Source organism: Ahaetulla prasina, chromosome 4 (genome assembly GCF_028640845.1).
Source record: "Ahaetulla prasina isolate Xishuangbanna chromosome 4, ASM2864084v1, whole genome shotgun sequence".
NCBI classification, from domain to species: domain Eukaryota; kingdom Metazoa; phylum Chordata; class Lepidosauria; order Squamata; family Colubridae; genus Ahaetulla; species Ahaetulla prasina.
Window position 1 is genome coordinate 23,040,863 of NC_080542.1, and position 144,179 is coordinate 23,185,041.

The 144,179-nt window shown below is 41.9% G+C and overlaps 5 protein-coding genes across 16 annotated transcripts; 3 read left to right on the plus strand and 2 right to left on the minus strand.

The window, feature by feature from the left end:
- The first annotated feature begins 502 nt into the window (after window positions 1-502).
- IL11 (interleukin 11) lies at window positions 503-23,797 on the plus strand. Of its 2 annotated transcripts, XM_058179496.1 has the most exons (5): window positions 503-1,368; window positions 17,290-17,453; window positions 19,496-19,582; window positions 20,623-20,781; window positions 21,032-23,797. In XM_058179496.1, the coding sequence occupies exons 1-5, from the start codon at window positions 1,362-1,364 to the stop codon at window positions 21,194-21,196; spliced, it is 582 nt and encodes a 193-aa protein (XP_058035479.1). In that variant the 5' UTR covers window positions 503-1,361; the 3' UTR covers window positions 21,197-23,797. The 2 variants fall into 2 exon arrangements, with proteins under 2 accessions (XP_058035479.1, XP_058035478.1); XM_058179495.1 differs by lacking the exon at window positions 503-1,368 and having other exon boundaries at window positions 17,173-17,453.
- A 4,982-nt stretch (window positions 23,798-28,779) lies between these two features.
- Window positions 28,780-60,892, minus strand: LOC131197606 (germ cell-specific gene 1-like protein). 10 transcript variants are annotated; one of them, XM_058181872.1, is made up of 9 exons: window positions 60,505-60,892; window positions 50,091-50,314; window positions 44,520-44,660; window positions 43,700-44,409; window positions 41,770-42,297; window positions 37,297-37,344; window positions 36,773-36,925; window positions 35,927-36,038; window positions 28,780-35,094 (listed from the first exon to the last, which is right to left on the minus strand). In XM_058181872.1, exons 5-9 carry the CDS (start codon window positions 42,077-42,079, stop codon window positions 34,746-34,748), a joined length of 972 nt encoding a protein of 323 aa, XP_058037855.1. In that variant the 5' UTR covers window positions 42,080-42,297; window positions 43,700-44,409; window positions 44,520-44,660; window positions 50,091-50,314; window positions 60,505-60,892; the 3' UTR covers window positions 28,780-34,745. The 10 variants fall into 10 exon arrangements, with proteins under 10 accessions (XP_058037855.1, XP_058037849.1, XP_058037854.1 ...); XM_058181866.1 differs by having other exon boundaries at window positions 42,429-44,409; XM_058181871.1 differs by lacking the exon at window positions 50,091-50,314 and having other exon boundaries at window positions 42,429-44,409; window positions 44,520-44,697; window positions 60,661-60,892.
- Window positions 60,893-60,963: 71 nt separating this feature from the next.
- RPL28 (ribosomal protein L28) lies at window positions 60,964-66,544 on the plus strand. The gene is made up of 5 exons (XM_058181876.1): window positions 60,964-61,023; window positions 61,988-62,080; window positions 62,281-62,404; window positions 65,441-65,559; window positions 66,414-66,544. Exons 2-5 carry the CDS (start codon window positions 62,000-62,002, stop codon window positions 66,501-66,503), a joined length of 414 nt encoding a protein of 137 aa, XP_058037859.1. The 5' UTR covers window positions 60,964-61,023; window positions 61,988-61,999; the 3' UTR covers window positions 66,504-66,544.
- A 17,497-nt stretch (window positions 66,545-84,041) lies between these two features.
- On the minus strand, window positions 84,042-142,414 carry UBE2S (ubiquitin conjugating enzyme E2 S). 2 transcript variants are annotated; one of them, XM_058182803.1, is made up of 4 exons: window positions 141,984-142,414; window positions 128,878-129,025; window positions 128,082-128,272; window positions 84,042-85,262 (listed from the first exon to the last, which is right to left on the minus strand). In XM_058182803.1, the coding sequence occupies exons 1-4, from the start codon at window positions 141,984-141,986 to the stop codon at window positions 85,089-85,091; spliced, it is 516 nt and encodes a 171-aa protein (XP_058038786.1). In that variant the 5' UTR covers window positions 141,987-142,414; the 3' UTR covers window positions 84,042-85,088. The 2 variants fall into 2 exon arrangements, with proteins under 2 accessions (XP_058038786.1, XP_058038785.1); XM_058182802.1 differs by lacking the exon at window positions 84,042-85,262 and adding an exon at window positions 113,293-115,656 and having other exon boundaries at window positions 141,984-142,407.
- Window positions 95,049-108,130, plus strand: RCVRN (recoverin). Its single transcript, XM_058182804.1, has 3 exons — window positions 95,049-95,539; window positions 104,514-104,625; window positions 106,669-108,130. Exons 1-3 carry the CDS (start codon window positions 95,159-95,161, stop codon window positions 106,758-106,760), a joined length of 585 nt encoding a protein of 194 aa, XP_058038787.1. The 5' UTR covers window positions 95,049-95,158; the 3' UTR covers window positions 106,761-108,130.
- Window positions 142,415-144,179: the final 1,765 nt, after the last annotated feature.

Here is a 144,179-nt window from a genome sequence, read left to right on the forward strand (position 1 = left end):
TTCTTCTTCTTCTTCTTCTTCTTCTTCTTCTTCTTCTTCTTCTTCTTCTTCTTCTTCTTCTTCTTCTTCTTCTTCTTCTTCTTCTTCTTCTTCTTCTTCTTCTTCTTCTTCTTCTTCTTCTTCTTCTTTTGCCTAAGTCAAGATGTCTCTGTAAAACTCGGATTTAGAAACAATGCACTCTATTAAATTTTGGAAGTATGGCAATTGCAACATGACATATTTCCTTCCTTCCTTCCTTCCTTCCTTCCTTCCTTCCTTCCTTCCTTCCTTCCTTCCTTCTTTACTTCCTCCCTCTTTTTCTTCCTTCCTTCCTTCCTTTCTTTCTTTCTTCCTTCCTTCCTCCCTCCCTCCCTCCCTCCCTCTTTTTCTTTCTTCCTTCCTTCCTTCCTTCCTTTCTTCCTTCTCTTTCTTCCTCCCCCTCCCTCTCTCTCTCTCTCTTACACGCGCATACACACACACACCCAGAGATACACCACACACACACACAGATACATACACCTTAGAACTTCATCTTAAAAGGACAGTACCACATTACAAAGCATATGTGTCATCCAGGGGCATGAGGAGCAGCATTTGCTTATGACCTATCCTTTCTTTTTTTCTTTCTTTTTTTTTTTTTGAATGGAAAAGTGTATGAGTCAAGATGTGTCACCGTTTGAAAAAAAAAATAAAAAACACTCGCCTAGACAAGACCTGTGTATATATAAAGACCAATTTGTAAGTGATGTAAAACACACACTTGCACATATACAAATCTGAACAGTTCAAGACTGCTCTGAAGTTAATTCTTTTTTTTAAAAAAAATTAATTTTGGGTTCTTCCATTACTTTTTTTTTAAAGAGAGGGAGAAAAAGAAAATTTTGAACTGAGCAAAAGCAAAGCTGAGAGATTGCAGATTTTTTTTTAAAAAGCAACAAACAACAAGAACAAAAGAAAATTGGCTGCGCCTGGTGCTTTTTAAAAATTATTTATTTATTTATTTGGCTATTTATTTATTTATCAATTGGAGAATATTGTCACTTTCTTGGGGTGGGGTGGCTGTCTGAGGAATTTTTTTTTCCTGAGAGTGTGTATGTACAAGTTCATCTACCTCAAATACCAAGCCTCCTAAGAAACCAAGGACAGGTGTGGTTTGGAAGAAGTTTACAACCCAAAGAAAACTTTTTAAGGAAAAAAAATCAACCCCCTTCCCCAACCAAACCAATTTTATACTAAGTTCCCATACCCCTCACCCCCCCTCCGAAAAAAAATACTCCACAAACAATATAAGCAAAGAAGACATTTTTGTTTGCTTGCTTTTTGTTTTCAAGAAGAGGGAATTTTAACTCAGGGAAAAGTAACCCTCAAATCTTCTGCAAAACATGAAAAGTAAGTTTTACTCTCTCTCTTTTTTAAAAAAAAAACTTTCGGTATGATAGATATTGCTTAATTTGACATGTTGAAAGTTCCTTTCTTGGCAGCACTGCTCTATCTCGAAATGTACATATTGACAGATAATAGCTGTATCTCATTCCCTTTGCATGAATTACGATGTCGTAAATCCAGGTTTATTGCCTTTGGTGGGGTGCTTGATTTTTGTTTTAGATAGGCAGATGTTTTCGTTATCCTTTGCTTATAGAAAGGACTGAATCTTTATTACTTAGGATGAGAAGAGATCTGTCTTTGGAACTTAAGTGGAGGATTGGATGGGGAGCAAGGAATGTGATTGCGAGCAGAGACGAGGCTGGCTTTGCTTATGAATTCACCTATATTTTGCAGAACTAAATACTTGCATATCTTAAGCTGCCTGGGTGGGCAGGCAGGAAGAAAACATAAAGTCTTCTGCTTTGGCTCAGGGATTCTGTTCTGATTAAATGTGTGACTTCTTAAACATCCTGAACTTTGTGTGATCAAAAGGACATTCTTATAATTGCATTTGTATGAGTGTGACAGTGGGACTATGGGCAGAGATGGGATTTAAATCTCTTATTGCTAAAGATTAAGCCACCTTAATTTTGATTGCGTTTGTACTAATTTTTTTCATGTCTAGATTCTATCCACTACCCTAGCCTGCTCCAATTTGAAATCTTCCAAATAGGTAGGAACAGAGTTCCCATCATCCTCAACTAGTATTTAGGGATGGCAGGAGCTCGGTCCCACACATCTGGGGGATACCAGCTTGGGTTAGATTGTGCTACTGTAAGCTGTTTGTTTTCTTTGGAGTAGTTCTATTGGACGGAAAGGAAAGACGAGACAATTGGAATCTCTTCATTCCTCTCTCTGCTTCACTCAGAGATATACTCTTATGGTTGAGCAAGCGGGGTTGCCTCGAGTCTTCCTTGAGGACTCGAGATTGCATATCATAATGCTTTTTCCATAAGTGAAATGCATAAGTGCATAGGGGCCGGAATAGCTCAGGCTGTTAGAGCCTGTTATTAGAACACAGTAGCCTGCAATTACTGCAGGTTCAAGCCCGGCCCAAGGTTGACTCAGCCTTCCATCCTTTATAAGGTAGGTAAAATGAGGACCCAGATTGTTGGGGGGTGGGCAATAAGTTGACTTTGTAAAAATATACAAATAGAATGAGATTACTGCCTTATACACTGTAAGCCGCCCTGAGTCTTCGGAGAAGGGCGGGATATAAATGTAAACAAAAAAATAAAAAATAAAAAAATAAGTGAAACCAAGGTCTGTGGGTACATTGCAGTGCAACATTGACCAAGCATTTTACTTGGAAATGGCTCACTGTTTTTAGACAGTAATGTCTAAAACAGTCACACTTGAGGTGATGACCAATCAAACTGCTAGGGGAAAGCTTATATTTTAATATGCACCTGGAGAAAAGAACTGCAAAAGGTTAAACTCTATTGCACACTAGTCTTAATGCTGCTGCTACAATTTCTGTATGAAGTGAGCAAGGACACAAAATCTTCAATGTTGCCCTGTGATTGATTGATTGATTGATTCCTTCCTCCCTCCCTCCCTTCCTTCCTTCCTTCCTCCCTCCCTCCCTTCTCATACACAGAAAGGAGGAAAATGGATTTCCGTAGACTTTCTTTAAGTGCATGGTTCTATTTATTTTAGATTTTGCTAATTTCAGACTAAGTTCTATTATCTGGCTAAGCAAGAATACAGTCCAATTCCTAACTTTTAGGTTTAAAGTTTGGGTTATTGTCTCAGCTTCATGTAATCTTGCTGACTGTAAGACTAAATAGGCAGATCTTATTTCCTATAGAGAGAATGTAAAGATAATTCTGCACTATTGATAACCCTGTTTTGTCAACCCATCACCTCTTAACAATACATTTCCACCTCTGCTCAAGAGCCAATTTGCTCACATCTGCCTTCTGGCTGAGTCACACAACAACATGCTTAACTCCTCAACCCAGCACCTGTCAGCATTGGGAAATGAACCTGGTGCCCATAACATCCTCCCTCACCAAAAGTGGGTATTGTAGTCCAACACGACTGGAGAACATGTGACTCAAGAAAAGTGCTTTACAGATTAGGAATGTAAAAGTTTAAAAAGGGGGACTAAGAGAATTTTAGAAACATGGTTATTCCTTATACCATTGCTTTCCTGTTGAAGGAGCTACCCTCTGAGCTTATACCAAATGTTTAAACCTTATTTTGGAATATTTCCACTATGCTTTGATCGATGCATATCTGCTCTCCAATAGAAGAGAACATGTTCAGGATTGAACTGTGGTCTTTGGTGCTCTGAGGTTGGTTCTTTGCTCATAGATGTTTCATTACCCAATTAGATAACATCATCAGTAGTAGTGAATGTGAGGTTTGGTCTCTGTTTATATACAGTAACTTGCCCTGTTTTGGTGGACTTGTGGTTTTCTCTTTGATAGTTCCTTCATTACGGTATTGTTTTCTGCTTGATTATTTGTCTGGTATTAATCCTTGCTGCTGGAGAGACAATAAAATAAAGCTAAGAAGGGAATGAAAAGACCAGAACACAACCTCTCTTGTAGAAAACGCCCAGATAAGCATGTACTGACACCAGATGAACAATAAGCTAGAAAAACAATACCCTAATCAAGGAACTCCCTTCGTATATACCAGGAGCAAAGCCCACACTCACTCACACTGATGTTATCTAGTGAGGTAATGAAACGTCTACAAGTAAACATCCAAACTCAGAGAACACAAGGACTCCATAGTCAGCTACTCTAAATTTCTTAAACTTATTAGATTAATTCAAATATGCATACTTATCATACTTTGCTACTTTAATGTCTGAACCAGCTCCATCAAAAACGCTCTATCAAGGAGATGAAAATGTTGTCTCCAAATAAACAGACACTTTGCTAAAAGGATGGAAAGGAGCCTATCAAAACATAAGCCTTTTCACCTCCATCAATGTTGGTGGGTCAGATTTACAAAAGCACCCTGACCAACTAAGTTTATTTGAAGAAAATATTTGAAATGGCAAAAAATGTAGGATACCTTTTTCCAACCTTGTACTCCCGTATGGCCTGGATTTCTGAAGGCTGAATACAACACCAAGTTGGGGGAAGACGGGTTCAATGAAAAAGTGTAGATACTTTTTTCACCCTGCCAAAAATATTTGGGTTAAATCTCCCAAATTATTTTAACTGCTGAAGGGCAGAATGGGGGGAACTTCAAAAACCTTTTCTTCTGAGGATAAAATGGGGAACAGCAGCTGAAATTCCTCTCAGCAGAAAAAAAAAGGACAGTAGTTTACTTCTGTTAACAAGGGAGAAAATTTGCTGAGGTTTCAGAAAATACATGCAAATAAAACTTTGACTTTCTTCCAGGATTTTTCTGGTCTTCCCCTGTTTCCTTTTTAGGTTTGTGGGAGAGGTACATCCTAACCTCTTTGATTCAAGGTGCTGTTAACATTAGAAAAATGTGTATTAATGATATGTCAGAGAGCCAATTTGATGTAGTGGTTAAGGCACCAGACTGGAAATCAGGAGACCCTGAGTTCTAATTTCACCTTTCACACAAAGCCAGCTGAGTAACCATGGGCCAGACACTTTTTCTCAGCCTTAGGAAGAAGGCAAAGGCAAACTACTTCTGAAAAACCTGGCCAAGAAAACTGCAGGGACTCATCCGGACAGTTGCCAAAAGTCAACACTGCCTTGAAGGTACACACCTGCCCCAATGACATTTCTAACATCTTAGGTTCTTAAACCCACTGAAAGCTAGAGCTTCTTGCTGTTTTCTCAGCAAACAGACAAAAAGAATCCCCCCCCTTCCTCCTTCTTGTCCCCTTTGCCATTGTTGGTCATCTGTATATCTCTACTGAGAGAAGGAGAAACTTTATATGGATCGACCCAACAATTCCAAACATGCTTATTTGTTCTTTTTCAGCAATAGAAACTAGGCCTTATTGTCAGAAAGGAGTACCTGAGACTGCACCCTTACAACATGTTGACTAGGTTCAGGGAGGTAAACCTTGCTTTCCTTAACCGGGGTTTGTAGAAGGAACCATAATTGGATGGTTCAATACAAAGGCTAACCCCATAACCATCACTAAGCAGCTTTCCTCAACAATGTCAAGAAAGTCATAAACATAAATTACAATGGGGCTATGCATGACATCTAAAGATAGCTATTCTCATTTTCCTTAGGTTTTTTTTTCTCTGTAGCTTTTTCTCAAAAAAACCTGTGTGAGTTTTCAGAATACAGGTAGTCCTCGATTTATGATCACAATGAAGTCCAAAATTTCTGCTGCTAAATGAGATCACTGTTAAGTGAGTTTTGCCCCATTTTATGACTTTTCTTGCCAGTTGTTAAGTGAACCATTGCACTGGGGATGTTGCAACGGTTCTTTGTGTGAAAATGATCGTAAGTCACTTTTTTCAGTGCCGATATAACTTCAAACATTCACTAATGAATGGTTGTAAGTAAAGAACTACCTGTATGTGGAAGTTTGATTGAACAATAATATGCTATCAAGTCAGTAATGACACCTTGTGAGCACAGTATAGATTTTTTCCAGGGGGATCTATCCTAACATGGATTTTTAGATCTTCCAACAATGCACCCATCATTTATTTAACTGAGACCATCCACCTTGCAGCTGATCATCATTTTCTTATCCTCTCTTTCTACCTTTCCCAGCATCAGATTTTCTCCAGAGAATTAGGTTTTCATATAAGGTCCCCAAAATAAGATAATTTGAGAATGGTCATTTCAATCAGAATAGAGCTGGAAGTCCAACCCTCTGCTCAAGGTGATGAAGCACCCACAATTTCTGAAGGCAAGCCATACCATCGATCGATTGTCCTAACTGTTAGGAAGTTTCTCCTTAATTCCAGATTGCTTCTTTCCTTGCTTAGTTTCCATTCATTGTTTCTTGTGATGCACTCTGGTGTTTTGGAAAATAAGTTAACTCCCTCTTACTAAGGATTTATAAAAGTGGTACTAATATTTCATGTGATTTTGATTCTATGCCTCTGTTTATACAACCAAAGTTTGTATTAGCTTTTTTGGCTGCTGCCACACACTGCTGGCTCATATTTAAGTGATTGTTCACTAAGACTCCAAGGTCCCTCTCACAGTTACTGTTTTTGAGCCAGGTCTTGCCTAATCTGTACTTGTACCTTTGGGTTTTTCTGTCTAAGTGTAAAACCTTGCTTTTCTCCACACTAAGTTTCATTCTGTCGGATAGGACAAACTTGTGCAAGTTTGTCAAGATCTTTTTGGATCCTGAGCTTGGCCATAATTTGTGCCTAAAGTGAGAACTCTGGATGGATTTGTTGATTTGTTCTGTAATCTCTTTGTTTTCTTGGTTGTTCACACTATTCTCAGGAGTTTTTTTTCCAACACCAAAGTTCATAAAGCATCACTGCTCGATACTTCTTCTATTCTTTTTCTTTAGAGTCCACTAAATCCACTAAATTATAGAATGCTATGTAGGGAAAAGCTTATAAGCTTGTAAGCTTTGACAACCAAACTATACCCTACCACCTTCTCCCCCACACATGAAAGAAAACAAAATCCCATCCTGACAAAAAATGTGATAAAACCTACTTAATCTATTTTTCTCTATCTTTTTTTCTGCTGGCACCAGCTGTCTGAATCCAGCCATGTTTATTGAGTATTTATGGACATTTTAAATGGCTTGGCATTTTTACAATCCTTATCTCATTTATTAGCTCACAACAACCCTGGGAGGTAGGTAGACTGATGATTTCCTAGCAGACAATTGGGTTTAAATGAATGAGTTAAGGATCATTAAGCAGTTTGGGAATTAAAAGTGCCAGGTCAACATTAAGTAATATCCTGAGAGGAAAGTAGCCTCGATTAGAAGGTGCAGCCTCTGTTTTATATAGGCAAAGCAAGAATTAAGCTACAGCAGAAAGTAACAAATACTTTTTAAAAGGTAGCCAACAGGAAATTTAAAGATTTATTTATTATTTTATTTAACGTATGGCACATCGTAGTACATGGACTAACAATACAAATTAGCGTTTCAACTAGATTAGCAGAATCCAATAAAATATAAATGTCAAAAAGATCAGTGTTGAAATATCAATGTCTAGGCCATCTACCCATTGAAACTCAGGATCATTTATATTTAAAAAATCAGATACTGGATTGGTATATGCCCTCCGTTTGCAGCCTGTCATGAGCCTGAACCCATAGTTGCACTGAGGGGAGGATACAATGCCCCATTTATATAGGGGGTGGATTCGCCATGTGAGGTGAATCCTGTTTAGGATTGTCCATTGCTGTCATGGTATTTCAAAGCCTGGCACCTTTTTTTTATGGGGTTATTTATAGGTCTTCCTATAACTGGGCATTACAGGCAATTTAAAGGTTACAATGCTCCTTTAGCCTTTTAAGATACTAGTAAGTACTTAGATGGGGACTAGCAGAAATTCCAGGGCTGTTGAGACTTAAATCAAACAACAAACAAAAACCATATCTGAACAAAACTATGGGAAATTATTGTCACCCCCTCCCCACTCCAAAAAATCAATAAGGATTCAAGGGAATATTTACTTCCTTTTATGAATGGAATGAAATAACAGTTTCAGTCAATTGGGTGAGAATACAAAACTGCCTTTGGGTATGTGAAGGCACCAGACAGGGACCTCAAGATAACAAGCTGAATTAAGAGTGTGCATTGTCATTTGTGTGCACCTTCAGTTTTAGTGTTGTTTGCTGGTAGATCAATAATGTCTTGGATGGTGAGTACAGATAGTCCTTGATTTACGGCCACAATTAAGCCCAACATTTCTGTTGCAAAGCGAGAAAGTTGTTAAGTGAGTTTTGCCCCATTCTTGGCACCACCATTCAAAGGGCATCATGCAGGACTCTATCAAGCTGTGGGCCATTTTGCAATTAGAAACCCAGGTAAGAACTTTGAGATACTTTCAGAGAAGAATATTATCTGGCCCCTTGTAAACATCTGAGTCTAGCAAGTGCCTAATAAAAACTGCACCAACTCATTCTTCCCCTTTCACACACCCACACAGCCACAGGGGCATGTTGCCGAGTTTTCCAGAAGAAGAGAGCACAAAGTTTGCATGCTGCAGTTAGAGCCTGATTTCCATTAATTCAGTCCCTGAAATTTGTCTAACTTATTTTAATAGTAGATAGTGACTTCTCCGCTTCTGAAACATGGAATTGTATTATAACTTCTCTTGATGATTGTTTGCAGCATTCTCACAGTAACATGATTATAATTCAGGCATTTGGCAACCGGCACATAATTACAATAGTTGTGGTGTGCCAGGGTCATATGATCACCATTTGTGACCTTCCCAGCCAGCTTCAAACAAGCAAAGTCAATGGAGGAAGCTGGATTTGCTTAACAACCATGTGATTCACTTAACACTTGAAGTGATTTGCTTAACAAGTGTGGGGAAAAAAGTCATAAAATTAGGCACAACTCACTTAACAATTGCCTTGCTTAGCAATTTGTCCCAGTTGCAGTCGTAAATCAAGGACTACCTGTAATTGGGAAAAACTCAATAGGTGGACGAAAATGCCAAATCCAGTCTAAGCATCTGGCTGACTGTATGACTAACAATATAATAATAATAGTAATCCCTTATTTCTACTGAACCAGTAGAAAAGATCAAGTTGGAGTTGGTCTCCTTGATATTTCTGAGATCTGATTCTTAGAATATGGACTAGATTTACACAGCACACAAATTCTCAGACAATTCACCCTCATTTTAGCCTAGCCTGTGCAAACACAGTAATCAAAAACGAACTAGGTTAGGAAACTATCAAAAGTCTGAGATAGTAAAAGATACCATTCTTATGTGCACTTTCTTATAAAGCTAAACTTCAGAATGAAATATTTCTGTCTGCATTTTAGTATCCAAGTACGATAGAAAAGTGGAATTCCCTATGTGCAACCCATTCGATCATCTCTTCAATCTTCATTCAGCTGGTGCCTTTTAGATGAATTGGATTCCCACAATCCCTCTGCTAGTTTTTGCAAAATTGGTTCTCATTTATTTCTCTGATAAGTATTTACAGGCAAAGAGGTTGCTGGGCAGGGAGAGGATGTCCATGGTTTACCTGGAGGCCTAAGGGCCCTAAATTGTAACTTCACACCATGACTAAGGTTTCTGTAGTGCCCTTCCCCCCCCCCCAGGATGACCTTATCTGTCCAAGATAGAGCTGCCATCAGAATTTTTATTAGTTCAAAACCTGTAGAGCCTGAACTTACTCTTCATCCGGTCCTTGGTTTTCCCCATCACCCTCAATCAGGAAATTAGAAGCGATAGATAACATCTTCTATTCTCCTTTCTAAAAAAAATCAGTAGGAAAAAACCCTTGAATTTCACTTGCCTCTCAAACCGTTTTCTGTTTGCATTTCTGGTGCATAGTTGCATAAAGAAATGCAAAAATTGCCAGCAACTTGAAGAGGCCTAACTGTGTTTTTTTTTCTAGCTGCCTGTTACCATAGCCTCTGGAAACAGATTTTAAAAATATCATCCCTTTCACTGGCTCCCCTCTTTCTCCCTGGTTGCCGTCCCAATCGACTAATAGCTTTAGGATCTGTCCTTTCCCTCTGATGGTTGGCAACTGCTACAGTCTTTAAACCATGTTGACTTGACCTAAATTGTGTTGCCCACTGCTTCTGTGTAATGAGGAGCTCAGTTCTCAATCAACGTGCTTGATGGGTATATTGGAGTTTTAAAAAATTGTGTTTTGCAGGGTATGCAGGGTCAAAAAAGTAGGAAAAAACCCCACAAACCTCAAGGTGGCAGCTGTGACATTGCAATTATCGCTCAGCCACACACATGACAAACAGATGAAGCTTCAGTGGCAACATCAGAGTCGCTGTCTTCGTTCTTTCTCTTTTTTAAACCCTCCCTGCAGACATTCACATAGTCCAAGTACATTTAAATAGCCCTACCATTGTTGCAAAAAAATAATAATCCAAACCCAACAACCCTATGGTAAGGGGCTATGGGTGGGTGTGCTAGGTGTGTGCACACCTAGCAATAGCAATAGCACTTGGACTTTTATCCGCTTCACAGTGCTTTTACAACCCTCTCTAAGCGGTTTATAGAGTCAGCCTATTGCCCCCAACAATCTGGGTCCTCATTTTACCCACCTCGGAAGGGTGGAAGGCTGAGTCATGTTAGATTTTTAAAAATAAAGATGGTTCCTTTCACCCAGAGCAAAAAAGGTTGTAAAGTCAGGCACAATTGGCTAAATCGACTTTGCTTAGCAATGGAAATTCTGGTTCCAATTGTGGTCATAAGTTGAGGACCACCTGTGTTGAGGGGAGGGGGAAACAGTTTAAATGTTGGCCCTATAATCATTGCCCAATCCACCCTGTTTTATGTGCATTGGCACATGTCGAAGAAGGGCAAGGTTATGATGTAAATCTTGATATTTTTTTTATTCCCCTCTGCATCTCATCCATAGGTAGCAAAAGGTGCTAATTGTGCAATGACAGTGTATGTGAGGTAGTGTGCCTCCTGCAAGGAAAGATGCCAGGTCAGCTATACAGGTAGTCCTTGACTTATGACCACAACTGAAACCAGAATTTCTGTTAGTAAGTAAGGCAGTTGTTCAATGAGTCAGGTCCAATTTTACGATCTTTTTGCCTTGGTTGTTAAGGAAATCACTGCAATTAAGTGTATCATGCAGTCGTTTAGCAAATCTGACTTCCCCACCGACTTTGCTTGTCAGAAGCTGGCTGCGGAAGATCACAGATGAGAATCACGTGGCCCTGGGACATTGCAACCCCCTTAATATATGCCAGATGCCAAGTATCTGAAGTTTGAACACATGACCATGGGAACCCTGCGTGGAGTGCAAGTGTGAGGACAAGCTGTAAATCACTTTTTTTAGTGCCATTGTAATTTTAAATGGTGACTAAATGAGTGGTTTTAGGACCACCTGTAATTTGCATGTATAGCTTAGGAGCTGGTTCAGGGTATATGTGCTTTCCTATGTGGCTGTGTGCTTTTCTCTGTGGCTCCTTCTGTGCATGTCTGTCTGTCTCCATTAAAAAAAAAGGAAAGTATCCAGAAATACATGCACATTTGAGACTTGCACACATGGCTGTTGCGGGGAGGGGTTGTGCCCACCCAGCTGGAATTGCTCGTGCAGCCATCTGCTGCATCAGCTCAGGGCCTCTGACGCCTTCCCTCACTCCTTCAATCCTCTTTACGAGACTTCATCCAGCTAAGCCAGGCCTATAAATCCCAATGCTGGGAAAATCACCCTCCCTTCCTTCCTTGAGGTCTCAGAGCTGCGCCACATGATGCCAGCTTCTTCTGTCCCATGCTGCTAGGCCTTTGTCTCTTGGCTTGGGGAGAATGGAAAACAAATTCTTGGGTTTATCTTGGCATGGTATAACCCTAACCCTAACCTTCTTTGTCCATGTCTTCTGAAGGAGAGCAATCAGGGGCTTCAAGCTGTACTTCAGCCAAAACCTAGTTCTTAACGATTGACCAACTCTGGGTAGACTTGAGGTCCAGAACATCTGTACAGCCACCTACTGTCCAGGCCCAGTCTGCTCATTTACTGATCTCTCGTAACAGCCACAAAATGTGTTAATCCATTAGTGCCAGCAACTCTTTGTTATGTTTCCAACCTTACGTTGCTTAGAGAGCCACCCAAATTTAAAGAGTTTTAAGGTGAACACCTACAGAGTTTCACATGCCCATGTTGCACCAAACAGGAATATCTTAGCAACTGCATTTCTACATGTTTTGCTCCAGGGAGTTGCAATTGGCTGTCTCTGTAAATAAGATCAGGTGAAAAAACTACATTTGCCATCCTGTCAGATATAATCTATTCTACCTGAGATTAATCTGGCCTCAATACTTAACAGAATATCAGAGTTGGAAGGGATGTTGGTGGTCTTCTACTCCAACTCCCTGCTCAGGCAGGAAGCCTATTGAGACAAATGGCTGTCCAATCTCTTCTTTAAAACTTCAACTATTGGAACACCCACAATTTCTGAAGGCAAGTTATTCCATTGATTAATTGTTGTAAAGATTAGGAAATGTCTCCTTAGTTCTAGGCTGCTCCTCTGCTTGATTAGTATCCATCCATTGCTTCTTGTCCTGCCTTCAGGTGCTTTGGAGAATAGGTTGATCTCTTCTTTGGGGTAATTCCTTAGGGATATTGGAATACTCCTATCATGTCACTCCTAATCCTTCTTTTCATTAAACTAGACATACTCAATACAGTACTTCTTAACCCTTCTTTCAACTGCTTCTTTTGCCATAGCTACCCAGGCTATTTTATTTCTCTCAATCCAAACACCCTTCTTCCTGGATGTCTGATCTTATGCATCCTACCTATTAATTTCTAAAAGCAAACACAACACAAATGCAAAATTATGCCCCTTTGCTCATCATGGAGACCCACACATAAATAGTGTGGGTCTCCATGTTGAGCAAAGGGGCATAATGCAATCTTTTAGTACCCATTAACGTTTTGACTCAAGAGAAGCAGCAATTGTTTGGGAGTCAGTGGCTTTAATGGTGCTCAAGAAAGCCATTTAGCTGAGTCCTGCAGCCAGCAGCAGGAACGAGGCCTGCTCATTCCTAAGTCTACAGGGTAAACACAAACCGGCCAAGTCCTTGGGTGAATTTACTCTGTTACCCTCAAGTATCTATTTGTTTTGAAGCGTCTTCGCCTTGCCTTTCTTAGCTATTCTATCCAAGCAGATTACAATTAAGCTCACAAATTTGGTCTCCTTCCAATCCAATGGCCAGCAAAACTGTAAAACAGGGACCAAAAGCCTTCACTTGGACATAGTGTAAAGACAATGACGTCAGAAGCCATGATGCCGTAAGAAGAACTGCTTTTCTGGGATTAGCCCAAGGCCCGCTGTTACCCTAGAATGGTAGGTGGGAGGGAGAGGAGATATTGAGAAGATCAACATGGCATGTGTGGAAAAAGCCAAATTTCTCTAGGATCAAAGGAGTTGAAAAACTTCAGAAGGACTGAGGCCATCGTGTTTTTTTTCCACCTGCTGAGGATCCCACTTTAATTAGCACTGCTGGCTGAGAGGGCAACCTGGGTAAGATGTTGTCTGAAGCCCTTCCAACCTGTGGCAACACTCATCCCTTCTCCATGCTTTTCCCCCTGGAATGTCTACTTCACCCAGTGCTTTGCACCTGGTTTCTTTTATTAATCGGAAGGCTGAAAGTGCTACTCATATCTACCTAAATGTATTATGAAAGGGAGGCTGATTCTCCTGTTGCATAATAGGAGGCGGAACAAAGAGGAAAAGATTTTTGAGGCATAAGAAATTTCCTCCTGCATTCAAGTGCACAGATAGTCCATGACTATCAATAATTTGTTTAACAACCATTCAGAGTTGGAAGGAAAAAAAAAGTCAGTCCTTTCTCTTACGGCCGTCACAGCATTTCTACAGTCACGTGATCAGTATTCGGGCACTTGGCAACCACTTGGCTTGCATTGGTTAATCTGCCTGGCCCAGTTGCCATGAAGTATGCTTTTTAAAGCGTTTCAGCTCCAGGGGCGGGCGGAGAAAAAGGCACGAAAAAACCCCAACCACCTTTGAAATCCAGGCCGATGCCTTCGCTCCTGGCAAGGGGAAAAATATGCAGTTTGCTCTCTAACACAACACCGGATAGCTTTTCCATGAAAACACCTTGACTCACCCCTCCTTCACCCTCCCTCCTGACCCAGCATCACTGTTTCCAAAGAGACCTCTTTTTTCCTTACCTCATGGCGAAGGCGCCGGGATGACTCTCTTGCAGGAAAGGAATTCCCTAACCCAACAATCTTTCTCTCTCTGCCCTGCCTGTCCAGCAGACATATGTTCAGAAGCGCTGCCAGATGTTTTTGAGGGGCACCTCTGGGCCATTCCAGAGTTCCCTCCAGATCCCAGGCCGGCTGTTTTCACACCTAGCTAGCCTAACCCTCAGAAAGTCCCCTGAAGGCCCCCAACCTCCATAAACTGAACAAGGACACCCTTAGTCTTAAAATGCTGGCTCTCTTTTGTCTTGGCAGATGCTCTTCCAGTGAAATGCACCCCAGAGAGAAGCAGGATTTGGGGTGAGGATGGGATGGGGTGGGGGTGTTTCTTGCTTAAGTAAAGCAAGGTTTAGAAAACTTATGAAAGGTCATCAAATGCTTCAGTTTCACATTACTGCAGTACAGGTAGTCATCGACTTACAACTATTTGTTTAGTGACCGTTTGAAATGACAATGGCACTGAAAAAAGTAATGTAAGGCTCACACTTACGGCCATCATAACCTCTCCACAATCACATGAATCAAAATTTGGGTACTTGGCAACGGGCCTGTATTTGTGACAATTGCAGCATTCCAGGGCCATATTTGAGGCCTTCCCAGCTAGCTTCTGACAAGCAAAGTCAGTAGGAGAAGCTAGATTTGCTTAACGGCCGCATGATTCATTTAACAACTGCAGTGACTCGCTTATCAACCATGGCAAAAAAATTAATAATTATAAAATCATGTGTGACTCAGTTAACAACCTTGCTTAGCAATAGGAATTCTGGACCCGAGTGTGGTGGTAAATCAAGGCCTCCCTGTATGGCGTTACCTTTTGAGTTTGTTCTTCCATTTTCTGGTCTTTTGACATTTCTTTACCACATTTGCTACCAACTAACCTCAGTGTGACTGTGACCTATCTGTAAAATGGCATTAATAGTCAGCATTAACTTAGCTATTGTATTAAACCACAGTCTAGGTTTCCACCGTAAACTCATCAAAATGATCTGGGTTCACTCAGACGGCCAAGCGACACGCAACCACATAGTCAAGGCTAACTCATAGGGTGTTGTGTGAATGGACTTGCTAAGACTGATTTGATTTGGTGAAGGGTGTTGGGTGAACATAGCCATAGAATACAGGAGTATCACAGGATTTATTTTGAGTAGACTTAATTAGGAGCTTAAAGAATTTTGAACCAGGAACCGGCTGCAAGGATTAGATCACCTCAAGGCCCCAGACAAATACACACACATGTACACAAATATTTTAAAATATTCCTTGACACTTCTCTCTCACCAAGTGGAAGAAAGAGGTCTTTTGAAGAAGGAATGTCGGTGCAGGGGTGGGGGTTAGATTCCAGGAGAAAAAATGTGTATAAACTAACATCAAATTCTGCAGGCACTATGTTAATCCATCAAAGTGTCAGAGAAAAGGACATGACTAGAAAACAGTTTCATTTGACAAAAGCATACGGAGATGGGCCTTGATCCTTTAGCTTCAGAGGATGAAAGGAGCCTTAGATGAATGGAGAACTACACATACAGGTCAATGCATTAAACCTACTTTGCAGATCCATTTTTAAGCCAAGGGTATCATTTGGATAACATGGTGGGATTCAGCCAGTTCGCAGCACTTCAGGAGAACCGGTTATTAACTTTCTGAGCAGTTTGGTGAACTGGTTGTTGGAAGAAATCATCAGGGCAGAGAACTAGTTGTTAAATTATTTGAATCCCACCACTGGGTGTCATTCGGATAACATACTAACTAACCTTAGTTCATTATTTGTGGTTTACAAATAGTCCTCCACTTACGACCATAATTAAGACCGGAAAATTCAATGTTAAGCAATGCTAGCGTTAAGTGAGACATCACATGACTGCAACCTTTTTTGACATGGCCTTCTGCTGGTTTCCATGTTGCATGTTGGAAGCCAGTTGAGAAAGTTGCAATCATGTGACCCTGGGACTTTGCAACTATCATAAATATCTGCCGATTGCAAAGCACCCGAACCTCAATAAAGTGACCACAGGGTGCCATGATGGTCATAAGTGCAAGAACTGGTTGTAAGTCACTTTTTCAATGCCATTGTAACTTTAAGTGGTCGCTAAAGGAATGGTTGTAAGTTGAGAATTATCTGTATTCTGTTTTGCAAACTCACCACTCAATGTAGCATGTAAAATCAGAGCGGATTCAATCATGTTCATTTAGAATAAGCGTCTGGAGCAAACACAGCCAGCAAACCCAGGGCTGCAGAAGTAGGGGCATTGAAAATGAATGTCAACAGTCTTATGTCTAGGGAGATTCTAAGTCATCCAGGTCATGGTTGCTTTTTCAAAAGGAAACTGGACTTTCTCCTTTTTTGCTTGAAGACCTTTCGCTTCTCATCCAAGGAGCTTCTTCAGAACGGAGGAAGTTTCTTGGATGAGAAGCAAAATGTCTTCAAGCAAAAACAAAATTGTAAAAGCAACTTTGGGTCAAGCTTAGAAATCTGCCCCAGCCCAAGATCTCTCCCCAAGCTTCTGAATAACTCCTTATTTGTGAACTCTCTGACTTTAAGGGTTCATGTTAAGCCATGAGAACCAGTCAAAAGCGAGTTAGTAGAGTCCAGAATAGTAAAATAAATAAATGAATGAAATCTCTTCAAGGTGCTAATCAGGATAGAGTTTTAAAATGTTTTCCAACTTTTAAAAGGAAGGGATACCCTTCGCAGAGGTATAGCCATTCCTTCGTTCTCTTTCTCACACACTTCAAAGTTTAACTCTCAGGGAAAGAGGAGGCTGCTGTCCTTGTTCCTCGCTGAATCATAAAAACAGATTTCCCTATAAAAGAAATGAGCAAGAATTTACAAGTAAACTTCACACTCTCAAGAATTCAGAAATGGAAGTTTCCCATCACTCTACAAATGTTAATCAGCTCACCAATACAAGAAAGTTTGTGTCACACCCAACAATAGTTTCATGAATAGTCCCAATTTATGAGTCATTACCACCACTGTCTCTCCTGTGGTTTATTCAGAGATGGTAGTCCCATATATACAGGTGATGTTTTGGAAAAGTTGGTTTTCAGCCACTGGCTTTCTAACAGCCATCCTTGGTCTCTCCCTCTCTCTCTTTTCCTTTGCAGACGGTGTGTGTCAGATTGTAGTGATGCTACTGAGTCTGTATGAAGGACTCTGGGCTGCACCTAACCCCAGACTAAAGCCCACAGACCCCCGGATGGAGTTTGATTCCATCATTGCCTTGACCAGAAACCTGCTAACTGATACCAAGACCCTCTCCAACCACTTTGTAAGTCCAGAAGCCTTCCCTTTTAGAGTCCATTGGATATGATGGTGATGGTGATGGTGATGGTGATGATGCAAAGAAGCAGAAAAAAAAACAGTAAATCTTGTACTCAAGCCATGAAAGATTCCATACATTGATTATAAGCCAACACAGTAGCCAAAACAATTCACTGGAACATCTCTAAAAATTATCATGTGCCAATTATGAAAAATTGATGAGAACATACTCTTGAAAAAAATAGTTTAAAAATGAACAGGTTAAAATATTTTGGGATTTCCTACTATAGACTGATAATCTTGGGTCATAACCTACCAGATTAAATATAACTGGTTGAGAAGAAGAAAGCATGGATAATTGATGTGGCAATACCAGGGAATAGTAGAATAGAAGACAGAGAAAAGTGGAAAGTATCAAGATCTGAAAATCAAAACTGAAAGACCATGGTGTAAACTGGCTGTGATGATCCCAGTGGTTATCAGCACACTGGATGCCATACCAAAAACATCTTGGATGGCACTTAGACAATATGCAGGTTGGCAAAATGTCCATCTGACAATTGCAAAAGGTCACACAGCTTGGATCTGCACATATACTATGCTGATACATTATGACATCCTAAATTCTGGGGAAGAATTCTACAGAACCATTTTTACAGAATAACAGAGTTAGAAGGGACCTGCTTGGAGGTCCACATTTAATGCGTATGAAGGCCAACACCAATAAAGAAGTGGCAGTTGTGACTTCACGTTGTTATGAAGAGATAACAATAATAATAACAAAGGAATAATAATAATAATGGAAGCAGCCTTTATAAATATATAAAAATCTGGATAGTGGGCATTGCCATATCTGGAGACAGCAGAAGAGAAGAGAAAGAACTTGAGAAATACAAAATACAAATCCTGAAAATGGAAGCACAGTAGAACAACTATGACAAAAGAAAGCAAAAGTAGTACCAATAGTGATAGGCACCTTGGGTGCAATCCCAAAACATCTGGCGCACCACTTGAACACCATCGGCATTGACAAACTCACCATCAGCCAACTGCAAAAGGCAGCTTTGCTTGGAACAGCTTCCATCCTGCGACGATTCTTCAAACACCATCAAACAACATCTGCCTATCCCAGCTCTTTGGGAAGGTCTCAATAGGTAGATGAAAATGCCAAATTCAGTGTAAACATCTGGCTGATTGTGCAACCAAACATAAGAAAGAATGTTGCCTTCTATAAAGACAGGAAATTGTTCACAGAGCAGTAGAAAGGTAGACAGAGTTTGTTAAGACAGGGTAGTTTTTCCTCAACTGTAGCAACTTGAAGGTAGGGTTAGGGTTGAGAAATACTGAGATACACAAAAGACTGCAGAGAGTGTGTCTGGATTTTTTTCAATATTTGCTTCTGTGCAACAAACACCCTGTGCCTATGTGTGCTTGTGCATGCACACAACGAAACCCAGAGCAGGCTGCCTATACTCTTGGGTCACATGACCAGGGAGTGGGTGGACTTAGAATGGAGCAGTTGGCAGCATTCTGAGCCACTGCCCAGCTGCCTTTCCTATAGAGATGCATTAGAGAAATATTTTCTGCATTGTTTTTCTCCACTGCCTGCAGCCATATTCAGCCCATTTTTGACCTCAATCTTTCCTTTGCTGGTTTTTCCCACCATACCAAATTTGGTGCCATTCTCTTCATTTTCCAGAGACTTGTTCCAATGACAGGCAGATGTTTTAGGAAGAATAAGGAAAAAACACCTCTTAGCCTCTAATATAAATCAGTTATCTTAGATTTGGGGGATGTTTGGGTTATTGTTTAGATCAGGAGTCTCCAACCTTGGCAATTTTAAGCCTGGTGGACTTCAACTCTCAGAATTCCCCAGACAGCTTTGCTGGTTGGAGGATTCTGGGAGTTGAAGTCCACCAGGCTTAAAGTTGCCAAGGTTGGAGACCCCTGGTTTAGATTATGCTAAATTAGTCCTCCTTTTAAAAGTAGGGTCTGCTCTTCTTGCCTTCATTGACTTCATAGTTCTCTCTCTTTGCGTTCTCTATACAGAAGAAACACTTCCCAGCAGATGGTGAACACAAGCTTGAAACGCTGCCAGTTTTATCCATGAATGCTGTAGAACTTGCCAACATTCAGGTAAAAACAGCTTCCATTATTTTTTCCTGGTGCCCCTTTAAGATTCTTCATGGCATAATAGCTTGTTTCCAGAAGCCGGTCTTTCCCAGTTTGATGCACTCCGAGCATTCTGGATGGAGTAATGTAGTCCAAAATATCTAGAGTTTGGAAAAGGTTCGTCTTCTGCCTGATTGGAATATAAAGATTTCAGAATACTGATTTTCTCACCACGGTCCCTCCAAATATGTTGAATAATGGTTCTGGTTATGTTTCAAGTTCTCTGGAAAGCACTTGTAGGAAGTCCAGTTGGTGGTGATTTCAGATGCTTCACAGCAGCCTTCCCTAACTAGACCAGGGGTGTCAAACTCAAGGCCTGGGGGACAGATGTAGTCTGTGGGATGCTTTGATCTGGCCTGCGGGGCTGCCCTGGAAATAGGAAGGACTGGCCCATGATGCCTCTGCCAGTGAAAATGGAGCTCCGTGTGCGGCCCTCCCGAGCTCCATTTTCGTTGGTAGATGATTGCAGGAGGCCGTCGTGGCCAAAAACGGAGCTCATGCGGTCCCCATGCGGTACTCCTGAGCTCCATTTTCACTGGCAGAAGATTGTAGGAGGCCAATCGCAGCCCAAAAAGAAGCTTGGGAGCCCATTTTTGCTGGCTCTGGCCACAGACACCCCTGACACAAGTGATGTTGAGCTGCCCACGCCCACCCTGGCCACACCTACCCAAGGTCAAATACAATCCTAATGCGGCCCTCAATGAAATCGAGTTTGACACCCCTGAACTAGACACTGTTCAGTTATATGTTCCTCAACAGCATAGCTATTGCTGAGAATTTGAGGAGTTGAACCAGGCTGGGAAAGGTTGCTTCATCATCATTCTTTTAGTACTTTTCTTTTCCCTTTGGTGACTTTTCCTTGGAGAACTTTCCCATTTTTTTTGGAGATTCAAATCAAACCAGTTGCTGTCCATGTCCCTAACATCTCAGTTTCTCCATTGTGAGGCAAGAATGGGGCAGCAATATCATTCTCCTTCATAATTTCTGCTTTTCTCTTCCACCAGGTTTCTGCAGGTCTAGTCCGGTTTGCCTCCGATTTTCAAAGCTACCAGCGGCATTTTGAGTGGCTGAAGAAGGCAGCGACATGGCTGCGGCCCATGGAACACGATATTGGCACAGTGCACACTCGGCTTGAACGCCTCCTTAGAAGACTGGAACATCTGGTAAGGTTGGAATGAGTATGCTCAGAACAATAATATCTGCGTTGCAAACTGTGAGGCAGCCACCAAGTGGCAGCAAAGTATTCTGATTTTTCTGTGTCATTTTGCTGCCATCTGGTGGTTTCCTGAGTCTTTGCATGCCAGATATGCTAGCTCTAAATTAGCTGTATGATCATTGAGGACAGTTGTCTAAATTGAGTTCACTATTCTTCCTGTGGACAATTCGTCTCACACTTGTTGTTTTCCTCTCCAGATGACGAAGCTCAATATCACACGACCCAATGACGCTTTTCCAACCCTCCCGACCCATGGGACCCACTGGTCTGTTGTCCAGGCTGGACATGCCATTGTCCACTCATTTCATCTTTATTTAGACTGGGCAGCTCGAGTGCTGGTCTTGATCCGAAACAAGTTGTGAAAAACCAAGAAACAAAACTGTCCAGGATGTTTTGGAGATGTTCTTCATAGACCAGGAACTCTTAGCTGCATATCCCCTATGGAGGACGGCTCAAAGAAGGAAGGAAAAGCGATGAGACTACATTCCTCTTTTAACAGGTGCAGTAGAGTAGGAAGAGAGAAGATTTGCCTACCCACTCATAACTTTTCCACATTTGTGGGGATGTTGTGGAAGAAGAGACAGCTTTTTTGATTCCCTCAGAATGATCATCTTATCTTCCCCCTGCAGGCTTGGAAAAATAATTGGGGAAAGCATGCTACCCCTCCTTTCAAGGAAATTTTTAACCTTCCTGCTCTCCATTGATAGAATATAACTCATTCGGACATGTGCATTGAACTGCGTCAACTAGAGGGGAACCCATCTTGGAGGATATTTACGAATCCTTTCAGCGTTATCCATAATAGCGATGGAATCCCTGTTTCAGATACAACTTTGGGGCCATTATTAATCTTGCCTGCAGGAAACAATCTATGTTGCCCTCCCAGTTTATGCTGGGGAGAGTGGTGTGAGGAGGAGCCGTATGTCTAGGCTGATATGTACTCTAGTGCCCTTCTGATGTGCAGATACATGTTGGCTGGGATTTGTGGAAGTTCTAATCTTAACATAAGCAGAGGGCATGAGGTTAGGGGTAGTTTTTCCATGGAAAGTCACTGCTATTCTGCTAATTGAGAACAGCAATAGAAATAGCACTTAGATTTATATACCGCTTCATAGTGCTTTACAGAGTTCTCCAACCTTTCCGGCGGGCTGAGTGGTGGCAGAGGGGATGGTTCCAAGTGAACTATCAGCAAGCGCATGCATGCAGCTGCATTTGGGCACGCCCCCTCACCGCTTGTGCAAATGAAGCATGCACGCACACGTTTACCTGCTGCTTGCTCAAGTGGGGACGTGTTTGTCCGCCGCTTCCACGGCCCAGTTCCATACAGCTCACAGCCCAGTAATACGTGATGGCCAGGGGATTGGGGACCTCTGCTCTAAGCGGTTCACAGAGTCAGCGTATTGCCCCCAACAGGCTCCTCATTTTACCAACCTTGGAAGGGTGGAAGTCTTTGAGCCAGTCAGGATCGAACTTCTGACAGTGGGTAGAATCAGCCTGCAATATTGCATTCTAACCCCTGCACCATCAGGGCTCCTCCATAAGAACCTGCAAAAAAGGCATACTGGATACCTCAAAAGAGATTCTGGAGCATAAAGGGAGGAAAGGCATATACTGCAGTGGGGAAGAACACCCTTTTTGGAGAGGCTGGACCTTCTCAACCTGTCATCCTCATTTCAGTAATAGATCCCCTACTGATTTCTCTGTATCCATTACAGAATATCCAATGCAGGTCAAAACCTGTAGCCATAATCAACAGAGAATTAATATCTTCACCCTGTTGTTAGTTAGCATTTTGATCCTATTAACCTTAAAAGAATACTCCTCACACAAAATTAATAGAGCAGCTGCAAGGTTGTTGGCAAGATATTTTTTTGAGAGGGGAGGACTAATTTACAAATATAAATCTATTAAGGAAAAGCACAAGATGGAGAGGCATTACTCTGTTTCTCTCAAACATGCATTTACCAAAAGAAAAAAAAAATCCTTTAGAAAAGCAACTATACCGTTACTCATATGCACATTTATGGAGATTCAATTAACTGGTCAAGCAATTAAAGTTGAAAGAGTTCAACACATCAGGAAAAAAAAAACTTTTTTTAGGCATTTGGGTCACTTTTCTCCTAATGAGATATTTGCTTAGAAGTATATAAAATTCAGTCTCAGAGTTTTCTCTTTTCGTTCTAAAAATACTCTCTACACATAAATATGCAGTTCTTCTTTTGTTACTTCAAAGGAATTTACCTGAGAATGAGGAAAGTGAAGTTGAGGTTATAGGAAATTATGTTCCAGTTTCCAAATAAAAACCTTGATAAATAAGAGAATTCCTGCTTTCCTTTAGCAGCAGCACACCCTGCTGGTGAATTGTGTTTCTGTTAGGCTAGTCATCATCGGAAAGTTAACTGGGCAGTCAGTGTAAGAAAGACCAAATAAGATTGCTTCAAATTTAGAAGAATTTTAAAAATTGCAATAACATCCCACACTACACAGTTGAATTAAAACAGGATCATGCAACACAGAAATAAGAAAAGAAGTCTAATCCTTCCTTTCAGAATAATAATATTTTTTTAAATAGGGTTTTCTTGTTTAATATTCTTTAATGCAAGAATAGGCACCTATGGCCTCCAAATATTGCTGGATTCCAACTCCCATCATTCCCCTGGGCAGTATGGCCACTGATCGGGGATAGTAGTAGTTGTTCTCCATCAACATTTGGCTCCCTATTACTGTATGAAATTGATATTAACCCTTCTCTTTTTCCAATAACCCTATACTTCATAATCCCTAATATTTATAAAGCCGTTAGAATTCATTCTTGTAAGTTATTATTTTTATTTATCTGTTCCCAGTCTGGGTCATTTTATTAATTATTGTTTTTGTCATTGTGGTTATTATTGTATTAATATTATTAATAATGTTATTTTATTTTGAGTATTTTCCAAGTATTTATTGACCTGCCTCTCTCTTTTTCCCTCCAAATTTTCCTTTTTGTAATAAAAAAAGATTTTTTTTCAAACGATGGGGAAAATTACATTTGAAATAAAACTTCACAAAGGTCTAAATGAATGAGTCTTGTCTTTACTGTATGTGGAAAGAGAGAGTATGGTTCAGTTATTAGAAATGTAATTGATTCATTTAAAATAATGGATGTGCAGGCAGCCATTGACTTCAATCAGTGACTCTTACAATGGTACTGAAAAAAGTTACCTATGACCGTTTTTCATACTTACACCCATTGCAGCATTCCAACGGTGACATGATCAAAATTCAGACGCTTGACAACTGACTCATATTTATGACGGTTGCTGTATCCCGGGGTCATGTGATCTCCTTTTGCAACCCTCTGGCAAGCAAATCCAATGGGGAGGTCAGATTCACCTAGCCACCGTGATATTAACTTAACAACTGCAGTGATTCACTTAACAACAGTCTTAGCAACATAAATTTTGGGCTCAATTTGTGATCGTAAGTTGAGCCTCCTTGCAGCCAATGGATAGAATAACTGCAAATTCATGACCCCTCTTGGTCATTGTGTTGTCTTACAAGGTATCTGGGTCACTTCCAATGCTTACTGTTCTGACCTAGGCTTCCCAAGAGCGTGAAGCAGACTTCTTGTCCTAACAAAAACCCCTTTTTATTAAGTTACTGTGAATTCTTCTCATTCACATCCAGCAAAATCTTTCAAGGGAGAATTTACAGTCACAGACCTTATCTGGCTTGGAGAGCTGCCAGGCCGATATCTTCAAAACTTGGCAAGAAGTCTCTGAGAGTTATGAATCAATTAAGCAAATTGTCTCCTGCAAACTCCACTCCTCTTTTGTTCCTCTTTATTTCCTATGGGAGGGGCCATTCACCGTCCATCTGTGGCTTTACTCCTGAGTCGACCCTTGTTCCTTAGCTGTTCCCTTCTCCTGACAGCTCTGTGCACGCGCACACTGGGAACAGGCTCCAGCTGTTCTTCTGCCCTACTGATGTCTGACTCTGAAGGCAGCTGACAACTGTCAGACGGCCCTGGCTCCAGCTCTGCCTCAGACACAGAGCACTTATCAGAGCCTTCCCCAGATTCCAGGACTGGCCCATGTTCCTCCCCAATCACCTCACTGTCTGAGTCTGCCACCAGCTCCGCTGGCGGGCCAACACCTACACCCTTTTTCTACCTGCCCTTAACATGGGCCTGCAATCTCTCCCACCCTCCATGTCCCTGTGATGTTCCTTCATCTCCTCTCTAACCCGGTGAGACAGGCTTAATTCATCCTTAGCTAGAATATGGTTAGAAATAGCACTTTCTCCTCTTATTCTGATTCTTCCTGTTGGAAACCTGGAAATGGGTAACATCTGTTAGGCATTCCCACCCATTATCTTGAAGTTGAGATTGCAATGAATCGGGACAGAGGCAACAGATGCAGAAGCGAGATGGTCCTGGTAAGTTAGCAAGTTCCATTGTTAGTACTGCCTAGCATTTTGCCAGCTCAAGGATGGATGGTTAGACACAGAGGTGGGTGGCACATGAATTAACAACTGATTTGCCCAGCACTGAAAATGTGAGCATATGCGCAGCCTTCTGCATATGCACTTTGCACACACGCTTGCATGCATGCACGTGGCTTAAAAATGCAGCTAAATAGGACAGCATAGCACCAGGCTACTGGTTCGCACGAACCAGTCCGAACCAGCAGAATCCCACCCCTGGTTAAACAACCCTTCAACTTAGCAATGAGGAAAGGCAGTAAGCCTCCACCACAGCCTTCACCAATTTGATATCCTCCATCTGTAACCAAAGCGCACCTATAACCATTACTCCAGCTAGCTTGGAATGTGCAGGTAGTCCTTGCCTTACAACAGTTCGTTTAGTGACCATTCAAAGTTACACCAGCACTGAAAAAAGTGATTTATGATCATTTTTCACACTTACAACCATTGCAGCATCCTCATGGCCACGTGATCAAAATTGAGATGCTTGGCAACTGAGTCATATTTATGACGGTTGCAGTGTCTCGACATCATGCATTCACTTTTTAGGTGATCTTCTGACAAGAAGAGTCGGTGATGAAACCAGATTCACTTAACAATCATGCTACTAACTTAACTACTGCAATGATTCACTTAACAACTATGGCAAGAAATGTTGTAAAATCATTCAAAACTCACTTCACAAATGTCTCACTTAGTAACAGAAATTTTGGGCTCAATTTGTGGTCATAAGTCAAAGACTACCTGTACATGGCGTGTTATCTAAAGTGGAGAACAATTGGTTTACCAGATCCTGATTTGTTATCATTAGATAATGAAGATCAGGCTCAGTTCTGGCATCCCTTGCCAGCCACTTGCCCTATTCGCCCTGTCTTTGATCTTTCACCATTGACTGTGGCAACTTCAATGGACAGGCCATTCTCTTGGCTTGAGTGGGAAACTTGAGAAAGTATCCTGCAGGAACATTGCTGGGACACTGATGGGGCTAACTTTTTTTTTATTATTATTTGTCACAACAGTATACGCAAACATCGACATAAAACAACAACACATCATAAAAGAAAAACATATATATAAATAAAAGTATGCAATAACTATATTAATTTGATAACAATGTAGGTTGGCGGGCCCCAGGGGGAGGGCCTTCTCTGTGGCAGCACCGGCCCTATGGAACGAGCTATCTCCGGGGTTACGACAACTCCCCGACCTCCGGGCCTTCAAACGTGAACTGAAGACCTTATTATTCCATCGAGCTGGACTAGCCTAAGAAATATTTTTGTGAAATTTTAAATGGGTTTTAAATCGGTCTTTTACCGTTTTAATGATTTGGCCATCAAATATTTGGTTTTAATTGTTTTTTAATATTGTTATTTTTAATATTGTTATTTATTATATTTGTATTGGTATTGTGTATTTTAATATGGCTGTGAACCGCCCTGAGTCCTTTGGGAGATGGTGCGGTATAGAAATTTGATTAATAAATAAATAAATAAAATAATGAAAGGGAACAATAGGACAGGAACGGTAGGCACTTTTGTGCTCTTATGCACGCCCCTTATAGTCCTCTTAGGAATGGGGTGAGGACTAGCTTGAATGTAGTTTTAAATTGGGATTTTTAAAAAAGGGGTTTAAATGATGTTTTAAATTTGTATTTAAAAGTTAGAGCATCAATTGAATTTAACTATCTATTCTTTTAGCTGTTTTTTATGTATTATATGTTTTCTGTTGGCTTTTTTTTTTTTTTTTTGACTGTGAACCGCCCTGAGTCCTTCGGGAGATGGGCGGTATACAAATATAATAAATAATAATAATAATAATAATAGCAGACAGTTTTTGGTTGAAGTTTTTGGTTGTATTTTTCCAAACAGAATGGCAGAGAAACATCTCCATTCAAAGTTTTGATTCCTCCTTAGTGGCCTAGAACATCCTTGGCAGCCATGGTAAGAGAAGCAGAAAGCTGAAGGAATTTCAATTTGCAAAGGCAAGATGGGCAATCAATCTGTCATTCAATGAAAGACCTTTCTTTTGATTTGGAGAAACTTCAATCAAATGGACCAATTCCTAAACTAAATGCCGACTATGAACTATTTACTATAATTTCAGCAAAGTGTGTTTCTGAAATAATACATACAAACCAGTGGTGAAATCTGAACCAGTTTACTACTGGTTTGCTGGCTGTGCATGCGCACTGCACACCAAATGTGCAGTGCACGCATGCGCAGTGTGTACCACACACCAAATGCGAGGTGCATGTGCAGTGCACACCAATAGGAGGCATGGGGTAAGTAGAACAGCGGCCAAATAGGTTGTAAAAAATGCTTTTAAAAGTAAAAAAAAGCTCTGATGATCGTGTGGCTCAGCTGTGTTCGTCAGAGCCTTTTTTTAGCCTTTTAAAAGCATTTTTTACAGAAAAGAGAGCAAGCTGGAAAGAAGCGGCAAGTGGACAAGCAGGCAAGCGGGCGACAGGATGATTGTGTGGGCACGGGCGGGGGCGGGCAGGGATTTTTGCTACCAGTTCTCTGAACCACCGCCATCGCTACCAGATCGGCTGATCCGGTCCAAACTGGGAGCATTTCACCCCTGATACAAATTGAATTAGTTACATTCCTAATAGGAAAATGAAGGGCAACAGTAGATTTATATAATAAATGGACCACAGTAGAATATGTTAACAATAAAAAATAGAAGCAGCAGCAATATTTTTCAGTGCAGAAAACTCGGAATTATCTTTTTTATTAGCATTTTTAAACAACGTGCATCCAGGAATAGGATTTAAAATTTGGGTGGAGGGCATACAAACAGCAAACAGCAAAGAGGAACACTTTCCACAATTTTTCCAAGACGTAAAAACATCAGGCAAACGTGTCCTCTTTTTCCCTGTATTTGTAATTGCTTTAAATGTTTTGGTGGACATGATTTAGTGAAACAGATAAATATTTGGGATTAAAATTCAGGGAGAGGAACACAAGTTGAAATAATGTACTACTGACCATTATGCACTATCACTATCAACTGATATAATGGTATGTGAGAATTAATTTGAAGGACAGGAGGAAGAGCTGCAGTCTAGACAGACATCTGATAAATATAATTTCAATTCAAAGAAAGGATAGGGGTAGAGAAAGCATCTCAGAAGGGACCCTACTTAGTCTTCGGTGTGTAAAACTAAAGTAGGGAAGAGATACTTTTAGACTGATATTCTGATACTGTAATTTATAAGAAAGTTAGTATTAGTACTCATGACTGGAGCTTCTTGTCTGGACTACCTCAAAGGGTTGGCATCTGATGAGATCGAAGACTTTTATGTGAATTCTCTGGATTTAAAATCAATGAAAAGAAAACAAAAATAATAAGAAGAATGTAACCTCAGAAGACTATGGAAAAAGAATCGTGATTATTTTGTGAAAAATTGTGAAATGACAAAAAATCCAGTGAAATATTTGGATCTTTATTTGACAAGATGTAAAAAAAAAGACATATTTCAGAATAATTATAATAAATCGCAGAAAGATATTTTAAAGAAAGAGCTAGAAAGATGAGGAAAAAACTAAAACATGGTAATCTAGTAGTTAAAATTTTACAAGCTTCAAAAGATAGGGGTGGTTAAATTATATTGTTATTCCAGCATAACAATATAATGTATCTATCATGGATAAGAGAATGGATTAAAATGTAGATTGTCAAATATAGAAGGAGTTTAGCCCATGGACTTCATAGATACTTGTGGTATAAAGAACTAGAAGAAAATAATTTGAAAGCACATATTATAAAACAAGATTTGAAAAAAAAACCGGAATCTATTAAAATGAGAATAAGTCTGGCAACTTCGCTTTTAGCTTCACCATCAAACGTCTTTTACTTCAGGGACGAATATTTAATTTAATACTTGATTTAATTTAAGATTTAATCACATACACCAATATGGTACATCCAGATTCTAGATATAGGGTAAAACACATCAAGAACTGCTTAATGAAGGTAGGAATTTATTATGACTGATATACTTACAAAATGTTAGAAGATAATAAGTGATCTCAAGAAAGGAGGAACTTTGAGAATGACAGAGTTTGAAAGACTTACACAAAATCAAGATCACCTATTAGGACACCCATATAAATTGTTATTGAAATATGACATTTAAATATGACAAGATGTAACAAATAAAAATTGTATGATAAAGTGAATGTGTATCATCAAAGAAATAATCACAGTACAACAATTAGAAGAGTCATGGGGAAATTAATACAATTTACTCTAAGTTATAATTTAAGGGAAAATCAGTGTAAAATATTTTACAGATGGTACATAACCCTGTCAATAATTACCAAGATAGGCAAATCATATAGCAATTAATGTTGGAAATGCCATAACAAAGAAGGATCACATGTAATGGCTATGTACACAAAAAAACCCACAAAACTATTAACAGTGAACTACATCAACATATTCAGAAAATCCTAAAATAAAATTTGTGCTGAAGCCACATTTATTCTTATTAAGCATAATTCTTGAAAATACAAATGAAAAATATCACAATTTACTAAGATACATGTTGACAGTTAAGGAGAACAAATCTGTTACAACATTGGAAAAGGTGAACTTTGCTGATAATATCAGATTGAGAAACCAAAATTGGAAAAAATGCAGGAATCACAAAACTGATAATACCCAGTATATCTATAAAGCAGGGCAAATTTGGACATTTAGAATATGTGTTTTAGGAAAAAAGATGAGACCAATCAAAACTAACAGATGAAAGGATTTCAACTGATACCAGCAGGCGATCTTTAATATTTAATGTACAGTTTAAACATCTAGATTGTGGTCAGCAGTTGAGGAAATAAATGGCTGAGAAGGGAAGAACATGTAACTAGAAAGTTTTCTCATAATATTTTTGTGTTTTATTTATGTTTAGATGTTGTTACTTTTTAATGTGATTCAACTTTTAGTATTCAATATAGATCTTTTTTCCCTTTGGTATTTCATTAAATAATATAGTAAAAGTACTGTAGCTTTTTTTTTTTAAAGGCTTTTTTTTTTACCCAATCCCTAACCTTTTTGCTGTTCTGGGTCCTTTCCTGGTTATGGGATGGGGTGTTTCTGATACCACACAGAAAACCTTCACCAATTTTGTTTTGACCTCTCCCATTGACCCTCTACTGGTACATTAGCCCTTATAAATTGTATATGCCTACCTGGAAGCAAAGGATGGTCTATTTGGGGTGAAACACCTGCTTTTTAATCCATCTCCAGGGACTTGTTGAATGCCAGAATTTGATGTCCTACAGTTGAAAACGGCTGAAATTGGAAAGGGGCTGTACAACTATTGGGAGTGAGTAAATCTTAAAAGAAAAGAGAAGATTTGGGGCCCAAGAATCCATAGAAATGAATATCTAAAGATAATGGATTCTTGAGCTAGAGTGTGCCCAAAATCTTCCTTTTTTATTTAAGATTTACTTGCTCTGAATGGTTGTACTAAGAGCCAGTTAAGGATCCAGGCTAGCAACTGGGAGAATGTGAGATCTAGTCCCACCTTAGATACAAATCCAACCGAATGACTTTGAGCCAGTCACTCTTGCTGAGCCCTAGGTTTGGTCCAGCAGTTAAGTCATCAGCCTAGAAACCAGGAGGCTGTGAGTTCTAGTTTCACCTAGAAAGCCGGCTGGGTGACTTTGGGCCAGTCATTCTCTCAGACCATGATGTCAGGCTTGGGTGACAAGCCAGTTGGTCAATTCCTGCAGTAATTATGGATCAACACTTGGTTGGTCTCTCTCTCTCACACACACCCCAAAAGTGAACCCTTCATCTGAAGGTGGGGAAACCCCTCTTGCTGAGTCCTAGGAACAAGGCAAGGGTAAACACTTCTTTTAGGGTAAAATCTTGCCAAGAAAGTTGCATGGGTTAGTCCAGAAGTCAGCACTGAAGACCTGAAGACCCCAAAAGTGAAGACCAACCAATCAGGTGAGTGCTGCATTGATTTGGATGGAACAGACCATCTCGGATAAACTGTTCCTGTCAGGATGCAATATACCATTATTAATATCATTATTCTTATATATTGCTATTATACATATATAACATACAATCATAGTATATAATTTATATAATATGCTATTATTCATATATATTCTTCAATAGCAGCCTTCCAGGAACTGATCATACAATGTTTCTCTAATAATAGCTTTACAAGAAGGTAGGTGACATTCTTCCCCCCCGAACTTTTAAAGGTTATGCTTGAATTAAGCACGAACCAGGCCCATTCTGGAATCAGGACATCTCTCTTCTAAACAAATATTGTTAGGGTTTAGACTAACAATATTTATAAATTGTAAAATATAAATTGTGCCTTACACAATGTAAGCCGCCCTGAGTCTTCGGAGAAGGGCAGGATATAAATGTAAATTAAAAAAAAAAAAGTAAGGAATTGCTGCCCCCCCCCCCCGCACCTCCAGTTAAATTCTCAGGGAAGGACAGACTTCTAGATTGACTGTTTTGGTGGATTATTTAGGTGCACTAGTTACAGCTCAAAATTACAACTGGACAAGGGATAAAGGATTTAGTTCCTTGAGATCAGGATTAGAATTGGAGCTTAATACTCTGTTCCTAGGAACAGAAGTTCCATTCCTAGATTCTGCTAGTGTTCTTTCTCAGCGGTGTAATTTACAAAGAGGAAGGCAGAGACTTTTTAAAATGGTTCCTATTAAGCCAATTGGAAATCACTCCTACTTGCCCACCTATGAGATCACACAAGGTTCTCTCAGGAGATCCTAAACTGCTGTGATGGGCTTCGTACCGATCCCCCTGCTTGATTTTCTTTTCTCTCAAGCAGAGAAATGAAGAGCAGCTGGAAACTTCCTCTTCCCTCCCCCACTTATGAAATGAAGCAGACTGACACTGATTAATTCCTTAATTTCTTTAATCAACCAGAAATTAATGACTCTTGCTCTTCCTTCATTCCCTACAGATGAGAAAATTGCATGATGCTAAAGCAGATGAGATTAACCAGACAGCTACAAATGGGTTTTGGGGGAGGGCAGGGATATTGGGGGGGGGGCAGGAAAAGGGAGGGAGGCCAGGCGAAGAGAGCAGAAGCAATGCTGCATGACAAGATGGGGGGGGAGGGTGAAATTGCAGGGCAGAATATCTGATCCAAATGGCTAAGTCATTACTTGGAATAACTGTGGGAAGCTATACCTACTCTATTACTTAAACAACCATACTGTGCACACACCATATCACAAAAGATACTTGGGCATTTTTTGATAGCAAAGTTTCATGTCCAATGGGAGTAATTCCACAACAGTGAAAGTTGAATTTTGGCACACACATTCTCAAAAATGCTGTTACCAAAATATTCAACAAACCAGTTGGTATGATAGAGCAAGGTATGGGAGTGCCCCCTGTTGTGCTACTGAACCAACCTCCAAATAGAAGAAAGCAGAAAGCAGGTATGTGTGTGGTGTAAGAACTAAACATGAGTTTTCACACTCGTCTGAACTACTCCTGTGTTATTAGAGAGGTTCTCAAAAATATATAATATACTAGCCATTATACAGGCCAATTCATCTTGGACAGATGAGGGTTTTTTCATAAGAAGTTGAAATACAAATGGAAAGAGGTCTATCCAGGATCTACTTCCTCTGAAGCCTACTGTATCCATCAATGTAAGTGAATGCCCCAATATCTAATTAAGATAATCAAAAGAAAGCCACTAGAATGAGTTGCAGGGGGCTTTGACCAAACTGGCTCTCAGAAACCATAAGAAAAATGAAGACTCTAAGCAGGCCTGGTCTGTGGTAATCTAACAAAACACTGCATTGTACAGTTGGGAGGCAGGGTATGGGGAGAGATACTGGTAGCTCAAGATCATTTTTGATTTGGTAGGATATTTTTTCAATGATCTCCCTACATCCTTAGAAAGATCTCTCGAGAAAAATATGTATGACTTGATGAAGTTTCTAAGAGAACATTTAGAAATGAGAGTGGAAATGATAATAATATGGGCATTTTGATTCCAATCAATGCTTGGATGATGTCTTAAACTTTCCTTTACAGGTAGTTGTTGGTGAGATTAATGACCTACCGTATATACTCGAGTATAAGCCGAGTTTTTCAGCACGTTTTTTGTGCTGAAAAACGTCCCCTCGGCTTATACTCGAGTATATACGGCTTATACTCGAGTTTTTTTTTTTTTCTTTTTTTCACATTATACCGGATGGTGCAAACTTGGCGGGCTTTTGCATTAGCGCGGGGAAGCCCTGCCAGTGCAGTGAGAGGGCGGGGCGGGGGAGCCGCCAGCCTTCTCGGCTGAGGGAGGGAGGCTTTCCCTGACCGGTAGCTGCCTCATTTCCCTCCCTCGGCTTATACTCGAGTCCCCAGTTTACCCCAGTTTTTTGGGGTAAAATTGGGGACCTCGGCTTATACTCGGATCGGCTTATATTTGAGTATATACGGTAATTAATGGTTACAGTGTAATGAGCTGTTTCATTAGTAATTTTCCATCATTTCTTGATGACTTGAAAAGCTTTTGACCAACAGGCAAAGAGATAATATTACAGAGGATACGAATAGACCTTTTGATTTCTGGAGCAGAAAAGTTTAGTAGCACTTGTCTACCAGCTTTCAGGAATCAGGCAACAGTTCTGCCAAAAATTAACTGGTCGGTAAGACAGCTCCGTTTTATTTTGGCAAAGCTTTCTGTAATTCAGTGCCTAAGATCAGTCACAAAGGTCAATCTCCAAAATCCATTTGGTCTTTGCAGCTGAATTGCCTTGACCTGAGACATTCAACAACACCCATCACATTCCAAATCAATAAAGTTTCCTTTATGGTCTGCTATTGTTCTGACAGGGAGGTTAGATCCCTGGATCTGGCAATCTTGTCTTTTTTAAATCTGCAGAACTACCTCAAGAAAATTATGAGTTCTAGACCCATGAAAGTTTACCCATAAAAGCCAGCTAAGTGATTTTAGCCCAATCACCAGGAGATGGTGAATTCTAGTCCCAGCTTAGGCATGAATGCCATCTGGGTGACTTTGGGTCAATCACCAGGGGACAGTGAGTTCTAGTCCCGCTTTAGGCATGAACACAGTGTGGATGATTTTGGGCTAATCCCCTGATAAATTCTAATCTCACCTTAAACATGTAAAACCAGCTGGGTGATTTTTGGGCCAGTCTCTTTCTCCGCCAACTTACCCCACAGTTTTCTTTTGGGGAAAATAGTACAGAATATTGTTAAATTTGCCACCTTGAGTTGTACCATATATGAAAAAAACATAGGGTAAAAACCTTCTTTAAAAAAGGTCCTCAATAATCAGCTATGAAAGTTACTGAGAGGTTCAACAGGAGAAAGAAGAAAACATCATTAAAACTAGATGTGTGAGGGAGTGAGTGTGACAGGGAGAAGAGAAAGGATGGCTCTCTTTTTCTACACAACCTCCTCTCCTCAGCAAGGTTCCCCATCATCCTCATCCTTGGTATCTCCACTGTGACTCCTTGGGAGGCCAGAATATCCTCCAGAACACTCCTTCCGGTCCCCGCTGAGAGCTAAGCGGCCGGGTGGACTTGCAGAGAAGTCTAGAGATTCACTGACGCTGAAGATGTATTTCTCCCATAGGAAACGCTCCAGATCAGGGTCCAGCGCTGGCGAGTTGGAACCCCGAATGCTCCCCGTTGATGCGGTGTATTTCTCAAAAATCTGCCGACGGTACTTGAACTCCAGAATAGTCTTGGTGTAAGTGTTGAGAGTCAGCACAGAGGCTGACATGCAGAGAGTGAAAGAGAGCCAGGCCAAGCTGTGGGGAGAACGTCAGGAGAGGTAAGCAAAGGAGGAGAGAACAAGAATCCTTCGGCCATTGGTACCCTGAGGTCTTCCTCAATTGTCCATCACCATTCCCAAGCATTTATCCACCCACTCAGACGCACTGCTTCATTCATCCACAAAGTTCCCTCATCTCCAGAATCTCAATATTAAGGCCAAGGTCAATGTCTCCTCTATTATAAATAAAAACAGAAGCTTCGTCCATGAATTTTAAATATGCTTCGTTGCAGAGGTGACTGAGACAGTCACGACAGCAGTTGTCATTGGGCAATTAAAGTCCCACCCGTTTCTTGGCCCACATAAAAGGAACAAGGATTCAGTCATTCTATCATGGCTATCCTCGTGACTTTTTTGAACCATCTGCCCGTGGACACCCACCTCTTGGTGTTTTAGAATCATTCTTCTTTTTCACGGTCATCTTTTGCCAGTTTTACAAGTAAAAAAACCAGGCTTCTTGAGTTATTAGACAGCTTTCTCTAAAATATCTCTGGAAATTCAGGATTTTTATATTTTGTTGTTCTAACTCATTCAGATTTACACTCTTTGTTTTACCTTCCGCTGTGCTATTGTCATAAAAAATGAGCAGACTATACGTTTTGGTAGATCGGAATCTTGTGCTGTTTATCACAGGAATTTACAATCAGCCACCCCTTGGATCGTCTAACCATTCTTGGACACTTCCGAATCTCTTCCTCTCCCCCACCTTTTCTACTTTGATCAAATCCTCTCTTTTCTTCCATCCTGACCTGGTCCAAAGAATTACAAGACAAGGTGGAAAAAGACCTTCCACAAAGCTGGCTACTCACCCAAAGGACCATCCATAATACCATGTTTGGGGCCTCCAATCTTTTGGCCCCAGGTTTACAGCTACCTGAAAGACAGTCATGTACATCATGTGGGCCACCATGCCCAGGAGACCTGTGGAGAAGAAGAGCCCATTCAGCCACAATTCTTCTGCACCTGGGAAGTGTTGCAGGTAGCAATCAACAGCCTAAGTGAGCAAGCAGGCATGCCCATATATATATACATGTGCAAGTTGTGGGTTGATTCAACAAAATCTAAGAGTAAGGCTCTCCCCAGTGCATTCTCTATAAAAGAATGGATGTGTAGAGCGGGGAAAGGAATGATGGGAATATACAGGCAGTCTTAAACTTAAACGACCACAATTGGGACCTGAATTTCCATCGCTAAGTAAGGCAATAGCAACAGCATTTAGACTTCATGGCCTCTCTTACGGCCCTCTCTAAGCAGTTTACAGAGTCAGTATATTTCCCTCAACAACCTGGGTCCTCATTTTACCAACCTTGGAAGGATGGAAAGCTGAGTCAACCTTGAGCCGATGAGAATCGAACTGGCAGTTGGCAGAGTTAGCCTGCAATACAGCATTCTAACCACTTTGCCACCATGGCTCACGTTACAACAAGGCAATTGTTAAGTGAATCGCACCCAGTTTCATAACCCTTTCTCCCCCACACACACATTGGGCATTAATTAGGATTAATTAGGCTTGGCCACATGGCTAAGAATTCTGGGAGATGAAATCTACCCCTCTGAAAGTGCCCAAGATTGCAAAATCTATATCAGTGCTATCTCCGAGACATTTCTGTCTACACAGAATAAAGGGATGGACAGGAAAGGGCAAGTAGCAATACCTGACAAAACAGTGATTACAGCTGCGAAAGCGTTGATCTTGAGACCGTCAATGAAGTTGGCATAATAGATAGCATCTAAACACATGAGCAAGAACCCAATACTCAACAGGATGATATAAAGAAATTCGGAAGCAACGGAGAGCCACAGCACTCCTGCGGGAAAAAGAAAGGGGTTATGGGGAAGAAAGAGGCTTCTCTGCTTTGCTACCAGGAAAGAAGATGATGGCAGCGACTAAATTATTCTGTTACCCAGGAGACTGACTGAAGCTTTCCCACTGGCTCTGCTTATAAAATTCAAGAGCCCAGCTGGGATGGGCTGAAAAAAACCTGACAACAAAAAAGGCATTTGGAATGACTGAGTGCAGGGTGAGAAACCACAAGGCTTTTCTATCTCTTTGAGAAGGCAACACTTGATTAGCTGAAACTTTATCCCAGAAAAAATAGGCTTTGCAGTACTTACGGAGTTGCTTCCCACTCATTTTGCACCTGCATGCGCTGGCCTATTTTGCCATCCAAATTCTCACCTTGTTCTGACTCTGGAGGCAGCTCAATGAAACTCCGACACTTCTCCTCTGGCGTGAAGGGAACGGTGAGAGAAGACAATGACAGGTTAGCCACAGCTGCTGCTGTACGTGACAATGAATGCCAACATTTGTGACGCTCTCCCTCCCCTGCCCCTGGGAAAAGGGGATCTTTCAGTTTCTGCTGCTGACTAGTGGCAGTTAGATCTGAGCTGATCTCAGCAAGAAACTGCACAAGGTTGAGAAGACAAGGAGATCTAGCAATGGACCAAAGAAAGAGTGCCATAGTCCGAACACCATTTTTCCTCATCTACAGTAGCTTTCCCTAATCAAAAACCCTCTAAATACATTGGATTTTGACTTGCAGAATCCCTAGCCAGCAAAATCCAGCTGGAGGCTTGGGAAGTTGGAGAGCATTTGGGTTAGGTAAGGGTTAAACCATGGCTTTCAAAGTTCTCAGTTTCTCTAACTGCTCTCTAAATTCTGATTCACAAGGTCTGGCAACTTTGTCCAGCCGCTTGGCCCCTCTTATAATAATTGGGAGACTGTGGTGCTAGGTACATTTTCCATAATGCTGTGAAGGAGATGTTTTGGGATCTATGCTGAGAAGTCAAGCTAGTGAACATGTCCATCTTTGGACATGTCTCAAAAAACAACAACCATGATGTTCTTTTCCAAAGAATTCTCCAATAAAGGTAAAATTGGGGTCTATTTCCTCTCTTAAAATTGGATTTGACTGGCTACAGGTAGTCCTCAATTTATGACTGGACATTTAGTGCTGGCCGAAGCAACTATGAACCTACCTTGGAGCTGCCTTGCAACCCAGATTTGAAGTTTTGATGATCGTCCCCAAATCAAATGACCGAATTTCAGACACTTGGCAACTGGGCTCCATTTACAGCCATTTGAGCATCCAGTGGTCACATGACTTCATTTTATGACAGCTAAGCTTTAAATTCCAATGTTTTGAAAAAACATGCCCATAATGAGCTAATGGTTTGCTTTGTGATCAGTGTATTTGCTTAATGACCACTGCAAAAAAGGGCATAGCATTAGGTTGGTCACATGGTAACTTACGACCATGATGGTCCAGCTCCATTATAGTCATAAAACTATCTTTACTGTGAATGATTCTGAACAGTAAAGATAGTTTACTGAATACTGAATCAATACTGAACAGTATTGATTATTCACAGCTAATTTTACCTCCTTTTAATCTACTAAGCATTTTTTTCTGAGTTTGTACAATACACTGAACTATGAAACTGCCAAGTTTATTCAACATAAACTTAAACTTAATTCAGCTTAAATATTACTGGCTAGTTGCTGTTCAGTGTGCTATGCAAACAAAGGCCCTCTTTTCCAAACTGTACAGTTATTTTGTGTAAATTAAACAAAATTAGAGAGAGCCTATAGTACTCTAGAGCAGGGATCTCCAACCTTGGCAACTTTAAGCCTGGTGGACTTTAACTCCCAGAATTCCCCAGCCAGCTCTAGAGAAGTTGTTTCTGTAATGTCTGAGGATCTCAAAAATTGTACTTCAGTAATAGCTAAATGGGAACACCATTTTCCCAATTTCTACTTCAAAATGATTTTGATCAAGGCAAGGAATGCCCTAGATTTGGAGGAAGTGAAAGAGGACGATTCTTTGGACAGAGCCCTTCATGTTGTGCAGCAAACTGCAACCTAAACTTCTATGGCAACCTCTTCTTTTGGTTGTGTCCTCATATGAGATGGTGTAATGCAGCGACCCCCAACCTTTCTGGCTTGGCTGCCCAGCACAACGGGGGAGGAGAAAATAGTTCTGTGTGAGTGGCAGGTGCGCACATGCAAGTGCACACAGCTCCATTTGCACTCTTGTGCAAGGGCCAGCCATTCACATGAGGGGAACTTTTGCACGCGAGAGCAAGTGGCCACTGCTCAGTTGAGGGGAGCTTCATGCTCACATGCGTTCACCCGCTTGCTTCTGCAGCCCGATTTCAAACGGGGCCCAGCTGGGTAGTGGGCCACGGTCCAAGAATTGGGCTGTGAGAATAACCTTGAGGAACAGGAGGAAGCGCTGCAGCCAAAGCAACAGCCAAATAAAAGAAATTTGAGCCCAAAGCAAGAATGTAATTTGAGAAAGTATTTCACACTTGACCCTCCCTAGAATAACGGCAGGGAGAAAAGAGGCTTGTTCAGAGTTGCAAGATTCTATTATTGTACTACAGCAAAAGTAGTTTTTATATTCATTTTTTTAGTAGCAATAACAGAGTTGGAAGGGGTCTTGGAGGTCATCTAGTCCAAATGTGTTCAAGTCTGGTCCATCTCAAAGGCCTTGGATTCTTTTTTCCCTTAACACTTGTTAAGTGTTAATTGTGGGGGCTCCCACCCTCTGGAACGAACTTCCCCCAGGACTTCGCCAACTTCCTGACCTTCGAACCTTCCACTGCGAGCTTAAGACACATCTATTAATTTGCGCAGGACTGGACTAGAATTTTTTAAATTTTGAATTTAGTTTTTAATGGGGTTTTATTATTTGTATTTCTATTTTAAATATTCGGCCTTATTTAATAAGTTTTTTAACTGTGGTTTTACTCTGTATTCATATATATGTTTTATCTGGCTGTAAACCGCCCTGAGTCCCTAGGGAGATAGGGCGGTATAAAAATGCGAAAAATAAAATAATAAATAAATAATAAATAAACACAACAAAGTTTTGCTGTGGATCCAATCTTATACATATCACTAACCATACCGTTCAAAGCACAGGTAATCCTCAATAAATGACCAGTTGCTAAGTAACTATTCAAAGTTATGACGGGCTTCCCCGGAGCTACTTATGATCCAGTTTCAAAGTTCTGATGGCTGCACCCACATAACTTGATTCACATGACCACATTTTGATGCTTGGCAATGAGCTCACCTTTGCAGTCTCCCGTAGTAACATGACTGCGATGGATATTTAACCAGTTTCTGGCATGTACTTTTAGTTTCTGGCAAAAGAAGCCCATTGTGGGGAAACAAATCTACTTAACAACTGCCACACTCACTTAATGACTATAGTGTTCACTTAATGACCACCGTAAAAAAGTGGTAAAATGGGGCATAGTCACTTGATGACCTGTTTAATGACCGTCATGGCCATAATTCATAATTCATAAGTCAAGGACTGCCTGCACAAGCAGGTAATCACTAAGGGTTGTAATCAGCTCTGCGCCTCAGTACAGACAGGTCACCTTGTCTCCAGTCCATGAACAAAAATCTTTGTTCCAAAATATTTCTAATTTAGACAATAGCAGCATCTGGTTCTTTCCACTTGGAAAGTTGGATCAGCCTGAATCGCCACCATCCAGAATTGGCGGCCAGGGTGTATCCATTAATCATTGACTTTAACTCGCCCCACATTAAAACTATGAGGACAGCCCCTCTTAAGGTGTCATTAGTGAGGCAGAATGGGGGGTTGGCAATGAAGAGAACCCCATTTAGGCAGCATACCCTTCTCCAGGGCTCACAGACTTGCAGAAAGCACTTTAATACATCTGTTTAGTCATGCTCTGAGATACAGGAAGGAGAGAGAGAGCAGGTGCCAAGATTTGCAAAAGTACAAAAAATAAAAAATCTCAGTGGGGATGAAAATAACCCACCTCCAATTTTCACACAGGAGGACTGAGCAAACCAAGGGCTTTGGTGGCATCTTTCTCTGCTTTGTTCAAGAGAAGAAATCATAGTGCTAGTACCCTCATTCTAACAATTCATTGAAAAAAAATCCTGTGTGTAACCTAATAGCGTTTTTTTAATTATCCGTTGTATTTATCTTGTTCTCTCTCCCCAAAGCTCAGATGGTTCCTACAAGTCTTTCCCTTCCCACTTCCCATTTTATATGCCAACAATCCTCCAAAATTATCAGATTAAGGAAGAATAATTGTGTAAGATAAAGTTGGCCCAAGGGCCTCGCCAGGATTTCTGAGGATATGAATACTAAGATTTCACTTGCTACTGTGCTATTCATTATTATCGTTGTTGGTTATACTACATCACACAGAATAAGACAAATCTCTGTCACTAGTAATTTTGAAAGACAAAAGTAGAGGATAAAGAGGTAGGAAGGTCTGCCTGGAGAAAAAACTCTGTGCTCTTACTTATACATTAGTCCCTTCATGCCTACCGTTCCTGTCCTATTATTCCCTTTCATTATATCTAATTAATATAGTTATTACATACTTATGCTTATATATTATATAGTTGTTGCAGGTCAATGCTTATATATACTGTTGTGACAAAATAAATAAATAAATTAAAAAAAAAACCTCTACTTTTTAAGGTCCTTTGTGGCCCCTTGAGGTTCTCCTACAACATTGTCTACATTGCTTATCTAGCCAATCCACCCCCCCCACCCCGTTTCCTTCTTAGAAGCTCACCCCATGAAAACATGAATGGCTAATCACAAATACAGCCATGGAATCAATTGCCCAGGGATGTGACCCTCTTTAATACCTCCATGATGTTCTTCACATGACAGCCAGAAACCCGTGTGGAAATACTGAAAAGCATACTTGTCTTCACCCGTCTCCCAGATGTACTGGACTTTGTGGGGGTCCACCGTCTCATTCGCATCCACAGTCCCATTGCTGTTGTTGGGTACGCAGTTCCCTTTCTTGACCACTGAAAGGCAAGGTGATTTCACCACTTTGTGGGTCCCTTCACACCAATAGCTGGTGCAGAAAGCCGACACGGAAAAGCAGAGGGCAAGACAGTTGAGGCCCAAAGAAAGCATTGAGCGAACTCTTCGGCTTAATTGAATCATCGTTACAGTTTCCCCAGAGCTGCAGGAAGAGACAAGGGTTGGTCCTCGAGATCAAACCCAATTGTTCAAAGTCGCTCTAAGTGGTGGATCAATCAGATGTCTTCTGGATTTAATGAATAATTCTGCACAAGAGTCCGGTGGCAAGTTGCTTCTCCAATTTTCATCATTTCCTCATCTTTGTTAGCAAAGAACGGGCTGTGTCCAACAAAGCAATCACCCTAAAGAAAAAGAAGCATATCAGAACTTGGAGTTAGATCTAGTTACTTGAGGATATAAGGAATAGAAAGCAAAGTTTTCTGAGAAACAAATGGGATCCAGGATCAGAGGGAAAAACATGGTTTGCGCTTACATTCCAAGGGATGTGTGCCAATGAGATTGAATGAACAAATAAAGAGATGGGTGCCATCAATCCTAGATGCTCCCTGATGACAGCTCCTCATGTGACTGAGCAAAAGATACATGCAGCTAATCCTTCACGCCTTAATAGATTTCAGGGTATGTATGTGTTTGTGGTAAAAAAGATGGGAAAGGTAATAGGGGGAAAATGGGTTATAAATGGAAGGTGACAAAATTCTGCACTCGGCCCTCAAAAAAATCTGATATAGCATCTCTATGTTATGACTCAAGGTTTGTGGATATTATCAGCAAGATAAATGGCTTGTGCTGAATATTTTAAAAAGATCTTTTTTGACTAGCCTTTTCTTTCTTTTTCTCCCCTGTTAATAAGAACAAAACCTTTCAATCTGAATAAAAAGCAGAGACAATCCTAAACCCTTCCTAACGTTGAAAGACCATCAATGAATTTAAAGCAAATGCTAAAAGTCCTTTGGCATGCCACAGAATCTACACATCATTTAGGAGGTTTTTCATCTCTTTTCTGTAACTAGCAAAGCCTCTTTTGAAGATCTAAGGAAGCTTTCCCAATTATGGACATCTTTCTCCAACCTTCCATCATTACCATCTGCCACCCATATAGTTATGAGGGGTTGATATAGGTTTAGGGAGTGAAAAAAAATTCCCTCTTAGGCTGCAGAGATCAGCTTATTGGATGGTGGCACTGTCTTACACTCCATACTACTAAATTTACATACTAACATTTATCTTTAGCTATTACAGAAAGTCCTAAAAACTTCCAGAGGCCTTACCTAGCTCTAAAATGCTACCTTGGAGACCCGTGATGAGAAGCTAATACCCTTCAAGGTGAACGATTAGCCATTCTGCCATGTCAATAAATCTCCCACCACATTTTCCTTTTCTTTCTCTAGTCTAGAACAACAGTATGAGAACCAGGCCAAATATTAAGGTGGCCCCAGTTTTGGGAGGAACCCAAGACTCCCAAAAAACCCAACTCATAAGATTTAGCTTCCTAAGCACTCCACAGTTTATTGTGCTTTACAGTGGAAAAGCCAAGCCTAGAATTCTAGGAATTCCTACTTATTTCAAACGCCTCCCCCACTTTCTTAAATCTCCCCTAGCTTGCTTCCCAGCAGCTCTGTTGGGTCCATCAGGCTCATTAAGTCTGTTTAGAACTGGATCTTTGAGTGCAGCCTATCCAAAGCAAGTGACTTGCTTAGCCGCTGCACCCACAACGCTGCCTTTCCTTGGGATGAAACGCCTCACAAGATGCCTTGTTGATCCTGCTTTAAGAATTATTTCTCAGTCCTCTTCCTCTCCTGAATGAATGAAGAAATTGTCTTTATCAAACCCATGGCAGCTCCTTTACGGTTCTCTCCCACAAGGTTGCAAACTCTTCTTCCTCTTCTTTTAATTATTCATCACAATTACAAGCCACAAGCATGCAGCAGGCTGTGTCAAATCTTTGGAGTTCTGCCAGTTCAAAAACTGTTGCCCAGAAGGAATGTCAGAAATCCAGTGTTCATACTGAAGAATAATGGAAACAAATGCAGGAAGAGAGGAAATCTGTATCTGAAGGAGTGGCACTCTTGTAAGAATGGTCCAGCAGTTCACAACCCAAAAAAGAAGCAATTTGAACCAAGTGGATAAGGCTCTTTGTGGCTTGGGGGAGCTGAAAGACTGGATGGCAAAGTATCCAAAGTATCGCCCATGAACAACAGCTCACAATGCCACTTAAACCATATCAGCCTCAAATATCCCCATTTGAAGAAAATATTGGATGTTCAAAATCCAGGAAATGTTGATTCCCCTTCTTTAACAGATCCAAAAGAAGATTGCTCAAGAAGTGATCCCAAACACAAGTATCATGGGTGCGATTCAAGATCCCTCGGTTGATGGATGGAGACTAATCCTGGAACATTTGACCAAATCGCTCCTGGACCATCACGCCAACATAAGAAATGAAGGTCTATCCTCTTAAAAAAAAAAAAAAAAAGAAAGGAAAAGGTATTCAGCTGGTGCTAATAGACAAGATGCAAGCAGAGAGATAGATTCAAAGAGCAATTCCCAGGAGTTCACCCTGCACCTTGTAAAAAACGCTGCTCAGTGGCTGCTCAGTAGGAAGAATCTCTGTACACCGGCTGGGCTGACTGGAGAGGTGGCATAAGCAGGGTGATAAATGAGCAGGCAGTGAAGAGCTTCAGCACCCTCCAGTGCGACACAGTCCCTGGGGGATAGGAATCAGCAGAGAAGTGGAGCAGCAGCTGATTAAAAACAAAAAACAAAAAAACCACCACATACACACAACTTCATTAGTGCCAAGGGGGTACCAGTGCCAAGTTTGAGGGATTAGCATCTAATAAAGGAGAGAGGAGAGGAAGACAGAGCCCGCTTTTTAATTCTGCTTTCAATCAGCTGGCTCCTTGAAAAGGATGAAAAATTGGATGCCGAGATGAGGGAGCAGCTAGGTCAAAGGTGACAGAGTAGACTGAAAGAGGGAGAGAAGTGGGCAGGGAAAGAGAGAGGGATGGAGGAGAAGGATAGAGGCCGGCAGAGATGGTCATGGTCATGGAAGACCGATCAGTAGAAGGGTGGGCTGGTGAACTGGGCTGATCAGTGACACAGAGAGATTATCATAATACGAGTGAAAGATTTCCACCAAAATAGCATTTGGAGGGGTTGAAAACATGATTGCACTCTGATGTTTAGAGAACAAAGGATTACAGCAAATGTACACAAGCATTATTGCCTTTTGTATTTTTCCTTTTGGCTGTCCTTGTTCCCCATTTAAAACGTCAGCTCTTGTTTAGCAAGCATGAATACATAGGAAGGCCGGTCAATATAGAGAACGAATACTGAGATAGATAAGGGAATATTTGTCCCATAGCTCAGAGCTGGGAGGGATCGATCTTTACACAAACAAGAGTGAATAGATTGGCCAATATGTCAGTCTAAAAACTGATATGTATCATATTCTATGTGTATTTCACTGCCCAGCCAGTTCTGAGCCTCCCTTATGAGATATTTAATCTTTATCTTTGGATCTTGGGTCTCTTGGGATTATCATCTGGCTGGCTATAAAGAGATTGCTTTTGTGTGTCCCATTTTCAATACGATCAACATGTTAGGAAATCAAAGCTGGCATAGACTTAAACACAGCAAAGTAATTAGAGCAGAGGAGATCTAATCGGGTGGGCTGGCAGCCAGAATGCTAGGCTTCTAAAGAAGAAGAAGAAATAACAGTGATGCAAGCTAAGTGGAGGACAGTTGGGAAATGGGAAATGTATAGGCATTGTAGGGTATAATGGGAATAGCCCATCTTAGGACACACACACACACACACACACACACACACACACACACACACACCCAAAGGCTGCATTCAGTTCCTAAATATTTCTATAACGCCCCCCCCCCCCAGCTGCCTCTGACATCACTGCCAATCTTTGATGGCATAGATTCTTGCCATTTTGGGCTGGGAAACAGGCATACAAAAATAAGATAAGCTGTACAATAGACTTAACACAATGTAGAAAACAAAGACAACCTACCCACTCCCCAAATCTCCCTACAAAATCCAAGTAAAGACAAAAGAGGACTCGGTTTGCTTTTGGTACTCCACAAAATGTACTCCACATCTTTCATCAAAAAACTTCCCATTTCCGAATTCAGACTATAAGAGGATTAAAGGCATCTCAGCAATCTGTTTTCTAGTAGGGGTTTAGGAACTGGTCACATCTCCCGTGGCAGCCATGTTGTTCCTGGATAAATTTATTTACAGTAATACCTGAGCATTTAACTGCTTTGAAACTTGTCAAATTTGGTACTCAATGCATTTGATGCAGAAATTTTGTTCCAGTACTCATTGTTTGTTTCGTACGACGCACAAGCTAGAACTTTTCGATATTGGCTGCCTCATGACTCACTACCCTGAAAAAAGGGTGACATGTTAGTTTCGTGGTTTGTTTGCTGCTTGTTGTTTTTAGTATTGGTCATACCTCCTGGAACCAATTAATGACAAATACCAAGATACTACTCTATTTATTTTTGTTAAATTTATTTGCCGCCTATCTCACCATGGGGCTACTCTAGTGGTTTTTGCATCTTCAGCCATTTGAGGAAAATGCTCACAACACACTTTCAAAATTCAGAGTGTTCCATCCTGACCCAAAACTGAGAGGGTTCAGGCTGATGAATCTCAGTATTTTAATTTTAAAAAATAATCTAAGCACTTCATGTAATATGAAGCTTGTCCATCCCTTAAGTCCCCTGAAACCAATTGGATTCAAGCTGCTGTACTGGAAGAGATTTATCTAGCCTAATCTCCTATAATTACAAACAGTCCCTGAGTTAAGAATGTCCGACTTAAGGACAACCTCTAGATATGAACAGGCTGCCTATTACTAAAAATGGCAGATGGAATTCTCCTTCCTTGAGTCAACAAACCATAGAAGCTGTGCAATGCGTTCAGGAATTGCTGAAGCTGCACATTTTTAACACACAGCCTGTTTGAAGCCATTCCTGAAAGCACTGCGTAGCTTCAGCAGTTCATTGGTTTGAGGAAGGACAATCCCATCCACCATTTTTAGTAATAGGCAGTCCATTTCGTAAGCACGAGTTCGACTTACATACAAATTCAGGTTAAAGCTGACTGAGGAGCAGAACTCGTTCTTAACCTGGAATTCCCTATAACTAAAAATCTTTCATGATGGAAAGCGCACAATTTATAGTCACACTGTAAGGAAATATGATGGATTGTAGTCCAGGAGTAAGAGATAACTCAGTTTATATAGTTTATGTGAGAGAAAGAGGATGAAGGTAGCTCCTCCCTCATAATTTGCAGAGTATATGCTTGGGTGTGTGTGTGTGGGAGTAGTAGTTTGCTTTAGTTTGACAAGATTCTGTCTATAGATGACGATCAGTTTTTTAAAAAATCTGCTTGGAAGAATCACAGAATGTCTTTCTTGGTTTTTGGAGCTTGATAAAGAGCTCTTCCTAATATTTAATGTAAGGGCCTTTCCTTGCCGGTGAGTTAAAGTATCTCTAACTATCCTTGGGCAGGCAGAAAACTATCAAAGTGAAAAGAGTTATCTAATGGCTGATCCATATTTTGCTCCTGCAGCCTCAATAGTGACTCATTATTGAATGATACTGACCTCATTTTGCCTGTGCAACCCATAGTAAGCAAAGTGATCGGCTAATTCCTCCAGCTTTGCTTCTTTACTATTCTACATATCTGGAACTACACTGTATGGAAAAATTTCCTCACGGTGGTGGTACAGTGGTTAGAATGCAGTATTGCAGGCTAAGTTTGCCGACTGCCAGCAGTTTGATCATGACTCAGGCTTTCAAGGTCAGTAAAATGAGGAGCCAGATTGTTGGGGGCAATATTCTGACTCTGTAAATATTCTGACTCTGCTTAGAGAGGGCTGTAAAGCTATTGCTATTGCTATTGCCTCCCTGAGTTGCAGGTGCTCTAACACTGGAGTTTTCAATAAAAGGTTGGACAACCGTTTTTCCAGAGTGGTATAGGGTCTCCTACGCAAGCCGAGGGTTGGACTAGAAGACCTCCAAGGTCACTTCCAGCTCTATTGTTCTGTATTTTGTATTCTTCATGGAGGTGATCAGCCGTGACTTCGGGAGTTGAGAGAAAAGATGCTTTTGAAAATGAACTATCCTGTGGGTAGAAATACCAGCGGAATCTTCCCCCTGGCGTTTTCTCATGCCACTTACAATTACTTTGTGAATTATGTGCAGAAGAATAATTCGGAACAAAACTTCTGGAACAAAATGGAAACTTTGGATCAGAGTGAGACTCTAGTTACAATTGGCATAATCCTCATGGCACTGTTACCTGCATATCCAAATTCTGTGAATGACATTAACTGTTCTTGTTACTTGATGATAAATCACATTGGATACAAAATGTACCCACTGTAAATCATTTTCAACTCACATTTATTCTCTGTGTGGTTTGGTTTTTTTCTTACAGGCAGAACCACATATTTTTTATTGATATTATTGTTTTTAATATTTTTGAAAGCATAACAACAACCTAAAATATATTAATTAATTAGAGAATTGTATAGAAACATAGAACGGATAACCAACTTTGCCAATATTTCAAGGAAATGCTCTGACCTTGAAAAAATAGATTTTATATATTGTATATATTTTTCAATAATGAAACTGACTTAGGTGCACTTTTGAATATTTTAATTGGCTCAGGTTGAATCATGAATGGATGTTACCCAAATACAATTACAGTACAAAAGATTTATTGGGTACAGGTTAGTGTAATAGCAAAATGTCAATTTCCTTTTGTTCTGTTACATGGATCATGAACCCCAACTATATACAGAAACTAGGTTACTAATATTTTTAAAAGAAAAATGTCTAATTCTAAAGGTGATCAATATTTTAATATCACCTTTCAAGGTGAATTACAAAAAGAATGTACACTTAAAATATAGAAATACGTATTCAATACACAATTATCTCGGATACATAGCAGTGAATTACCTACATTTATTGAGCAAAATCAGTGCTTATAGATATATTAATTCTTGTCAATTGTTAAAATTCTGTGTCAAAATCATTCAAATTCTACAGCACATCTAACTATATGCAAATCAAACAGATTTACCGCACAATTTTCTTGTTTTAGGATTTATTTTTTATTTATCATGGAATCTGAAGAAGGTACATATATATCTCCATAGCAAGCACTGTTCTATTTGAAGAAGCATTTTTTCCCCGATGCTAGAACGCAATATATTTTCGTTTGTCACAAACAGTAGATTTTATACTAGAAGTCTAGCTCTCAATCCACTTTATATCTACCATCCTCTGCTGCTCATGTTCCTGATTCAGATCGTTTTGCCGACTTACAGCACAGTACAATAAACTACACTTCATGAAAGCTTATAATATAAATGTACAGAGGAATGGAAGGTTCCTACGCATCTTGTCTTAAGAAAGACAAAAGATGAAAAATGAAATTTAAAGGAGAAAGAAAGGGGCTGCTGCAAAAGGAGAACTGCAAACTAGATTATTTATTTATTTCATTCGTTCAATTTTTATAGCTGCCCATACCAAGCAAAAAAAAAATTTCTTTCAGCATGAGTGCTTCTCCCTCCCTCCCTCCGTCTATCATCTCTTATGAGTCTTCATTGACTTATGGCTTCTGTGAGATCCTTGCTGTTATCCTGATGGTGTCGATTTTTGGACCTCACTTCATCCTTGGTACTTCAGTTGCTTTTTGCAGCAAAAATAGGTGCTCTCTCACCCCCAGAACAGGACCAACAGCAGCCTGAACATCAACATCATCTGCAATAGATCACTTACTCCACTTCATGCAGAGTGGCAGGAGATACTCAATGTAACATCAATTTCCTTCCCAATCAATCAACCCCCAAAGCAACCAATTATGTATTAATTATCATCTCTGTCCTTCCTGACACAAATTCTCAAACATTACATATACACACACACGCTAACTCTGAAGGTTAATGGAAACCTGAGGGAAAGAAATGTTGGCCCAAAATCTCCTTTGCTACCCCTTTCCTCTGAGAAAAGGGCTTCTGTTTCACTCTTTTAATTTTCAGGAGGCTTGAGAATTTCCTTTGATTTCTTCAAATGAGGTTTTTGAACTCACTTTATTATTGGAGCTGGCAGAAGATGGCACTGCTGGTGGTGCTTTCAGTTTGGATCTTTTCATCCTTTTGAAGCCTTTCCAGCTGGCCACGTTTCCCATATTCAAAAAATGCAAAGGGAAAAATGCCCTCATCCTGGTTTCCCTCAGGAATTTTTGTTTGAAATGGGGGAAGCTGCAGAATTCAGCCATCTCTCTAAGAAGTAAAGGGAAGAAAGCTGCCTTTGCTGTAAGAAATTAATCAAAATGTTATGTTTAGTTTTCATGGAAAGCAAATTCTTTTGTCAAGCTGAATGATGGCTGAGGAAACCAAGCTTATTATCTTATACTTTACTACCTTGAGGAATAAATAGCCTGCTCCTCAGTGCAACCCATAACAATAAACAGTGCATCCCATAAACTCCCTCATTATTCAGGAAGTGAATTCTATAAACAATTGCCATCAAAGGCATTATGACTGGCAGATCCAGGGATACCTCGAAGGCAGATAATCCAGAGATACCTCAAACGGTATCCCGGTGGAGGGATTGGGAGTGGGAGGCACCGTTTATCGGTGGTTCTCCTCCTATCTCTCCGACCGGTCGCAGACGGTGTTGACAGGGGGGCAGAGGTCGTCCCCGAGGTACCTCACTTGTGGGGTGCCGCAGGGGTCGATTCTCTCGCCCCTTCTGTTCAACATCTATATGAAGCCGCTGGGTGAGATCATCAGTGGCTTTGGGGTGAGATATCATCTGTACGCTGATGATACTCAGTTGTATTTCTCCACCCCGGGCCACCCCAATGAAGCTATCGACGTGCTGTCCCGGTGCCTGGAAGCCGTACGGGTCTGGATGGGGAGAAACAGGCTCAAACTCAATCCCTCCAAGACGGAGTGGCTGTGGATGCCGGCACCTCGGTACAGTCAGCTGCAGCCGCAGCTGGCTGTTGGGGGCGAGTTATTGGCCCCGATGGAAAGGGTCCGCAACTTGGGCGTCCTCCTGGATGGACGGCTGTCTTTCGAAGATCATTTGACGGCCGTCTCCAGGAGAGCTTTTTACCAGGTTCGACTGGTTCGCCAGTTGCGCCCCTTTCTAGACCGGGGTGCCCTATGCACGGTCACTCATGCGCTCGTTACATCTTGCTTGGATTACTGCAATGCTCTCTACATGGGGCTCCCCTTGAAGAGCATCTGGAGGCTTCAGTTGGTTCAGAACGCAGCTGCGCGGGTAATAGAGGGAGCCCCTCGTGGCGCCCACGTGACACCTCTCCTGCACAGACTGCACTGGCTACCTGTGGCCTCTCGGGTGCGCTTCAAGGTTTTGGTGACCATCTTCAAAGCACTCCATGGCATAGGGCCGGGTTACTTACGGGACCGCCTGCTGCCACCGACTACCTCCCACCGACCCGTACGCTCTCACAGGGAGGGACTCCTCAGGGTGCCGTCCGCCAGGCAATGCCGACTGGCGACACCCAGGGGAAGGGCCTTCTCTGTGGGAGCTCCCACCCTCTGGAACGAGCTCCCCCCAGGTTTACGTCAACTTCCCGACCTCCGAACCTTCCGCCGCGAGCTTAAGACACATCTATTTATTCGTGCAGGGCTGGCCTAGGGTTTGATTTTTATAAATTTAATTTTAATGGGGTTTTGTATTTTAACTATAGTTTTAAATTTGGCCTAATGGAATAAGTTTTTTAAATGTGGTTTTAACATGTATTTATATTATATTTATGTTTTATAAGGCTGTAAACCGCCCTGAGTCCTTCGGGAGATAGGGCGGTATAAAAGTTTGAATAAATAAATAAATAAAATAAATAAAAACGCAGGTAGGTAATCTCTCTCTCTCTCTCTCTCTCTCTCTCTCTCTCTCTCTCTCAAATACCTGGCCTATTGAGAGCTTCTCCACTATACAACTTCCAACATTCTGTTAGCCATGATAGGTAGGGCTTCAAAGAGTTGAGGCCTAATAGTTGGAACAAGGGTTGATTCAGATCTCAGCCATTAGGTTGGCTGAGATCTTTGGCTGAGATCTTTCCACCATTCATGCAATATTACCCAAACATTGTCATAGCATCTAAAAAGACCACTTGTCTAGAGAAATACAACTATTGGGTTCATTTTATGAAAGGAAATCGGAGGAGTAAATTGAGTGGAGGGGGGGGGACTTGAGTAGAGAGCCACATCCACTGGTTTTATCCAAAAGAACAACAAGTCCCATGATCACCAGACAAGGATATAATTCATAATACAGTGTAATTACCTATTACTAATTTCTAGATTCTACCATATCGCAAGATCTAAAATGGACAGCTATCATCAAAAGCATCATCACAAAAGCACAACAAAGAATGTTCTTTCTGCGCCAACTCAAACTGCCCAAGGAGCTGCTGATCCAGTTCTACAGAGGAATTGAGTCTGTCATCTGTACCTCTATAACTGTCTGGTTTGGTTCTGCAACCCAACAGACTTCAGAGGATAATTAGAACTGCAGAAAAAACAATTACTACCAACCTGCCTTCCATTGTGGACCTGTATATTGCATGAGTCAAAAGAGGGCTGTGAAAATATTTACAGACCCCTCACATCCTGGACATAAACTGCTTCAATTCCTACCCTCAAAATGACGCTATAGGACACTGCGCACCAGAACAACTAGACACAAGAACAGTTTTTTCCCTAACACAATCACTCTGCTAAACAAATAATTCCCTCAGTACTGTCAAATTATTTACTTAGTCTGCACTACAATTAATCTTCTCATCGTTCCCATCACCCATCTCCTTCTACGTATGACTGTAACTTTGTTGCTTGTATCCTTATGATTTATATTGATATTGTTTCCTGATTGCTTATTTGTACCCTATGGCTATCATCAAGTGTTGTACCTTATGATTTTTGATGAATATATCTTTTCTTTTATGTACACTGAGAGCATATGCACCAAGATAAATTCCTTGTGCGTCCAATCACACTTGGCCAATAAAAAAAATTATATTCTAATTATTATCAGGCTAGAAAGGCTAGGCGGCTTATTATATCCTAATTATTATCAGGCTAGGAGTTTGTGAGTTCTATTCCTGCCTCAGCCATGAAAGCCAGCTGGGTAACTTGGCCTAGTCATTCTCCCTCACCCCAACCCACTTCATAGGGCTGTTATTGTGTGGAAACTAAAAGGAGGAAAGAATGCTGGATATGTTCGCCGCCTTGAGTTATTTATAAAAATAATGAAGGAGGAATACAAATGAATAAATATTACTATCTCAACTAGGGGTGTCCACAAGTGTCAGAAAAGTCAGTAGGGCAGGTTCAACCACACAACCACTGTACACCTCTTTTATCATGCATGGCATGCATATAAGACATAGGGACCCTCTCTTGGAGATGTTCTGGCTCCTACATTTAAAGAACTCAAGATTTATTGCAAAACTGGGCACCCCAAATAATTAGGGGGCTGAAGAAGGTGTTTAATGCAGAAAGAGCACAGCAGTTGGAGCAAGAGCATTAAATACCATCTTCAACTCTCTAATTATTTGAGTTGTCCTGTCTTACAAAAGTTAAAGAGCTTCGAACAAAAGAGAGGCAGAGAAAACATGACAGAGGAATGCAGAGCCTTTCCTGGCATCAATAATGCAAAGTAATGTCTCCCCACTCCACCCCACCCCACCCCATTTTAGAGCTCAAGGTCGTCTGTGGAACCTAAACCGAAGGGAGATTTAAGACCAAGGCAACGAAAAGCTGTTTTGCCCAGCATATAATTAAATGGAGAATTCATTGCCAGAGTTGGAGCGATGGCAGCCCATTCAAGTGGTTTGAAAAAGGAACTGGAGAAGTTCATTGGAGGATCAGGCTATCAATAGCTGCTAATGGGCCAATAATTCCTGCATACTAGGCAGGTGATTTTAAATCCTGGGAAGCTATGGAGTAAGTTGAGTCTCATTCTCATTCTCTGGTCCAGGTTTGGGAGTTTCTCCAATAGACCAACAGTGGTTCACCACTATAGAAACAGGAGACTGGTCAGGGCCTGATCCAGCATATTTCATCGTATGTAGCCCTTATTTTGTCTTTGGGACTCCAGTTTTGGGAAGAAAGCGGTTATCTGAAGGTAAATCCAGTGGTTCTTCCTAATCCCAGCCAATACTCTAACTATTATAAACACCCAACTTGTTGTGTGCTTGTGTTTGTTCAGTTCAGGCAAGGAAACTAAATATGGGATAGATTCAAATGGTTTTTATTGAATTCAGAGTTCACTTACTACTTTATAGATTGTTCACTGTAGTAAGGAACATTGTCTCCCCCACTTCATCTCAGACCCAACAACTACTCATAAAATATAGAATATAGAAAAATAGAATTGGTTGGGACCTTGGAGGTCCTCCAGTCCAACCCACCCTGCTCGAGCAGGAGACTCTATACCATTTCATACAAATGGTTATCCAGTCTCTTTCTGAAAGCCTCCAGTAACGAAGCACCCACAACTTCTGAAGTCAAACTGTTCCGTTGGTTGATTACTCTCACCGTTAGGAAATTTCTCCTTAATTCTAGGTTGATTCTCTTCTTGGATGGATAGTTTCTACCCATTGTTTCTTCTCGTCTTTTGGTGCTTGGGAAAATAGTTTGACCCTTCATTTTTGTAGGAGCGCCTCAAATATTGGAAGATAGCTATCATGTCTCCCAGTCCTTCCTTTTATTAGACTAGACATACCCAATTCCTGTAACCATTCTTTGTATGTTTTAACCTCCAGTCCCCTAATCATTCTTGTTGCTCTTCTTTGCACTTTTTCCAAAGTCTCAACATCTTTTTTTATATTGTGGTGACCAGAACTGGATGCAGCATTCCAAGTGTAGTCTTACTAAAGTTATGTAAAGTGGTATTAGAACTTCATGTGATCTTAATATTATATTTCCTGGACATCATCTAAGTAAATCTTAAGAGCTCTAGGACTGTCTTGTCTGCCAGTGTAAAAGAGATTTAGAAAACTGACTCTGATACAATACCAGTGGTGGGTTTCCATTTTTTTTTACTACCGGTTCATCAAACTACTCAAAATTTCTGCTACCGGTTCTCCAGAACTGGTCAGAACCTGCTGAAACCCACCTCTGTACAATACCCAGTAAAAGCTTCTATATTCAGTGCTCTTAGTCCAATGATGGCAAACTGTTTGGGCTTGGCATTCAGAAATTTGGAAAATGCTTAATTTGCCTCTCCTGGTGTGTTACAAGTGCTTCCAAGTATTATAAACACCAAAATTACAAATTCACCAAAATTTGGTGAAGAAAACACCAAATTACAAAAATGAAATACAAATAAGACAAACTCATTTTCGGAGGTTCTGGAGGCTGCACGACAGCACACTGTATTCTCCCTTAGCCTCCAAAAATTGTGCAAAAATGGGGCGTGCTTTTGAGAATCACTATCAGGTGCTGGTGAACAGAGGCACATCAGCAAAACATCACGGTATGTCACCTTTGACATACATGTCATAGGTTTGCCATCATTGTGTTAGTCCCAAATGGAGAGGTTGGTAGGAATGTGAAAATCCAGAAATATCCTTGTATGTTAACATTTCTAAAAATTTATTTAGAACAGCGTTCCCCAACCTTTCCGGGTTGATGGCGCAGTACAAGAGGGGGAGGAGAGGGGCAGGCGGGTGCACACACAGCTTCATTTTTATTTTATTTTTTGTTTACATTTATATCCCGCCCTTCTCCGAAGACTCAGGGCGGCTTACAGTGTATAAGGCAATAGTCTCATTCTATTTGTATATTTTTTACAAAGTCAACTTATTGCCCCCCCAACAATCTGGGTCCTCATTTTACCTACCTTATAAAGGATGGAAGACTGAGTCAACCTTGGGCCGGGCTTGAACCTGCAGTAATTACAGGCTACTGTGTTCTAATAACAGGCTTCCTTAACAGCCTGAGCTATTCCGGCCCCTGAGCTATTCCGGTGGTACACGCACACCTGCTGCAAGCGGGAATGGGGTTGCGACTTGTGTAAGTCAGGCTACGTGCGTGCGTGCACCGGCCCACCTCTCACATAGCCCAACTGTGAATAGTCCACGGCACGGTAGTGCAGCTCACAGATTGGGGACCCCTGATTTTAAAAAATGTATGTGGCCACCCAACTGTCTCATGGTGATTCTGGGTAAATTAAAGAAATAAAACTCAAAATATAACACGCAATAAACTCCCCGCCCCCCAGTAACAACAACCAAACAAACCACTCGATGGGCTATGTATCAACCTCAACTCCCCAGGCTCACTGGCAAAACCAAGAGTTTTGAAAGAGTTTCTGGGTTAGGCTAATGTCCTCTGTCCACAGGGAGGGAACTACTGCAGAGAAGACCTTTTTCTAGGTCCCACTATATGAACCTCCTTACCGAAACGATCCATAATATACTCTATCTCCTCAATCTAGTATGTCAAGTAGATGTAACTGGGAAAATATGGTCCTTGAAATAACCTGGCCCTATGCATGTAGGGCTTTAAAGGTGATAATCTTGCTCTGAATTATTTTGATCTGATCAAATTTGGACTGCTAGGTATGCAGTCTCTTCTTCCTTTCTGAAATGGGGATGCCCCATAGGAAATGAACTATACAGGTAGGAGTCTCACCCAACCACTTGGGGCAGTATCAATGGTTCACACACACCCCACCCCACTTCTCTTGCAGAAGGGCCATTCAAGCTGCCTTTTTACTGTTTCTTTCAGATCCAGACCACATCAGGATTTGTTGCAGATAACTGCTAAAAGCAATTTACGAAGCCAGGGTTGCAGAAGAACAGTGCAAAATTAGATCTGAAGAGTTAAGAGGGGGAAGCGGATAGAATATATTTTAAAGTGGGGGGGGGGAGAGGGAGGGCAAAGAAAGATTACATGGTAGGAGAAAATAAATGGAAAAAGGGAAGGTGTGAGACAGCAAGGAAATACAACACAAATCATGGGGTAGTGTGAAAGATTACACACTGAGAGAGATAAAGCAAGTCACAAGGCAGCATTAAAAACATCATCTAAATCCTAGGCAGAACAAAAGGTGCAAACACAGAAAAAATAATGTTCTGAGGAAGACATAAAGGGGAAGTGTTTGGAAAACTAATTGCTGTGCGTGGGGAGGCGTTGCAGAGTCTGGTAAGGGACCCAGTTACTTCTTCAGTGGGTTGATATGCAAAAGGGTGGGTGGGTGGGGGAAAGGTGGGGAAAATATCCCATTATAGACTATTGTTGCTTTGTTCTCAAGGAATAAAAATACCCCAGGAAATTAAATGAAAGCAGCGGAGAACATCACAGATGCAAGATAGTTGGGTGTGAGATGGTGGAGATGTATTTACTTATGCTTTGCATAAGTAATGGAGTTGGGATCATGAAGATCCTGTAGTCTAACCCTCCATTTAGGACAGGATCCACTATCCTATCTCTGACAGATGACCATCCAAGTTTTGAAGACTTTATTTATAAATGCCATACGCCAGAGGGGCCCAGATAACAATTCCCTGAGTTGACTAATTTAGCCTTCCTTTCCTCCAGCCAAATCCACATACATGGAGAACTGTGATTTAGATAAATTCCTATCCTCGCAGTTCTTTATGCCTAAATTTTCTTCTGTTAATTTCCCAACCAGCCTGGGTCTCACACAAATTTTGGGGACCAATTTAGTAGTAGGTTCCACTTACCTTTACTATCGGTTCGGAACTGTGAGCATGCATGTGTGCTTGCTTTGCTCATGTGCAGCACTTCTGTGCATGCGCAGAGCATCTGTGATGATGTCCGGGTGGGTGGGCGTAGCCTCCCACTGCCACCCCTACAGATTTGCTGGAACCAGCCAAACCGGTAGAAACCCACCACTGGACCAATTCATGGAATGCATTCAAATTTATTTGCCAAATCTAGTCTGCAAAATTTCAGAATCTACTAGGTGACAGCAAAGAGCTTTCAGTAACTGTTGCCATCAAGTGGTCAATCACATTTTTCCAGTCTGGATGAAGTAGCCCTATCTGGTTGTTGGGGTAACACAGTGCTTCTCAAATAGTGGGGCGCACCCCCCCAGGGGGGGCGCGAGGCTCCGTAAAGGGGGGCGCGTTTGACCTCGGCAAACACTGTCATTTTTTAATAATGATACTATTTACAGTCGCGCGGGGGGCGCAAAAAATGTTTTCTTCTTCCTAAGGGGGCATGACAGAAAATAATTGAGAAGCACTGGGGTAACAGGACACGTGGGATTAGGAGATGTAATAACTTTGGGGGATATGCATATGGATTTGCCTGGAGGAAAGGAAGGCTGGGCTGAACATTAATTCCCTCTTCCTAGCCCACCTTAAACATTCAAAGAGCCATTTGAATCTGTTTCCCACAGAACAGAAAACACCAGGAGCCACAAAACTGGGGTGGGCATGGCTAACTCAACATCACTCCCACCCAGTTACATGACGCCCCCAGCCATGCCTACCCAGGCTTTGTGGCTCTCTGTATTTTCTTTTCACTGGGAAACAAGTATCTTTCTCTGTGTCTCTCTCTTTCTTATCTCTTTCTCTCTCACCTCTCTCTCATCTCCCTCTTTCTTTCCGCTCTCTCTCTCATCTTTTCTCTCTTTCTTTCTCCCTCTCTTCCCCTCCCTCATCTCTCCCCCTCATCTTTTTTTCTCTTTTCTGTCGCTTTCTCTCTCTTTCTTCCTCTTTCTCCCTCTCCCCCCCTCATCTCTCTCTCACCTTTCTTTCTCTCTTTTCTGTCGCTGTCTCTCTCTTTCTTCCTCTCTCCCTCCCTCCCTCTCTATCTCCCCCCCCCCCCCGGTGTATGTGTGTTCCCTCTTGAACCATTTCCAAAAACAGGGAAGGTTGGGTTTTTGTTTTTGTTCTTTGCTGATGTTGTTTTCTTCTTCTTTCGGTGCTTTTTACCATATGATTTAAATCAAGAGTCATTTCAGGTACCCAGATAAATGAAGCTCTTTCATCCCCCTGCTGTGGCTTCCTATCGGCTGAACCCCTGCTCCTTGCCCTCCCCTCCCAGACACTCCTTTTCCGAGAAGTTAAGGGCGATGGCGGCAGATAGAGACTCGCTCCGTATTTCAGAACGGGAGAGAAGCACTCCAATGCTCATCGTAATGGGCTCCAGGAGGAAGGGACACCATCTCCCCCATTGTGAAGCACGCTATATTTAAGTGGTTCTGCGCAAGACATGGAGGCGGCAGGAGCAGCAGTGTCAGCCGCAGCTAGGTCGGGCCGGGCCAGTGTCTCGGGGCAGAGAGCAAGTCGCACATCTCCCCAAGCAACCAAGGTGCGCACAGCAACAAGGACCGGAAGAAGAAGCAGGTACAGGAATGCTTTGCTCCCGCTCTGGAATATGGAATGAGTCTCCATCCGCCACTGTCGCCTTTCCCTTCTCAGGTGAGGAGTGACTGGGAGGGGAGGGCAAGGGGCGGGGCCAGCCTGTTGGCTCAGCTGGTTCAACTGACAGGGAATCACAGCACGAAAGAGCCGCATGCTGCTCTGGAGCCGCAGGTTGCTGACTCCCATTCTAGCCCCTTCTTTTGCATTGGAAAATATTTGACCGGAGTAGAAAATTGCAAATTTAGGAATAATCAGAAGGATCTACTAGGAAAAAAATGCTTGCAAATCTATAATCAAATCTATTTTCTGAGCTCAACCCACCACTGAAAAATGCCTTACACATTCTGCCAAAACCCAAGCTTTGGACAAGTTACTCTCTCACATACACCAGCCTAGCTCACAGGCTTGTTGTTAGGGTGAGAAAAACAGACTAAAACTTTTGAATGAATAGTATCAATTTAATATTTATGCACCAAAGCAAATTTCTTGTATGTCCAATCACACTTGGCCAATAAAATGTTGTTCTGTTTTGTTCTGTCTTATTCTATTCTATTCTATTCATTAGTCAACTTGGGAATTGTTGGCCTGGGCCACTCTGGCATATGTCATATCCTCCCTGACTACACTGTGCTCCCTCCTTCTCCCTCCTGATCAATTTTATTTTAACTAAATTTGAATCCCTATTTATTGCTGTAATGCTTTATATTGCATTTTTAACTGAATGATTGTTAAGCTACCTAGAATCACTTTTGACATGTAAGTTTCATAATGAATAAATTGCTGTAACTATCCCAAAAATTCAACATGGTCAAGTTAACGAAATTAAAGATTTTTTTTTAATAAAGACAATGTTCTGGTAAGTTGGACTAAATGATCTTTTAGGAACCCCTCCTGGTCTAAGTAGTTTCCTGGTGTAAAAACTGTGGAACTCTCCATATCTATTAGGAAAACAATTCCCAGAATTCCAAGCCAGACTGTATTAATCCCAATGATTAAATTTTAAAAAAACAAACCTATTTTTTTCAATTCACAATATGCTGCTCCAGGGCTCAGAACTAAATATTGCCCTCCGCATCTGCAAGAGACAACAATTCAACAAAGGAGCGAGGTAAACAATACACACTTGTATTCGAGTATATGTCCGGGAAACATTCCCAGCGGCTTCTGATTGGTCCCGAGCCGCGGGCGTTCGTCTCTCAAAGTTCCCCAACGTTCTATGCCATGAATGAAAGTAAATTCCTAACTTTTTTTCTACCCACGTGACTTTCGGAGAACTCACGGAAGGCCGTTTTCAACCGACTATCGAGCTCCTCCGAAACTATCGCCGAGGTAACCCGATTCGTTTCCGAGAGTCCCCGAAGTACATCCGATCATTTCCGAAAGAGGCAATTTCTGGGCCTCTCTAGTTTTTGCCAATCTACCCTTGACATCTCTATGATGAAACTGCTTTATGGATTTTTTTTTTTATACAAATGGATGGCTCAGACGGGGAAAGCCTTTCAATCGCCGGAAATGCTTGCGATGGCAGAGCGGAAGAGACTGGAGTTCGAAGGGGGAGGAGCTTGCTTAAAAGGCATATAAAATCCCCTCGCAGTGGCTCAGCCCTTCTTTTTCCGCTTCCGGTCGCAGTATCGACAAGAGGGTGAGGTGTAGGCCGCGTGTTTGTCCGAAGGGAAGACGCTGCAGGGGAAATGGGGGGATAAGGACAGAGCCTTGTGAGGGACTGTTAGAAAGGTGCCACATGGTCGAAAATATTAATCCGCCGCCTCCATGTGTTATGAATTTAGATGGCCAGGAAGAAAAACGAATGTGCCCCCTCCCCACTTAATCGCATTATTTTCAATATCGGATTTAAACTTATTAAAATGGACTCTCTAAATCTCAGTGAGATTTATTTTTAAGGAATCATGCCTTGCGCTGAACACTTGTTTCTCTTAGGCAGAAGGATGCACAGTGTTTCCTCCCTTCCTCTTTAAAACATGCTTTCGCGAATTTTGTAAAGTTGGCGATTAAGCTACATATTAGGCGAGCTGATGCCTGGTGATCTGCTTCATTTTTTGTAGGGAAGCTTTTTTTTTTTAAATTAACATTTGCTTTAATGTGTAATCCCTTAGTTGGGAGGACAATTATGGGAGAAAGTTACCCTTAAGTATTTATTTTCATTTATGCTTTGCTGAACTATCTGTAGGGGAGTAAAAACGAATATCTTGTAGCACTTATTGGCAGAGGATGTTTTTTACTCAGATTGTCAGCTTTTTGTGTTTCAGTTGGATTATTCATTTTAAAAAATAATCTTCCCCAGATGTTCAATTCTGGAGTCCTCAACCAGTATGAAAAACAAGGGATTAGGACTATAGCATATTGAGTTGGGAGAAACTCTTTTACTACATTATTTTATATTCCTTTGAAAGACCTAGAAAAAAATAATATCAAATAGCAAGCATAAACTTGAAATGCAAGTAGCAGTGACATTAAACTTGTATTCTGCATTGAAAGGAATAAGAATACTTGCTTGATTTCAAACAAATCACTCAGCTCTGGGATTTTGAAATTAAATGAACTGTATAAAGTATTTATGAATATATGTTTGATCTTTCCTTGCCCAGGAATTCTTCACAATGTCTGCTCATCTGCAATGGATGATTGTACGCAACTGCTCAAGTTTCCTTATTAAAAGGAACAAGCAAACTTACAGCACGGTGAGCCACATCTCCTACTATCTTCTAAACCAACAGCATCCTTGCAAATAATTCTAGGGTGTTATTAGGCTTTCCTGGACCTTCAGCCTATTTTTTTCCACATATTCCCTTTTCAAATAAAAGGTCCTGCCTTTAGCCTGCAAAACCTTTCATTGTAAGTTTCAAGGAATTCTAATAAAAGTGTTTTTCTTTCTTTAAAGGAGCCCAACAACCTTAAGGCCCGTAACTCCTTCCGTTACAACGGTCTGATACATCGCAAGACAGTAGGGGTAGAACCAGCTGCTGATGGAAAGGGTATTGTTGTAGTCCTTAAGAAGCGTGCAGGTGGGTATACTCCACTTAATGCAAATTCCTACTGAACAGAGAAGGCAGAACAATAAGTTGGGAGTGTCCTCAGAGGTCGTCTAGTCCAACCCTGTGCTCAAGCTGGAGATCTGATATTATTCCAGAGAAATGGCTGTCCAGTCTCTTCTTAAAAGCCTCCAGTGATGGAGCACCCACTTCTGAAGGCAAACTGTTCCACTGATTTTTATTTTTTTATTTATTTTATTTATTTAATCAAATTTTTATACCGCCCTATCTCCCGAGGGACTCAGGGCGGTTTACAGCCTATTAAAAATACATACACAAATATAAATACAAGATTAAAACTAATTAAAAAACTTATTGGATAAGGCCGAATTTAAAATTATAATTAAAATAATAAAACCCCATTAAAAACTAAATTAAAATTAAAATCCTAGCCCAGTCCTGCGCAAATAAACAGATGTGTCTTAAGCTCGCGGCGAAAGGTTCGAAGGTCGGGAAGTTGACGGAGTCCCGGGGGAAGTTCATTCCAGAGGGTGGGAGCCCCCACAGAGAAGGACCTTCCCCTGGGTGTCGCCAGTCGGCACTGCCTGGCGGACGGCACCCCAAGGAGTCCCCGGCCCTAAGCCGTGGAGCGCTTTGAAGATGGTTACCAAGACCTTGAAGCGCACCCAGAAGGCCACAGGTAGCCAGTGCAGTCTGCGCAGGAGTGGTGTCACATGGGAGCCACGAGGGGCTCCCTCTATCACCCGCGCAGCCGCATTCTGGACTAACTGGAGCCTCCGGGTGCTCCTCAAGGGAAGCCCCATGTAGAGAGCATTGCAGTAATCCAGGCGAGATGTCACGAGAGCATGAGTGACTGTGCATAGGGCATCCTGGTCTAGAAAAGGGCGCAACTGGCGAACCTGGTAGAAAGCTCTCCTGGAGACGGCCGTCAAATGGTCTTCAAAAGACAGCTGTCCATCCAGGAGAACGCCCAAGTTGCGCACCCTTTCCATTGGGGCCAGTGACTCGCCCCCAACAGTCAGCTGCGGCTGCAGCTGACTGTACCGGGGTGCCGGCATCCACAACCACTCTGTCTTGGAGGGATTGAGCTTGAGCCTGTTTCTCCCCATACAGACCCGTACGGCCTCCAGACACCGGGACAGCACTTCGACAGCTTCGTTGGGGTGGCCCGGTGTGGAAAAGTACAGCTGAGTATCATCAGCGTACAGTTGATACCTCACACCAAAACCACTGATGATCTCACCCAGTGGCTTCATATAGATGTTGGAGGAGCGAGAGAATCTACCCCTGCGGCACCCCACAAGTGAGGTGTCTCGGGGTCGACCTCTGCCCTCCCGTCAACACCGTCTGCAACTGGTCAGAAAGATAGGAGGAGAACCACCGATAAACGGTGCCTCCCACTCCCAATCCCTCCAACCGGTGCAGCAGGATACCATGGTTGATGGTATCAAAAGCCGCTGAGAGGTCTAACAGGACCAAGGCAGAGGAATAACCCCTATCCCTGGCCCTCCAGAGATCATCAACCAACGCGACCAAAGCCGTCTCCGTGCTGTATCCGGGCCGAAAGCCGGACTGGAACGGGTCGAGATAGATAGTTTCATCCAGGTACTGGGGTAATTGACGTGCCACCACACTCTCTACAACCTTCGCCGCAAAGCGAAGGTTGGAGACCGGACGATAGTTACCTAAAACAGCTGGGTCCAGGGAAGGCTTCTTGAGGAGAGGTCTCACCACCGCCTCTTTCAAGGCAGCAGGGAAGACCCCCTCCAACAAAGAAGCATTAGTAATCCCCTGTAGCCAGCCTCGTGTCACCTCCTGCGTGGCCAGTACCAGCCAGGAGGGGCACGGGTCCAGTAAACGTGGTGGCATTCAACCTCCCCAATAACCTGTCCATGTCCTCGGGAGCCACGGGGTCAAACTCATCCCAAACATCCCAAATTAACTGTTCTCAATTTTAGGAAATTTCTCCTTAATTCTAGCTTGCTTCTCCTTCAATATTTTCCATCCATTGTTTCCTGTCTTGCCTTCTGGTGCTTTAGAAAATAGGTTGAACTTTTCTTTGTGGCAGCCCCTCAAATATTAGAGCACTGCTATTATGTCACTCCTAGTCCTTCTTTTCACTAGACTAGTCAAACCCAATTCCTGCAGCTGTTCAGCATATGTTTAGCCTCCAGCCCCCAATCAACTTATTTGCTCTTCTTTGCACCCTTCACAGGGTCTCTACATCTTTTTTATAATATGGTGACCAAAATTGCAGTATCCTAAGTGTGATCTAACTAAGACTTTATAAAGCATTACTAATGCTTCATGTGATCTTGATTCTATCCCTCTGTTAATGTAGCCTAGGATTGCATTGGCTTTTTTGGCTGCTGCCACCCATTATTGGCTTATATTTAAGTGATTGTTCACTAGGACTCCAAAATCCCTCTCACAGTTACTGCTATTGAGCCAAGTACCACCTATATTATACCTGTGCATTTGGTTTTCCTGGCCTAAGTGTAAAATCTTACTTTTCTCTACATTGAATTTCATTTTATTAGGCAATTCAGGAAAGGATAGAAATAATGTGATCTTGAGCCATAGATAATGTAAAGTGATGGAAGATCAAGAGGGACAAATAAGTTACCTGAGTCTGCATATAATGCTAATGAATATGCATATGCTAATGAATTTATATTTAGCTCAATTTTGTGGAACCAGAAGTAACTTACATTTCACAATGATTCTGAGCCATTCAAAAATACAACTAACATGTCAAAAATGCTTCTAAATTAAATTTTAAATTTGCAAAGCGGTGCCTACAGATATTCTCAGTCATCCAGGTCATGGTTGTCCCAAAGGTGCTTTTTTTGGGAGGGGGGGGGCAAAGCAGTACACTTAAAATACCTGTGTACTCTGGGTACACAGGTATATTCTGAAATTCTCTTCCTGCCTGCAATAAGATATTTTGGTCTACAACATGTAAAAACCATTAACTGTAGATACCAAGTATATGTAGCGGAACCTGCAAACAGTATCCCATTCATAATCTACACTCCTGCTTCTTAGGTCAGCGAAAGCCAGCCACTTCCTACGAAAAAGTCACTATCAACAAGAATGCACGGGCCACTCTCAGCAGCCTCCGCCATATTATTCGCAAGAATAATTACCGCAAGGATCTGCGCATGGTAAGTCAGTCTTCTGGATTCTCACTTTGCAGAGTGGCAGATGGATGTTACAGCTTCCATTAATCCAATTAGTACATATTAGTGAAAACCAAACTTTTCCGTCCAGCTAGAAAGGAATGCAAAATGCTAGTCTTTGTACCCTAAATCTTAAGTCCTGGCATTTTGAGTGGAAGAGCGGGTTGGTTAAGATATATTGCATAGGAGCCGTGGTAGTGCAGTGTTTAGAATGCAGTATTATAGGCTGATTCAGCTCACTGAATCAGTGAGTTCAATCCTCATTAGCCGAAGATTGACTCAGTCTTCCATCCTTCCGAGGTTAGTAAAATGGGGACCCAGAGTGTTGGGAGCAATATGCTGACTCTAAAGTGCTTAGAGAGGGCTATATAAAGCATTGTGAAGCAGTATATAAGTCTAAGTGCTATTGCTAGTGCTATTTTCAAATTACGGAGCAAACAAAAAAAAATATCCACCCACTTCTATAAGTTGTCCCAGGGTTTAGCAGTCTCAGCAGGTTGGGCCCAGTTGCTGAATAATCTGGAAGCCTTTAAAAAAAATGCTCCACATCTTATGTATTTTTTGTTGACTTAGTCAAATTGTTGCCCTTTTGAGAATGCTTGGGCACCCTGACAGTTGTGGGCATTTTATTGCCCTTATCTCAGTTAAGGTTATGACAGTGTGATCAGAATTGGGACACATACTGAAAAAAAGGGTGAAACGCTTGATTCAGGAGTGTTGTTGAATGAGAAAAAGAGCATAGGTATAAAAATTAGGAAATCTGGATTTGAGGAGAGAAGAGATGTATCTGGAGTTCACTTTATTCATTTTTCCCTTTTTTCCCCCCTCTCCTCCTCCAGGCTGCCTTGCGCCGGGCCAGTGCAATTCTGCGCAGCCAGAAGCCCGTGGTGGTGAAGAAGAAGAGGACTCGGGCTCCCAAGACTGCATAAAAAACAGTTCTCAAATTATCCAATAAAGGAATACAACCAGAGAGCAGAATGTCTGAATGTCATTTATAACTTTCTAGTCATGGGATTACTTCTCTCTTCCAAGAAAATGAATTTTGGCCGTTTCCATTCATTTTGATAATAGAATAAATGTCCCATAAATAATTCTTTCTGTAATGGGATGGGATTTGAAAAATAGCAGGGATTCGCAACTTGAGTTTTGAGTCCTGCTTGATTTTAATTATGTCTCACTCCTTCCTTGATGCCACAGCTAGTTTGAATGGAAATGGTTTTGCTCCTTTTAGGAAGTCTGGCTCTGGTTTAGAGTCCTTTTCAAAATGTTTTTCTAGGATATGTGGGTGGTATCTATGGTTCCCTTCCACTTTTTTTCTTTTACCTTGCAAAGTTACGTTAACTACAAGCAAGAGTTGCTTTTTAAAAGCAGAAATCAGTTAATTTCCCTGTACGTTGCCCACATAGGGTAAGCATCAATGTATGGTAGGGTTTTTTCCTCTTTATGACGTCTTGAGCAAAGAGTCTTAAAGATGCCGTGAAGAGGGAGGTCAGCCTGTGGTCTCAGTTGTTGGCTGCAGTTAAACCAGGAAAACTAAATTCATCCTGATCATGTTGGTGGTTAAATACTTGTGTTGTGCCAGTTACAATTCATTGACTTCACTGTTTACAATGTGAGTTTATTATAAACAATTCCTGGTAAAATGAACTCCCTGTACTGCTAAAACATCTTCCTTGCTATAGAAATATCTATTCCTCCAGAACTGGGCAGTTAAGAAATAGCTTAAATTAGGAGAAAAGGCAAAAAAATAAAATGGATTAAGATCTTTACGTCATCTCTCATAGGGAGAGTGACATTTGAGATTTTTTAAATTGGCTTTGCCACCATAAGGTGGCAGTTAAGAGCTGAAGCAAATCTCCTAGCCCGTTTATTTTCAGTTTTATCCTTTTGTCCTAGATTTCAAGATTTGCTTACCATTGTCTATACTTGCCTCAGCCACATAATTAATATTGGTTGATAAAAAGCATTTTTAGGGGACAAATCCAAAGAAGACACTTTGTAGATGATACCTAAAAGTCAATGAAGAAACCTGATTGTTTTACTCTATACTTATAGATGCTGGGTGCATTTGGCTGTCTCAGGTCATGGTGGCTCTGGATAGCTGTTGGGATATTCAAAAAGAAAAATGGGCTTTCCAGTGGATAAACCTTTGCTTCTCTTCTATAGCAGCAGTCACAGCTGGTGGTCCGTGAGAAAATTTTGGTGATTCACAGAAATATATTCGCATTTTTAATATTGCACTAAATCAGGGGTCCTCAAACTATGGCCCCTGTGCAATGAACGTTTGTGTTGCTGCAGAGTCACCCCCTTTTTGTGTAGGTTGGAGGGGGGACAGAAATTCCAACTTGGGGTCTGCTTCAGCATCCAGGTGTGGGGCTTTGGGCGAAGGCTGGAGGGAAGTGCCGCTCGTAAAGAGCCAGAGGGCCTCATTCCAATGGGACTGCCTCTTGGCCTGGAATTGGCTGACCATCTCAGCCCACTGAGCCTCCAGGAGCCGGTACCTGGCCTTGTACTTCTGCAGGTCTTCCCTCTGCTTGGAAAGCCTATGCTCCTAGTCCTCAGTGAGGTGCTTCTGCTGAGCTTCCTTCTCAAGTCAGATCCAATTTGAACTGAGCCAGCTGTTTTGCCAACTCTTTCTCATGGTAGCGCCAACAGTTGCTTCCTGTTGGGACCCTAAAGAGCCCCGGACAGTCAAGGGGGGAGTGGGGATGCCAGCAAGGGCTCCCTCGACATGAGTAATATCGAGTTGGCCATGGCCACCAAGTCACATGGCCACCTAGCCACGCCCACCCAGCCGGTCATTAGTCAGATCATATTAGTGGTCTGCGGGATTTAAAATTATGAATTTAGTGGTCCCTGAGGTCTGAAAGGTTGGAGACCCCTGTTCTATAGCGTTTGTTGTCTTTCTTCCTAAAAGCTACCAAGGTGTGACAGACCAGCAATTGGACTGACTTATGTGCCCTCAAAACTGAGCTGGTTGTAGCAAATTACCTTTGCAAACCCATAAGGGAGAATACAGGTGATCCTGAACTTATGACCACAATTGAGCAGAAAGTTTCTGTTGCTAAGTGAGATGTTTGTTAAGTGAGTTTTGCCCCATTTTATGAACTTTCTTGCCCTGGTTCAGCAAATCACTGCAGTTAAGTTAGTAACTCAATTAAGTGCATCTGACTTCCCCATTGACTTTGCTTCTCGGAAGGTTGCAAAAGATGATCACATGACCTCGGGAAACTTCAACCGTCCTATGAGTCACTTGCCAAGCATCTCAGTTCTGGTCACGTGACCATGGGGATGCTGCACTGATAAAAATGTGAAAAACAGCCATGTTACTTTTTTCGGTGCCATTGTAAATTTAAACGTTCACTAAATAAACTTAATCTAGGACTACCGGTATGCTCAGGATTGAAATGAGGGTTCCTTGGTGGTCTCTGAGCTTGGTTGTTTTCTTGCAGGCATTTCATTAGCCAGACTAGGTAATACCAGTGCTGGTAAGGAGTGCGGTTTGCTTTCAGTTTATAACCTAGTCTAGTGTCTTACCATGTCAGTGGTCTTGGAGGTTCTTTGGTTCGGCTGTTTGTTACTGGCTAAGACATAAAGAAAATTTTACTTTCACAACATACGAACAGACCAAACCGTAGTTTCAACTGGGAAACTGATCCTCTTACACCAAGGCAAAACCGCTGGGAATTTCTAGAAGCCTGGCAGTCTGACAAATCATCCATCACTAGACACATAGACATCAACAACGTCTATATATAATGCAAAAGAGACAATCAAGCCAAGGAAGGAACAAAAAGACCCAAACACCTCCCGACCAGCAATCAGCACCCAGACAAGCATAGATAAACTGCAAGATTAACATCAGACCTACAATCAAGTAAACAATTCTCCGATCAAAGAACTGCCAAACAAGCCAACAGTAAACAGCTCAACCAAAGAACCTCTATGACCAGCCCATCAACGCTGACAGGGCAAGTCACTAGAATATAAACTGAGAACAAACCCCACTCCTTACTAGCACTGATGATATTACCTAGTTTGGGTAATTAAGTGTCTGCTAGAAAACCGAGTTCAGAACAACAAGGTACCCTTGTAAGGCCAATGAAGTCAAGACTGCGATTGTATAGTCCCAGCAGAGCTCAAGACAGGACTTTTCTTGAACTTAGGGGTCACATTTCATCAATCTGTTTCATAAACCTCACTCTGAGAGCATATGCACCAAGAAAAATTCCTTGTGTGTCCAATCATACTTGGCCAATAAAAAATCCTATCCTATCCTATCCTATCCTGTCCTATCCTATCCTACCTAACCTTGATGCCACAACTGAAGTGGCAGCTAGATTGAAAGCAAATGATTTTGCTCCTAGGAGGTTTTGGTTATGGTATAGAATTCTTTTCAAAATACCTTCCTAATACAGGTAGTCCTCCACTTACGTTTAATGACCGTTCAAAATTACAACAGCACTAAAAAGAGTTACCTACAATAGAAGAAAGGATATTGAAAGTTACTAACTTGGCTGAGATGGCTAAAATCTCAGCTTTTTTGAAAGACAACACGCAGGAAAGGTATTTAATTGAATGGAAAAAATGGATTGATTATTTACAAAACAGATATCAGATTAAGAAATATCAGATTGCCTTTGAATAATTAGGAAGTCTTATTTTATGTAATGGGGGGGTTGGGAAATGAAAAGATTTGGATGAGGTTAATTGGATTAGTAGGGAAAATTTTACTCTATGTTTGGTTTATGTATAACAATACCTTGTGATTGACCCGGGAAGCCAGTGGGGGGTGAAGGAGGGAGGAAGGGGTTTTGTGGGGGGGAGGGGGGGGGAAAAGGGGGAAAAAAGTTTTTGCTTGTTAAAACTTTTTCAATAAAAAAAAATTACAACAGCACTGAAAAAGGTGACTTATGACCGTTTTTCACATTTATGACCGTTGCAGCATCCCTATGGATACGTGATCAAAATTTAGATGCTTGGCTACTGACTCACATTTATTACAGCTCCTGGGGGGGGGGGGGCGGTCATGTTTTTGCGATCTTCTGATAAGCAAAATCAATGAGGAAACAAGTTTCACTTTACAGTCATGTTCCTAATTTAACAACTGCAGTGATTCACTTAACAAGAAAAGTTGTAAAATGGGGCAAAACTCTCTTAACAATTTTCTCTTTTAGCAACATAAATTTTGGGCTCAATCGTGGTTGTAAATTGAGGTCTACCTGTACATGTGTAAGGACCTCAGGATGATGTCCATAGTCCCACTTGTTTTTCTTCAATCTCTACTTTGCATAGTTGACTATGAAATGGAATCATAGAGTGGAAGGGTCCTTGGAGGTCTTCTAGTCCAACCCTCTGCTCAGGCAGGAAACCCTATACCATTTCAGGCAAATAGTTATCCAATCTCTTCTTAAAAACTTCCAGTGTTGGAGCATTCACAACTTCTGCAGGCAAGTCGTTCCACTAATTAATTGTTCTAACTGTCAGGGAATTTCTCCTTAGTTCTAGGTTAGGGGTCTCTAACCTTGATCCCTTTAAGACTTGTGAACTCCAACTCCCAGAGTCCCTCAGCCAGCAAAGTTGGCTGAGGAACTCTGGGAGTTGAAGTCCAGAAGTCTTAAAGGGACCAAGGTTGGAGACCCCTGTTCTAGGTTGCTTCTCTCCTTGATTAGTTTCTACCCATTGCTTCTTGTCCTGCCTTACAAGCAAGCTGGAGCAACAAAGTTTGGGGCTGTCAATGCAGGGTGTTTCCGTTCCCCCCCCCACCAAAATTACAGATTTAAGCTCCTCAACTCCTCAACCTAAAGCGGGTGGAAGCAAAGCAAGCTAGAGAAATCCTTTTCAGGTAGCGGCCTAATAGTCTTTCTGAATAACATTTTCTATGCCCTCCCCTCCCCTCCCCAATTTTGCAGATCCTTGCTTCTTTACCCCTTCCATCCTGGCTGGGAAAGCTAATGCCAGTTGCTAAGGGGGTCTTTGAAGAATGTGGTTTCCATTAGCAAACCTTTTAAAGGTAGTTCTCGACTTTCAACGGTTTGTTTAGTGACCATTCAATTACAATGGCACTGAAAAAAGTGACAGAAACATTTTTCATAGTTACAACCTTTGCAGCATCCTCATGGTCATGTGATCAAAATTCAGATGCTTGGCAACTGTTTCATACTTATGACGGTTGCTGTGTCTCAAGGTCATGTGATCACCTTTTGGGACCTTCTGACAAGCAAAGTCAATGGGGAACCCAGATTCACTTAACTGCAGTGATTCACTTAACAACTATGGCAAGAAAGGTGGTAAAATGGGCAAAACGCACTTCAGAAATGTCTTACTTAACAACAGAAAGCTTGGGCTCAATTGTGGGTAAGTCGAGGACTACCTGCACCTGGTTTCCCCTCCATTGATCCCTCGTTATACTTGCCACCTACCCACCTGGTGAATGCAAAACAGCAATTTTACTGTTCTTACAGGTATCTGTGCTGGAAGGAGAAACTCCAATTAATTTCTGGATGAAATAAAAGTTCCGTCATCAGTAGGATTCTTAAATAGAGAAATGTCCAGTCTTACACCATTCCACTTAAAAAAACCCAAAATATTTAGCTTTTTTGCCATCCCTTCGATTTTTTTTAAAAAGTCTGCTGTTTCACCAGTATTTAGTATTAGTATTTAGTATTTATTGAATTTTTATACCGCCCTTCTCCTGAAGGACTCAGGGCGGTTCACAGCCAAGATAAAACAACAATAATATACAGATAAAACAATAATTAAAAAACTTATTAGATGTATGGCCAGATTAAAACATTTAAAACCATAAAAAACCCATAAAATTTGTATAAAATATTAAAAACTATTTAAAATTCCTATGCCAGTCCTGCGCGAATAAACAGATACGTCTTCAGCTCGCGGCGGAAGGTCCAAAGGTCAGGCTGTTGACGAAGTCCAGGGGGAAGTTCATTCCAGAGGGTGGGAGCCGCCACAGAGAAGGCCCTTCCCCTGGGGGCCGCCAGCCGACATTGCTTGGCGGATGGCACCCTGAGAAGTCCCTCTCTGTGTGAGCGTACGGGTCGGTGGGAGGCATTCGGTAGCAGCAGGCGGTCCCATAAGTACCCGGGCCCTAAGCCATGGAGCGCTTTAAAGGTAGTAACCAAAACCTTAAAGTGCTCCCGAAAGACCACAGGTAGCCAGTGCAGCCTGTGCAGGAGTGGTGTTACATGGGAGCCACGTGCGGCTCCCTCTATCACCCGCGCAGCTGCATTCTGAACCAACTGGAGCCTCCGGGTGCTCTTCAAGGGGAGCCCCATGTAGAGAGCATTGCAGTAATCCAAGCGAGAGGTAACAAGAATATGAGTGACCATGCATAGGGCATCCCGGTCAAGGAAGGGGCGCAACTGGTGAATCAGGCAAACCTGATAAAAAGCTCTCCTGGAGACGGTCGTCAAGTGATCTTCAAATGACAACCGTCCATCCAGGAGAACGCCCACCGGGGCCAATGATTCGCCCCCAACAGTCAGCCGCGGCTGCAACTGACTGTACCGGGGTGCCGGCATCCATAGCCACTCCGTCTGGAGGGATTGAGCTTGAGTCTGTTTCTCCCCATCCAGACCCGTACGGCTTCCAGGCACCAGTAAAACAAAAGAGACGGGGGGGGGGGCAGAGGGAGGGCTCAGTGGACGACAGATGTTTTGTCACCTGTAGCTAAACCAGCTACAGGTACCGGAACAGACTTGTAAGTGGATCACAAGCTTCCTAACAAACAGGAAGCAGCAGGTGAAGCTAAGCAAGATCACATCAAATACCTGTACAATTAGCACAGGGGCCCCCCAAGGCTGTGTGCTCTCCCCACTTCTCTTTTCTCTGTATACCAATGACTGCATCTCCAATGATCCATTTGTTAAGCTACTGAAGTTCGCAGATGACACAACAGTGATTGGTCTCATTCGAGACAATGACGAATCCGCATATAGACGAGAGGTCGAACGACTAGCCTTGTGGTGCAACCAAAACAATCTGGAACTGAACACACTCAAAACCGTAGAAATGGTGGTAGACTTTAGGAAAAACCCTTCCATACTTCCACCTCTCACAATACTTGACAACACAGTATCAACAGTAGAAACCTTCAAATTTCTGGGTTCTATCATATCGCAAGATCTCAAATGGACAGCTAACATCAAAACATCATTAAAAAGGACAACAAAGAATGTTCTTTCTGCGCCAACTCAGTAAGCTCAAACTGCCCAAGGAGCTGCTGATCCAATTCTACAGAGGAATTATTGAGTCTGTCATTTGCACCTCTATAACTGTCTGGTTCGGTTCTGCAACCCAACAAGAAAAACACAGACTTCAGAGGATAATTAGAACTGCAGAAAAAATAATTGCTACCAACCTGCCTTCCATTGAGGACCTGTATACTGCACGAATCAAGAAGAGGGCCGTGAAAATATTTGCAGATCCCTCGCATCCTGGACATAAACTGTTTCAACTCCTACCCTCAAAACGACGCTATAGAGCACTGCACATCAGAACAACTAGACACAAGAACAGTTTTTTCCCGAAGGCCATCACTCTGCTAAACAAATAATTCCCTCAACACTGTCAGACTATTTACTGAATCTGCACTACTATTAATCGTTTCATAGTTCCCATCACCAATCTCTTTCCACTTATGACTGTATGACTATAACTTGTTGCTGGCAATCCTTATGATTTATATTGATATATTGATCATCAATTGTGTTGTAAATGTTGTACCTTGATGAACGTATCTTTTCTTTTATGTACACTGAGAGCATATGCACCAAGACAAATTCCTTGTGTGTCCAATCACACTTGGCCAATAAAATAAATTCTATTCTATTCTATTCTATTCTATTCTATTCTATTCTATTCTATTCTATTCTATTCTATTCTATTCAATGCACAGTAAGTAGCCTGTGCAACACAATGTCAAGGAATTTGCTTATGATAGAAGGAAGCACAGGAGGTGAAGAGAAGAGCACCACTTTTTATTAACCACAAGTCAGAAATTACTACTTTGGTAGTAGCATAACAGGAAAGAAAATGATCAGAAATTTCCCAAGTGGTGTGGTGGGCTAGGGTAAATAGAGGACAAAATGGTTGCCAGGAACAGTAGACAGTACTGATGTTGCAGTAACTTGGTGGAGCAGATTTACCTCATGTCACCAACAGCAGCTGAACGTTTATGCAGTGAATAATAATTCTGCAAACCAGGCCCTTTGCTGTGCCTTATTTAGACTGCTGTGTTTAAGTCCAGAAAGTGAGCCAAATCCACAGGTGAAGATGTTTAAATGATATTCTGCTTGCCCTATTTTGAAAAGGAACTTTGCAGTGTTGCAAAGAATAACATTAATGCAAGTAAAACAGACCATTTTCTGTAGCATAAAATTCACTTAAGCCCTTGGGTGTATGTTTTTTTAAAAAAAAAAGATGGCAGAATCCCAGTTTTTATTTTACAACATCCTGATTCTACTGTTTTCCCCAGAAGCTCACAATTATCTATGTTTCTCATATCATAGGAAGCTTATTCACTGAGGTTGCAGCTGGGGATGAGATGAGCATATTGATAACTTGAAAGGAAAAGGGGCACTTCACCATTTTCCATTTACAAAACCACAGAATTTCTGTCCTCACCCCCAGGAGAGAAAGAAGGTGAAAATGGCAATTATTAATCTAATCAAAGAGTCTTGATTAGATTTGGTGGATAAAGCGATAGAAAATATTAAGATATGGGTAAGGTAATGATATCAAAATGGGAACCTGGCTTAGTAATAAAAATTCATTCACCATTTTTCAAGCCCTGCTGCACATCAAACTCCCTCCCCCCCCCCCCCTTGAGGGTTTGTTCTTTCATATTTTGAGAAAGGTTTTCTCTGTCTTAATAATTTATTAAGCTGTAAATGCCAATAGATGCAGCTGCTGTTTGGGAGAGGAAGATTCTAGAAACTGCAAAGTATTTTTTTTTTAAATCACACCAGTAAAAGGAATGCATAATAGTGGAGTTTATTAGCATTCATACGAGTTGTGCAATGAAGTAATAATATGTAATTATTGTAAGATGTATTCCACTGAACGGTTTTTTGTTTTTTGTTTGTCCAGCTCAGGTGCTGGTATCTGGCAATCTTAGGCAATGTCAGTAAAACTAAAATATGCTAGATCTGACCCTTGCTTAGGTGATCATCTACAGGTAAACCTCCACTTAAAGCCATTTCTTTAGTGACTGTCGGAAGTTACAATAGCATTGGAAAAAAGTGGCTTATGACCAGTTTTACAACCATTACAGCAGCCCCATGGTCACTTGATCAAAATTTGGGCACTGGGCAAATTGTTTATGTATTTATGATAGTTGCAGTATTCTGGGGTCATGAAATCACCATTTTTAATCTTCCCAACTGGCTTCCGACAAGCAATGGGGTGGGGAAGCCAGAATCACTTAACAACCCCACGATTCACTTAATAACTATGGCAAAAGGTTGTAAAATGAAAATTTGCTTAACAACAGCCTTGGTTAGCAATGGAAATTTGGGGTTTTAATGTGGTCATACTTTTAAGTGAAGGACTACTTGTATAGGGAAAGTGAGGAAATGGGAAAAATTCTAGAAGGCAACTGCAAAACTATTTTTGGCAAAGGTGCTTTTTCAAGAGGCAGCTGGATTTTTGGGGGTTTTTTTTGAAGACTTCTCGCTTCTCATCCAAGAAGTTTCTTCAGCTCTGACTAGATGGTGGGGAATGGAAGGATTAATACTCCTTGCAGACACCTGGTCATTTGCATTCTTTTTGGCCACCTAGAGGTTTATCTGTATCATCAGAGTCACCTGAGTGATGCAAATGGTGTGGAGCCTTCTTAGAACTATTGAAAGGACTATATTGTAGACTGGAGATAGATGATGTCATATCCCTCACCCTCTGTTGAGAGAGGGGTGTTCAGTTTTGACATAGATGGCCTCTTTGACCCCTCTTTCAAACCAGAGGTCCTCTCTGTCCAAAATGTGGACTTTGTGCCTTCAAAAGAGTGGCCTTTGTCTTTTAAAGAAGCCTCTTGGATGAGAAGCAAAATGTGTTCAAAGAAAAACAAGAAAATCCAGTTGCCTCTTGAAAAAAGCATCTTTGGGACAAACATGACCTGGATGACAGAATCCACATAGATATTGTTGGCAAATAAACTACAGCTACAACCATTTCTTTAGCAACCAAAGTTATAACAGCACTGAAAAAAGTGACAAAAGTCATTGGCATTTATAAATTGTTGCAGCATCCCCATGTCATATGATCTAAATCCTGGCACTTGGCAGCTATTTAGGACAGATGCAGCATCCTAGGATCATGTGATCACGTTATAAATCATGAAGATTTATGATCTTCCTAGCCTGCTTTCAATAAGCAAAGTCAATGGGGGAAGCCCACAATCAGGAACAACTTACTTAACAACTGCCTTGTTTATCGATGGAAATTCTGCTCCCAATTATGGTTGTAAATCCTTGACTTACGACCACAATTAAGCCCAAAATTTCTGTCGTTAAGTGAGACATTTGTTAACTAAGGTTTGCCCCATTTTACGATCTGTCTTGCTACAGTTTTTAGTGAATCACTGCAGTTGTTAAATTACTAACCCAGTTGTTAAGTGAATCTGGCTTCTCTATTGACTTTGCTTGTCCAAAAGTTGCAAGAGGTGATCACATGACCCTGGTGTAATGTATCTTTAAGAGTTGTGGAGGGAAAACTGAGCGGGAAAAAGCACGTTGCTGATTGGATGAAGCCTCCGGCTAAACTGTATATAAAGAGAGGGTTTTCCCAGCCCGGGTTGCTGGGTTCACCATATAGTAAAGAGCTGTTGTCACTATCCTGGTCTCCTGCCTCGTTATTGCCCGAATCTAACACTGGCGACGAAGGTGGGATCTCGAGGCTAAGAGCGCCAGGAAAAAAGCTGAAGTCACCAGGAAGACGCGAACCCAGCAAACAAGGGGCGGAAAGCAGCGATGTCCAGCTACACACCGCCAGCGCCATTCGACCCAGCTAAGGAGAAATGGGGGTCATACATGGCTCGTTTCGAGTGTTTCCTCGAGGCGAACGAACTTCAAGGAGTCTCAGACAACAGGAAGCGAGCGTATTTCCTGAGCCACTGCGGTCCAGAGGTTTTCGACACCGCAGAATCGTTGGCGGAGCCAACGCCGGTACAATCGGTACCGTGGCAGACTCTACAGACTCTGTTGAAAGCCCATTATGCACCAACGCCGTCCAAGTATGTGCAACGGTACGAATTCAGGGAGCGTAGGCAGCAAGAGGGCGAGTCCATCAGCGTATACATGGCAGCCCTGAGGAAAGCCACGAACCATTGCGAGTTCCGAGACTTGGACGAGGCATTGCTGGAGCAACTCATTCGTGGGGTCAGGGACATCCGTTTGCGACGGCGGCTGCTGTCCAAAAGCAACTTGACGCTGGCAAACGCCTTGGATGAAGCCAGGGCTAATGAGATGTCTACCCAAGCGGCGGACACCCTACAAAAGCAGGTCGCACAAACGGCTGGTGCGAAAGCAACCCCGGTCCACAAAGAAGAGGTCCAGGCCGAGTCGGACGGTGAGGAGGAGGAAGGAATCTTCCACACCGGGAGGCCGGAGAAAGAAGACCGGGGTGATTGCGCGAGTTGTGGGGGGCAACACCAACGACAACAATGCAAGTTTAAGGATGCGACTTGTAGGCGGTGCGAAAGGAAGGGGCACATAGCACAGGCCTGTCGAGCACCCCAACCTTCCCGCCAAAAATTCAAACTGACCAACCAGAGCGCGGGAACGGCGAAGCGGCCCGTGATTGGTCAATTCAAAAAAGGCGCGAAGTTGAATCAGACTGTCGTGAGAGTGGGTCACGCAGCAACACGCCTAGAAAAAAAAATCTTCACGAAGCCAAAGATTGAGGGGGTGCCGTGCCGATTGGAGGTGGACACAGGCTCAGCAATCACGATCATGTCCTGGGACACTCTCGTGAAAGCCTTACCCGCCATCGCAAAGCGCAAGCTGAAAACACAGAAATTAAAGGTACAAGACTACCAAGGGAATCGCATTCCTGTTCGAGGGGTAACGTCCGTCCACGTCGAGTATGGACAATACAAGAAAACTCTGCCCATCACCATAGTCGATGGGACCCTGCCAAGCTTGTTGGGACTGGACTGGTTCCGAGCATTGGGCATGGGAGTGACTGGAATCTTCAGAAACGAAGTCAACCTCAAAGACGCACTCATGAAAGAATTTGGGGACGTTTTCAGAGACTGCCTGGGCAAGTACACGGGGACCCCTATTTCTTTTAACTTAGACCCCCAAGTTGCCCCTATCCATCTAAAGGCTAGGAGGGTCCCGTTCGCCCTAAAGCCCAGGATTGACCGGGAACTGGACAAGCTAGTAAACCAGGGAATTCTAGTGCCAGTTGACCATGCTAAGTGGGAGACCCCTATAGTCACCCCAGTCAAACCGGACGGGTCGGTCCGGATTTGCGCTGACTATAAGGCAACGCTTAACAAAGCGTTGCAAAAGAGTGCTTACCCCGTTCCGGTGGTACAGCACTTACTGCACTCAATGGGGCAAGGGCAAGTTTTTGCCAAGCTAGACTTGGCCCAAGCCTATCAACAGCTGCCCGTAGATAGCAGCACAGCCGAAGCGCAGACAATTGTGACCCACAGAGGGGCTTTTAAGTGTACCCGGTTACAGTTTGGGGTTAGTGTGTCTCCAGGGTTATTTCAGAACCTAATGGAGCGACTGTTGCAGGGACTACCAGGGGTGGTACCATACTTTGACGATGTACTGGTATCCGCTGAGAATCTAGAGGAATTAGGGGTAAGGCTGCGAAAAGTTTTGGGCATTTTCCGGTCTGCCGGTCTCACAGTTAAACTGAACAAATGCCAGATTGGGGTTGAATCTGTGGAATTCCTGGGCTACAGGATAGACAAGAAAGGGATTCACCCCACTGAAAGCAAGGTACGGGCCATCAGGAAGGCCCCGGTTCCAAAGAACAAAACGGAATTGCAGGCATTCTTAGGTCTGGTCAATTTCTACGCGGTATTTCTAAGAAATAAGGCAACAGTAGCCGAGCCGCTTCATAAACTACTAGCAAAGACGGCTGCATGGTCTTGGGGAAAGGCGGAAGCTAGGGCATTCGAAGGGGTAAAGAATCTCCTATCGAGTGATAGCCTCCTCATCCAATAAAATGGCACACTGCCATTAGTGTTAAGCTGCGATGCATCTCTCTATGGGGTGGGGGCTGTGCTCAGCCACAGGTTGCCAAATGGCACAGAGGCCCCTATTGCATACTACTCCCGAACCATGTCATCAGCGGAAAGGAATTATAGCCAGTTTGATAAGGAAGCCTTGGCTATAGTCTCCGGAGTAAAGAAATTCCATGAATATGTATTTGGTCGTGATTTCGAAATCATCACGGACCATAGACCTTTGCTAGGCCTGTTGGCAGGCGACCGCCCAACGCCCGTGGCACTTTCGCCCAGACTGACCCGATGGACTATCTTCCTGGCAGCGTATTCTTACAAGCTACTACACCGGCCAGGGAAGGAACTAGGGCATGCAGATGCCCTGAGCAGATGCCCGTTACCAGAGACGATCGAAGACCCCACTCCGGGGATACCAGTTCTGCTAATTGACTCTTTGGACTCTGGCCCAGTCACATCCAAAGAGGTGGCTCGGGCTTCGTACAAGGACATTACAATAAGAACTGTAATTGGTTGGGTACAAAGAGGTTGGCCCGCTGCGCCGGGCGAGCGTTTTAAAGAGTTTGTAAAAACGTGGGAACTCTCAGCTCAAGGGGTGCCTGCTATGGGGGGATCGAGTGGTGATCCCGGAGAAATTGAGGGAAAAGGTATTGGGGCTCCTTCATGAAGGCCACCCAGGGATCGTGAGAATGAAGGGTCTAGCGAGAAGCTATGTGTGGTGGCCCTTAATGGACACGGAGATTGCTGAAAGGGTAGGGAAATGCCAGGCCTGCCAGGAGTCCAGACCGCTACCCCCAACGGCCCCGATTCGGGAATGGGAGAGACCCCAGGGCCCTTGGTCTAGGATCCATATCGATTTTGCCAGCCCCTTCCACGGCCAAACCTTTCTGGTAATAGTCGATGCCTACTCCAAATGGCTGGAAATCATTCTCATGAGATCCATGACAGCCGATGCCGTGATTTCAGTCCTACGGCACCTATTCGTAACCCACGGGTTGCCCGACACGTTAGTCTCCGATAACGGCCCGCAATTCACGGCAACCCAGTTTGAGGGGTACTTGGCAGAGGAGGGCATCCGACATGTCCTCTCGGCGCCTTTCCACCCTGCGACGAACGGCCTTGCAGAACGTTTCGTTCGGAGCGCAAAGGAAGCATTGTCCAGAATTAGGCCAGGCGATTGGCAAACAAAAATCGATACATTTCTAGCAGTCCAACACAGAACCCCCTGTGTCACAACTGGCCGCAGCCCGGCCGAGCTATTAATGGGTCGAAAACTTAGGTGCCCACTAGACCGTCTAAACCCAAACTACACACCAGACGGTTACAAAGGGACACACGGTAAAACAAGAGGGATGGCAATAGGCGACCTAGTGTGGGCACACAACTACAGCGAGGGCCCGACCTGGTTAGCAGGAAAAATCCTAGAAATAACAGGACCAAAATCATATCTAGTAGAGATAGAGGATGGCCGGGTATGGAAACGCCACATAGACCAAATAAGGAAACGCATAACCGGTAAAGCAGAATCAGATGAAACAGGCCCTGACTATCAAACGTTGGAACACACAGCTGACTCAAACCCGGGGCAAACGCGGGACTTATCTGAGTTCCAGGAGGTCCAGCGACGCCAACCGGTACCTTCTGAAAACAGCAGGGACGACTCTACAAATAATCCAGGGCCGGAGGGCCTAGAGGAGGAGCTGAGAGGAACAAACAGTCCCTCCGGTCAGCTCGACTCACTCCCAGAAAATGAATTGCGCAGGTCCGAAAGAGTCAGGAGACGCCCAGTCTACTTGCGTGATTACGTTGAAAAATAAGATGTAAATTCTATGTAAATATTGGTAAAGTGTTCTCTGGGAGGGAAGGAGTGTAATGTATCTTTAAGAGTTGTGGAGGGAAAACTGAGCGGGAAAAAGCACGTTGCTGATTGGATGAAGCCTCCGGCTAAACTGTATATAAAGAGAGGGTTTTCCCAGCCCGGGTTGCTGGGTTCACCATATAGTAAAGAGCTGTTGTCACTATCCTGGTCTCCTGCCTCGTTGTTGCCCGAATCTAACACCTGGGACACAGCAATGGCCATAAGTATGAGCTAGTTGTCAAGTATCTGAATTTTGACCACATGATCATGGGGATGCTACAAAGGTTGTAACTGAAAAATGTTCATAACTCACTTTTTTTCAGTGCCATTGTAACTTTGAATGGTCACTAAATGAAATGTTGTAAGTAGAGGACTACCTATATCTTAATGTGTCCATCCACCAGGAACTGAGTTTTGACCTGAGGGTGATTTTCATCATTAATAAAATGTGTTTAAGTATTTCCCACTGCATTATCCATCAGTGGTCTTCGCAACAATCCTGTAAAGTTAACTTGATGACTTCCTCTTCTGAAGCTGAGATCACTGCATTTCTATAAGCTTTAATCACGCAACCACTGATTTTACAAAACATTGTTTTTCTTCTAGAATCCTGTCTTAAAAATAAAGTGTTCCTTTGAAAACAACTTTAACCATGTCATGATTATGCAAAAAAGAAAAAAAAGCATACTATATGGAAATTAAGCTGCTTGGAGAAAAAGTGTGCAGGCTAGTCTAGCTAAAAAAACACACTAGGCTAGGAAAATAGTTTATGACCCTTTGCGTCATTCTAGGAAATTATTGTAGTGCAGGCAAACCACCAGTTAAGCAGCAGAAACTTGAGTTTTCCCAGCAGGAAGTTAAAAATTTCTTCCTAGTCCTCCTATGGATGGTTTTGTTCAGCATCCATAGAAGTTGGTGCACCTGCAAAAGCCGAAAGAAGCTACACACAGCTTCTGGGAACGAAGCTGGACAATGAGTACAAAGCAGTGACCGAGTGAACCTTGGGCCTGCCTGCCAGGATGGAAGGAAAAATGTGGGTGGATGTTTGTGTTTCTTGATTTTCCTTTTGCTCTGAGCAGCTTCTAGGCAGGCCGGGAGAGGGTGTCATTCATCAGCAGGAAATGGGGCCGTGCTCTCGGAACAATGCACTGACCTGGGAGAGACTCTATGAAGGCAGCGATAAGCTCTGGCTGTTTATAAAAGGGCACCAAGATGGCAGAGATTGCGCCAGCCCCAAAGGGGTTTGTGTAAGGCTATCTGCGTAGCCCAGGATTGGGAGGGGAGAATTTTCCTTTCCTCTTGGGATTTTGCCTTCACTGGAAGGTGCGGGCCAATTTCTAACCCCAAGGTAGAAGTCTATTTTGCAAAGCACCAGTCACAGGGCTCAGCCCATTAGGCCTGAATAGTGCTATTTCGGACTGAGAAGAGATTGCTGGGAGCAAATGCATTGGTTGGTTCAGTCTGTACAAACTGTGCCTTATGCAAGAAAACATAAAGCAATGTGATTAAAGGGAGGGGAGGGAGGGGGAGGGGAAGGAGAGGAGAGGAGGACAGTTGAAGTTAGTTTTCACGGACTCCTTTCACTACAGATAGTCCTTGAATTATGACCATAACTGAACCCAACATTTCTGTGATTAGGTAGACAGTTGTTAATTGAATTTTTGCCCCATTTTACACCCCTTCTTGCCACAGCTGTGAAGTGAAACACTGCAGTCATTAGTAACATGGTTATTAAGTGAATCTGGTTTCCCCATTAATTTTGCTTGTGTGAAGATCGCAAATGGTGATTTCATGACCCCAAGACAGTGCAAACATCATAAATATATGCTGGTTGCCTAGCGTCCAAATTTTGATCAGGTGACCATGGGGAAACTGCAAAGGTTGTCTGAAAATGGTCGTAAGTCACTTTTTTTTAGCGCCGTTGTAAGTTCAAATTGTCACTAAACAAATAGTTGTAAGTCAAGGACTACCTATATATTTTTTTATAACTATCACGAAAATTGTGTCTGTACACTTCTTCATAGCTTGCCTTTTGTTTTTAGAATTGAGGATCTTATCAACTCCAACCAACCATCACATTCTCCATCTTTCTCTTTCTTGCAAACTATTTACTCTTTTTTTGGCTGGGGAATTCTGGGAGTTGAAGTCTACACAGTTTAAACTTGTCAAGATTAAGAAGCATTGCTCTAGTTTTTCACCATTTCTGTATAACCTGCAATCACTCATTCCATTCTCCCTGTCAAATACAATACCTTGGTCTTTAATTCATTAATTGCTAAAGCTACAATCTTTGTTTCATTTTGCAATTTATCTAACATTTGCTGCAAATCTTTGAGTTTTTAACCAACAACACAGCATCATCTGTGAATAAAAGTAGAGATACTTTTCCACAAAAAGACATCTTTAATAATCAAAAAACAATTTTTATCCAGCAATGTGACGTTTATCCAATCATCTTCCTTTTTTTGGGAAAGGAGATCTCCATCATTGCAATGGAAAAAGAGGAAGGGACAGGTTACTGAGAACGGTATACATACATGTGTGAACATAAGATGCATATTTGCAGTGACTTGAAACAGAAACTATTCCAAAAGGACTGTGACAAAATATGCACGAATATGTAATTCTTTTTTGACACAATGGCAAAAGAAAAACTGAGTACATATATACAGTTAGTCCTCATTTAGCAAGCACAACAGGATGTTTAGCAAAGCAGTTGCTAAGTGAAATTTTGACTATGCTTATGATCTACTTTTCTTTGCTTTATAGACCTGCAAAAGAGGTCTGTAAATGAGAGGATGGCAAAATTACTTTATCACCATCATAACTGCAAACAGTCATTAAACAAGGCAGTCACTACACCAGGACTACCTGTATTTCATTTTGTGTTAAAAAGTTGTTTTTATAAAGTAGGCTCCAGAGTGGAAGGGGCCCTTATTTTTTCAGTCTTTGGGCACGTGATACTAGGATCCTTTTATGTTTATTTTGAATACATTCATTTGAATGTATCTGTTCTCCTGTTGTTGTTTTTCTTATATGGCTTTTGATTCCTTCTTCTTTTCTCCCCCTGATTTTATTGTTGCCTTTGTTTAATATAAAAGAAAAGAAGAAAGGTGGAAACCAATTCTGAAATTAGTCAATTAGTTCGAAACGAGCTTTGCCCAATGAAGCCAAATGAGATTTTGTCTTAGGTTAATTCTTCTGGTTCTGGTTCTGGATCTTCAGATAACTGGGTTTTTTGCTTCCGTTTCACCCGTTAAGACAGTCCAGCTGCCACAGCGCTTCCTCCTCCTGTACTGCTGCCAGATGCAACCTACGGTCACTCCGAGAAGCCCAGCGGCCAGCAGGACTCCGCCTATGACAGTCAGAATGGTGTCAGAGAAACTACCTGCGCAAGCGACACTCGTAGTCACTAGGCCGATGATGCTGGCTAGCACCTCAAAAGGAAGCAGGCAGCTGTGGCAGGAGTCTTCTACGCTGCCGGTGGTCGTGCTTATGAGGCGGGGATCCAGCTGGGATTTGGTGCGCTCCAGAGAAACCTCTTCCCGTTCCATGTTCACCGTTACACGGTCGTAAGGCAAAGTGGACGGCAGAGCCATGATGGTTACAAATCTGTGGAGGAAAACAGAAGAGAGGACGTGGACTGGTCTACCACCATAATAAAGGTTTGATTTGAGAAAGGAGTCCAGATTTTTAAAAACAAAAACAAAAACCAGGAAACGGAAATACAGATGGTCCTTGAATAATGGCTAAAATTGGAACTAGAATTTCTGTTGCCAAGTAAGGCGGTTGTTAAGCGAATCACACCCACTTTTATTACCTTTCTTGCCATGGTAGTTAAAATGAATCACACAGTTGTTAAGTTCCCTACATTGATGTTTCTTGTCAGAAGCCAGCTGGGAAGAAAGTGGGGATCACATGGCCCTGGGATGCTGCAGCCATTGAAAACACATACTGGTTGACAAGCACCTGAATTTGGATCACGAGATCACGGGGATGCTGCAGTGGTTGTAAGGATGTGTCATTTGTCACTTTTTTACAGTACCACTGCAACTTCAAACGGTCACTAAATGAATGGTTACAAGTGGAGGACTACCTATAAGGAGGGTTGAAGGAAGAAAACCACTCTCAAAAGTTGGAAAGACTGGGAGGCTGGAAAATAGGCTTGGAATTAGGCTGAAGGTGGAAGAAATATTTGTGTTTGCCCTTCGCCTCTCCAGAAGAATTGGAAAGAGCTGCCTCCTGATAACATGGCAGACGCTGAAAACGACAGGTTTGATTGGATTCAGAATGGCTTCTTGTGTTTTATCTGGAATTATGTTTTAACTTTGAATTAAGGAGAAACTTCCTAATAATGAGGATAATTAGCCAGTGAACAGCTTGCCTTCAGAAGTTGTATGTGCTGTTTTTAAGAAGAGACTGAACAGCCACCTATCCGAAATGGTATAGTATCTCTTGCTTGAGCAGGGGGTTGGACCAGAAGCCCTCCACGGTTCCTTCAAGCTCTGTTTTGATTGATTGACTGACCTCTTAGCTGCTATCAGTTACAGCAGCAGAATAAAATTCTTAGGGTCCGAAACAGTAAATTCGTTTCTTTATTATTTATCCATCCATCCATCCACCATCCATGTTTCTATTTATATTCATCATATAGCCGCTAAACTCACATAACATTGCTAAGGACAAATGTTTCAGGCAGGAGCAATAAAATTCAGGGCCACCAACAATAGGTATAGGTAAGAAAGGACCACGAGCCCAGTTTATATGCTCAGAGGCACTCTTTTGAAACAATTCTGTTGTTAGTGGACTGCTCTGATTGGTGAATCTTGAAGCTGTAAGAGAAAGAAGAGAAAACCTGAGGTTTCCCCCTTTTAACGTTTTCCCTGAAGGCACTCAGAGGCCTCTGACAGAGGGTGGGGGGTCAAAAAAGTCAAAATGGCATCCATGGCTCTTCTTTTTGGGATACCAACACCCTTCCTGCATACACTCTTGAGAGCCTTTGGATTCCTTATTATTCCCAAATGTTGAAAGATAGATCAGTCACAGGCCTTTTACGACTGTCTTTTTATTTTTACTGCCAAAAGTGTTCCACAGTAGCGATTTATAGCACCACTTCAGCCATCGTTAGAGTGATATAGCACTAATGCAGACTGGCATTATATCGTAGCTTGGCTGACTCCATAAACCATAAAACTCAAAGACTTTCTAAATCAGCATTTCTCAACCATGACAACTTTAAAATGTGTAGACTTCAACTTCCAGAATTCCCCAGCTAGGAAATTCTGGGAGTAGAAGTCCAGACATCTTGAAGTTGCCATGATTAGAAAACACTGATCTAGATAAAGTATAATATGCTGATGGATTTTAAGCTATTTGTTTTAGTTCAAGGAAAAGCAAGATAGAAAATTTGTAAGACTATTTATTGGAGGCCAGTTTCTACAACGCAATCCATGAAAGGATCTGACATATGTTGCACAATTTTAATCTTTCAAGAAACAGGTTTAAAGATATTGATTCCAAAAAGCTTTCCTCAAACTGATACCTAAACTACAACTTCAGGCATCCCCAGCCAGAAGGAAACCACAGTGGTTCAATGTTTCTAGAGAGTAACATGTGAGGCATAGCTAGCTCAGGCAATTCAAAACTTTTTCCCTCTTAAGCATGAAAAAAATCAAGTGTGGCACTGTAAAGGAGGCTGGAAGCATTTTCAACACACCCGTTTATTGTATTTCCAGATTTTGTTTGTGTGGGTCGCGTTTGTTTTTCCAAGCTGGAGACTGTATTGAAAATGTTTCCGCACATGCAGGATATATGTCTGCCTTTGGTCTGTCTAGCTAACCATCAAAATGTTTGGCGAAGCTGAGGGGGACACATGTAATAAGTTTATTCAGCAATGGATGAGAGAGAAATTATCATCAGAGGGGATTTGGGAGAGGGGAGGAGTAGACAGGACAGAAAATTGCTTTTTTCTGCCAAAGAGGAGCTCAGGGTGACATTATTCAATAATCTTTTCAACTGAGATTACAACCCTGCGTGGGATCCATTCACTCCCAAGGGAAACTGTGGAGGTTTTGTTTTAAAAGAAAAGGCAGGAAGATATATTTGATGAAGTTATGGAAGAAAGTTGACAGCAGACCAGGGATTAAAAAAAAGAAAAGAAAAGAAAAAAAGCCTCGCCAGGCCCTGTGAACAGAACTTCATGGTTGCAAATGGAAAACAATTCTTTTAAAAGACAAAAGAATGAATTTGTAACTGCCCCAATATAAAGGATGCTGGAAATAAAGCGGAATAGTAAAAAAAATTTAAAGTTCTGGATTCAGAACATCCACAGTGACAGCCATTAGCAGATGTTAAATTTAGATTTTGCAAATCCTTCTCAGAGGATTTTGCTTAATTCTGCACTTTCCACTGTTGTCTAAGGTGAATGTTCAAGATTGCCTGTTTATTTTTACTTCTAGTTAATTAGCAACCTAATTGTGTAGGGTGGCCATCTGAAGAACTAAAGGAAACCAAAGAAGGTCCTTGATAGCTATACTACAGGCTGAGCCAGTAAAGGAATATTTTGAGGCAAATTGATGTGCTGATGGACAGCTGCATATTTGATTTTTTGCAGCAGTAGTAATTCAGTTTAAGTTTTTTTAAAAAAGTATTCTCAGACTGACTTTGGAAAAAAAAAAGAAACTTATATTTGTATTTTCACAGTGCTATTGCTATGCTTGAAACAATCACCTGCAATGCCTAAATATTCTCTGCATAAATAGCTAACAAATATAAATAATAAAACAACTATCAGAACTGCAAACCACTTAAAAATTGTGTCCAGAGGGGTTAAAAATGAGATTTACTCCTTCCATGTGATTTGCTGGCAAATAATTATGTACAGGTAAAATTAAGCAGCATAGATCATTCACTGAAACCCTAGGGAAAAAGGAAAAGTCAGCTGACTTCTCCAGAAAAAAATACTCTCATTTGCAGTGCCATTATCAAAAATAAAAAGTTTGTAGCACAGAAAGTAAACACAATGCTGGCATCAGAATGGTAAGCCCAATTCAACAATTGATCACATTAACTCTTCTTATACTATAACAGAAACAAAAAAATCCAAGAGGATCTAGTGGGATCATCTACCTGGTATTTAGAGGATCTGTCAGTTTCAGTATTTCATGATGTTACAACTAGATGGAGCTGGTTTAAGAGATGCCTTCATTATTTATGTATCTTTTATTTTATTATTGATTGATTGTACCATCAAGTCAGTTTTTTACTACTGGCAGCTGCCTGAACAAGTCCTTGCAGTTTTTCTAGCAAGACTTTCAGAAATTGTTTGCTATTGCCTCCTTCCTAGGGCTGAAAGAGAGTGACCGGTTAGCTATCTGCCTCAGGCAGGACTAGAACTTACAGTCTCCCAGTTTCTAGTCTGGGGCCTCAACCACTACCCCCAACTGACTCTATTTATATCACCCTAATAACCATCCTATGAAACAGGTTGCTCTGAAATAGATTAACGGGCCCAAAGTTCCACAGTTCAGTGGGACGTTCTATTTGAAATATTCTCAAATGATCTGACATCCAAACAACCGTATTTCTCTTGCAATTTTGCCTAATGTACATATTTTGGGCAAATGTTTTCTTTAATTTATGCAACCGTGTACATTATTTTCATGATACTATGCATTTTGTACAGACATTTCCTGAATCCACATTTTTTTTTAACAGTTGGCAAATTACATTGCAAAATTTGGAGACCTGGACATTTCAAACAAAGGCTGCATTTGGCTTTGAAAATCCGAAATTGGGTATGGTTTTTTTTGCACCGAAAAGTAAGTTAAACACATTTCTCCCCCATCACTTTCACTTGCAGAGAAGTACCAAAAGTGCGATCACACCAGCATGCCACAAAATCTTCAACTTGGATAAGGTCAAACACGTCCTCCCACCCTCACACCTTTTGTGAAGTTGTCAGAAAGAGCTAAAGAGCAGAACGGGTAACATTAACTTAATTTTACCCCTCAATAGCCCTCCTTCTCTTTGTATATAGTAAGGTAAACATTTCTCTGTCAGTCGTGTTAAACTCGAGGGCCTGGTGCTCATCTTAGTTTCTTGACCAAGGGAGCAAGCATTGTGTGAAGACAATTACCATGATCAAGTGGCCAGTATGGCTATACGCCAAAGGAACACTGTTACCTTCCCACCAAAGTGGTGCCCATTTATCTACTCGTGTTTGATTGCTTCAAAGTGCTAGGTGGGCAGGAGCTGGGGAAGTCACGGGAGAGCACCCCACTGAGCAGAGCTTGGGTCTCGAATTCAGCATCTTTAATCTATGAGCTATCACACACACACACACACGTACGTACAATAACAGCCCAATTTGGAGGGTGACCTTTGCTGTGATGTGCAAATCCTAGGGTAACTTCTAAGTATATTCTTGTCCATCTATTTCTTACTCACCTTAGCTGCAAGTCAGTATTCCTTGTAGATAAATTACTTTCCTCCCATTTGTTCTAGATCCTTAGCACCTGACCACAATCCTGCTTTCTATCTTCTTTGGATTCCACTCAACTCAGCGCCAGACAAAACTCAGCTGGTCTCTCCTGCCAGCCTGGCTGTTGCTGCTGTTGCTGCTGCAGATCTTAAATTTGGTTCCTGGCTCCCCCACCCTGATTTCTGTGTCAATCATCCTGGAATACGGATGATGGACTGATAAGGTGGCAATTAAGGAGTTCCTGTAACTTTAGTGGCCATCGGAGAAACTTGGATACAATATACAGAGGGAGGAATGGAGCACATTGTCCATGGTAGGTACACACCCAGCCAGCCAGAGAATGCTGTAAATAAATTGGCGGACCCCATTCAATAACCTGTAATATATAAATGTAAATTGACATTCTTCTGAGAGAGCCCCTGATAAGCTTCCACGAATTCTTCAGAGCACAGTCTGAATACCAAGTGACTTTAGAATATAGAAGCTGCATCCAGATTTAAAGCTCTCAGTGGAAAAGGTGGAGTGAATGAAAAGAGTAGAAATGTTAAGCAGAAAAAGAATAAGAGTTAGTAATATAGTTTGAATTTCATCTTAAATTTTTTAAAAATGTACATTTTTCATTTTTGTTGGGCCAGGCCTAAGTGAGGTAAGATAGGCATTAGGGAGACAGAAATAATGGATAAAAGTTACAGCTGCCTAGATTTAATTTAAATAATAGGGGAAATTTTTCTGATGATAAGATCTGTACAGCACAGCTACATGTTTGAGATATGGAAATGGTGAACTCTTCCACCCTGGAGGATTATTAAAAGAGTCCCAATAGCCACTTCATAAGGATGGTTTAAATCACAGGAATAGCTGGGGAATTCTGGGAGTTGAAATTCACAAGTCTTAAAGTTGCCAAAGTTGAACAACCCTGGTTAAAACATTTTGGAAATGAACTAGATTATCACTGTACCGTTCCAACTTCATACAGGTAGTCCTTGACTTATGCCCAATAGCTTAGAACTCCCTGTTTTCTAATGATCTGGTTTTGAAATTCCAACATCAAGAGTGCCTATTGGGAAGTCAGTAACTGACTCACATTTATGGATGTTTGCTGTATTCCACAGTCACATGACTACTTGTACAATGTTTTAAAATGCATTTGCTTCTAGTTTTTGGCAAAACCAGCTCATAGTGAATGACTGTGGCATTCACTTAGTGACTCTGGGGCTACTTTATAACTGCCACTTTTGCTTAATGATTGCCACAAAAAGGTTATAAATTCAGGTTAATCATATGTGTGGCCTAATTTATTATCATTATGACTTGCAACCACAATGGGTATATTCCATTACAGTCAAAAGTCAAGGACTATCTATAATTATATGAATATATTCTACATTGTACCTGCTTTCAAGGATTTCACTTAAAAATAAGTGGTGCTTATTTGGACAAACAAGAGCAGCTCTACTTGGTCCCAATCAAAATCAATAATTTGAATCATGATTAACTTTAGAACTATTGATATTTTAAGGATGATTAAAATTGAATCCAACCTACAAAGTTCTCCATAATCTGAATGGCCTAGGTAAATGCTGTTGGTGCAGTAGATCCATCATGGTAAAATAACTTGAGAGCAAGTGCAATAATTTCCATCAATTTTTTGAGTTTCCACAGAAATCAATCAATCAAAATCAAACTAAATTCTATGCAATGTGTAAACCCAGTCAATACTGGCTAGATAATTGATCAGGTATAAACCAGATTTCTATATCCCAGATCAGATCTAGAAATTTCAGAGACCTAACCTGAAACCTGCTACTTCATCAGCTTCATTTTGTTCTCTGTTCCCACAACCTGCAGAATAAATCACATCCTAATTTTCGTAGGATGCAGAAATGAAGTTGAACGGATTTGGAAGGGACCTTGGAGGTCTTCTAGTCCAACCCCCTGCTCAAACAGGAAGCCCTATACCATTTCAGACAAATGGTTGTCCAATCTCTTCTTAAAAACCTCCAGTACTGGAGCACCCACAATTTCTGGAGACAAGTCATTCCACTGATTAATTGTTCTACTTGTCAGGAAATTTCTCCTTAGGTCTGGGAAAGAAAGAAAGAAAAAAAGGAAGGGAGGTAGGGAGGAGGGAGGGAAGGAGGGAGAGAGAAGGAGGCAGGGACTAGAAAATTTTCCTTCCCATCTTTTCCTCTCCTTCAGTAATATAAAGAAAATTTGTCTCTACTGCATATACTCTACATGCACACAAGCAAACACAGGCACTCAGCTGAATCTTGATGGATTTCATTTGACATTAATACTGTTTTACTGACAGATCTGGAAAGGCAAAGAGGATTGAACATATGGTCAAAAGTAGCAAGGGACAGCCAAATTAGCTGTGGACCAAAGCAATTAACCTCTTGAGTATGTCAAGTTTTATTTATGTGTAAAACATCCATCCTGCTTTGAAGTTTGAAGGTAGCATGCATGTAGCACACTGTTTGGGGAGGACTGTTTTTCACAACAGTCCTGTGGGGCAGCTTTGCTTAAGAGAGTGTTTAAATGGCCCAAAGCCATTTAAATGAGCCTGAGTGGCTAAGAGTGACTTGAACCCAGGTCTCTTCCTAACCACTACGGCATACTACCTCAAAAAATTGTCTTAACTGAGAAATTGAGGTGGGAAATTTGGGGGTGAATCCCTTGATGTCTCTTGGCCAAACTGAAGAGCCAGAGAAACATGATTTCACTACACAAGGGGGGCTTAGGGAACTGGAGGCTAAAATATATGAAAAACAGTTGCTGGAATTGGGTAAAGGTAAAGGTTCCCCTCGCACATATGTGCTAGTCATTCCCGACTCTAGGGGGCAGTGCTCATCTCTGTTTCAAGGCCAAAGATGTCTCCATGGTCATGTGGCCGGCATGACTCAATGCCAAAGGTGCACAGAACGCTGTTACCTTCCCATCAAAGGTGATCCCTATTTTTCTACTTGCATTTTTTACGTGCTTTCAAACTGCTGGGTTGGCAGAAGCTGGGACAACTAATGGAAGGTCACCTCGTTCCGCAGCACTAGGGATTCGAACCACTGAACTGCCGACCTTCTGATCGACAAACTCAGTGTCTTAGCCTCTGAGCCACTGTGTTCCTGGAATTGGGTATATCTAGATTAATGGAAAGAAGGACTGGGGTAACATGATAACAGTGTTCCAATATTTGAGGGGCTGCCACAAAGAAGAGGGAGTCAAGGTATTCTCCGAAGTACTTAAAGGCAGGACAAGATCGAGGAGAGAAGCAACCTGAAACTAAGGAGACAGTTAGAATAATTAATCAGTGGAAGAGTTTGCCTTCGGAGGTTGGGGATGCTCCAACACAGGAGGTTTTTAAGAAGAGATTGGACAACCATTTTGTCCAGAATAGTATGGGGTCAGAGGGATGGACTAGAAGACCTCCAAGGTCCCTTCTAACTCTGTTATTCTGTTTGTTATTCTGTTATAAAATAAACGATAAGGCAAGAGCTGTTGCTGGCAGTTTTTTTAGAAGAGGCATATTAGAAGGAGAGTGTAAGCAATAAGAACATTCTAGATCCAGCATGAGAAGCTTTAAGCCTCTCAGATTTATCGCCTGTATTCTAATGAGATTCAATGCTAAACGGATTTTATTCCATTTACACCTCCCTTCTTCCCCATGAATGCAGACTAATGTGCAGATAGTTCTCGACTTATGACTTACACCTGATTTTATAACACTTTTTCCATGGTTGTTTCATGGCTATTCAAGGAATAACTACCACCTTGTTTAGCAATTAGGAAAGTATGCTCCCAAATGTGATTATAAGTTAAGGACTCCTTGTTCATGTATGTAATCCCAAACATAACAAAGCTTTCTTTTATTCCTTGTGTACAGGTAGTTCTTGACTCACTCTTGACAACTGAAGCCAAAATTCCTGTTGCTAAGTGAGACAGTTAAGTGAATTTTGACTCGTCTTACAATTTTTCTTGCCACAGTTGTTAAGTGAATCACTGTAGTTGTTACTAACATAGTTGTTAAGTGATTCCAATTTCCCCCTTAACTTTGCGTGTTAGAAGGTTGCAAAAAGTGATCACATGATCCTGGGACACTGCAACCATCATAAATATGAGTCAGTTGCCAAGTGCCTGAATTTTGATAATGTGATGCTGCAATGGTTGTAAGTGTGAAAAATGGTCATAAGTCATTTTTTTCAGTGCCATTGTAACTTCAAATGGTCACTAAATGAATTTTGTAAGGTGGGGACTATCTGTATACAGTAACTGTGATCATGTCTACTGAAATATACCTCTGCCTTTCTGCAGTTACTGTTAAGTATATAACATTACTTTGCTGAAAAAAAACACCTATTTATCTGGATGGAAAACTATTAATTTAAAAATATAGAAAGGGAGATATTTCTTGGTTGCTGATATTTTTTCCATGTGGGTCAAACAGGATGACAAGAGAAAATTTAACTTGGTGTGTAATTCCTTCCTTCCTTCCTTTCCTTCCTTCCTTCCTTTCCTAGAATTAAATCCTAAAGTACTATTTGAAACATACTTTAGTAGCTTTTTAGTGACCAACACATCAGTGACAAAGATTGCCTGTCCATCTGTCTGTCCATCTTTCCCTGTTCATAGATTCTTTTTTTATTCCCAGCACCCACGCTTATCTTGAGACTGACACCATCTGAATAAAGCTGGGCTGTTAAAGAAAAGGAGGCTAGAAGGATTGAGGGGGCAGAGAGCAGATAGGCCAGTGATGTCTAAAGCTGATTTCCTTTGTGCTAAAGAGCTTGGAGAAACTGTGATCAGCACAACCAAAATAGTCTCTCCCTTTATATGTGTGATATCCGGGTTGGTGCATTCATGACCATTAGGGGAGGCAAGGAGCAGGTTCAAAGGTCCATCCCAAGCAGTCTATATAAGAAGGTATTGTGGGCACCTGCCCTTCCACTAGCTCAGTGGAGGCAAGAGACAACAGGCTAGCTCTAGCAGCATTGGTGAAGCATTGTTAGGAAAGTGAGCATCCAACCAAACGATGGGAAATAAGAAGAGCGGGATGATCTCCAAGGAAATCCTTGATGATCTGAAATCAAACACAAAGTTTAGCGAGGACGAGCTGGTCAAATGGTATGAAGCCTTCAAAAAACAGTGCCCCGACGGGCGCATAGGTAAAGCTGACTTTGAGAAGATCTACTCCACTTTCTTCCCCAACTCTGACCCCAAGGTCTATGCTCGGCATGTCTTCCGAAGTTTTGACACCAATGATGATGGGACTCTTGACTTCCGGGAGTACATCATCGCACTGCATCTGACCTCATCTGGCAAGACTGACCTTAAGCTGGAATGGGCTTTCTCGCTTTTCGATGTAGACCGCAGTGGAGAGATCAGCAAGAATGAAGTTCTCGAGATCATTGCCGTGAGTGCTGAGAACATTTGGGAAAGTGGAGGTGGTGGCCTGTGGAAGGGACAGGGAGTTGGGAGGAATTTGGGACAACCCTTAAGGGTTGGAAATTGACCAATCTGTGATGAAAATGTCTTCTTGAACAATACAGGTAGTCCTCAACTTACAACAGTTCACTTAGTGACCATTCAAAGTTACAACAGCGCTGAAAAAAGGGACTTATGACCATTGCAGCATCCTCATGGTCATCTGATTTACATTCGGATGCTTGACAACTGACTCATGATGGTTGCAAGGTCCAGGAGTCATGTGATCATCTTTTGCAATCTTCTGACAAGCAAAGTCAAGGGGGAATCTAGATTCACTTAACAACTGTGTTACTAATTTAACAACTGCATTGATCCACCCTAGCAACTGTGGCAACTAAAGTTGTAAAGTGGAGCAAAATTCACTTAACAAATTTCTCACTTAGGAACATAAATTTTGGGCTCAATTGTGGTTGTAAGTCGAGGACTTCCTGTAATACAGTGATAATTGTGGATATTCATACTTAATGGTTTTGGTGAGGATAGCTTGTAGAAAAAGCTTATTTCCTTCCTGTTACTGTCTGAAACTCGCATCATTTCCCCTTGAATTACATCCTTTAGAATAAGCCTCCTTTTGTAGATGGAAACTTCTAAAATCCTATTCTTTCCATTCAAGTATGTAGTCCTGTTCAAGTTAACTGGGTCTCAAGTCTCATCCTGCCAGGACCAGCTCAAACCATACGCAGTATGAGAGGCTGGGTCAGTTCTTGCCATCAAGAGGGAACAATGGCTAATGGTTGTATGAATCTCTCAATCCACTTCTAGATGATGGTAAATTAATGGATTATGCAGACTTGTCTCCTGCACCCAAATGGATTAGCCCTTCCCAAATGCAGAGAGATGAAATTGATTGTGCTTATTGAATAGGATGAGCACAATTCTTACAGTAGAAATAGTTCTAAATCCCCTCATAATTTTCCCTCTTGGGTGTCAACCATCTTCTATCCACTCCTTTCTGAAAGAAAAGGTTTGTTTTTTTAAAAAAGAAAAAGAAAGTCATTTTAATTCTACTTTTCCAGCTTCTAGATTCCCCTCCCAATTGTGCTCCACAAACCACAGAAGGACAAAAGCAATCAAAGATTAATATTAGACTAGTGAATCTAAGGCTTGGATTATCTCCGTACAGTATTTGTAAAGTCTTTTCAATTTCGTTATTCCGCCCAGAGAAGTAAATTCCTCTGGTTTTGAGATGATAAAGGCATGAAAAATATGTAGACCGTGTTGGTTTTTCAGATCTAGACAAAGACCTACGATAATTATTTTTACTATTATTTTTAATAGAGAGGAGAAACAAAGAGAACAGAGGGTAAAATAAAAAATAGACCAATATGTGGAAAAATTGCTATACAGTTAGTCCTCATTTAGCAACCACAATTATGACCAACAACTCAGTTATTTAGCAAAATGGTCACTAAGTGAAACAACTGTCCTTAAGATCTTATTTCAGCTATCCTTTGCTTTACTGACCTGTAAAAGTCATACATGTGAAGATATATCCCGAAGTTATTTTTTCAGCAGCAATGCAATCATAAATGGTCACTAAATGAGGCAGTTGCTAAATAAGAACTGCCTATATTCATCCTATTTTAAACATGTTAAATTGTTCATTTTTTCTTAAAGAAGAGGAACTATATTTCCTGGCTTTGGTAATCCTCACAACAAATTGATGAAACAAATTACGAATATCTCCATTACACAACTTGGGATAGAGAGACTAAACCAGTGGTCACCAAACATTGGTCCGTGGACCACTGGTGGTCTGTGAGAAAATTTTGGTGGTCTGCAGAAAAATTATTTGCATTTTTGATATTGCACTAAATACTATTTATCTTTTTAAAAAAATCATATTAGTGGTTCTTGGGATTTAAAATTATGAATTTAGTGGTCCCTGAGGTACGGAAGGTTGGTGATCTCTGGACTAAACTACAAGGGAACATTCTGTGATCAAAGTTATCGTATCAAATCCTAAATAGAGCTGAGATTTATATTAATTCTTAGGATCATACTTCTGATCCAATGTTCTTCTGTGGTACAGTTTTAAAAAATATAAATTGGGGAAAAAATAACTATATAGCTCTGTCACCTTCCTGAAGCCAATCCTAAACTGCATTAAAATAACACATTCTAGAATGATTTTCACTTAGGGGATGCTACTAAGTAGAATTAATATGCAGGTCCAGCTTCTTCCAAGTTGTGAGAATTTTCTATTTCAAGGAAAAAGTTTGGTATGTATTATTTCAGAGTGTGTGTATAGCTGTACCCTCCAGTGCTAAACTGAAATACAAGACACTGATGCTGTTACCTAGTTGGGTAATGAAATGTCTGTAAGAAAACAACCAAGCTGAGAGTGGGACTAGGGAACTTACAGTTCAACCCAAAGCTAAGGCCTTGTATCAATAGAATATCTGAGCTTCAAAATACTTCCCCCCATCAGTGCAAGGCCTTAGCTAGTCTTCTAATGGGCTTTCTCATTTGAGATTTCAATTCCCAATCATAGGCATTTAGGCCACAGAGCAAATTCTAACAAACTCAGCGCTGAAATTACTTGAACCCTTCATTTCATCTCCTTGTCAAAGCACAGCTGCAGCCTGACACAGAAGTGATCCTGAAACAAGATTCTCCAAGTCAATAACAGATCATTTTTTTATATATATTCTATGTATTTTGTATGTTTCCTTCCAGTTCACCTTGACTCCTAACCCGATTAGCCCCTCACACATTTCGGAAACAGTTTGCAACTTGCCTTCTTCCTAAGGCTGTGATAGGATGACTGGGCCAAGGTCACCCAGCTGGCTTCGTGCCTCAAAGGCAGGATTAGAACTCATGGTCTCCTGGTTACCCAATGCTGGCCCTCAAACTATTTGTTACAGTAATTCTATAACAAACTATACTTATGGGCACACCTGTTCTCTTTCCATCTCAGACACAGCAAGAATTCTGCAAGAACAATTTGCATTCATTCACAAATCTTTATATTTATTTATTTTACAGCAAACATTTTACTTACTGTAGATGTCTATAAACTGAAGGAAACAGGCTCTCCAAGACATGTCAGTTTTAAAGTGGGTTGCCTTTTTTCTGCTCAGTTTAGCCAGTAATTTTGATCACAATGATTATATCCAATTGGCAGACACAAGGGACTACAAACTAATAACAACTTAAACTGTCTGCTTTGTTCCTCCACACAGAATATTTTTTCAGTGCATACGCTCACCTGCCTCACATGCATGTTTAAAACTAGGTTTGTTTTGATCAGTTCTTGGATGAGTTACAAGGTAGAACAAAAACTTTAAAAAAAACATTAAACCATAATCAATAAAAACAAATGTTAAAACAATTGTGTTAGAAAACCTGAAAAAAATAAATAAGCTTTGAGAAGTATTTTAAGGACAGACTCTTCAACTTTAGAAACAATTTATACAGCAATGGAAAAAGCCAAATTAATTGCTGAGATGTATCTGTAGCCGAATCTGCAAAAGATGCCCCGTAAATGCTCTAATGGTGGGGAACAATGGCCCTTTTATGGCTTGTGGACTTCAACTCCCAGAATTCCTGAGCCAGTCACACTGGTTGAAGTCCACAAGTAAGAGCCCATCGTTCCCCACCTCTGCTTAATGGGGCAGAACAGACTGTCTGGGAGATAGTGGTTTTTAAATCAGCCTTCCTGTCCCTTTTTTTCAATCCAAACAAGCATGCTGAATCAGTAACTTCTTGCAAAAATTCTTCAGGGAAAACACAACCCTTAGTCACAATTGCCTTATAGGAAATCTGGAATGAAAAGTTTGGAAGAGCAATAATCTCTTCAATAAACTCTGAAATGTGGAAGTGCCTCTGCCCAGTATTTTCTGCTTAGGAACCTTCAGAATGTCTGAAAAATTTCAAGGAACATTTACCCTATGTGAAAACAGGGAGAAAAAGGAAAAAAGAATTTCACGGTTGTGTATATATTTGTTAAATTGCTTAAACTCAATTTAGCAAAAAAAACACAAAGCCTGAGAACAAAGTATTCTCTTAAGATATATAGATAGTTCTCAACTTATGACTGGTCACTTAGTGACAATTCAATATTACAACGAACCTCCCTGACCATATTTATGACCCAGTTCCATAGTTCTGGCAGCCGGATCCCTCTCCACAGACACATGACCACACTTTGGGTGCTTGGCAACCAGCTTGCATTAATTAATTAAATTTATTTGCTTCTTTTTTGATGTGGGGCTACTCTAGGCGGTTGACAATAATAAAATTATAAATAAAAGTTACAGCTGTTTGTATCATCCCGCCATCATGTGACCACTTTTTATGAATATTTAGCCAAAAAAAAAAAGGCATTTATTTCCATTTTAGGGCAAAACCTGCCCACAGCGAACCATTGTTTTGCTTAATGAGTGCAGCATTCACTGAACGATCGCAGTGTTTGCTTAACGATTGCCCCAAAGAAAGACCGTAAAATCGGGTCAGTGATACAAGTGATCCGTTTTATGGCCATCAAGATTTACGGCTACGATGGGTAGGTCCTGTTACCTGTACTGCTTTTAAGATAGGCCTGTATTGCTCCATTTTATAAATGAAAAATTAGGCTGTGCAGTAGTCAGTCTCTAAAACACTGCAAATTTATCACCTGCTTGCTTGAATCCAAGTTTTATTTCATTTTACTGTGATGTATTACATCAGGCTCATGCTGTACATTAGTTTATTACTATTCAGGGGTGCACGTGTGTATAACGCACCTCACAAATTCCCAATTTTCTAAAGCCATAATTCATATTATGTAACCACAACAAAACTAGTTTTTAATCAATTAGTCACCTTCTTCATAGGCAGAATTTACACATTTTGGACCTCATTAGGAACTGATTGGTGTCACCTGCCAGTGGAAATTGTTATCACATCTTCAGTTAGTTTTCTAAAAAGTTACAAGCACTAGCAATTTGATTTTGAAGAATGAAAAGAAGATCAAAGCAATTAACCATTCTTAACTAGAAGTGTCCTTGGTATTAAAAGGATTAAATTCTACACAGAGGCTATAAAGGTAAAGGTTCCCCACACAGATATGTGCTAGTCGTTCCCAACTCTAGGGGACGGTGGTCATCTCTGTTTCAAAGCCAAAGAGCCAGCACTATCCAAAGACGTCTCCGTGGTCATGTGGCTGGCATGACTCAACACCAAAGGCACACGGAACGCTGTTATCTTCCCACCAAAGGTGGTTCCTATTTTTTTACTTACATTTTTTACTTCTTTCGAACTGCTAGGTTGGCAGAAGCTGGGACAAGTAACGGGAGCTCACTCCGTTACGCGGCACTAGGGATTCAAACCGCTGAACTGCCGACCTTTCGATCGACAAGCTCAGCATCTTAGCCACTGAGCCACAACGTCCCTCTTACACAGAGGCTATAGTTTATCTCAAATCCCAAATAAATTTATAAGTCTTAGAGCTTTATGGCGGACTACATAAAGGTTCTGTGTACATATTTAGAACACTTCAAGCAATGAAGAAATTCAAAGAAGACCCAGGCTAGGGAATCCTGGGAATTGAAGTCCACATCTTTTAAAGTTCCCAAGATTGGGAAACACTGCATTAAACTTGTATGATGCCATGATTAAGGTGCTTAATGAGAAACAAGCAATTCTTATTCTCCCTCAATTAAAGAAACTGGATAGGAGTCTTTGGCCCAACCACTTTCTTCTCAGCCCAACCCATCTCACAGGGCTGTTCTTGGAGAGAAAATTGATGTCAGCCCTTACAGGTAGACCAAATCATGAAGTCAACTCTACAAGAAGACTAATATGGCTTTTATTGAGATAAAATAATAAAATAAATATTTATCTACAATAAAATAAATATTTATTTAATAAAATAAATAAATATTTATCTGCAATAAAAGAATCTTATATAACTCTGATTAAGTTTTACCCCCTCCTTTACTTATAGTTCAGTGAATGAGGGAAGTGTCCATCTGAACCTCTTCAAAATATTATCTGTTTGTTGTGGATTTAAAAGCTGTTTTGCCCCTTGTCAACAGAACTGGCATAATTCTATCAACTCCCTCGAGGTCCTTTTCCTTACTCTCTACAATTGGTGAGCTGAGTTTTGACTTAATTGTTTCTGCTCCTGCACCTTCACCAGCAGGCATTTAATAAGCAGAAATAAAAGGCTTAACGGCATAGAAATGTGTGAAGAAAACAACTTGATCTGCTTAATTTGTATGTGTCAAGCTGTAATTCAAAGCATAGAAAGGAGGACAAATACAAAGTTTTAAATTTAGCAACTCTTATCAGAACAAATTAGAGAGAGTGGAAAAGAAAGAACTGTGGGGGGTGCGCGTGTGCCAACGTGGAGAAACCTATTTATCTTTTGTATGGTAAGGCTGCTTCATCAAAGACACAGGATTAGGTTCAATAGTCTTTACAAAACACCAGAGCAAATACGTAAGCAGCCCAGCAGATTTTGTGCTGGCAATGGCAGACGGGAATTCTACAAAGATGCGCTCTTTTGCAGGGAGATTGCATGAAGGGAATCTTAAGTCTCTATCAGAGAAGGTTTTACAAGTTCAATCTGGGATAAACTGAAATAAGATTGGATAAGAACTCAGTTGACCTCAGATAGGCAGCCAAGTCGTAATTGGGTATTACTGAGCTCTTGTTTTTGCTTATATGACAATTGGCCTTTTAATGTTCCCAGTAAATCCAGAGAATTCCTCAAAAGTGGCATGGTTAGATGGACATTTCAGGAATTCTGCTCTCAATGTTCTTGGAGGATGATTAGCTACGAAAGGCTCACAATAAAGCTCACAAGATGAACCACTAACATTTAGGTTTTTAATGATACCAGCCATTAGAGAGACCCCCACGCTTCACAGCCCCCAGCCCTTCCAGAGAGATATAATTAAGAAGCAACAAACCCAAGATTCTAAACAGATATGCTCCATCTTTTGACTGACGTTGTCTAATGGATGAGCAGCAGAAAAATGGGGGCATCACAAATGAGTGGGCCTCCAGATATTCTACCTTATACCAGGATGAACAATGATAAATGATGATGGGATATCCGAGGGGTCTTCAACCTTGACAACTTTAAACCTGGTGGATTTCAACTCCCAGAACAACCGTTGGCTGACAGGGTTATCAGACCGCTTCTTAGGGTTTTGAATCCATCAGTTTCGTTTCTGGATCAGTCTCCTCCCCCTCCCACTATAGTAGCCAAAGCAGCTGGCCCACAATTAAAGATACAGTACCCCTTTCCAATGCCTAGTACTAAAGACCAATTAACCAATTAACTGAGCAATACAACAATAAAAGCAGCATGCCGGAGGCTGACACTCCTTCAACATCAAGATTCAATTTGGAAGATGAAAAGTTGTTGCTGAAATGGCTAAACCATATCACACTTTTCTTCCAAATGTATCAGATCACCGTTTTGGAACACAGAATCCATATTTCATGCTCTTCAGCACAGAAATAATTAGCAAGACCAGTGGTAAAATTCATCTGGATCTATCCGGCTCGCGTGAACTGATAGCACCAGCGGTGGGAGACTCCACCCACCTGTCATTATGTCCTATTTTTGACCCTCTGCTCATGCGCAAAAGGCGATGCATGTGCAGAAGAGGCATCGCATGCATCGCACACATGCGCTCCTGTTCCCAAACTGGTAGTGAAGGTAACTGGATTTCACCGCTGATTTATACCCATAATGTAATTATAGAACTGGCAGTTTTGCTGATTGGGAATTATGAGAGTTGCAGTCCCATGCATATAAAAGATACCAGATTGAAGAGGTCTGCCATAAGTAAAAATACACAGATATGTCTCCATGGATTCATTGATGCTCTTCTACTTCAAGCATATGATATCCGGACTATTTGCCATTTAGTGAACATCTGGATTTTTGCAGCCCAGATATGATACACTTACTAGAGTTCCTATCACTCCACTCATATGGAGCTGGCTTCATTAAATGCACAGGTCTACTAGATATAGTAGTGTTAAATGAGAGACCTAAAGATCTCCAGAAAATGGCCATACTACCTTGAACTAACGACAACTCTAGTCAATACTTCCATAATCACAGATTCCCCAACTCAACTGAAAAGTAGTACATCTTTGAATCTGCTAGGTGTTTCTTTGAATGGGTGAACAACCAAGAACTCTCAAAGCTATTCTGGGAACTCAACATACCAGAATAAGACAATGGAAAACCACTTCCATAATGGTGCTGTGGAAACCACAGGTCACGCCAATGAAATCTCTAGAGGCTACACCTGACTTAAAGACATCAGTTTTTAAGCAATGTGGTACAATAATTATGCTAAATGTGCATGAAAAAATTTCCAGTTTGAATCCCTACTTGGTCTTGAATCTCACTGCAGGAGCTGGGAAATTCTTACTCATGTGTGCAAAACTGATGGCAAAGGGGTTCAAAGCCAGCATCTCCTTCACTGAGTTTGCTACATCTGAGTTGCAAACAAGAACACGGGAAAATAAATGTGATTAAAAAAAAAATCCTAGTACTTTGTGTCTGCTTGTAAACCATCATTTTCCTATAGTCACTCAATCTCTTCTTTTTCCACATTGGCTTTTACCTTCCTTTGTCCTTTTAGATTTCCCCAAGCGTTACAGTTTCTAGATCAGGCAGGTATTTGCAAGCCTACCATTCTGATTACATTTGGAAACTTTATCCACAGGGACCCTAGATGTTTAGAGAATATGGGTCAATAGAGGACTAGGAGCCAGGGATTAGATGCTGAGGACAGGGCTCCTGCCTCTTCTACATCTCTGACAGGCAGGCCATCCATTGCCGAGAATCAGTTGCTCCAGGTTTCCCATGCAAAGATTTAGAATATCAAGAAGCTTAGTTGTATAGGAAGAATGACTATAACTTTTGTTTCCGTTTATCCTGCCAGGCAATATTTAAGATGATTCCTCCAGAAGAACAGAAAGCCCTGCCTGACGATGAAAACACCCCCCAGAAACGGGCTGACAAGCTGTGGGCATTTTTTGGCAAGGGAGATGCTGGTAAATTTGCCTTTCATCGCCTACCCCGACTACTTATTGCTACTAGTTACAGAACTTTACATATAATGAACTACATATAAAACAATGTATACCTGCTCTATAATAGCTTACTTTGGAGGAAGAACTTTTGACTATTTTGTCTTTACCATCTGAGAGAGTGACAACCCAAAGCCACTCAGAGATTGAAGGGTAAATTAGAACCCGTGTTGTCTTCTCATAATCCAACACTTTTGATGGGAGCAGAAAGTGGCCTCTTTGAATACCTAATTTAGGTAACAAGGAGTGCCTTTGATTAATGTTGCTAGTAACAAGCAAATTTCCCATGTGGAATGTGGATTCTGATTAGATTCAGGCCAGCTAGAAGCAATGGCTGTGCAAAAGGTTAAACCCAAATAACCTGACAATTCATTATAATGTGGCAAACACACCTCCTGAATATGCAACTAGGCACTGACAAGTAAGATTATTATGGGATGTTATGAACGATTACTTATAAAGTTACTGAGCATGCTCTCTAGATGCTTGATGACTCAAATTATTTTGGCCAATTGAAGAACACATTATAAACCCTGTATGTTTGAACGGTATATAAAGTGATCTTTTTCCCTTTTAAGAGTCTCTCACCTTGTATCTGTGGGAGGCCTCTCTCTCTCTCACCTTATCATAACTTTCCAAGGCTGTGCAATAAAAGCTTATTCTGGCCTATCTGGAAATTATGGATAGTCAAGAATTAGCTCTCATATTGTATGTAACCACTTGGTTTCTTAACCACGGTTAAACCACAGTTAAGCCTATAAATTTAATAAATATAGTCAACAAATTAGGTGGTTTCATGCAATTCACTACTCCAATTCAAAGAAATCACATTATAATTAGATGTAATGTTTGAACCCAAGAAATATAATTTTACTCAGATTAGTCTGAACTGAATTCACCGTTACTGATTCTCTCCAAAAATATTGATCGAAGTAGCTCCAGCCATTTTTAAAACTTAGGCCTACTTCTGGATTGCGTTTAATATTTGCATAACATGGGGGGGGGAAGAGTTCTCCATCCTGAAAGCTTAACTATTTTTATACCTTTTCCCAAGATTACACATCTTTTCTCCAAAACAGCAACCATTATCAGAGCTATGGTACAGGTATCTGGACTGCAGGAATCTGAAGGACCAGTAGATAAAGCAGCAGGAAAGAGGCAAAGATGGCAGTAAAGAGATGCTCTGCTACCATCTAGTGGCTGCCTGAAATTTTGCAGCCCAGATATGGTAGCTCCATTGTAGTTTCATAATGCCACGTTCATAAATACGGGAATGTTTGTAACATCCATTCCAAGTGATATTGTCAAAATCTTCCACTTTTCTGTTGCACACTCAACTATCTCTTGCTCTGTACTGATTTAAAATCCAGGATCTATTTTAAAAAAATAGGAAACAGTCTGGGCTTAAAAGTAGTTAAATAATTTGTATTATGTATTTCTTAACCTCTACTTGTTATCAATGAATCCTCATTGATTTCTTCCTTATATTTGAGGGGGGAGGGGGTTACAGCAACAGCACTTGAACTTATATACTGCTTTATAGTGCTTTAAACCCTCTCTAAGTGGTTTAGAATCAGCCTATTGCTCCCAACAATCTGGCTCATTTTACAGACCACAGAAGGATCAAGGCTGTGTCAACCTTGAGCCTGGTGAGATTCGAACTGCCAAACTGCAGACAGCTGGCAGTCAGCAGAAGTCTACAGTACTGCATTCTAACCCATGCCACCACAGCTCATGACCCTGTAGTCCCTTTAATTCAGTTCAGGATGACTGGGTAGAGCTGAGCGTTTACTGGCTAGATGCCCTTCCTGTTGCCTACATGGAGTTCGCAGCAGATATTTTCTCTTTATGAAAGAAGAAACATTTGCCTCTACCTAGGTCCAAACTCAAAACCTTCCAAATGGGAGGCGAGCATCTTCACCACTAGGCCATTGCCCTGCTCCCTTCCTTGTATGTCATGCTACCTAAATAATCATTTAATTGTATGCATTGGTTTTGTTTTTGCAGACAAAATTGCTGAAAAGGAGTTCATTGAGGGAGTGATGAAGAATCATGCAATAATGGCCCTCATCCAGTATACCCCCAAGGAAAATAAATAAGGGCTTCCAATGTGGACAGGAAGCAAAAAGGCAGGGATGTGAAAAAGCAGCACGTGATGAACAGGCAGGGGGAATTCAGTATATGTCTCTATTTGTGTATCATATGAAAGACAAAATACAATTCCAAAATAGTGTTCCTTTTTTTCTCTCCTAGTACCATTACTTGTTCTGTTAGCAATAGCAGTCAACCCATATTTAATCTTGCGGTTTTATAGAATTCTTCAAAGAAGGATGGAAAGCAGTTTTGGAAACTGTGACCCTGAGTTGTATTATTTGTAGAAAGAAAGAAAGAAAAATAGCAATATGATAAACTGCAGGACTGAGATCTCTTCATTCCAGAAATCACCTGAAAAGTCCAGTATCTGTGAGGTCCTTAGTGCTCTTCTCGCAGACATTTCATTACCAAACTAGGTAATATCATCAATGATAAAAGAGAGTGGGGTTAGCAAATGTTCAACCGTGAGTTACAAATATTCTTTTCTATTTTAGTCCACTATCTGCTAACCTATTTTAAAACTCAAATACAGCAATTGGAACACTTCTCTTCTCTAATACATAAATAGTATTTATAAGCTAAAGATCCCAGGTCTTAACATACGGGTGCTCCATTCTCCATTTCTTGTGACTTCAGAGCCCATACTTATCAATGAAGTCCTCAGCTGCCATTTTTCAAACAGCAAAAATAAAAGAATAAAGGAACATCATATTGGAGGGTTCTTGGTGTCTCGTCAATTAATTATTCCCAAGATCTTTTATAGGGAAAGAATGTCAGTGGAAATCATATACTCAACTTACAACAATTCATTTAGCAAGTATTCAGTTTCAATGGCACTGAAAAAAGTGGTTTGACAGGTCCTTGCACTTACAACCATCATAGCATCCCCATGATCATGTGATCAAAATTCAGGCACACATGGTGACCAGCATGTACTTAGGACAGCTGCAATGTCTTGAGGTCACGTGATCACTATTTGAGACCTTCTCAGCTGCAAAATCAATGAGGTTAACCAGATTCTCTTAATGACTGTGATTAATTGCAGTGATTCACAACTGTAGCAAAAAAAGGGTCACAAAATCGAGCAATACTACCTTCAGTATCATTTTACTTAGCAATGGAAATTCTGGCACTACAATTCAGTTGTGGTGATTAAGTCAAGAACTACCTGTAAAACCAGATCACATTGATCCCAACTTAAAGATGCTGACAGCTAAGTTGCAAAATATGTTTCCTCAAAAGTAAGTAGCATTCAGACCAATGGGACTCACCTGTTACTAATTCCTGATATATTTCTTTTGATCGATATTTCTGCACATGTGAAAGATTTATCGGCATAAGCAACCTTCTCTACCAAAGATTAATTTTCTTTTCGTCTTCCTTCCCAACAGTGCATTTAAAACGTGCATTGATAATCTTCCCTCCAGCTTTATTTAGAACAGGTGCCTGGATATCCCCGTCATCCTGGAGATATTTATGCATTTCTGTTTCTTCCTTTCATTTCTCATTTCTCACATTGGCATTATTTCTTGTTTATTTAAGAAATGGGTTACTTTTCAGGGGTGGGTTTAGGGCTTTAGTGTAATAAAATAGGACACATTCAAAATCGATGTGTGTTTTTCAATAAAGCCTGCCAAGTTGAAAGGAATATCCGCCAAGGAGAATATTCACAAATCAACTGACAGTGGATATTTGATAGCTGCAAGGTATCTCAACAGTGGGCTGCGTATCACAGAATATTTAATAGTGCTGCACCAAGCTCACTTCTAGGGAATAATGCAAATTATTTTATTATAGAATCACGACATAAGCTCCTCAATAAAACTGTATGATGGCTTCTTAGGACAGCTTACCTCAACCGAGTGCCCTCTGGATATCTTGGACTGCATCCCATCCTCTGTGAAAGGGCTGGCTGAAGACAAAGGACTCCTAGTACCAAACATGCGGAAAACAGCCAGTTGAAGAAAGAATGACTTGGTGCAATGGTATCCAACCTTGGCAACTTTAAGAGGTGTTGACTTCAGTTCCCAGAATTCCCCAGCCAGCATATCATGCCCATGACTGGCTGGGGAATTCTAGGAGTTGGCGTCCAACAAGTCTTAATACTGCCAAGGTTGGACATCCCTGATTTCACCATCCCTTTCTCCACTTTAATTTCACCTTGGCACAAACGTAACCCAGTACTGCCTTTTTTTCTGCTGTGTCCCAAAGACATTCCCCTTCTCCTTAGCCCATGATAGAGACGACTCTGCTTAGCTGTCCTGGTATTAAGACACTACAGGTAGTCCTCAACGCACAACAATTCATTTAGTGACCATACGAAGTTACAACAGCGGTGAAAAAAGTGACATGACCATTTTTCACTCTTATCATTGTTGCAGCATCCCCATGGTCACGTGATTTGCATTTGAATGCTTGACAACTGACTCAAATTTATGACGGTTGTAGTTCCTGTGATCCCCTTTTGCGACCTTCTGACAAGCAAAGACAATGGGGAAGCCAGATTCCCTTAACAACTGTGTGACTAACAACTGCAGTGATTCACCTAACAAATGGGGCAAGAAAAGTCATAAAATGGGGCAAAACTCACTTAGCAACATAAATTATGGGCTCAATTGTGGTCATAAGTTAAGGATTTCCTATGTACCCCACCCCCACCCCTTTCCAACACTGTCCAAGAACAGCATCAAGGGGATAAAATCTATCAGGATCTATCACGTCTTGTGAAGGGCAGCCCAGCAGGTTGTGTTGATTGCAAACAAAGGTTGGATGGGCCAACATGGGAATACCTAATGCAACATCTTTCAGTTGCAACTGCAAGCATGTGAATGACATATTTCCTCAGAACATAAACATACATTTTGATTGGGGGAGGGTGTTTTACCAAGTTTGGGAGCATCTCTGCTCTAAACTGGGCTACCCAGTGTGTCCAAATCACCATAAATGGATTATAGCTTCCATTCTTCATCTGCAAGGAACCCCAACAGCTCAACATTCTGCCTCTCGTTGCTTTAAATGCCATTCGGTCACCCTCAAATATCCTTGATCCCTCAATAATATTACTATCCCAGGTACCACTGGATCACTCTCTCACAAAATCTGAATTTGATTTACCACGGCAACATCATAAGCCACCAAAATTTAGCAGAGCTTTTTCAGATCTAAAGAAGTTAAGGATAGTTTTGCCTTATTTTCACCAGCTTAATTTTATATTTTAAATTTCATGTCACATAGTATGCCCTATTTTGATTGGTACACTTTTGACACAAATAAACAAACCTGCTTAGCTCATGATTATCTTCTTGCAGTTATAAATTCCAGATTTGGGCAGTCTTTTTTTAGTTTCTTCCAGCTAAAGGATCTAGAATGAAGTAAAACTTTCAACATGGATAGCCAGTCCCTTTTATTTTCCTTCTCCCTTTGCCCTTGAAGCTATTAAAGGCACTGAGCTTATGCCGTTTGCTAACCTAATTTGGGCCTTTCCAAAGCTTTATGTTGTCCTCACACAAGGAAGATATGTAGGTAATGCAGGGATTATGTAAGCAGGCTTGTCCCATCTTCCTCCAATGAGTTTTGAACATAAGCAAGTTAAGAGTTGATCCGCACTAATCTGCCTGTGTGTAGTAAATATGGTGGTAAGGAGCTTGTTGTGGTCAGGTAAGACAAGGTTGAGAGAAAAGGCACAGCTAATCCTTTCCACTCTGAAATTCCACCTGACCAGCACTCTCTATCAGTCTCTTACTCTATCTTGCATATGCCCAAAGATTTCTTTAAAATGACAAAAAATTAATACAATAAAACTTCCTCTTTATTCCTTATTTTGACCATAAGCGCCACCTGGTGGAAAGACTAAAAATGGAACTCAAGCAATTGCCCTAGAAGACAGTGTAAACAATGGGTGTTTCATTTCCAAAATATGGCAAACAAGATTCAAATCTACCTAGAACTCGTTTCAATTTATTCCATACTTTGTGATCTCAAAGATGCATGAATGAATTCTAGGGGGAAGGTTCCAGGCTCAAAACACCTTCCATTGAAATTGAGTGAAACTTATGGAAAACAAGTTAAAAATCTTGAATCGGGACCGAAAAGGAATATCTTCAACTGCCACCCAGTCGCTAAACTCATTAGGGGATCTTGGAATAAGGCTAAACTACTTTTCAGGGTTAGTAGATCGGGGTGGGCAACTATGCCTCATTTATGACCTGTGGACTTCAATTCCCAGAATTCCTGAGACAGTCATGCACAGGAATTCTGGGAGCTAAAGTACACAGGTTGTTAAGGGGACATAGTTGCCCACCCGTTAGATGATAGGAATTATATACATTTGCAGGGCAATGCAGAAAGTTTGGGTTTGAACATCACTAGTATATGGCCTTGAGGGCCTCAGAAAGCAGATCAATTTTAAATATTTTTAATTAAAAAAAAAGAAATGGGGAGAGAAATATTAACAATTTCAGCAAGCCTCAAGTTCCAAGTTCATTAAAGGAAGAGGGGGCAGAGGAGGGAATTAAGAGATATTTTGTTGGTGGGAGAGGTGCAAAAATAAAATTTCAGATCCTGAACTCAAGATTTTGGGACTTAACTTTTGGTAGTCCAGAGAAAGGGCCTAAAAGCAAGGAGCTAAGATTGAAGGGGAGAACATTTGAATGGGAGCAAGCAAATCAAGGTCTTTGGCCTAAAATTCATCTAAAAAGCCATTAGTAAGTAGTTTCAGACCCCCCCCCCGCCTTATTTACTTTCACATTTTTGCCCTTGTCCCTTGGAGAAAAGCTCAGCGAACAAGTGAAGTTATCTGGCAAATGCTGAGAATCAAAGGTTTCTTCCACATGGCTTCAGCCCCCAAAAGTGACTTCTGAGGGAATGGCAGAGAACAAGATGAACTTATTGTAAGTATGCAAGAACCATTACCTAATTTACTGAATGAATGAACGTCTCCCTAATTTACTGAGATACAAGAAGCAGAAGGTATAGTACAGGGGTCAGCAACCCGCAGCTCTGGAGCCACATGCGGCTTTCATCCCTCTGCTGCGGCTCCGTCGCTGGTCGGCTCCACAGTTGATAGGGCTTTCGGTTAGGACAGGTAGAGGAAAAAGGATGTCATGCTAGGAGATTCTATAGTGGGGAACCGGATTTCCGGTCAGCAGAAGAAAAAGGCACCACACTAGGAGGAGTCTCTATGGTGGGGAACTGGACTTCTGGTCGGCTCCAGAATTGAATGGGGGGCTTCCGGTTAGGACCTTTGTGGCTCCTCGAGTGTTCAAGGTTGCCAACCCCTGGTATAGTACAATCAGACTGGGAAGATTATTATAGTCAATCAAAGCAGTTTTAGCCTTCCTGTGGAGTTGATTTCCTGGTCTGATCTGTCTAATTGGGGGTTGACAGAAATGCAACCCTCCAAGGTAAAGAATTCCAACCCCTAATTTATGCTCATAGTATTTTTATGGTCTCTCAACATCCCCTCCCTCCCTGGCTATCAACTGGGAAACCTATCACTGTGAACTTGCATAATAAGACAGAGCATATACGCACATGCAGATTGGATGTGTAGGTGAAACCCATGAAGAGAAGGGTAAGTGATGTCTGTATTACCGGTACTTTCTAACGTTTTCCACCTACACTAGGAGACGGATGCAGGCCAGCTGATACTGCTGGATTCTGACTCTGACGTAAGACTCACCTGTGCACCCCTTGCATACCCACCATCAAGGGAGGCTGAGCTGCTTAAAACGTTGCCCACGGGTGATGCAACAGAAATGGACTCATTTGGCTAAAAATCTCTTGATGTTTCTAACTGCTTTCTATACTACTCAGGATTTGTGGAAGAAACAATACTGAATATTCCAAAACAGCAAGCAGGTTCTTAAGAAATGCATTTTTCCCCCCATTGCTTTGCTGCAGGGTAGAGAGCCTAAATCTCTAGTTGCTTCAAAATGCATATTGCATTAACAGGTAAACACACAAAATGCAGCAGTGCCCTCTGCTGGCCTCTGAGAAGTCCAACAATCATGGTCTCAATGCAGGTGTTTCTCCAGAAAAAGGTAGAGATATCTACATTTCTGGATCTGGCAATTACAGAACCACCCGTATTTCTCCCTACCTTTTAGGCCTATCTAGGTTGGAGGACACAACACACAGCTTAAACTTTTGGGAACTCCGAGCTTCTGTGCTTGTTGAACCACAGTTGAGTTTTCCAGCTGTTTTGAAATGGGAACTATGCAGAACTGAACACAAAGACCATTTTTTTAAAAAAAGCCAAGTCTCACCATACAACTCCTCCAACTTTGCATCATCACCCTTTCTACATTACTTCTGGTTTCCATTCCCCAAATCTAAATTTGAGAGGGCCAAATCTCATGCTTAGTTTAAAATTATTTAACCCAGTGTCCATCTTCACTCTTTGCATGAAAAGCATTTTCTCTTGAGACTTAGGTGGTCCAGTTTTCATTGAGTGATCTGCATTTGACTGAGAAAAACGTTTTCCCCCAAAACCCCACATTATGCATTGATCAATGGCTCCTGCTTTGGGATCATTTTAGTGGCCTATTTCTGGCCCTGCGCTGCAATGTCCCTTTGAAGAAGCATCGCAAACTAGGTGGCAAAAATAACTTTCGTCGTTATACATCAGCATAAACTGGTGAGAAAATTTATTTTGATTTCTTGATATGCTTTACCAGTTCCCATGCAGATGACCCTGATCAAGGGAACATTGTGTTCCTCAAGCTGGAAAGGAACCCATCTTGAATTGGCAAGGTACTCATTTCTTGATACAACACTTAAGCATGATGACCAAATTTCTCTGTAGTTAAAGGATAATTGTTCACTTGAAGAGGTCCCAATGGACAAATCGGGAATCACCTCAATGTTCTTGACACAACTGAAGTCCCTACAGGGACTGTATGAATTCTCAATGATAAACACCAACTATCCATCTGATACTGAAGATAAAACTCAAGGGCCTTACTTTTTCTACTCTCAATACATGAAGATATTTATTGAATTTTTATGCCACCCATCTCACTGTTGAAGTGACTCTTCACTGTAGCTAGATACGGACATGAGAGGAATTTTCAGGAATGACACCAATCCTCTGGTAAGCCTTCCCTTGGCTCTAATGAACTCCCAACGTTATCCATCATGTGGTCTTCTTTCTTTCAAAAACTATTCCATTTCAAAAGAATCAGCACCCTAAACCTGTACACTCTGCTTTATTTTGAATAAATGGTACTGAAATTCTAATTTTATTGATTTGTTTCCATTTATATGGGATATTTATTTCAGAAAAGTAATAGGTTAAAAAATCTTTTGATGGACTTGCTGTTTTGGGAAAATTCCACAAAATATTCATATAAAAGTTTTTAAGCATCAATAAAAACTAGGTAATAAAATGATAAAGACAAGGGCAAACAGATTTTGAGTTGCTCTGTGATGGCACTTATAGGCAATGACGAAGGGTCTGAATTGTTGAGTATTGAATGGACACAGAAATACTGTACAAATAAACTAAATGCAATAAATATTAGATTCCTAAGCAAAATACATTACCGGATGTTGTTCAGTGCTGATTGGATGGGACAAGTAGGAACATCAATTATTTTATAGGCCTATTTGCTCATCTTGTCCTGAACCTCTGGCACGGAAACTGCACCTCTGTGGCCAGCAAGTTCTCAAATTAGCTTAATCATTGGAAGATAATATTTAAGTGTGAAATCCTGGCAGCCATTTCTCATGAAGCCCCTCTGGGAGCTATCATAAAATCACCTGCGCTAAAATGACCCAGAGGACCATTTTCTTTGCTCGACACCCACGTTTTAAATGCATGAATTTACCCTTCAACAAACGGAGATCGCTCAGTTCCAGCAAGCTGCCATATAGCCAAGCAGATGTTCCCAGAATAGCCAATCCAGCTTCCCCTTACCTGAACATTCTAGAAGATCTACACAACCCCTAAACATAAGAGTCCCATTTTGACCTGTGTCACTAAGACACACAATTCTCCCCTCTATAAAAATACTTGCCCTCAAGTCCATGTCTGAAAATCATAGCAATAAACTTCTGATTCAGGTATCAGATGAAGAAACATTTTCCTTAACATGTACGAAGCGATTTTATAAAGTGAAATCAAAAAAGTCATCATATCCTTCCCTTGTATAGTTGTATAAACCATACCAATTTCCCTCCTTGATGTTTTCTTCCCTTAAAATGAAAACAGCAGCTTTTTCAATCTTCTTTCAAAAAGCAAAAGGTACATCTTCCCACCTCAACTGAGTTCTGCCCTTTTGGGCGTCAAGAAGGCCTTCATTTTAAGGACAGGAACCAAGTACCCTCGCCATGGTTCCCATCCCGCTTCATATGATGGCACAACCATACATTAAGAGCCTTCCTTAGAAAACAAAGGCATTTAATAGATTTTTCTGCTTTTATAATTTAAATAACTTAACGACTGAAAAGAAGAAAAATCCGACCAGGGGAAGACAAAGTTGGACTGCAGTCTCAAAGTGAAGGTGGAAGAAGGAAAGAGAGGAGAGATGGAAAATGTACTATGGAACCCTCAATGCCCACAACCCACCTGTTTCGGACCCTCAAACCCCCTTCCCCCCGCTAAATCCCCTAAAGCCGCCGAAGAGCTCGCTTCTTGTCAATCTTCTTCTTGGAAGCCAGTTTCTTGTCTCTGTCACCTGCGTGTTTCTTGGCCATGGGACCCTCCCCAGAAGCACCTGCCGTAGACGAGCAAGGCTCAGCAGGGTTCTTGGTATGCAAGCCAGAGGAGGGTTGGGCATGAATCTCGGTTAGGAGCCGAGCTCGGGAAGCGTACTCCTCATAGTTCTCCAGCAGGAGGCGCCCTGCCTCTTCATTCAGGGCGGATTCTGGGTTGGGATGGATCAGCAAACACTTGATGGTCTGGAGCAGGAGCAAAATAAGAAAATCAGAGTTACAAGAGAGAGGAATGTCTATGGAGATTCTCAGTCATCCAGGTCATGGTTGCAGCAAAAGGATTTTTTCAAAAGGCAACTGGACTTGCTTTTCTTTCTTTTCTTTGAAAACTTTTCGCTTCTCATCCAAGGAGTTCTTCAGTTCTGACTGACTGTGACGTTCACGTAATGACCAGATATGCTTAATGGCTGCCACAAAAAAGAAGTCAGTCAGAACTGAAGAGGCTTCTTGGATGAGAAGCGAAATGTTTTCAAGGGAAAACAAAGTCCAGCTGTCTTTTGAAAAAGCACCTTTGGGAAGAGGGAGGAATCCTCAAGGCAAGACCCTGACATTCAGGGCCAGCGGAATATACATACTGTCAAGTCTCCCATTCCCTCCAAGGACCAGCCTGATTTGATGAGCTTATTTCCTTCCGATTCCCCACCAAAGAGGTTTCCTTCACTCCTGAAGGAAAGGAAAAGAGACGCAGGCTTTGGTCACTGTCCAAACAATACAAAACTCTAGATGCTGGAGGAGCACAGGTAGTCCTCAACGTATGATCACAGTTGAGCCCAAAATTTTTCTTGCTAAGCGAGACAGTTGTTAAGTAAATTTTGCCCCATTTTACTGTGACCTTTCTTACCACAGTTGTTAAGTGAATCACTGCAGCTGTTAAGTTAATAACACAGTTGTTAAGTGAATCTGGCTTCCCCATTGACTTTGCTTGTCAGAAGGTCGCAAAAGGTGATCACATGACCCCGGGGACACGGCAACCATCATAAACATGAGTCAGTTGCCAAGCGTTGAAATTTTGATCATGTGACCATGAGGTGTCTACAATGGTCGTTAAGTGTGAAAAACGGTCATAAGTCACTTTTTTCAGGGCCGCTGTAACTTTGAACGGTCACTAAACAAACTGTTGTACTACCAGTACAGGGCAGGGGGACGTGCAAAACAAGATTTTCTCTTTCAGCAAATCATAGTAGTGACTGCCATAAAGCTAGTTCCCCATGTACTTCCTAAATGAATACACACGGAACGCTTACGGCAACCTTTCGAGGCCTCCTGGTTGGAGGCGTGGATGTACGTGCGCTTTTGTAGGCAGACAAGGCTGCCTGGGTGGCTAAGAACAATTGATCTGCAGCAGCAAAAGGCTAGAAAGCTGTATGGCACCCCAAGGAGTCTGATCCGAAAATCAATGCATCAAAAACCAAGGCAGTTATGTTTGACAAGAAAAACGAGGCAAATTACTGCATGTTATTCTTAAATGTTTTTTTTTTTTAAAAGGGGGAAGAAAAAAGAATCATGAGCAAACAGGTGACTCTGCCTGCTTTGGTTCAGTGTTTACTGAAGATGAGGAAATGGTTGGGAGAAAAATGGTTTGTGAATGCTGGTAGTAAAATAGTGGGTAGTATCTGGCCAGTTGCCAGGAAGGAAGGTTTGGTGAAAGAAGTGAAAATGATAGTCTCGAGAGCATTTCTGCTCGTTTTTATTGTATGAAGTGCAAAAACATAAAAGTTTGGATGCAATGGGAGAGAGAGAGAGAGAGAGAGAGAGAGAGAGAGAGAGAGAGAATGTTTGTGTGTTTGATCGAGAGATAGCGTCAAGAATGGATGAGGACTGAATACAAAAGGGAGTGATCTATAAGAATCAAGTATACAGGACTGGTTTAATGATACAGAGGGAATGAAGATGAAATCACAAAAAAAGTATAGTGGTACTTCAGTACAAGTAATCCTTGACTTACAACAGCTTATTTACTGACCGTTCAAAGCAGGGGTGAAATCTAAAAATTTTCCCTACCGGTTCTGTGGACGTGGCTTAATTGGTGGGTGTGGCTTGGTGATCAGATGACTGAATGGGCATGGTCAATAATAATAAATAATAAAAATAATAAATTATACAAAACTTGGGAGGCACCGGTCTACCTTCTTTAAAAATAGAGGCCCCGGCCTACCAATTGCCTTTTACTGAGAGGCCCCGGTCTACCAAGTGCCTTTTATTGAGATGCACCGGTCTACCAAGTGTCTTTTTTTGGCAGGCACCGGTCTAGTTTTAGTTTAGTTTAGTTTATTTAGATTTTTATACCGCCCTTCTCCCGAAGGACTCAGGGCGGTGTACAGCCAGAGTAAAACAAAAATATACAAAGTTAAAATAACAATTAAAATATATATTCAAAAATGGCCGAAAATTAAAACCGTCAAATTGACCTATACTAAAATATCCCAATCTAAAATTATTAAAAAAACCAGAAATTTGAAAATTTAAAAATCAAGCCAGTCCCGCTTGGATAAGCAGATATGTTTTCAATTCATGGCGAAAGATCCGAAGGTCAGGTAATTGGCGTAAACCGGGGGGAAGTTCGTTCCAGAGGGTGGGTGCTCCAACAGAGAAGGCCCTTCCCCTGGGGGCCACCAGCCGACATTGTTTGGCGGACGGCACCCTGAGAAGACCCTCTCTGTGTGAGCGTACGGGTCGGTGGGAGGCATACGGTAACAGCAGGCGGTACCCGGGCCCTAAGCCATGGAGCGCTTTAAAGGTGGTAACCAACACCTTGAAGCGTACCCGGAAGACCACAGGTAGCCAGTGCAGACTGTGCAGGAGTGGTGTTACCCGGTGTTAGCCACACGTTGCTCCCTCAATCACCCGCGCAGCTGCACTTTGGACTAACTGGAGCCTCCGAGTGCACTTCAGGGGTAGTCCCATGTAGAGAGCATTGCAATAATCCAGACGAGAAGTGATGAGAGCATGAGTGACTGTGCATAAGGCATCCCGGTCAAGAAAGGGGCGCAACTGGCGCACCAGGCGAATCTGGTAAAAGGCTCTCCTGGAGATGGCCGCCAACTGATCTTCAAACGACAGCCATCCATCCAGGAGAACGCCCAACTTGCAGACCCTTTCTATTGGGGCCAATGACTCGCCCCCAACAGTCAGCCGCGGTTGCAGCTGACTGTACCGGGGTGCCGGCATCCACAGCCACTCCGTCTTGGATGGATTGAGTCTGAGTCTGTTTCTCCCCATCCAGACCCGTACGGCTTCCAGGCACCGGGACAGCACTTCGATAGCTTCGTTGGGGTGGCCCGGGGTGGAAAAGTACAGCTGGGTGTCGTCAGCGTACAGTTGGTAACTCACCCCAAAGCCACTGATGACCTCGCACAACGGCTTCATATAGATGTTGAACAGGAGAGGCGAGAGAATCGACCCCTGAGGCACCCCACAAGTAAGGCGCCTCGCGGTCGATCTCTGCCCCCTGTCAACACCGTCTGCGACCAGTCAGAGAGATAGGAGGAGAACCACCGATAAATGGTGCCTCCCACTCCCAAACTCTCCAACCGGTGCAGCAAGATACCATGGTCGATGGTATCAAAAGCCGCTGACAGATCTAAAAGGACGAGGGCAGAGGAACAACCCCTATCTCTGGCCCTCCAGAGGTCATCCACCAACGCGACCAAAGCTGTCTCCGTACTATATCCGGACCAGAAACCGGACTTTACTTTCTTTAAAAATAGAGGCACTGGTCTACTAGCTGCCTACAGCGCTGATCAGCTGTAAAAGGTAAAGGTAAAGGTTCCCCTCGCACATACGTGCTAGTCGTTGCCGACTCTAGGGGGCTGTGCTCATCTCCGTTACAAAGCCGAAGAGCCAGCGCTGTCCGAAGATGTCTCCGTGGTCATGTGCCAGCATGACTCAACGCCAAGGCGCACGGAACGCTGTTACCTTCCCACCAAAGGTGGTCCCTATTTTTTCTACTTGCATTTTTACATGCTTTCGAAACTGCTAGGTTGGCAGAAGCTGGGACAAGTAATGGGACAAGTAATGGGAGCTCACCCTGTTACACGGCAGCACCAGGGATTCAAACCGCTGAGCTGCTGACCTTTCGACCGACAAGCTCAACGTCCTAGCCCCTTGAGCCACCGCGTCCCCTGATCAGCTGTAGTGCGGCCCTTTGAAGTGTCGTGGCAGTCATTTAAGGCTGTTTGCAGCTATATCACCACCGAGCGCTTCAGGGACAGAAAAGAGGAACAGCGAGGCATGGGCAGTGGGGGGGGGGCAGGGATTTTTTGCTACTGGTTCTCTGAACTACCTGCTCCCATCACTACTGGATTGCGCGAGCTGGTCCGAACCGGGAGCATTTCACCCCTGGTTCAAAGTTACAACAGCACTGAAAAAAGTGACTTAGGACCATTTTTCACATTTACAACTGTTACAACCCATTGGTCACGTGATCAAAATTCGGAGGCTTGGCAACCACCTCACATTTATGATGTTTGCAATCATGTGATCACTTTTTGTGACAAGCAAAGTCAATGGAGAAACCAGATTCATGTAACAACCATATTACTAACTTAACACCTGCAGTGATCCATTTATAACAACTGTAACAAGAAAGGTCGCAAAATGAGGCAAAACTCACTTTATTTATTTATTTTATTTATTAATCAAACTTTTATACCGCACCATCTCCCGCAGGACTCAGGGCGGTTCACAGCCATATTAAAATACAACAATATAATAAATAACAATATAAAACCAAATTAAAACTAAATATTTTAATGGCCAAATCACTAAAACGGTAGAAACCGATTAAAAACCCATTTAAAATTTAACTAAAATATTTCTTAGCCTAGTCCAGCTCGCTGAAATAATAAAGTCTTCAGTTCACGTCTGAAGGCCCAGAGATCGGGGAGTTGTCGTAACCCCGGAGGAAGCTCATTCCACAGGGCCGGTGCTGCCACAGAGAAGGCCCTCCCCCTGGGGGTCGCCAACCTGCATTGTTTGATCGACGGCACCCTGAGGCGGCCTGCTCTGTGGGAGCGCACAGGTCGTTAGGAGGCAATCGGCGGCAGAAGGCGGTCTCGTAGATACCCCGGTCCTAAGCCATGGAGCGCTTTAAAGGTGACCAAAACCTTGAATTGCACCCGGAAGGCCACCGGCAGCCAGTGTAGGCCGCGCAGGATGGGTGTTATGTGGGAGCAGCGTGGTGCTCCCTCTATCACCCGCGCGGCCGCATTCTGGACTAGCTGGAGCCTCCTGGTGCTCTTCAAGGGGAGCCCCATGTAGAGAGCATTGCAATAGTCCAGGCGGGAAGTGATGAGGGCGTGAGTGACCGTGCGTAAGGCGTCCCAGTCAAGGAAGGGGCGCAACTGGCGAATCAGGTGGACCTGATAAAATGCTCCCCTGGTGACGGCTGTCAAATGTTCCTCTAAGGACAGCCGATCATCCAGGAGAATGCCTAAGTTGCGCACTCCTCCCCTGGGGGTCAGTACTTCCCCCCCAACAGTCAGCAATGGTGGTAAGCTGACTGTACCGGGACGCCGGAACCCAAAGCCACTCTGTCTTGGAAGGGTTGAGTCGGAGCCTGTTCCTCCCCATCCAGACCCGCACGGCCTCAAGACACCGGCCCATCACCTCAACGGCTTCGTTGGGGTGGTTCGGGGTGGAAATGTACAGCTGAGTATCATCAGGGTACAGATGATAATCCACCCTGAAACCACAGATAACCTCACCTGGCGGCTTCATATAGATGTTGAACAGGAGAGGTGAGAGAACAGACCCCTGAGGCACCCCACAAGTGAGGCGCCTTGGGGCCGATCTCTGCCCTCCTGCCAACACCGTCTGCGAACGGTCAGAGAGATAGGAGGAGAACCACCGATAAACGGTGCCTCCCACCGCCAATCCCTCCAACCGCCGCAGCAGGATACCATGGTCGATGGTATCAAAAGCTGCCGAGAGATCTAACAGAACCAGGACAGAGGAACAACCAATGTCCCGAGCCCTCCAGAGGTCATCCACCAACACGACCAAAGCCATCTAGGTGCTGTATCCAGGTCTGAAACCGGACTGGAACGGGTCCAGATAGACAGTTTCCTCCAGGTATTGAGGAAGCTGATATGCCACCACACTCTCAACAATCTTCGCCAAAAAGACTGGACAATAGTTCGCTAATGCACTGGGTCCAGGGAGGGCTTCTTGAGAAGGGGCCTCACCACCGCCTCTTTCAAGGCGGCGGGGAAAATGCCCCCCAACAAAGAAGCGTTGGTAACTCTCAGGAGTCACCCTCGTGTAACCTCCCGTGTGGCCAGTACCATCCAGGAGGGACACGGGTCCAATAAACATGTGGTGGGATTCAACCTACCCAACAACCTGTCCATGTCATCGGAAGTCACAGGATCAAACTCAGCCTAAACTAACACTCTCAAGACTTGTCCCCGCCATCCCACCCGGATCTATCCAATCAGTGTCCAGACCGTCCCAAATCTGAGCGATTTTATCAGACAGATACTGTACAAAATCCTCAGCACGTCCCTGTAAGGGGTCCTCCCGAGCCTCCTGCATAAGCAGGGAGCGAGTCACCCTAAACAGGGTGGCTGGGCGATTATCTGCCTATGCGATGAGTGCGGAGAAATAGTTATGTTTCGCCGCCCTGATCGCCACTAGATAGGTCTGAATATATGACCTCGCTAGTGTTCGGTCAGGTTCGGAGTGGCTGGACCTCCAAGCATTCTCTAGGCTTCTTTTCCGGCACTTCATCTCTCTCAGCTCCTCGTTATACCAAGGAGCTGGTCGAGTTCGTCGCCGGGTCAGAGGCCGCAAAGGCACAACGCGGTCTAAGGAACCAGCCTCCTCCTCCTCCCAGGCGGCCGCCAGTTCCTCGGAAATGGCCCAAGCTCCGTCAGAAACCTCTCTGGGTCTATCAGGCGCCTGGGACGGAACCATCGAACCAGTTCCGTCTCCCTGTGGTGAGGTGTAGTGGTTCGAAAGTCTAGCTGAAGAAGTAAATGATCTGACCATGACAGGAGTTGGGATATTAACTCCCCTAACTCCAGATCATTTAGCCACTGTCCCGAGACAAAAATCAAGTCCAGTGTGTTACCCCCGGTGTGGGTGGGGACATTAACTACCTGGGTCAGGTCCAAGGCCGTCATGGAAGCCATGAACTTCCGAGCTGCCGTTGATGATTCGCCCGCCGACGGCAAGTTGAAATCCCCCAGAACCATAAGTCTCAACTGGGGGTCTCAACTGCCGTCCCGGCTATCATCTCTAGCAGCTCAGGCAGGGCTGCCGTTACGTAGCAAGGAGCCAGGTACGCAATCAGCAAGCCCACCTGCACCCCACAGCCCCACCTCACTAGGAGGGTTTCACAACCGGCTATCTGCGGGACAGCGACCTCCTTCGGTTCCAGACACCCGTTGATGACAACCGCTAGCCCCCCCACCCCTACCCTGGGCCCTCAGCTGATGGAATGCGCGGAAGCCTGGTGGGCACACCTCAGTAAGCGGAACCCCCCCTTCTGTGCCCAACCAGGTCTCCGTAATGTCCATTAGGTCCGGTCCCCCCAATTGTCTCACTTAGCAACAGAAACTTTGGGTTCAATTGTGGTCATAATTCAAGGACTACCTATACTCATCATTAATTGGTTCTAGAAGGCACAAAAAGTATCAAAAATGGTGAGTACCAAACAATTTTTCCCCATAAAGAATAATGTAGTAGTGAGTCACAAAGCAGCCAAAAATGACAAGTTCTAGCTTGTGCCTTGAGTACTAAACAAACAATTAGCACTGGGACAAAATTTTCACATCATAATATGTTCAGTACCAAATCTGATGAGTTTCAAAGCAGCTGAGTATCGAGGTACTAATGTATATGAGGGAGGTTTCAGTAGAGAGGAAAGGAAAGGTTAAGGAAGTCATGGCTGGAAGGACTTGATAAGAGCTCTAAAAAGACAAAGATAGCAGGTTTAAAGCATAAAAGGCAGCATATGAAGCAGTGTATGGATGTAGTGGGAGCAAGGATGGTTTTCAAAGATAAAATGGCATGGGAGATGTACTGGTTTAAAATACATTTAGCTATATGTTTTTTCTCCATCTCATATCTTTACATTTCTATGGCACACTGTTATTCTATTTTGCTCTCTTGGAACAAGGTTTACCTCAGTGGCATAACTGGACACACAGCCATATACAGTAAGGTAATCTGATTGCTCAACTAGTTTTTTAAAAAGGGTATACTATTTTACTCTTAAAATGTTTCCATTCCCCCTATAAAACAATTTCCCCTGTACAAATAGCAAAAATCAAGAGTTAAAAAAGATAAAACATTTAATATTTTAGCTCCCACTGTCTTTTTGGTTCTGCAAAATAAAAACAGAGCTAGGAACAACACAGGCACACATTCACAAGTGCATTAGTCTTCCAGAATCGATCTCTATTTGTGAGGAAAGCACACTTAGCTAACCTGGTAGATCAGGTGTCCCCAACCAAAGGTCTGTAGACCAGCACCAGGGGTGCAGCATGCTAGAAACTGGCCTGCACAAACGAGCGAAGTCCCATCCACAGGTTGCAGGCAGCACATGAAACCATGCCCCCTCCGGTCCATGGAAAAAACAGCTAAATGTCTATGGAGATTCTCAGTCATCCAAGTCATGCTTGTCTCAAAGATATCTATTCAAAAGGTAACTGGACTTTGTTTTTTTCCTTGAAGATGTTTCGCCTCTCATCCAAGAAGCTTCTTCAGTTCTGATAGATTTTAAACCAGCCCTCTATCTCTCTTGCCTCTACCACAGCAGCCCCCAATCTTTTGGGCAGCCACTGGGGGCCACTGTGGTAGATCAACGGCTAAAGAATTAAACCCATACGTAGGGACATCAGTGGTGGGGAAAGTCAAACCAGTCCTGATCTGCAAAATGGCAGGTGAAACACTGTGATCATAACTCTGTCCCTTTGAAAAGTTTTTTGTAATGCACACCTATACACAAAGGGCGGGGCTTCAATCATAACACTGTGCCCACCACAATCGTGCAATTTTCACCCCAACCCTTGTAGATTCCCTGACTTGTAAGCTTCCTTTTATCCAGAAGATTCAATCAATGGAAAGCTTTTCAAACCAGCTAAATGTCTATGGAGATTCTCCGTCCTCCATTTCAGAGTTGTCCCAAAGGCGCTTTTTTTCCTTGAAGACGTTTCGCTTCTCAGCTTCTTCAGTTCTGACTGGTTTCAATCCAGCCCTCTGTCTCTCCTGCCTTATCAAGTGTGAGAAGCATCATGAATTCTACAACGCTATCACTATTTCAAACCCTGAAACTTGAATCCAAATTTTTGGTGGTTATACATTTCCTTTTTGCAGACAAGGGTATCATCCCACAGCCCCAAGCCATATTTCAGCTTCAGCTCTGGGATTTTAGAATCTGAAACTCAGGACCTGGAAAGGTGTGCTGAAAGAAGCAGTATAGAAGTTGGACAAGGACAAAACATGGCTTTTAAAATCCCCCTTCTTGCTGCAGCAGGAAAAATGAGGAATTAAGCTTTGTGAGCTGCGTCGGCTGTTCTTAATGGAGTTCACCAATGACTATTGATTTTCCTTTATTTATTACATTTGTATAACATTGAATCTCCAGGGATGCCTGGCAGTTTACAAATGACTTACAAATTTATAGTTGATTATTCGTGTGGCTTTTAAGTGTTTAATTAAATGCAAACTTATCTACAAATTACCAAAGCTCAGAGGCACCATTTTCAAATGTTTAAGACCCACTTATACTCTTCTTCATTCCTAAAGGCAAAGCTGCACCAGACCAGCATAGAAATTAACCAGAACCTATCTTATAAAGTAATCCAATAATGCAAAAGTCTTTTAATTAAAACATTTCCTAAATTATTTCAAATGCTTCTTTCCACATGCAACCTTTTTTTATTTCTTCCACATAGCTATGTGTAAATACTGAACAGCCATTCTCTGCGTTTTTCATCTGGAAACTAAGTGGGCAAAACAGAATATTATTTCTGTCTCCCAAAGCTCCCTAAATAAAGAGGGTGTTTTGCTTGACTTACAATTGAGCCCAAAATTTCTGAGATAGTTATTAAGTGAATTATGCCCCATTTTACATCTTTTCTTGCCACAGTTGTTAAATGAATCACTGCAGTGTTTTAAGTTAGTAACATGGTTGTTAGGTGAATCTGGCTTCCCCATGGACTTTGCTTGTCAGAAGGTTCACATGATCACATGATTCCAGACACTACAAAAGGGATCACATGATTCCAGATACTACAACTGTCATAAATATGAACCAGTTGCCAAGCATCTGAATTTTGATCACATGACTGCAACAGTAATAAGTGTGAAAAATGGTCGTAAGTCATTTTTTTCAATGCTGTTGTAACTTTGAGAGGTCACTAAATGAACTATTGCAACTCAAGGATTAGCTGTATAGTTTTGGAAAAAAATTTCCTCAACAGCTCATTCCAAATCTTTCCATGAGCTATTTTGAAGAAAGTCACACAGATGCACACTAAAATGTTTTCCAACTCCTTTGAATTGTCATTATTTCTAATAAACATATCCTAAAATATGCTCTGTCCTCTACAAAAGCCCCAAAAGCCAACTAAACAAATATCTAAACCCGTACTTATTCATTTATTTATTCATGAAAATGATGAAAAGCAACATATTGGCATGAAGCTAAAGTTTTAAACCTTTCTTTCAATAATAGTGTGGTCCCCTTGAACAGCAATAACTGCAATTATATCCTTTTAATCACTGTCAATCGGTCCTCTGGCACAAGGGTCCCCAACCTTTTGGACCTCAGGGATCACCAAGTCCATAATTTTAAATCCCGCAGACCACTAATACGAATCCAATGCGCTGCTTGCTGAAGCGCCTGGACTTCCAGTGACAGGATGAGATCCTTCAGGCACTGTCCCTCCTCTCTCTTTCTCCCCCCGCTCCCCTCTCTCTCCCACTCTTTCTCTCTCATTCTCTCTCGGCCCTTCTCTCTTTCTCTCTCCCCCCCCCACTCTTTCTCTCTCATTCTCTTTCTCCCACTCATTCTCTCTCTCTCTCCCACCCACTCTTTCTCTCTCATTCTCTCTCTCTCTCTGATTCTGATTCTCCACACTTCCCTTTCAGAGCCAGGCGGCTTCGAGCAAGAGCTGCGAAGAGAGCGGCCCCGTGGGCGACATTCCCGGGGAGACGGGCAAGCCAGGCGGTGGAGCGCCCTTTGAGTTTTCCCTCTGGCTGAGTAAGTAGCCCAGAGACTCCGGGAGAAGGAGGAGGCGGGCAGAAGCGGAAGGGGGGTGGAGTGCTCCCGAGAAACAAGGCGTGCCGGGAAGGACCGCCGCCTGCTGCGCTGACCTCATGAAATTGGGGGGGTGTCAATACTTAATGCAAGACATCCCCTGTTGGCTCCACCCCTGCACTTCTTCCAAGAAGGCAGTGCTCTCATTCTCTTTTTCTGTCATTCTCTCATTCTGATTCTCTCTCATTCTCTCTCTCTCTCTCTCTCTCTCATTCTCTTTCTCTCTATCATCTCATGGGCCAGCCAGTGTCTTGGGGCTGAGAGGAAGTCAGGCGTCTCCCCGAGAAACCAAGGTGCAGGAACACCCACAAGGGCCGGAAGAAACAGCCGTGAGATCCAGCTCCTGCTCTGGAATATGGAATGAATTTCCATTCCCTCCCTTCCCTTGCCAGGCGAGGAGTGACTGGGAAGGGAGGGCGAGGGGCAGAGACAGCCATTGGTGGGTTCAGCTGACTGGAAGCTACAGCAGGGGGAAGAAACAGCCAGGGGTTTCCGCCACCCATTGCTTCGACCCACCTGCACTGCCATCCCCCCTTGCATCATTATCTCATTCCAGCTGGCGAGCCTGTGCTGCAAAGTTACAAATTGCCAGAACCTCCCTCAACAGTGGAGATTTACAGCCCCACCATGAGCTGCCTGGCCAGTCCCATCTTCCAGAGCTCTAGTCACAGGACTGGCCATTGCTTATCCGCGAGCAGCTCCTCCACCCAGATGCACCGCGGACCACCAATATTTTCTCACGGACACTCAGTGGTCCGCAGACCACCGGTTGGTGACCACTGCTCTGGCACATAGGTTTGGACGAATTTTAGCCCAATCTTCTTTACAGAACACTTCAGGTTAGGGATGTTTGTGGGCCTCTTCAGATGAACCCCATGCTTCAGATCCTTCTGCATTTCTATAGGATTATTTATTTAAGTTTTTTCATCATCAGTTCCTATTTGCTTTGTTTCCATTTTAATTGTTAGCCACCCAGAATTATGTATGAGATAGCTGGCCAAATAAATTTGTTAAACAAACAAACAAACAAATAAGGTGAAGACTTTCCAAACTACTAACTTTATACATCTCTGACTATATGAATCTACATGCTTTTGGGTCACTTGCCATATGATCCATTTTGTTTTGGCTAGACAGATACAAAGACAGATACTGACATTTTTCTGTAAAATTTGCTGGTACGCTGAGAGCCAGTTTGGGGATATTGTGATAGTAAGTTGAGGGCTACATGTATACATAGCCCTAGGTGTTTCTGCACATGCCTAAGTAGAAGAATAAAACAACTACTTTGGGGTCAACTATCTGCCATCCTGGGCTCTACCTAGTTAAAAACACTACTTACCAGCAGGACATGTCGGATGCCAAGTTCTGCTTTCCAGTCTTTCTTGAGGACGTTGACACAGATCTCCCCATTGGCACCCACATTGGGGTGGAAGATTTTGGTCAGGAAGTAGCCTTTTGGTGGACTGGCAGGAAAGTCTTTGCCGAGAATCAGCTTCATGCGGAAGAGGCCACCAGAGTAAGGAGTACCTTCTAAAAAGGGAAGAAAAGAAAAAGGGGTCTTATCATCACAGATAGTCCTTGACTTACAAGCAGTTCCGATGAACTTATGATCCAGATTTGAAGGCTGCTCCCCCTGATCACATGACTCCTGGCACTTGGAAACCAGACCATCCCTTGGGATCCCTGGATCCCTTTTACAGCAATTCTGCCAAAAAACAGCACTTATTTCCAATTTTGAGCAAAAGCAATGGTGAACCAATGGTTCACTTAATGACTCCAGCATTCACGTAACAACCATGGATTTGCTTAATGGCGGCCACAAAAAAGTAAGTAAAATCATGTTTGCTATGTGACTAGCTCTCTTTACAACCAACGTGAGTTACAAACACGATGGCCAGGCTCCATTATAGTCTAAAACTGAAGGAATATAATCTGTTTGAGGAATATCTTCTTGAGTAAGGCTCACATTTCCAACAGCCAACTTTTTTCTTCCTATTGACCAATAATTCAAAATGGGCTGCCTTGTCTGGTATGATTCTTTGACTGGAGCAACATAATCACTACTGTTCAATTTTGAGATGCAACCCTTAAAAGAAATCCCCAAAGATGAATCTCTTCAAGTAACCCTCTCTTACCGGGTCCTTCAATGGTGACCTGCACATCTGTAATGTCCTCCTCATTGGGGAACACCTTGATGCCCTCAGGTGGATCTGAAGTTAGAGTGGAGACTTCCTTGTAGACCAGCCGGATCACATGTGGAGGCAGGTTTTCAACATTGGAATTCTGAAGAAGTGAGAGAGATGGGAGAATAAAAGAAAGAATATTGGCTCTTGTCTAAAAGCCAATTACTGGATGCAGCAAGGGTCAAAATGTTCCAAACAGCACCGACCAAAACATACCTATAAGACTTTCCATGACACTGTAACACCTTTTCTCTGGACTTAATAGGTTTTGGCCAGCAACGTCTTCTTCAAAGAATACTTACGAAAACAAACCTTGTACAGATTTTTTAAAAAATCTACATTTAATCATTCAAATGTATAAGGCTGTTTGATCTAAGTGATCAAAGCATACTTTTAAAATATCTTTTCAAGTAAATGTTTCATTTTATCTTTATTCATATACACCCTCTAAGGATAATTCTTTAGGATTTGTATTTGTCCATTATTGCTTTTGAAGGAGTTAAGGCTGACTCAGGAATAAAAAGGAAAAAACATGAAGTGAGACCAACAGATTCAAGAGCCTCCACCTCTAGATGGGAAGACAGAACCTGTTTCAATAGAAATAACATCTCTATTCTACTCATTAGAACGGATACCTGGGGCTACTTGCTCCAGGGTTCCTTGTCTATCTAAGATAGGAATAGGCAGCCTGTAACCTTACAGACTAAATTCAGAAATTGACTGTTCAAATGTCTAGCAAGAATAACTCTCAACTCCAGATGTCTACTGCCAATACAGGAAAATGGAAGCAGAGAGAAAGAGGTGTAGAAAAATGAGGGGAGGGGGGAGAAAGAGAGGGAGACAGAGAGGGCAGAGGGAGAGGACAATGGTTCCATTTCAGCATCATCCCCTCCCAGTCAGAAGACCCCTTTCTCATCTTATCCCAGAGTTGCATCTCTTTAAGTATGTTAGGAAAAATGACGCTTCTTGTATGTTTGTCATTTTGGAATAAGAATCAGAACGCTTCACTTTTGAAACCCCAACGCAGGCCATGCAAGCAGCATCGTGCATGGCCATTTCTCAAGTTTATCTGGGTTTTCCATCGGTAGTTCCAAATAACTCATGAAACATGGGACATCCATTTCCAATATGTACTGTTCCCTATCAACACCCAGCATCAATATGCCTGATAGAGGTGGTTCTCGATTTACAATAGTGACCGTTTGAAGTTATAATGGGCCTCTCCAGGGCTAGTTATGACCCAGATTCATGTTCTTATGGCTGCCCCTTCCATAGTCATATGATCACATGACTATGGAAGGGGAGCTCGGCAACCAGCGATTTGCAGGGACCCAACATATGATTACTTTTTTACAACTTTTTTTTTTTGCTAGGATTCAGTATTTACTTTGTGGACAATAGCAATATTCACTTTACACTGCATTTGTTTAACAACTGTCTCAAAAATGGTTGTAAAAGCACTCACGGGGCAACCCACTTAACAACCAGCAGGACTTACAACCATAATTCCAGGCTCAATTATGGTTTTAAGTTAGGGCCACCTATATATGGAAGGCAACATTTATTTATGAACATCTTACTTTTAAACTATTACCACCTCCAAACCCCAGAGAGCCCATTTTACCTATTAAATTGTACCACTCATCTTGTAAGACATGTAAATACCCACATGTAACCTTAAACAAACTTTTAATTATAAAGCTCACCTGCTCATTCCAGCAAGCAAGAATTAGTAGCCTCTTGTAATTGGAAGCCCTTGTTTCAGTAATTAACAAGAGAGCTATGCATGAACTAGAGAGCAAGGATATTTTAGATGTTTTCTTTTCATTAATGAAAAGAAAATGAAAAAGTTTAAAAGAACACTGATGCAAAAGAGTGCAATACCTCATTCTAATTAGCAAATAAGCATCTAATTACATGAAGAGAACGGGAAGGGATTTATATGGTTGCAGAGATAGCCCAGAATCAGTATTTCCCACCAATTTTACATCCCTGGTTTGTAATCCATGAAATCCAAAAAAAAAAAAAAAAAGTCCACCCAAACTTCAAACCAAGAGTAAATAGAACTTCTAATGATGGTTAGACATAGGTGATATATTCTTGAGCCCCTGGGGCCTTGCTAATGCAGAGACCCCTCTATCACGGTCCACACTTCAGATCACAGGTTAAGTTTACGCACTAAGAAACATTAACTCACTTAGCTGTAACTGTTTTAAAAGGACTAAATAAAAAAGTGAATATATATGGTACTATAGCAGGGGTGAAATGTTCCCGGTTCAGACGGTAGCAATGGCAGCGGGTGGTTCGGAGAACCAATACATAACCCTTACAGCGGGTTACTTACGGGACCGCCTGCTGCTACCAGCGACCTCCCATCGACCAGTGCGCTCCCATAGGGAGGTTCTCCTCAGGGTGCTGTCGGCCAGTCAATGTCGGCTGGCGGCGCCCGGGGGAGGGCCTTCTCTGTGGGGGCACCGACCCTCTGGAACAAGTTACCACCAGGTATCTGTCAACTCCCTGATCTTCGGATCTTTCGATGCGAGCTGAAAACATTTTTGTTTCACCGTGCAGGACTGGCCTAGTGAGGTTTTAATAAGGGGTTTTATTGGTTTTAAGTTCTTCAACCAACTCTAAATTTTCCTTTTAAACTGGTCCTAAAAATTGTACTAACTGTCTTTACTTTGGCTGTAAACCGCCCTGAGTCCTTTGGGAGAAGGGCGGTATAGAAATTGAAACAATTAAAAAAATAATAATAATAAATTCCTGGCCTACCCAATGCCCGGTCGCCCACTTCTCCACTTCTTTTAAAAAATGCTTTTAAAAGGTTAAAAAAAAGGCACTGACAATCCCAGATGAGCTGCCTGATCATCAGAGCCTTTTTTTACTTTTAAAAGCATTTTTTCCAACCTATTCAGCCACAGCTGATTATCACCACCAGCACCACCCCGTGCGCTTTTCTACTTACCCCATTCCTCCTTTTGGCGTGCACTGCGCATGCACACACCTTGCATTTGGTGCGTGGTGCGCACTGCGCAGCGCACACGTGCAACCAGTGAACCGGTAGTAAACCGGTTCAGATTTCACCACTGTACTAAAGCATTTGTTGTAAACTACCCAAACTAATTTAAAATGATGGCTATAAATCTACTAAACACAAATAGTCCTTGATTTACAACCACAACTAAGCCCAAAATTTCTATTGCTAAGTGAGATAGTTGTTAAATGAATTTGGTTCATGTTATGACCTTTATTGCTACAGCTATTAAATGTATCACTACAGTTATTAAGTAACACGGGTGTTAAGTGAATCTGGCTTCCCATTGACTTTGCTTGTCAGTAGGTCACAAAAGGTGATCACATGATCCAGGAACACTGCATCCATCATAAATGTGAGCCAGTTGCCAAGCATCTGAACTTTGATCACATGACCATGGGGATGCTACAATGATCATACTTGTGAAAAATTTTCATAAATTGCTTTTTTCACTGCCATTGTAACTTCAGTCACTAAGCAAACTGTTGTAAGTTGAGAACTACTTGTAAATAATAAAGCAGTAGGGACATTAATAGTAATAATCATTGTAACATTATTCTCCTAAAAAAATAGGTTAGTGAAGGAAAGCCAGGTCAGTGTTCAATTGTCGTTTGTGCATTGTTATCAATAAAACTTCAACATCATTAATCACATTGCGCGTCCAAAGATGACAGGTCATGTTAATTAGAGCACAATGTCCTGGCACATGTTGGACAAACAGGTGTAGATACTGTATCTACACCTGTTTGTCCAACATGTACCAGGACATTGTTTTACACTGGTGGCTCTAGACCTGTGTAGCTCATGTTATGTTATGCTTCCACAGCACACTTCGCTTCGTAAGCTTGACAGCCATTATGGAGAATGATTTTGTGTTCCTGGGTGATTGGGGCTATGTCAGGCAATTTCAGGGAGGCCTTTATTGTATCTTTGTAACTTTCCTTCTGCCCTGCAGGTGAGCAAGAGAATTCCTCAAAAAGGAGTTGCTTGGGTATGCCCCAGTAGTGGGTTTCACTTACCTTTGCTATCGATTTGGAACCGGGAGCACTCGCACGCAGCGCTTCTGCACATAACCTTTTGCGCGTGCACAGAGCATCCATGATGATGTCCAGGTGAGTGGGCGGAGCTTCCCACCACCGCCATACCAGTTCTCCCGAACTGGGGCAAAATGGTAGAAACCCACCACTGGTATGCCCTAATGATGTGATCTGCCCATAGGCTCATCAGCGGTATGTAGACTGATGTTCTAGAGCCGTGATGGCAAACCTATTGCATGTGGGCCAGAGGTGGCACGCAGCGATCTCTCTGTGGGCATGCGAGCCGTCGTCCCAGTTCAGCTCCGCTGTGCATGCGTGTGTGTCAGCCAGCTTGTCTTTGGGTCTCTGCTGTGCATGTGCAGGGGTGGGCATGTGCGGGGGGACCACGCACTCATGCATGGAAGGCGGGGTACATGCAGGGGCCATGTGTGCATGTGCAGGGGTGGCAGGGCACATACAGGGATGCTGCATGAGAATGTGTGGGGGGAACATGTGCACGTGCAGGGGGTTGAGTGCATGCGTGGGGGCCACACACACATTGCATTTGGGGGATTCAGGCACATGCATGTGCATTCGCGCACACATATGCGTGCTTTGGGCACTCAGTCCGGAAGAAGTTAGCCATTACTGCTCTAGAGCAGGAGAGTTAAACTCGATTTCATAGAGGGCTGTATCAGGGTTGTGTTTGACCTAGGGGGGCTGGAGTGGGCGTGACCACCTCAGCATCACTCATGTCGGGGGCACCTGTGGCTGCTGAGTGCTCTGCCAGCAAAAATGGGCTCCCAAGCTCAGTTTTCGGCTGCGATGGTCTCTGCCAACGAAAACTGAGCTTAGGAGGGCTGCATGCAGCCCTCTCAAGCTCCGTTTTCGCTGGCAGAGGCACTGCGAGCCGGTCCTTTGCTGTTTCCAGGGTGTCCCCACAGGCCAGATCTAAGCACCCCATGGGCTGCATCCAGCCCCGAGCCCTGAGTTTGACAGGATGTCCAACCATGGCAATAAGACTTGTGGACTTCAATTCCCAGAGTTCTCAGAGGAATACTGGGAGCTACAGTCCACAAGTCTTAAAAATTGCCAATGCTGAACATCCCTGCTCTAGAGCAGTGTTCCCCAAAGTTTTGGGCATCATGGACCAGTTCCACGGAGAGAGATTTTTTCGCAGACCAAAGGGGACGTGGTTTTGTGTGCTGCCTGCAGCCCACGGATGGGGCTTCACTTGTTTGAGTGGCCCGGTTTGTGGCATGGTTGTGGACCAGTGTCGGTCTGCAGATTGGGGGGTTGGGACCTCTTCTCTAGAGAAAACTTTAGTGCCTGGTACTTTAATTATCTGTTTCTTAACATTCTGTGAAGCCAGGAAATGTAGAAATGGTTGAGTTGTCTTGCATGCATTCAATAACCAGTCTGCGTTTTCACAGAAGGGTAATGAAAGGGTGCAGAGGCTCTGTAGACCCTCAATTTTGTTCCTGGACTCAATGCTCCCACATAGCAGAGTGCAGTCTATTGAAAGCAGAACTTGCCTTTGCTATTTTTCAGTTAATATCACTAGTGAGGAGAGGTTGCTACCAAGATAACCAAACTGAGCTGCTACATATAATTTTTGCTTTTTGTGATTTTGGATTTTGTGTATGAGGAGCAGGCAGGCGCATCCCTTATACCTTGGAGGATTCTCTGCCATCCAACCCTCTGGCCATCCTGCCATTATGGAACTGTTGTACTATGCAAAGTCTTTTGCGTTACAACTGTAATGGAACCTGCCCATCACGGTCATAACTCATAACAGATGATTTTATGACTTACTGTGGCAGTCATTAAAGGAAACCCATAATTTGCTATGAGCAGATTTTGGCAAACGTAAATGCCAGGTTTTGGCAAAACTGTCACAAAATTAAGTCATATGACTGTAGGATATTGCAAACATCTATAAATACAGCTTGGTTGCCAGAATGCTTGAAATATGGTCATTGGGCGGGGGGTAGGGAGAACTGTCAGAATTTTGAATCCACTAATCCCCAGATTGGTCACATAGAATTTCAAATGGTCGCTAAGCAACAGCTCATAAATCGAGGACTATTTCTGGCTATATACGGTGGAGCTGCTGAACTTTGCCGTGATATCTCCACAGCCTTAGTAGCTGATGTATCAAAGGCTTTCATGAGGTCAACAAAAATTATAGAATCCATGATTCTGCTCCTGTTGGTGCAACACACCAAACACCAAGATTACTCAGTGGTTATCACATACTCATCCATTGCCTTTCCTCTTGTAGAAATGTACAATGGGATGCATCTTTATCCTGAGGAGTGGATAGCAATAGCAATTAGACTTATATACCGCTTCACGGTGCTTTATAGACCTCTCTAAGCGGTGACCAGAGTCAGCACATTGCCCCAACAATCTGGGTCCTCATTTTACCCACCTCAAAAGGATGTAAAGCTGAGTCAAAGTTCAGCCTGGTGAGATTTGAACTGCCAAATTGCAGACAGCCGGAAGTCAGCAGAATTAACCTGCCTGGATCCTTGCCTCCAAATACTGGAATACTTCAACTGGGGAATCCTGTATCACCTCACTATTAATAGACACTCAGTTGAGGATGGTTCTAAAGTGTCCAGCTCATCTCTGCAGGATTGGAGCCTTCTCTACACAGGTAGACCTCAACTTACAACAGTTCGTTTAGTGATCATTCAAACTTACAATGGCACTGAAAAAGTGATTTATGATTGTTTTTCACATTTATGGTCAAAATCTGTAGTCAGAATATGCATGCTTGGAAACTGATTCATATTTATGACAGTTGCAGTGTCCCAGGGTTATGTGATCAGGTTTTTGTGACTTTCTGACAAGCAAAGTCAATGGGAAGGCCAGATTCACATAACAGTAGTGTTACTACTTTAACAGCTGCAGTAATTCACTTAACAACTGTAGCAAGAAAGGTCATAAAATGGGGTAAAATTCACTTAACAAATGTTTCACTTAGCAACAGAAATGTTGGGCTCAGTTGTGATTGTAAGTCAAGGACTACCTGTAATGAGTTTTATATTATACTGAGGAGGGGCAAATTCCAGAGACTGACACCTGTAGATAGTTTTAAGGCCTTCACAGAACCATTTCTTGTGGGTTTCCTCAGAATATAATACTTTATTTGCCTTGGTGCTCCGCCAGGCATCTTGTACTTTAGGCAGTTTATTTTGGACTATTCTACAAATGCTGTTAAAGGCGTTTTTCTTGGCAGCTAATACACATCAAAGGTGATGCTTTTTAGGAAGTAAAGCCGTCCTCATTCTCATTGAACCTCAACACTGCCAGCAAGATATAGGCCAGCAAGCTTAGTTTTAAACCTTCAGCCAGTGCTAAAGCTGTCTTGGGGTTCTTCCATCCTGGCCCCATTAACCCTTTTCCATGGTCTTGCTTCCTAGTGATCACCACTTGGGTTGGATGTGAAGCTTCATTTTGGAGACATTGAACCTGTGATCTGTCCAACATTTGGTACCACACATGGTCTTGCTAACTCTGCCTGTCTTTTCTCTTGACAATGATATAATCAGTAAGATGCCAATGCTTAGAACAGAGGTGCATCCAGGAAGTCTTGTTATAGGTGGTTAGCAAAAAGCTGTATGTGGGGATGAGTTTATGTGTTGTACAAGTCTGCAGTAAGATAGCCCATTATTGCTAAACTTATCTGTTCCATGTCTTCAAGTTGCTGCCTGCCAGGTTGCAGAATTGCACCCTATTCTTGCATTAAAGTGTTGGATTAGAATCAGGGCAAAGCAAATTCAAATTCTTTCTTGTGCCACTTATTCAGAACTTAATCTATCCCACAGGTTCTTATTAATCAATGATCATAAATAATTTAAATTATTATTATTCGTCTCTTGGGATGTCCATGAGGCTAAAGGATTGTGTGTGTGCACACACATGAGAGGATGGGAGGGGATGGCACATACAGTAATTTACAATTTGAAACACGCTATTTTGCATAATAAATATTTGAAACAGGCAGACTATCACTTTGAAAGTATTTTAAGCTCATTTTGAATGCCACATGACTGTTTCAAATGCCAAATATTTTGCACACCTCTGACAGAAGAGATTCTCCCTTTAAACAAATACAGTTTTTTCATAATCAGCCACCTTTTTCAGGCACTAGAATTCATCCAGTGATTTTTGCAGTTGTTTTTTTTAAAAAATGTCCAACATCTAACTTCTAAGACTTCTAAAACTTTTTAAAAACAAATTTTAAAATAAAAACTTGAAAGCTGTATTGCAAGGTTCCACAAGTACCATCTGAAAGTGTAAAACTTTCATGTGTCATATAGCCAATCATACAAAAATTGGATTGTAGTGATGAGGGGAAAGAAAATTATCTTGCACCCACCTATCCCTCGCACTGAACAAGGGTCAGAATTTTGTAACATCTAGAGAAGCTTCACCACTTACAGGTAGTCCTTGACTTACATCAGTTCATTTAGTGACCATTCAAAGTTAGAACTGCACTGAAAAAAGTGAGTTACGACCATTTTTCACGGTTACAACCTTTCTAGTATCCCCATGATCATGTGATGAAAATTCAGATGCTTGGTAACTGTTTCATACTTATGACCATTGCTGTGTCCCAAGATCATGTTCATCATCATCTATATGAAGCCGCTGGGCGAGATCATCAGTGGTTTTGGGGTGAGGTACCAACTGTACGCTGTACGCTGATGACACGCAGCTGTACTTTTCTACCCCAGGCCACCCCAACGAAGCCATCAAAGTACGGTCCCGGTGTTTGGAAGCCGTACGGGTCTGGATGGGGAGAAACAGGCTCAAGCTTAATCCCTCCAAGACGAAGTGGCTGTGGATGCCGGCACCCTGGTACAGTCAGCTGCAGATGCGGCTGTCTGTTGGGGGTGAGTCATTGGCCCCGATGGAAAGGGTGCGCAACTTGGGCGTGCTCCTGGATGGGCGGTTGTCCTTGAAGACCATTTGATGACCGTCTCCAGGAGAGCTTTTTATCAGGTTCGCCTGATCCGCCAGTTGCATCCTTTCCTGGACCGGGATGCCCTATGCATGGTCACTCATGCTCTCGTTACCTCTCGCTTGGACTATTGCAATGCTCTCTACATGGGGCTCCCCTTGGAGAGCACCCGGAGACTCCAGTTAGTCCAGAATGCGGCTGCGCGGGTTATTGAGGGAGCAGTTCGGAGCTCCCATGTAACACCTATCCTGCGCAGACTGCACTGGCTACCTGTTGTCTTCCGGGTGTGCTTCAAGGTATTGGTTACTACCTTTAAAGCGCTCCATGGCTTAGGACCGGGATACTTACGGGACCGTCTACTACCGTCCTCTATCTCCCAACGACCGGTGCGTTCTCACAGAGAGGGACTCCTTAGGGTGCCGTCAGCCAAACAATGTCGACTGGCGGCCCCCAGGGGGAGGGCCTTCTCTGTGGGGGCTCCTACCCTGTGGAACGAACTTCCCCCTGGACTTCGACAACTATCTGACCTTAGGACCTTTCACCGCGAACTTAAAACCTATTTATTCTGCCTTGCTGGACTGGCTTGATTTAAAAAATTTTTAATTTGATTTTATGGGTTTTAAATTTTTGTCAATTTTATAGGGTGTTATTGTATTTTAAATTTGGCCATTTGAATAAGTTTTTTAAGGGTGGTTCTTAGTATTGTATGTATTGTTCCTTTTGTATTTTATTTTGGCTGTTCACCGCCCTGAGTCCTTCAGGAGAAGGGCGGTATACAAATTAAATTATTATTATTACTATTACTATTACTATTACTATTATTATTATTATTATTATTATTATTATTATTATTATTCTGCAACTTTCTGACAAGCAAAGTCAAGGAGGAAGCCAGATTCACTTAATAACTGGGTTACTAACTTATAACTGAAGTGATTCACTTAACAAGTGAGGCAAGAAAGGTCATAAAATGGGACAAAATTCATTCAACAAATGTCTCAACAAATTTTGGGCTCAATTGTAGTTGTAAGTTGAGGACTACCTTTACTAAATTACATCAACTATACAAAATCACAAGAAGTTCAGAAAGATTTCAAGGGATTTCCCTGGCTGCAAACACTAAATGGACAGCATACACTACACAAGAGTTACTAAGGGAAACTTCCTGTACTTTGTGACATCAGAATATAGAAACCTTCAGTCTCTCACTTTTTTTAAAAATTTATTTACATTTATATCCCGCCCTTCTCCGAAGGCTCAGGGCGGCTTACAGTGTATAAGGCAATAGTCTTGCAGTATAGGTATGTCCAACTATATTTCGCTATCAGTTCTAGAATCTCAAATAAATATTTCATAAATTGGCATTTTTAACCTGACAAATCAAGACGAACTACATGTTTTTGACAGTTGAAATAGTACTGTATTTCGCTTTCAAAATACTGTTTGATGGCTCGCCTCTTTGAGAAAGCGGTTTAGTTCTAAAAACTATATTTAAAAAAAATGAAAATAAAATACGGAAAAGAGCAGGGCCTTCTGTACCATGACTTTTCTGCTTTCCCTGAAAGTTTGCTACTTCTATTTCAAGACCAGCCATGGTTTATCTTTGACATGGGCCTTCCTTTCTATATTTTTAATTCCACATTAATTCAGTATCATTGCCACAAAAGCTATTACACCTGATGGTGGAATGGTGAGAAACATTGCTACAATATAACAACCATGGGTTGTACATTAAAATACCCCTTTGCCAAAGTGTAAATACAGCTGCACACATTCTTGGGGCCTTGAACTATCCTAATGAAAAACAGTACCTTAATACATAGTTTGACATTTGAAAAGGATACTCTACAGAGCTGCTGTTGATGCCTGAGCAACAGTATTCTTTATTACTTATTTTCCTTAGGAACCTTTTGTCCCCACAAAATCTGATTCTCTTCAGAGACCAACTATAAAAAGAAATGTTACAATACAACAATCTATAATCAATGATGGTACAAATCACTGCACCTGTCTTATATATCAGTGACTTATGAAGTGACTGTATAAACAGAAGCAGAATAACTCTGGATGTTATGAGAATGCTATCTCTTCAGAGCAAAAGCAAAAAAAAAAAAATACTGTATAATCAAATCCAGCAAGGAGAATAATATAAAACACGGGTGTCAAACTTGAGGTGTCACGTTGCCGTCACGTGACGTTTTGTGGTGTTTTTTCCCATTCGTGGAGCTGGGGTGGGCATGGCCTGTGCATGACGTATCCGCTCCATGGGCTGCCAGTTTAATATCCCTGATATCAAGTATCCAGGCAAGATTATTGTGGTTTCCTATCCTAACATTACCAGTTTGCCGATATAAGCCAAGAAAACTTTTTAAGTTAGAGTTCGTCTTTGTTTAGTGACAGTTCACAATTGGAACAGTGATGAAAATGTAACTTAATGACCCATCCTTGCGTATATTTCTCAAATCTGTAAAGCAAAGAAAAGTTGAAATAAAATCATGGTCCTGGTTTCACTTTGCTTAACAACCAAGCTGGTAGGCCATTTTATGGACACTAAGTAGGACTACCTGTACAAGAAAAGTGCTTTGTCCGTCCCTTTTTTTGTACACACTTTAAAAAAGCACTCAATGAAATCCAAATGCCCAGGGGTGAAGTTAGCAGAGAATCTTAGTTCAGTCCTACACCCACAGGCACCTTCAATCTTCAGTGAAGTCCCCCTCCACTGCATATATTATTTGCCAAGTCTGACCCCTTGAGAAAAGGCCAAATTTAAATACACTTGAAAGCATGCAAAAGCCCAAAGACTGTGCAGATTTGAGAGAAAATATTTGAAAGGATATGTGGAATAGTGCACACAAATACAACTGTGCACTGAAGAGAGAGCTGATGGCCTAAGTGGATTATATCAGAGCAAAAGACTTAAAAGACTAACACTGATCTTAAAACAATATTGTTAATAAAGCCATCAAGATTCACAGCTTTGATTACTGCAACCCACATTTACAGTGCTAATCAGTGAAAAGGTTGACAAATATGGAATAAAGAATATCTGTAGCTCAGGGTTGACATGAGGAGTCCTTGGTGCTCTGAGCTTGGTATTTTCTTGCAGACATTTCCTTACCCAAACTAAGTGACATCGTAAGTGCTATCATCACTATCACTAGCAAGCTCAGAAAGCACCAAGGATCCCTCAAATATGGAATATTCCTTTGAGAAAAGGGGCAACTTCTCATACCTGACAGAAAGAAAGCATGCAGTTACCTTGATGCCTGCCAAAAAGAAAGAAAAACGCTTATCCAGATGATATTCTGTATCAATAAAGAAGAGCTCAGAGGGGACAATAAAGTTAGAACAAAGAAATTAAGAAGTAAAGAAATTTCAAGCATTGGTTTGAAATGTGACATACTTCATGGACAGCCCATAGTGTCTAAACCAAACTTTAATCTTCTTCAAACTATTTAAACTGCAGAGATCTAAAATTTTAACTGAATGTTCAGAAAGACTAAAGGCCATGCCACATCTCAAAACCAGTTATCTGGGTCCATTTTCCTGCAATACTATTATGTCCCACCCCACAATCATTTACTCAATTTAATGATCAACGTACAGTAGATCTGAGAAGTGCTCTGTATCCAATACTGAAAGATACCATCCTGTCTCAAAATAAAATTTGATAACTGTTTACACATTTTCAATGTAGAAATCTAATGCTCATTAGAAGCCCAAAGATCACAAAATCTTGCATAAAGCAGCTCGGGATTTTTGCCCCTAGTTAGAAGCAGTATACTCAGGCACAAAAAAGACACTCACTCCATGCTACTGGATTTTGCACTTACACATGTGCCTGCACAGCACAACCATGTAAGCTCATTTCTGCTTTTGGAAAAGAGTTCAAGTTCACCATCCTTTAAGGTTTACCCACATCCCAAAAGTTACCCATGTAACCTACCCAAGTTCTGAGGAGTCCCAAAGACCAAGATTTCAAACTTCGAACAAGTGGGCAAGGAAAGGACATGCAGCACTAAAAGCCACTCACCATTGTGTTGGGTCTGCACAGAAGTTGCAAAGTACCACGATTTATCCTGATCTCTGGAGGGCTCACATACGCGCCTTAATCGATACTCAGATTCCTTCTGATCAAGGAACCTATCCTTAATTGACTTGGGGGTTCAGACAGCCCCCACTGAGTGGATGCTGGATCTTCTTGTTTAGGAAGTTTGCAAATGTATATTTTTAGAATATTTTCCCCGTCATCCCCACCTCCCCTTCTTCTTCCTCCTGCTTCCCCTCTGTGACACCCCCCCCAACTCAACTCTGCCACCCTCACTTTAATGAGGGTGGCCTCTGACCAACAAACGATTTTATAACCCTCGGTCAATATCAGACACACCCCTTTAGAACCCCGGCTACCCAATCAGGCCCATTAGAACGGAGGGAGTCCAGTCCACCCCCCCTCCCTTCTGAGGTCCTCTCCTCGCTGAGAACCGTTGACAACCAATGTCCGCGACAGTCGGCAGCCAATGGGGATAGGCGTAGTAGGGAGGCGGAGCCATGGAACTTGATTGGAGGAATTTGAATATGAACGCTTGTGCAAAGTGGCATTTAAAGGGAAGATGGTTTATCTACTAACGGTTGTGAGAAGGAACTAGACCAGGGGCGGGTTTCAAATTGTTCGATTGATGGGAAGCTTTGCCAATAGCATGCAAGCGTGGCCGAAACGGGCTCGCGTAAGAAATTGCAATTCAGGTGGCCGTGCAGCCAATGGACGACGACAAAGTGGCCAACGAGGAAAGCCTTTTTAATCCTCTTATTCAAACAAAGCGGGCAGGGTCCTAATTGGTCAAAGGAAAAAAATAATCCCGCCCACCAGGCAAAGATGTATCTAATTAAAACCGAGAACGAAAAATAAATATGTTGATACAGTACTGATAATAATGCACAGGGCGGGGGACACTATGAAGTTTTGACAGGAAAAACAAAACACTGCTCAGATACAACCATTCGGAGTTTATACACGTTTCCCTTTCTGAATAGGATTTCTTCAACCTTCCTGTGCGCTGGGACTACAACTCCCAGAATCCTCAGCGCGTTTTGAAATGGGACAGGTTGAATTTCAAAGTATCTGAAGGGCAATAGAGTTGGGCAAAACGAATAAAGTTCGAAATCCTTTCCTGTCCTACAAAACCTTGAGCAGCTTGTCCCCAGCTTCTTTTAATATCTCACAGGAAGACAAATTATGCAAAATAAGATTTGAAGCCAGATATCCATTGCACCGTGTTTGGAGATGCTTTGTCCACCTCATCATCCCAGTGCCGAAGAAGCCCACCATCAAGGAACTGAATGACTACAGACCAGTTGCTTTAACATCTGTAGTCATGAAAATCTTTGAAAGGCTAGTGCTTTCCTACTTGAAAACCATCACAGATCCGCTGTTAGACCCCTTGCAATTTGCATACCGAGCAAATAGAATAGAATAGAATAGAATAGAATAGAATAGAATAGAATAGAATTTTTATTGGCCAAGTGTGATTGGACACACAAGGAATTTGTCTTGGTGCCTATGCTCTCAGTGTACATAAAAGAAAAGATACGTTCATCAAGGTACAATATTTACAACACAATTGATGGTCAATATATCAATATAAATCATAAGGATTGGCAGCAACAAGTTATAGTCATACAGTCATAAATGGAAAGAGATTGGTGATGGGAACTATGAGAAGATTAATAGTAGTGCAGATTCAGTAAATAGTTTGACAGTGTTGATGGAATTATTTGTTTGGCAGAGTGATGGCCTTCAGGAAAAAACTGTTCTTGTGTCTAGTTGTTCTGGTGTGCAGTGCTCTATAGCGTCGTTTTGAGGGTAGGAGTTGAAACAGTTTATGTCCAGGATGCGAGGGGTCTGTAAATATTTTCACGGCCCTCTTCTTAATTCGTGCAGTATACAGGTCCTCAATGGAAGGCAGGTTGGTAGCAATTATTTTTTCTGCAGTTCTAATTATCCTCTGAAGTCTGTGTTTTTCTTGTTGGGTTGCAGAACCGAACCAGACAGTTATAGAGGTGCAAATGACAGACTCAATAATTCCTCTGTCGAACTGAATCAGCAGCTCCTTGGACAGTTTGAGCTTACTGAGTTGGCGCAGAAAGAACATTCTTTGCTGTCCTTTTTTAATGATGTTTTTGATGTTAGCTGTCCATTTTAGATCTTGCGATATGATAGAACCTAGAAATT

Bases quoted from the DNA above. Each gene is read 5' to 3' on its own strand.
- IL11 (XM_058179495.1), top strand. From the start codon at position 17,184: ATGGTAGTCCCATATATACAGGTGATGTTTTGGAAAAGTTGGTTTTCA. The intron at 19,583-20,622 runs GTAAAAACAGCT...CTCTTCCACCAG, and splicing joins TAGAACTTGCCAACATTCAG to GTTTCTGCAGGTCTAGTCCG. The intron at 20,782-21,031 runs GTAAGGTTGGAA...TTTCCTCTCCAG, and splicing joins TTAGAAGACTGGAACATCTG to ATGACGAAGCTCAATATCAC.
- LOC131197606 (XM_058181875.1), bottom strand. From the start codon at position 42,079: ATGATTCAATTAAGCCGAAGAGTTCGCTCAATGCTTTCTTTGGGCCTC. The intron at 36,926-37,296 runs GTGAGAATTTGG...TTTTTCCCGCAG, and splicing joins GCCTCCAGAGTCAGAACAAG to GAGTGCTGTGGCTCTCCGTT. The intron at 35,095-35,926 runs GTGAGTAGCCAG...TTCTCCCCACAG, and splicing joins TATTATGGATGGTCCTTTGG to CTTGGCCTGGCTCTCTTTCA.
- RPL28 (XM_058181876.1), top strand. From the start codon at position 62,000: ATGTCTGCTCATCTGCAATGGATGATTGTACGCAACTGCTCAAGTTTC. The intron at 62,081-62,280 runs GTGAGCCACATC...CTTTCTTTAAAG, and splicing joins ACAAGCAAACTTACAGCACG to GAGCCCAACAACCTTAAGGC. The intron at 65,560-66,413 runs GTAAGTCAGTCT...CTCCTCCTCCAG, and splicing joins ACCGCAAGGATCTGCGCATG to GCTGCCTTGCGCCGGGCCAG.
- RCVRN (XM_058182804.1), top strand. From the start codon at position 95,159: ATGGGAAATAAGAAGAGCGGGATGATCTCCAAGGAAATCCTTGATGAT. The intron at 95,540-104,513 runs GTGAGTGCTGAG...TTATCCTGCCAG, and splicing joins AAGTTCTCGAGATCATTGCC to GCAATATTTAAGATGATTCC. The intron at 104,626-106,668 runs GTAAATTTGCCT...TTGTTTTTGCAG, and splicing joins TTTTGGCAAGGGAGATGCTG to ACAAAATTGCTGAAAAGGAG.
- UBE2S (XM_058182802.1), bottom strand. The intron at 128,273-128,877 runs GTAAGAGAGGGT...TTCCCTTTTTAG, and splicing joins GGTCACCATTGAAGGACCCG to AAGGTACTCCTTACTCTGGT. The intron at 115,657-128,081 runs GTAAGTAGTGTT...CTCCTGCTCCAG, and splicing joins GCATCCGACATGTCCTGCTG to ACCATCAAGTGTTTGCTGAT.